This window comes from Phaseolus vulgaris, chromosome 6, assembly GCF_000499845.2.
Source record: "Phaseolus vulgaris cultivar G19833 chromosome 6, P. vulgaris v2.0, whole genome shotgun sequence".
NCBI classification, from domain to species: domain Eukaryota; kingdom Viridiplantae; phylum Streptophyta; class Magnoliopsida; order Fabales; family Fabaceae; genus Phaseolus; species Phaseolus vulgaris.
In genome coordinates this window covers 8,534,012-8,678,190 of record NC_023754.2, presented here as the reverse complement: position 1 = coordinate 8,678,190, position 144,179 = coordinate 8,534,012, and the positions used below count along the sequence as shown (strand labels likewise).

Here is a 144,179-nt window from a genome sequence, read left to right as displayed (position 1 = left end):
TGAATACGGAAGGTAGTTGTTTGTATAATATGGTTATGAATTATGTGATTCAGAAATGCACCAAATTACAAAAGCCAGAATACCCATAATAACGTTTACACAAACTCACCTGAAAAAGTCCACAAAGAACCACCACCATGATGAACCACCAACCAACACCAACCCGCCACCGCCAACACAATCCCGCCAACGCCAACACAAACATTGGCGTTACTAAGGGTGGTCATGGATTGGATTCTTTAAAATCCAATCTAAATCCAAAAATGGATTGGATTTAAAATCCATATCCATTTTAACTAGATCAAATTTATTTGGATTTTTTCAAATTCATTAAAAGTGGATTAAATCTAGATTAAATCTACTTTGTAAATTAGATTAAATCCACTTTATAATTAGATTAAATCCACTTTATAAATTAGATTAAATCCATTTTAATTTGAACACGGGCTAACCTGACTCGACTTGGGTCTAAATCGACTCGACCTAGACTTGGACTAACTCGGCTAGATTTATGCCCAGGCCCACTCGGCTAGGCCTAGACCAGGGCCGACTCGGCTAGACTTGGACTTGGGCCTGACTTGACTCAACTCGACATTGGCCCAGACTAACTCGGCTCGACATGGACCTAGAACGACTCGACTCTACATGGGCCTAAGCCAACTCGACTCGACATCAGCCTGATCTGACACAGCTTGACATCAATCCAGACCAACTCGACTAGACATTTTCTAGGACCGACTCAGCTCAACATCGGTCAGAACTGACTCGGCTCGATATGGGCACGATCCCACTCAACTCGACATGCGCCCGGGTCAACTCGGCTCCATTTCGGCTCGGACTGACTCTGCTCGACAACAACCCAGACTATCTTCGCTCGGCATTAGCCCGGGCCCACTTGGCTCGACATCACCCCGGTCGACTCGGCTCATCATCGGTACGACATCGGCACAGGCCGACTCGGCTCCACATCGGCACAGGCCGACTCGGCTCCACATCGGCCTGGGCAGAACTGGCTTGACATCTACCCTGCACACTCGGCTCGAAATTATCCTAGGCCGACTCGACTCAACATCGGTCTGAACCGATTCGGCTCGACACAGACATGGGCTGACTCAGCTCGACACGGGATCGGGCCAACTCGACATAACACGGGACCGGGACGACTCGACTCGACACGGGTCCGAACCGAATCGGCTCGACATGGGCTCGGGCTGACTCGGCTCGCCACGAACCCGAGCTGACTCTGATCGACTTCGGCTCGGGCCAACTAGGCTCGACATTGATCGAGACCAACTCGGCTTGACATTAACCAGGAACGAATCAACTAGACATCGACCAGAACCGATTCGGCTCGACATATGCCCGGGTCGACTCGACTCAACATCGACCTGGACCCTCTAGGCTTAACATCGGCCCATACCGACTTGGCTCGACATTGGCCAGTGTCAACATGGCTCGACATCGGCCGGTGTTGACTCGGCTCGACATTAGCGCAGACCGACAGGGCTAGACATCGATCCTGGCCGACTCTGCTTGACATCGACCTAGACCGACTCTGCTTGGCATCGGCTTGGGTCGACTCATCTCGACATCAACATGGACCGACTCGCCTCTAGATCGTTCAGGACCGACTCGGCTCAACACGGACCTGAGTCAACTCGGCTCGACAATGCTCAACATCGACCTGGATTGACTCAGATTGACATGGGCCTGGGATGACTAAGCTCGACATGGGTCTGGGTCAACTCGACACGATATGGGCCCAGGTCGAGTCAACTCGACATTGGCCTGGGCGACTCGGTTCGACATTGGATTGGACGGGCTCGACTCGTTATTGGCCTGAATCGAGTCAACTCAACAACGGTATGGGCCAACTCGGTTCAACATCAGGCTGGGCAGACTCGGCTAGACATCGACCGAGACGGACTTGGCTCGATAGGGACACATGCCGACTCGACTCGACATGGTCCTAGGTCAACTTGGCTTGACATGGGCCTAAGCTGATTCGGCTCGACATTGGCCCAAGTCTACTTGGCATGACATGGGTCCGGTGCCGACTCGACTTGGGCTTTGGCCCACTCAGCTCAACTTGGGTCAAGGTTAACTTGGCTTGACTTTGGCCTGGGCCGACTGATAGAGATCAAATAAGAGAGGATTTTACTAATGGAGGAAGAGGTCATTCACTCAAACATTTGAAGTTATTCCTTCTAGTCTTCTAAAAAATTAAAGAAGAATTAAAATAAAGAGAGGACCAAGCCTAAAGCCAAAAGAAGACTACAAGCTTTCAAGAATGTGCTTCAATTAAAATCTCCCTTTATAGTTTCTTTTGTATAAATTTGTAAATAATATAGAATAGTGTTTAGGTAGGTGCTAAGAGGGAAACCTAAAGATACCTCTTGTGTAAAGCATCTTTAGACATTAGCTTTAGAAAAATCTAGAAGGTATCCATCCTATTCTCCACTTTAGGCGCTAAAAGTGGAAGAGTTGCAAGGTAACCTTGGATAGCTTCCTTTGTAAGCTTCTTGTACACTCATGACCGGTCTTTCTCCTATAAAAGGAGGGTTTGAGTCTTTCTAATACAGATTTGATATTTTGAGTACATAAATTCTCCCAAATTGGTGAGTGATTGAGAGATTTTGTCTTCTCTTATTCTAATCTTATCTTGAGAGAAATCTTGGAACCTCAAGTGACGGTATCTACACTCATCATAAAGCTTTGCATCCTTCAAGTGGCGTGTTCCTCTCCAAGGACTCCAGCCACATAAGTTCTCTTCTCCTTTCCATCTTATTCATCCACTTCCATTCCCAAATAAACTTTAGAAAAACATGTCTTAGGCTTTTCTAATCTTTGTAATCGGTTCAATTGCTTTTTCTTGCACTTTTGTTCAGTTCATTTGATTCCTATCATGTTTTGTTCGGTTCATTTCATTCCTTGACTGTTTTAATCGGTTCATTAGCTTTCTTTCATGCTTTTGTTCGGTTCATTTGCTTTCTAGATAGTTTTAATCGGTTCTTTTGCTTCCTTGTTCATTTTAATCGGTTCATTTGACAAGAAATGGGTTTCCACATGAGTTTTGGCTTGGTTGCTTAAGATTTGATGAGTTCTTGAATGAAAGAACATTGATCCAATTCTAGAAAAGTGCCTAATCATATTCCAACTCAAGATGACTCCATAACATGTCTATGAAACATCTCTATCTTGTTATTGGAATCATATCATGTGGTATCATGAGTCTTAGGTTTGTTCTTGTTTGTGTTTGAGTTGTTTTGGCACTTTTAATTCAAGAACTTTACATTCTTGTTGTTACCTTTCTGTTTTAGGTTTATTTTTGGGTATTTCTTGTTGTTTTCTTGTTGTTATTACATTGTGTTTGTGTCATTTTGATTTTTGAATCCTTATAAGTTTTGTCAAAGTCATGTTTCTCCAAAAATGTTATCAATTCTATGTGGTCCTTTTGTTGATAATTTTTGTTTCTTGATTTTGTGTTAAATACAGTTTTATGTGTTTGTTTTATTGATCCTTTGGTGCCTTTTCTTTTTAGTTTTGAGTTCATACTTGTGTAATAGACCTGTACAAGTGATGGAAACCAAGTAGAGGATGCTCAAGCCCATGAAGCCCAAGCCCAACGAATTACTAGGAGCATGGCAAGAGCTTTGGGACAAGAGTATAATAAGATGGCTCTTCTTATTTCTTTTGTAGAATAGGGGTGTGGATGTAATAAAAAGGTGTAAGTAGTAAGGGAGTCTAGGGGGGAGTGTAGATAGGAGTTAGGAGGTGCCAAACTAGGAAGGAAAGTCACACTTCCTTCATTGTCTAGTTGGCGCCGAATTTAGGTAGCATTTGAGGGTCATTTGAATTTGCATTTCAGCACCTCATAGGCTATATAAGGTGCTTCCCTTTGTATTTTTGAGATTGGAATTTTATAGTAGAGAGACTATACTCAAATTTGGAGAGAAATTGTGAGTCTTGAGTCTTCTTCTTCCTTTGCCTTATCTTGTGAGCAATGGCGAGCTTCAAGTGGCGGCACTCCATCACTTATCTTGGATCAAGGAACCAAGTGGCGTGAAGTGTTCTTCCAAGTCTCAAAATCCAGCACACTCCTTTTATAAGTGTTTCTTCTTCCTTTTCTTCAATTTCCATTCGGTAGTTTTAATTCCTAGTGTTTTCCTTCATTTTCTACAGTTTAAATTTGTATTTCCAGCTTTGTTTCTTTGATTCTGTTCGGTTCAGTAGCTTAGTATTTCAATTCTGTCCAGTTTTCAATTTGTGTTCTTCCATTCTTTGTGGTTTGATTCCATTTGACAATATATGGACTTCCATATGAGTTTTGGTTGGTGCAAAGTCTAGGTGAGTTCTTGAATTAGAACATTGATCCAATTCTAAGTAAAGTGCCATTTATGACCAGCTCAAGTTGCTCCTAAGAATGTCAAAGAATCATGTATTCTTGTTGTTACATTCACATCATGTGGTATCTAGAGTCTAGGCTTGTTTTTGCTTCAATTTTGAGTTGTATTGCACTTTACATTTCAAGAGCTCTTAAATTCAAGTTGTTTACCATTCTGTTTTAGGCTTTATTTTGAGTTTTCTTGCTGTTTTCTTTTGTTACTCCATGTGTTTGTGAAAAGGATTCTAGCACTCATTGTTCATATGAGTATGGCTGCTCTTGTGGAATGGCATTCTCCTTCCTAGAGCTGACCTTAAGCTTCCTTTCACTTGTTGATATATCTTGTTATATGTCTTTTAATTTTGTAATCATGTTAAGTTTTGTCTTAGTCATGTTATTCCATAATTGTCATTACTTCTAGTAGTACTTTTATTGCTTTGATTGTTTCTTGCTTTGGTTTACTCTCTGTTTTTTGCGTTTATTGCTTGATCCTTTGTGCATTTTCATTTTTAGACTTGAGTTCATGCTTGTATTTTCATTCTATACAAGTTCCTTTACACAATTTCCATTATGTCCTTGATAGTTCATCATACTGTTTTTCATTCCTAAATAGGATACTCTGTTTTCTTACAAACGTGCTACTGTTTTCAATTTACTGCAATTAATTGGCTCACTAGAAATTTGTGAAAATTTGGATTTACATACTTCAAAGTGTTACAAAAGCATAGAAAAAAGAATTACTCAAAAATTCCAAGTACACAAAAAATGATAAATAAAATACGGAAAGTGTACAATACTGCCGAAAAGAATACGGTAATTGGGCAGCAAATTTGAAAACTTTATTTCTCTCAATTGGCTTACTGTTTTTACCTCATTCCAGTGCCATTTTTGAGTTAAGACATTGAAGTTTCTGTGGTTAATTTTTCACATTCCAGTTCGCTTTCAATCGTTACAATTAAATCTGTAAACATAGCACAGTTTGCATTTTAAAAAAAAAAATTTCCAGTAGCTGTTTTCTGTTTTCTTCAATCTACTCTAGCACTTTTCTTTAGGACTCTTTTTGTGTGCCTTCTTTCTTCATTGAGTTCCTTATTTTTCTTGATTGTCTTTCATTCATATTCTTTCTAGTTTGTCATACATTGCTCTCTGTTTTTTGGTTTAGCTTTTATTGTTTACACCTTTTCTTGTTTGTCCTTTTGTTCTTCTTAAAGTTGTGAGGAGACTTGTTCTTAAGTAAGTTGGTTTGCAGTGACATATTTCACTTGAAGCTACTCCATTCCACAAGCAAGGCTTGGCTGAGGACAAAATATTTTCTTGGAGTGGTTTGAGTGCTTTCTTGGGCATTTTCCAGCAACCTATATCTCACTGTTTTTAATTGTCTAACAAGTTTCTTTCACTGTTTTGTTTTCTGTTTTTGTGTATTTTCTGCTCATGGCTCATTTTTCTAGTGGAGAGTCCTTCAAACCGTGCTCCCCACAAAAGGCAGCCCTTTATGAAGACTTAAAGAATGTCAAGCAGTCCAATGCTCACTATCTTGAGGTGATAAGGAAGATGGAAGCACGTCTCCAAAGTTTGGAGTTAAACCGAGAAGAAATGCATCAAAGCCGTGAGAGAAGAACTCCTCCTCCTAGACGGCATTCTTCAAGGCACTCCCATTCTTCTCATGGTTATTATGAAGACAATCCAAGGCCAAGACATCATCACCATGAAGAGAGGCGCCAACATGTGGCTGGCCCTTGTTCTCCTAATGTAAAACTTCCTAGTTTTAGTGGTGAAAGTGATCCCAATGTATACTTAGGATGGGAGGCTAAGGTGGACCAAATTTTTGATGTAAATGGGGTTAGGGATGAGCATAGGGTTAAGTTAGCTTCTTTAGAATTTTTGGACTATGCCATGCGATGGTGGCATCAATACCTCATGGACATTGACCTACACAAGAGGCCACCCGTGGTCTCTTGGAACGATTTGAAAGCATGTTTACGCGCTAGATTCGTACCCCCACACTTTAGGAAAGACCTTATGTTGAAACTCCAACGGTTTCATCAAGGCGCGCTAAGTGTGGATGATTACTTTAAACAACTAGACACGCTTTTAATTCGAGTTAATATGGATGAGAGTGAGGAAGCTAAGATAGCTAGGTTTGTGAGTGGCCTTCGAAGGGACATTCAAGACGTGGTAGAGTTACAAGAATATTCTTCTTTGGAAAATGTGGTGCACCTTGCTAGCAAAATTGAAAATCAACTTACAAGGAAAAATGCTTTAAAAAATTCTTCTAAGGATAACTACTACCACTCTTCTTGGAAAAATAAAAATAACTCTTTTTCAAATATCCCTTCTAAGGACTCTACTTTCAAACCTAGAGAGTCTAAGCCTTCCACTTCCAATTCTAGGCCTAAATCACCACATAAATCGTCTAGTAAGAAGTGTTTTAAATGCTTAAGCTATGGACATATTGCTTCTAATTGCCCTTCTAAATGAGCTATGTATATGCATGATGGGGTAGATAGTAGTGAGCATGGGTCTGAATCTTCTAGACATTCCTCACCTTCTAGATCCCCAAGTGAGAGTGAAAGTGAAAGCCCACATGAGGGTGACCTATTAGTAATAAGACGTATGCTTGGACAAGTGTTAAAACCTTTTGATGAAACTCAAAGAGAAAATATTTTTCATTCAATGTGTCTTATCAATGATAGAGTTTGCTCTTTGATTGTGGATGGGGGGAGTTGTGCGAATGTGGCAAGCACAAGAGTGGTAGACAAACTTGGATTGCCTACCATCTCTCATGCCAAGCCCTACAAGTTACAATGGTTGAGTGAGGTGGGTGAGATAGTGGTGAACAAACAAGTCCTCATTACATTTTCCATTGGCAAATATAAAGATGAGGTCTTGTGTGATGTTGTTCCAATGGAAGCTACTCATATCCTTTTAGGTAGGCCATGGCAATTTGATAGAAAAAAATTTCATGATGGCTTTACCAACAAAATTTCTTTTAACTTCCATGGACACAAAGTCATTCTTAAGTCTCTCTCTCCAAAGGAAGTACATGAGGACCAAGTCAAAATGAGAGAAAAGAGAGAGAAAGAAAAAGATATTAAAAATTCCAAGAGAAGCCTTCTCATATCTTCCCAACAAGTTAAAAAGGTAATAGTTACTCACAAGCCTATTTTTTTAGCTACTCCTAGACCTATTGAATATGAGTCGGCTAAGGATAGTCCCACATGTTTGGACCATTTGGTAAAGGAATATGAAGATGTGTTTCAAGATCCTCCTAAAGGCTTACCACCTCTAAGAGGGATTGAACACCAAATAGACTTCATGCCCGGGGTTTCTTTACCAAATCACCCTGCATATAGGACCAATCCCCAAGAGACCAAAGAAATTCAAAGACAAGTTGAGGATTTATTAGCTAAGGGGTGGGTACAAGATAGCATGAGCCCATGTGCTATGCCTGTCATACTTGTCCCTAAAAAGGATGGGACATGGAGGATGTGTACGGATTGTCGCGCTATAAATAACATCACCATCAAATATAGGCATCCCATCCCTAGGTTAGATGACTTGTTGGATGAATTACATGGGTCTAAAATATTTCCAAAATTGATCTTAAGAGTGGTTAGAATCAAATTCGAATTAAACATGGTGATGAATGGAAGACCGCTTTTAAGACCAAATTTGGTTTATATGAGTGGTTGGTCATGCATTTTGGCTTGACTAATGCTCCTAGTACCTTCATGCGACTCATGCATCATGTATTAAGAGCATTTCTTAGCAAGTTTGTTGTGGTTTACTTTGATGATATTCTTATATATAGCTTGTCTTTAGAAGATCATGAGTCACATGTTAGACAAGTTTTAGAAACTCTTAGGAAGGAGAAGTTATATGCTAATCATGCTAAATGTTTCTTTGCATTAGATCATATAGACTTCCTAGGGTTTGTGGTAAGTCATAAAGGGGTGCATGTAGATCAAACAAAAGTTGCAGCAATTCAACATTGGCCTACACCCACCAATGTCAATGAGGTACGAAGTTTTCATGGACTTGCTAGTTTTTATAGGCGGTTTGTGAAAGACTTTAGTACAATTGCCGCACCATTAAATGCCATAGTAAAGAAGGATGTGGTTTTTAAGTGGGGACAAGAGCAAGAAAATGATTTTCAAACTTTGAAGGAAAAATTGACTAAAGCCCCCATTTTAGCCCTTCCTAACTTTGCTAAGACATTTGAAGTAGAATGTGATGCCTCTAATATAGGCATTGGGGTCGTCCTCCTTCAAGACGGACACCCCATAGCTTATTTTAGTGAGAAACTCAAAGGGAGTCATCTCAATTACTCCACTTATGATAAAGAACTTTATGCTCTTGTTAGAGCTTTGCAAAATTGGCAACATTATCTTTTTCCAAAGGAATTTGTGATCCATAGTGATCATGAGTCCCTTAAATATTTGAAAAGCCAAAGCAAGCTTAATAAGAGACATGCTAAGTGGGTGGAGTTTATTGAGCAATTTCCTTATGTGATCAAACATAAACAAGGTAAAATTAATATGGTGGCCGATGCTCTTTCAAGAAGGTATACCTTGTTAAATGTTTTGAATGTTCAATATTTAGGATTTGATCACATAAAGGAACTTTATCATGATGACTTAGATTTCTCTCTAATCTATCAAGAGTGTTCCAAGGGAGGTCACAAAGACTTTTTCTTACATAATGGTTTTCTTTTCAAAGGAAAAAGACTTTGTGTTCCCCAAGGATCCATAAGACAATCTCTTGTTAGAGAGGCTCATGAGGGTGGGCTTATGGGACATTTTGGGGTAGCTAAGACCTTAGAAACATTGCATGAACATTTCTTTTGGCCTCACATGCACAAATCCGTACATACCTTCTGTGATAGATGTATAGCATGTAGGAAGGCTAAATCTAAGGTCCAACCCCATGGTTTATATACCCCTCTTCCTATCCCTACAATGCATTGGGTTGATATTTCTATGGATTTTATCTTAGGACTACCCAAGACATCGAAGGGTAAGGATTCCATCTTTGTGGTAGTGGACCGTTTTTCTAAAATGGCTCATTTTATTCCATGCCACAAAGTGGATGATGCATGCCATATTGCAAATCTCTTCTTCAAGGAAGTTGTTCGTTTGCATGGACTTCCTAGAAGTATAGTATCTGATAGGGATTCTAAGTTCTTAAGTCACTTTTGGCGGACCTTATGGGGGAAACTTGACACCAAACTTCTGTTTTCTACTACTTGCCACCCCCAAACTGATGGTCAAACCGAAGTGGTTAATAGAACTTTGGGTCAATTATTGAGATGCTTTATTTCCGGGAATCCAAGGGCTTGGGAGGATTTACTACCTCATGTTGAATTTGCCTATAATAGGGTAGTAAATTCCACCACTAACCATTCTCCTTTTGAGGTTGTTTATGGGTTTAATCCCCTCACACCTCTAGATCTTCTTCCCATTCCTGTACTTGATGAGGTTCTATGCAAAGACGATTTTGAAAAGGCTTCTTTTATTAAGGATTTGCATAACCGCATCAAGTTACATATTGAGAAGAAAGTTGGTAAGTATGCTGACGCTGCCAACCAAAGGAGAAAGGCATTAATTTTTGAACCCGGTGATTGGGTTTGGCTTCACTTGAGAAAGGATAGATTTCCTTCTCTAAGGAAGTCCAAACTTATGCCTCGTGGTGATGGCCCTTTCCAAGTCATCAAGAGGATTAATGATAATGCCTATGAGTTAGATATGCCCTCTACTTATCTTGGCAGTAATTCTTTCAATATTACTGATCTCACTCCTTTTGCTGCAGGTTTCCCAAATTCGTGGACGAATTCTCTCCAACCCGGGGAGTATGATGGAAACCAAGTAGAGGATGCTCAAGCTCATGAAGCCCAAGCCCAACAAGGGGTCCAAGCCCAACGAATTACTTGGAGCATGGCAAGAGCTTTGGGACAAGAGTATAATAAGATGGCTCTTCTTATTTCTTTTGTAGAATAGGGGTGTGGATGTAATAAAAAGGTGTAAGTAGTAAGGGAGTCTAGGGGGGAGTGTAGATAGGAGTTAGGAAGTGCCAAACTAGGAAGGAAAGTCACACTTCCTTCATTGTCTAGTTGGCGCCGAATTTAGGTAGCATTTGAGGGTCATTTGAATTTGCATTTCAGCACCTCATAGGCTATAAATAAGGTGCTTCCCTTTGTATTTTTGAGATTGGAATTTTATAGTAGAGAGACTATACTCAAATTTGGAGAGAAATTGTGAGTCTTGAGTCTTCTTCTTCCTTTGCCTTATCTTGTGAGCAATGGCGAGCTTCAAGTGGCGGCACTCCATCACTTATCTTGGATCAAGGAACCAAGTGGCGTGAAGTGTTCTTCCAAGTCTCAAAATCCAGCACACTCCTTTTATAAGTGTTTCTTCTTCCTTTTCTTCAATTTCCATTCGGCAGTTTTAATTCCTAGTGTTTTCCTTCATTTTCTACCGTTTAAATTTGTATTTCCAGCTTTGTTTCTTTGATTCTGTTCGGTTCAGTAGCTTAGTATTTCAATTCTGTCCAGTTTTCAATTTGTGTTCTTCCATTCTTTGTGGTTTGATTCCATTTGACAATATATGGACTTCCATATGAGTTTTGGTTGGTGCAAAGTCTTGGTGAGTTCTTGAATTAGAACATTGATCCAATTCTAAGTAAAGTGCCATTTATGACCAGCTCAAGTTGCTCTTAAGAATGTCAAAGAATCATGTATTCTTGTTGTTACATTCACATCAACAAGTTCTTAAACATCACTTCTATTATGTCTTTTGTAGTTCTTAATTCTGTTTTTCATTTCTGTTAGGTTTCCTCTGTTTTCTTGAAAACGTGTTGACTGTTTCGATTTATTGCAATTTATTTGCTTACTAGAACTTTCTGAAATTCTGGATTTCAGTTCTTCAAAGTGTTATAAAAAATTAGAAAAAAGAAGTACATCAAAATTCCAAGTAAAAACAAATGATAAATGAAATACGTTCAGTGTGTAATTCTGCCGAAAAAAATACGATAATCTGACAGTGATTTTGCAAAATTTATCGCAATTAATTGGCATACTGTTTTTGTGTAATTCCAGTGCCATTGTTGAGATAAGATCTTTAACTTTCTGTGGTTACAATTTCATAATCCAGTTCACTTTATAAAATTCTAGATAAATCTGTGAAGTCACGCACAGTTTGCACAAAAATATTTTTTCCAGTAGTTCTGTTTTTGTTTTCTTCATCTATTCTAGTGTTTTTCTCTAGGTTTCTTTTGTGTGCCATCCTTTTCATTGAGTACCTTATTTTCTTGTTTGTCTTTTATTCACTATTTTTTGTGTTTGTCATATCTCTTGTATTCCTTTTGTTATAGCCTTTCTTGTTTACACCTTTTCTTGTTTGTCTTTTATTGTTCTTTAAGTTTTGTGGTGCTTTGGCTTTGAGATAGAGTGTTTTTGCTTTGACATCTTTCATTTGAGGTTACTAAGGCCTCAAGAGCAGATTGGTTGAGGGAAGTATTCTTTCTTAGAGTGATTTGAGTGTCTTTTAATTTTCGTTCCAGCACTATATTTGTTCCATTTTCTAACCTTGTTTTTCTTGCACTAGTTTGTTCTTTTTGTCTTTGCTGTTTTGATTTTGCAATGGATACCTTATCAAGTTCAGCACCTTCTAAACGTCATTCCCCTCCAAAAGCATACTTCATTGATGAATTACAAGAAGTTAAAACAATATCTGCACAACAAGATGAGGAATTGAGACAAATGGAGGCAAGGCTTCAAATTTTAGAAGTAAAACACATGGAGAAAAGATTAGCAAAACTTGAATTGAAGCATGAAAGATCCTCACATTCCATCCATGGAAGACATCATTCTCCTAGACGTTCTTCCATGGATTCTTCCAATGCTCACGGCCATGGAGAAGATTATAGAAGAAGGAGGCATCACCATCATTCTCATGGAGAGAGCTATAACCGTGAACAAAGACATCACCAAGAAGCAAAGCCTCAACCTTCTTTTGTACAAGTACCTAGCTTTAGTGGTGATAGTGATCCTAATGTGTATTTAGATTAGGAAGCTAAGGTTGACTATATTTTTCATGTGTATAAGGTCCAAGATGACCATAAACTTAGGATAATTTTTGTATCCTTTTTGGACTATGCCAAAGAATGGTGGTATAACATTGTAATGGACATTATATATAGCAAGAGACCTCCCATGGTTTCTTGGAATGATTTGAAAGAGTGTATGCGCGCGAGGTTTGTTCCTCCTTCTAGGAAGGAACACTTGTTGAAGTTCCAAAGGCTTCCTCAAGGACATAGGACGGACGATGCATACTTTAAATATTTTGAAACAACTTTGACTAAAATGAATATGCATGCTAATGAAGAGTCAAAGATAAAATGGTTTGTACGTGGTTTAAAAAGAGATATTAGAGATTTTGTAGAATTAAATGAGTACTCTTCTTTAAAGAAAGTGGTTCACCTAGCCATCAAGGTGGAATCATACCTTTTGAAAACAACTTTCAAAAATACTCATGGTTTCTACAACTCTTCTAGGAAGGATGCACAAATTTCTCCTTCTAATTTTTCCAAACAAACCACTTCTCCGAAAAAAGTTTCTACAAATTCTTCTACATCTCCTAAGTCACCTACCAAAACTTCAAAAATAAAATGTTTTAAATGTTTAGGTTTTGGGCACATAGCTTTTCATTGTCCACAAAAACAAACCTTAAAGATAAACAAGGAAAAACAAGACCTAACTCACCCACCTACCACAAGTAAAAATGACAAAGACAAAGAAGGCCAAGTTGACATGGGTCTTATCCTTTCACATCCAAGGTGTTTTTCTTCCTTATCTTTTTCATTACCAAAGGTTCTTACTTCACCACCATCTTGGTTAAAAAATGTTAGGGATGATTTTTTCATACCTCCTAATGGTTTTCACCATTTAAGATGACTTTTTCCAACAAATATCATCATTCCCAAACAATTTTTTCCAACTTGGTCTATCTATAGGACCTCATTTTCTGAACTCCCACTTCTTACAAATTCTAAGTCATGTTTGCCTTTTTCTTATTCAACTTTTAATTGTAAAAATAAACTGACTTTGTTATATGCAGGGATTCAGAATTCGTGGTCGAATTCTCTCCAACTCGGGGAGTATGATAGAGATCAAATAAGAGAGGATTTTAATAATGGAGGAAGAGGTCATTCACCCAAACATTTGAATTTCTTCCTTCTAGTCTTCTCAAAAATTAAAGAAGAATTAAAATAAAGAGAGGACCAAGCCTAAAGCCAAAAGAAGACTACAAGCTTTCAAGAATGAGCTTCAATTAATATCTCTCTTTATAGTTTCTTTTGTATAAATTTGTAAATAATATATAATAGTGTTTAGGTAGGTGCTAAGAGGGAAACCTAAAGATACCTCTTGTGTAAAGCATCTTTAGATATTAGATTTAGAAAAATCTAGAAGGTATCCCTCCTATTCTCCACTTTAGGCGCTAGAAGTGGAAGAGTTGCAAGGTAACCTTGGATAGCTTCCTTTGTAAGCTTCTTGTACACTCATGACCGGTCCTTCTCCTATAAAAGGAGGGCTTGAGTCTTTCTAATACAGATTTGATATTTTGAGTACAGAGATTCTCCCAAATTGGTGAGTGATTGAGAGACTTGTGTTCTTATTCTAGTCTTATCTTGAGAGTAATCTTGGAACCTCAAGTTGCGGCATCTACACTCATCTTGAAGCTTTGCATCCTTCAAGTGGCGTGTTCCTCTCCAAGGACTCCAACCACATAAGTTCTCTTCTCCTTTCCATCTTATTCATCCATTTCCATTCCCAAATAAACTCTAGAAAAACATGTCTTAGGCTTTTCTAATCTTTGTAATCGGTTCAATTGCTTTTTCTTGCACTTTTGTTTGATTCATTTGATTCCTATCATGTTTTGTTCGGTTCATTTCATTCCTTGACTGTTTTAATCAGTTCATTAGCTTTCTTTCATGTTTTTGTTCGGTTCATTTTCTTTCTAGATAGTTTTAATCGGTTCTTTTGCTTCCTTGTTCATTTTAATCGGTTTATTTGACAAGAAATGGGTTTCCACATGATTTTTGGCTTGGTTGCTTAAGATTTGGTGAGTTCTTGAATGAAAGAACATTGATCCAATTCTAGAAAAGTGTCTAATCATATTCCAACTCAAGATGACTCCATAACATGTCTATGAAACATCTCTATCTTGTTATTGGAATCATATCATGGACTCTACTTAACTTTTGCCAGGACCGAATCGACTCGACTTTGACCTGGACCGACTCGGCTCGACATGGACTCAGGTTGACTTTGCTCGACCTGAGCCCGAATTGACTCGACTCAACATAGGTTGGGGTCAAGTCAAAATCCAACCCAAAATTCATTTTGGATTAAAAAATGTATCAAATCTATATATAATCCAATTAAATGGATTGGATTTAAAATCCAAAAATATAGTTTTGGATTTGAGATAAATTCATTTAAATGGATTAGAAGCAATTAGGATTTTTTTGTCCATCCTTAAGCGTCACAAATACTCACACTCTCTTCACTTAGCAAGCAACCTCTTCATTCCTCAAGCAATAGCTGTCACCACATCACTGTTACCACATCTATCAATGTGAATGTTTTTTAACTTTTTACTCAATGATAATTCTAGAGTTTTGAAATTAATGGGGTGTCAAAAGAATATATGGGAGTGCAGGAAGAAGCAATCATACCTTAGTCTACTTCGTCCAAATAGAAGCTTAAAATGCTAGACTAGTTGACCAAATTATAAACTTTCTTATTCCTATTTATACATTTTATAACACATTAGAGACCATGACAATAGTAGTTTAGGCCTACTAAGGTTAGTAGAAGTCCAGTCTCTTTTATCCTTATGATCATTCTGTTGGTCTCTTAGTTTAGGGTCTTCCATCAGTTAGAGAAAAAAATATTATATAAAAATAAAAAGGATGTCCAAATTATTGTATTATGATGCTAATTTGATAGGATCTCCAAGAAAAAAATTCCATAGAAGATATCTTGAAAAAAGATGGTTTTTCCATAAACTAAATTAACAAGTATAAGTTAAAAATAAAAATTTAAAGAAATTGTGCACAGTACCTTCCTTTGAAGTACTCAAAATTTAACTCAAATATCTTACAAATTAATTTTAATAACATAGGAGATTGAGATCACTTTAGAGGAGCGAAAATGACAACAACCAAAAGGTCTTATTGTTTTGAAATTCATGAAATCCCTCATTAACACCTATAAATAATATGTTCTAGATGACTAATAGTAAATGACAATATATTTGATCATCACTCATGAAGCTCAAATAAATACACTATTATCAAATACTTAATATCATATAGAAAATGAGCTACAAGTTACTTAAAAATGAGACTCAAACTCAAAGTTTTAGTTTCACGTCAAGTTATAATATAATAATTTTAAAAGTTTATTAAAGCTCTATCATCCATCTACTTAATACATATTTTACTAACTTCAATATCCACCCACATTAGTTTTAACAACAAATAAAGTTGGCAACGATGTAGGTAAAGTCTAATAAATCAGATATTTCTTTGACTTGATTTTTAATATAATATTATTTATCAATATTCAATCTCAATAAAAAATTATATTTCAAAAAATCTTTAATGCAGGAGTTAACAAAATTTCGATAATAAATGAGTTTCAACAAAGTAGTTTATATAGAAAACCTTGTGAATAAGTAAATTTTAATTTTTTATTTGATTTTTCTCTCTTATAAATGTTTATGAAGAAAGAGAAAGTTCTTTAAAATGTAAAAAAACATATACTTAATCCACACTTATAATAACATAATAATAATTTAAATTAAAAAATAAAATAAAAATAAATAAAATATTAATTTATTGAAATATGATATGTTTGTTTTTACTATTCACCGTGTCAACATATCAACATTCTTATATGAATTTTCAGTGTTAACATATCAACCCTCTTATATAAATTAACAAGGTCAACATATCAACATCCTTATATAAAAAAATATTCGTTAAAGCGTATTCCAAATCAATCAAATGAAAAAATACATATTACATCACAATTTTCAATAAAAATATATTTTAACCATATAACTATTTATTCTATAAACAACTCCACAAATATCATAAATATGATGTATCACAAGTATGAAGACTCTACACTCAGTTGATTCCTCCATATTAAAATTCTTGAATGAGTTAATTTAGGGATGAAATTAAAAAGCAATCATTATTGATTCAACCTCCTATATATCTTTTTAGGAAGAGAATGAATCTTTAATAAAAAAAGTATAAAAAATAATTGAATCCAATCCTCTTATAAAAATAATTTAGAAGATCCAAAATCCTATATCAACAACATAACATCACGAAGGACAATAAATCAATATAAATTGATCTAAACTTTTTTTAAATTCAACAAATAATAATCTATACATTATTCATATTATGTTGTATCCGATGCCTCACAACAGATTCATCCATTTTGAAAAAAAAAATGTAGTCCAAATTTCTTTTTACTAAATTACCGACTCAAACTACAAAAACATCTTTGCCAAAATCTCAAACGACAGTTATGTTGGTAAGTGCTTTTTTTACTCAAACATATAACCAAAATTCAAAGTTAACAATATCTCGATACAGTTATTGAACCCAGTAATGCTATCTCACAAATTTCAAGTCAGAACATCAACTATTACCAATTATTAAAATTGTAAAAATTTTATAAATATCTTTTAACTTGCTTTCTAAATACATTACATGATTTCTAGAGGTGGAATGGACAAAACTACTTTTGTCTTCTGCCCAATTGTATTACGCTCCAGTGTGGTGTGTTTATTATAATATATTTAAACAACGAGCTATGGAATATTATTACCAAAAAATTGACCATATGAGAAAATTTGGAGCCAAAATTCAATACTTTCTACATTCATATACCTACCACTAACATCTTGATAAAATTGTGTATAAACAAAAAAAGACATTTTGATAACTCTATCAGGGCAATTTCTTCCTGCACCCAATCAATTGTGATTGACACTCGACGAACATTTTAAAATCCAATTGTACCTTTGTCATGTTTATTTTGAAAAAGTTTGTAGGGTGCACCGATGCAAGTGATGCCCTCAAACCTTCGTACAACAATGAACGACCTCCGCACTCCTGGCTTCGTCTTTGTTCAATTAATTTTGAGTGATATAATAAATTTACGTACTCTTTTATATATATATATATTATGAGATTCAATTAATTGAGTGATATAATGATTTTGTGTATACAAATTTTCATAAAATTTGTAAAATCTTACTATCCGTATTAGGATCTCCCGATTTAGGAATCATATTTCTCTTTCCGATTGAGTAGGATCTTGATTTTGATTACCATGGTTATAAATGTACGTGTACTTGATTCCTTCCTATGAATAAAAACAAAGGTTCCATAGATATCAAATGACCATCCATCTGAACTTGATGATCATACCTATATATCTTCAATCCAGAGGCTATTTCCATTTTCTATTTGATTTAAGAAACAAAGGCTGTAAGAATTTTAGCTGAAGTGTGAGAAGTGAGTGACAATCATTAAGAGTCACCTACATGATACAGAGATGAATAACAATTTCAGTCAAAGAAGAATGTGTAGATAGTAATTAGCTTCCCCCAATCAATAACATCTCTGCAACTCTCATTGTAGACCGGGAAAAACAAATTTCTATCACAGTAGAATGTAAAAACCAAAGTAATGCCACTGCTCAGAAACAACTAGAACAGTAACAAAATACTATTTACTCCTTGAATGTTGTGGTAGGCTAAACACATTGGAAATAACCTAATTGAATTATATTATACTAATTAGAATGTCGACCTCACAATAACCTGCTGAGGGATTTGATAAGTAATTTCAAATTCTTTCTTGTAGCTTCATCACCAGTGAAACCCAAAATATCCGAGCTAACATTCTGCAAAAAGTAACCAAAAGAAATAATCAATTACTTACACTTTTAGGACATTTAAAATTTAGGGGTCCTACCTCAATGTTCTTCAACGTAAAAATAAGTGTATATATAGACTTTTGGAGCAGTTCAGTGTTCTCAGGGGTCATAATGGATGAATGTACCCTTCTGCAAAAGTATTGAATGATTTTGATCAATTAGAGTTTAGAGTACAACATAAGATTTAAACAAACCACTATGCTTAATGTTCTGAGCGTAAAAATAAAAATTAAATGGACTTATTATCAGTTCAATTATCTTCAGCATTATTGTCATGGATCTTCAAGGTTAAGCAATGGCCCTAGAAGTTTGACATCATCTTTAGAGAACTGTAGAACAGAACCCATTTCACATTTTAATACAAAAAAACCCAATGAACATCCTTATTTTTCAAGTTGATTTTGAAACTAAACCAACACATCATTTACCACTTATTATTTCCTCAATGAAGAAAAGAAAGGAACCCCAGGTAATGAAACTCATAACATTCTATAAACACTTTGCTCATCTTTCTATAAATTACTCTCCAATTTTTCCTATCCTAATAATTTCTCTTGTTTACAAATTTTCTTTTTCATTTTGTCCATAATCTTTCCTTTCACACACACCTGTGTAAGAGAACTTCTCATGCAATTTCAACATTTTAGGGATAAAGATATAAACAAGACATATTACACTTTACAATCACATCTATTAAACTCTATGGAAGAGAGAAACACTGAGCTCAAGCTGTGTTTCTGAAACATCACAAACCTTTAAGTATATTCAGAAAAAAGAATCAATACAAGAATAGAGGAGACTTGATATTCTCCAATAACAAAGATATGTTAAGGCAACAAATAAAAATGGTCCTAATAATACATATATAATCTAAATATTCCTGATTATATAGGATCAACTCCTTATAAAAATATATTCCTGATTATATAGGATCCACCACTTATAACAATATTCCTAATTATATAAGATCAACTCTTTATTTCTATAATTATAACATCCATGGTAGTTGATAGCAAGAGAGCACTTCCATTGCCCCAGTTCGAAGCGGCCAGCCACCGTGATAGTGGGTAGGGTCGCACATTTTCAAATCGTCCCTTTTCATGGATGGTTTCGCAAGCTTCGTGAGTGTTCATAGTCTTCTTGTCACACTATTGTTGTCTAAACCTAAGGGGCTGAAATAGAAGCCCAAAACGGTAACCTTTTTGAATTAGGAACAGTGTTTACATTAAGGGTAAAAATGTAAAACCCTATTACAAGCCCAAACGTTTCAATTTGATATTTCATGTACACATTCTCACGTTTACATTCTCCCTCCCACCCACAATCAAACCTGCAGAACTATTTTTGGACATGGTGATTGGCTTCTTTGCTGGGATTGATTATTGGTTGTTTACTTGCAGCTTTTGCTAATTGGACCTCTTAGTTATTAAATTTAATAAGAACATGCTCTAAAGTGAAGGTGTTTTTGTTTACTTATCAACACACACACACACACACACACATATATATATATATATATATATTGGGATCAAAATAACGGTCATCCTGCTACAACAGTTTTGGGAGGTGGCTGGTCTGCTTCGCTTTAACCACTGTGATCACATCATGTTGTCACCTTAACTAGCAAATCTCCTCACTCGGGATCTATCCCAAGATTAAGATATTGACAAGCTTAATGGGGTTCCGTATTCTAATATCATGCAAGCAATGCCAAAGTAGAGATGAACAGATGGTCGAGAGGGTTACAAACTAACCTCAAATCGTCAGATGCTTGTGTAAGGCTTCGGGTTAAATTCTCAACTTCCTTCAACAGGTTACTATCACGAACTTCAGTCAACAAAGGTTGAACATCTTCAGCCATGGCTTTGATCTGTGACATCACTACATCAAATGGAAAATATGAGTATGAAAATCCATGATAGAATATTATGGTATTAAAGGAAACAATACATATATACCTACAAACAGCAAAGAACTCGAAAGCCATAAATATGGTGCAGGTGCAGGTGCAGGTGCAGGTGCATTTAACTAAGACACCAAAGTTCATAGATAATTTCATTGTAATTTTGGTTATCAGTTGCCAAAGTATACTTAACGTAAGATGTATAACTATATTACTATTTAAATGATAAATGAAGCCAAATGAGTATAGTCCATAATAAGTTCCTCAGAATCTGGATAAAGATCAGATGACTTTATACAGAATATGTTGTTTGTTTTTGCTTACAAAAACTTGATGAAATTGCAGCCACTATGTTTAGAAGAATGAACCAAAATATTAAATAAATAACTAAGTATCTATAAGAATATGGATATTGAGTTTCCAAAATACAATAACATCTTTGAATAAGTTCTTTCATAATCGCTTTAAGGTTTTTTATTTGAAAGAGCTAATAAAAAGCCTGTTGGAACTTATGAAATTAACTTAGGACTTACATAAGCTCCTTTAGGCTTATTTCAATTGGTTTATTGGTGTAGCTTATCAAAATAAGCTCTATTTTGCTTATAAGTTTTCATGATTAAATTTACAGCATAAGCCCTCATGTGATAAGTGCTTATTAAATAGGTGTTTGATTAAGTTGCTTAACCAAACATATCCTAATTAGTAAAATCTGACAATTATTCTGAAAAAATAAGAGCATATAATAAAATTAAATTCCCAAATCAAGACTTTCAAACAGAGAATTCTAAGGCATTAACAATAAACTTGTTCTAGTTTCTAATACTGCAATAACTCAAAGTTGGGCAACCATTCATTTTGTATCGCAAGAAAATTGCTGGATTCAGCAGTGTACTTCAGAGGATATTTTACCATCAATCAAGCACAGTAACATTAGAAAATTATATCACACCTTTGTAAGAAGTGGTCTCGCTTCTTCAACAATAGAAGCAGCTCGTTCAGCTAATGAATAGCTATTAGCAATGCCAATTTTCTCTACATCTTGCCCAAGGCGGGTAAAAATCCCAACTAATTTATCCAAACTTACTCCTTCTTTACCCTTAATCTTTTCTCTATCACACACAATGAGTCCTTCCTTAGAACATTCTTGGTCAAGAGGTCCAGTTGAAGGCGATGGAATAGGATCACGAGGAGTAATGTCAATTATAGTTTCCATAAGAAGACCTGATTGATTAACTTCAACCAATGAATTCCGTGGTATGATTGTTTTATCATCTTCAATCTACAAAGAGAAGAAACCAAAGTTTTAAACTGATATAACACACCAACTAAAATAACAAAGTTCAAAGCTAACTCAATATTTCAATACTGGGATGTTAGGGTACATGATCCTAAAGATAATGTAAAGAGGCACCTCAACTATAGCTTCAATACTTCTTAAGGAAGGATTCACACGAATGACATCTCCAACAGTCACCCCTCTAATCCTCACAGGAGTTCCAGTGCATATTCCACAAGCCTGATCAAACTCAAATGTTGCTGTGTACTTTCTGAATTTGGATCGAATTTGGAAACCCTTCAACCAGGCTAAACTAAGAGCAAACAGAACCGCACCTGAAACTAAAAACATTCCTACCCCACCTTCCCATATGCTCCTACCACCAAACCCAAAATCACCTAATGGACGAATAGTTTGCCTCCAAAGGGTACCAGGAATTTCCAAAACAACAGAAAGAGGATTTGTTGATCCCGAAGCCGGCGATTGTTCCATATGCCCTCCATCACCTGATGTAGCTCTTATGATGTTGATTTTTCTCAGGGGTCTAAATGGATGGCAGGGCATACAATTTATAGAACTTCCATGTAGAGTAATCCGGGTCGAAGATAAAGCACTTGTTAATGTTGAAGCATGCAATGGAGAGTTCATAATCATCTTTGATCAAACCTCCTAACTCACAAGGACTAATATCTCCAAATGTTGAGCAGGAAATGAGTCAAAACAACAAACACTCCAGCAGCCCAAAATTGCCCTACAAATAAAAAATATAATTAAGGGACAAAACGAGATGAAAAAACAAGAGTCCACAAAAAAGGACAACACATTCGATTCCGATGACCATAAACTGTAATTATACAATAAAAAGTCAAATTGATTAAAATGGAGCCAACATTGAATGAGATATGCAAAAAAACAAAAAATCCACACGATTAAGATTGAAGACAAAATGTCTGGGTATTTGGGAACCAATTAATTCCAATAATAATAGTTTCTTTCTTTAACTCAGGCACAAAGCAGAGAACAATAAAGAGATTCATTTCCTTGAAACAAACAAATAAAACAAATCGCTCACTAAAAACATATACATATACCTTATAACCTTTCCTTTCCTAGGCCCTAATACAGTAGCAGAAATGGAACAAAAGACGTGAAATTGATACGACAAAAGAAGAAGAATTAAAAAAACAAAAAATCTGGGTTTTCACCAGCGTCCTACTTCCATTTCAAAAACAAAATTCCTGTGTAGGAAACAGGAGAAACTCCTAAACCCAACTCTACTAAACTATGATATTGCCACATAAAGGGGTTCCACCCAGCACCCAGTAACAACCATCCACCTATTCGGAAATCAAACTTTCTCATGGGAACTGAAAAGAAAAGCGAAAATTCAAGGTGTGGAAGGGAAATTCCAGAAGTGGCATTAGTGGCACAGTAAGATTGAGAACCAAAGTATGGTTTGAAACATACCCAGTAACTGAAACGATGGAAGAAGAGTGATTACTGGATGAAGCTTTTCACTTCCATGTAGCAAAAGGGAGAGTGAAAAGGGGTCGCTATACAGATCCGTATGCAATAGCAGGAGCCATGGACGGTGAGTGAGAAAATACCAAAGAGAGAGAGAGAAGGAAGAAGGCTAGTGGAACATACATACACAGAGCCCAACATTAATCCTATAATGGGCCCAACCTTATTTTCTGCTAACTAAATTAGGTGTTTACGTTTGTTTTTGTTAGATATGTTTCTACTCTTCTTTGGATTGAAAAATAGAGTAAAAAGTTAATGAAAAGTTTAAAATAATTGTGATTGATTTAAAATAAATTTTACGCATGTAATTAAAAAATTTGATTTGTAAAATAAGTTTTTTAAATATTTTAATATAAAAGTAATCTTTAAAATGAAATTAGAATTAAAATAAATTAAAATAAAAATTATTATTAAATCTTAATAAATAAAAATGTTATATTTTAAAATATTAAAATGAATTACTCTATAAATACGACAATTTAAATTATTTTATTTTATTTTATTTATTTTTATAATATTTTTATTTTAATTATTTATTTATTACAACACAAATATATATATATATATATATATGTGTATTAATAAATATGAAATTATTTAATTGTATTTTATTTTATTTATTTTTAATTATTTAGTTTTTATAATATAGAAAAATTTATAAATAAATATAAAATATTTTATTTATTATTTTCATTATTTATTTTATTACAATATAAAAATCTATATAAATTAATATTAATAATATAATTGTTGATTGTTGATAATAATACAATCCGTAAGCTTAAACAATAATAAAATATTTATACGCATTACAACTCAACACTCAAATATCCATAATTGGCTACATTGAATTCTTTAAAATCTTAGATTTTTTTAATAATATTTAAAGACTATTAATTAAAGACTAATTAAAAATTATGTTTGTCATAATCTCCACATAATACTACAAGGCATATTGCAACCATATATTCTTCATACCCTTTATTCACTTTATAATCCCAACTATCCATGGAACTCTAATTAAAAACTAAAAAAATTTAAGTTTATGTTTTTTTAATAAAATTCAACTTCTCTTTCAACACTACCTATAATTATTTAAATATATTACTATTGGAGTGTAAATTAGTTAATTTCTTTTATATTTGTCAATTTAATGTATAGTTTTCATTTTTTATTTGCAAATATTTTATTAGACTTATTTTTTTTAAAATTGATAACTAAAAATATTGTACATGATTTGCAATTACTCATTGAAATTAATTAAATTTCAAATTTTAAACATAATTTATAATTTTATAAAATAATTACAACTTAATTAATCATCTTTAAATCTTAATTCATACTTCTTATTAAATTTTAACTAAGCGTATTTTGGTAATTCAGTATATTATCTTATTAATTTTAATTTTTTTATTTTGTTATATAAATCAAATCAATTACAAAAAAAATCTCATTTTTCCTTACTTTCCAGTCTTTTCACGTCAATTTAAATAAACGTACTTTTCACTTTCTTTTCTCTTTCTCTTTTGTCTTTTTCTTTTTTTCTTTTTCCTCTTCCTTTCCAATTTAAAAAAAAAATTGAGTGAAAATGAGTAAAATATTGTAGCATATTTGATTGATGTGAGAGAGAAAAAATTAAAATTAATTGGGTTATATTTCTAATTACCATAATGTCCCTAATTATATTTCAAGAAGATGAAGTATAAGTTTAAATTAAAAAAATAATTAATTGTGAAGTAATTAAATTTTTAAATGAAAATATTTTAAAAAAATTAAATACATATAAATAATATTTTAAAAATGATGTGGAAATATTTTTTTACTAGGACATTTAAAAGGTAAAAATAGTATTAAAAAAGTTTATAATATTTAAAATTGGATTCGCAAATAAAATTAAACCAACTTTAAAAAACTTGCACACATTACAAAAGTTATGATTTTTTTCTTTAATAAATTAAATATTAAAAAAATAAGAAAAATACATGTTAAATTTTTGTAGATTTGACTTGTGCCCAAATTTTTCCTTATCTAACTGATATTTTAATTTTCAACTTGTTATAGTTAAAATAATAAATATTTTAATCCTTATTTTATATCACTGCTAAATAGATTATTTTAACTTATAGATCAAGTTTATATCAAAATAATGAAATATAAATTGAGTCATAAAATACAAGAAGATAAATAATTGGGATAACCAGTTATAGTTACTTACATGATCATTATTGGTTATGTTGAAGCACATAACTAATTATATGCATCAACATAATTAATTATGTAAAATAATAATCAGTTATATCTCTTGAAACCTGCTCCATGGGTGGTAAGAAAACAAACACAACAAATTTGAAGGGTCTCAAACATTAGCTACCAAAGTGTCATTCCTTATAAACTAAGAGGTGTGACGTGGTTAAAACCATACACAACCTCAAAGGAAAATAGATTAATAGTTGTATCGATCACTCTTTTGTAAGTAAATTCAATATCGGGAAGATATTCATCACAAGACTTCTTGTTGCCCTTTAAAATAATCCTCAACAAAGTATATAAGGACTTGTTTACTATCTCAGTCTATCCATCAGTTTGAGGATGACATGTGGTAGAAAATAGAAGTTTATGGTTGGCTAAATAGGGTTCAGAAACATGAAACCACCTCTTAATCTCATTCATGCTCTATACACAATCAATGATCGTTCCTCACAATTGAGCATTAAGCACACTACCAGACCCAAGGAGATTTAATATAAAAGAGAATCATGCATCTATACACAATAATAACTTCCAAAAATATCCAATCCCATCAAAATAGATTTAGCAAATCATAATAAATTTTTATAATATGATACAAATCATGTCGACAAACAGATAACTAAGGACACATTGAATTTGGAAATAGTAAAGAAATTATGTAGGAGTGTTTAGTGAGACTAGAGTGTTCTCCTAGTGGGTCTTATCTTAAGTGTGTGTGCACTTCAAGTGGTGGCTCTTCACCACTCATCTTGGAGTAACTCATCCTCCAAGTGGTGTGCTTCATTATCCTTTCTCCATAAGCTTTCTTCATCCTTTCATTTTTTCTCTTTATGTTCTTCTTTTTTATTTTCCATTCCTTTATGTTCTTGTGTTCATCTTTTTTTTCTATTCGGTTTCCATTTTCTTTCTTTTCTTTATATGCTCTTTAATTCTTCCCTCATCATCTAAATTACCATATTTTTGTTTTTTCTCTTTGCCCTCTAAAAGTTAACCTTCACACTTAACTATTTAGTTAAGTTCATGTCCAATGAGAATCTTCTTTGTGTTTCTCACCATAATTGTTAATCTCAAAAAGCCTAAACAAACGTGAAACCCTTAAAATGTGTCGATCTAAAATCAACTCACATCATGATATAATTTAGGATAAGAATCTAAATTACAACAAACAAAGATTCTTACATGTTGTGGCCAACTTAGCTTCTAGATTCCCTCTCTGGAGATTGGGCTTCACTCTTGTTAAGGCTTTGGCCTTCTTGACTTGATTGGATTATGAAGTTCAGACTTTTTGAGCTGAATCAACAAAACCTTGCTACTTATGCCTCTCTAAGGATCCTACTTCATCCTTCTAAATCTTACTTCTCACTAACTCTTGGTACTCTTTAATACCTCTTAGTTTCTCTTTTTCCCTCTCGATGCTTAAAATGTTAGCCCAAGGTCTTTATTTATAGATTTTAGAAAGAGGGTTCAAGTGATTCAAGGAGATTAGTGATTTGCTTAAAGAAGGCCAATTCTTTTATCTTTAAGCATTATTTTTGGGCTTCAATCTTCAATTCTTGGGCTTCTTGAGATTTCAAAGTCAAGGATTCATTCTAGATCATGCAATCACTATCAAATCTTAATCATAAGGTAGGATTGACTGGACTTAGGCTCCAAGCAAAATCCTCTTGATCCTAACTTTGGTTCACTTTGGCTTGAGCCCTTTTTGAGCGATGTTGGGTTTTGTTCATGGTTAAGGATTCTATTCACCTAACCCTTTCTGATTTTTCTCAACCTTTTCTTTGAAATGTTGTAATTGTGATGGCTTGAATTTTCTCAATGGATGTACATGTTCTCAACGCTTTGAAGAATTACAATCTGCTGAGTCATTTTTCATGTGCTGGACGAATTGACTCTGATGCTCCGTCCCGGTATGCTTGCTTTTTTGCACAAATTTTTGCAATTTCCTTATTCTTTTCATGTTCTTCATGTGCAGTAATGGTTGGAGTGTTTTGGCATGCTTCTTGCTGATATTTATACAAATTCTTCCTTATTTACATGCCATGCCTTTTGCGCTATGAATTCTATTACAATTATAATTATGCACTTACTAGCAACAAAATTTTATCATATTTTCACTTTATTTTGAAAGTTATTACTACTCTAGTAATCTTTAGTCTTGTGGATACGACAACCCTCTTTCAGCTATACTACTGTTAACTCGGTCTACTTCTCAAGAATAGATTTAATAAATCAACCCATCACTTTTATAGTTAGTTAGTTTTTTGGTTTTATAGCTTTATGCAATTCAATTTTTGTCTATTGGAGTTCCTCTACTTTTTTATTCTCTTTCATTTTCGTGGTCTACTTTTCTCTACCGTTTTCAATTCTGCAACGTTACATTTGGAAGATAATTGAATTCTGGAAATGGGTAACTACAAATTCAAAACTATGTTAGACGATGCTTTGTTCAAGTTGTTTTCTTTTTCGGTATCATTTTAGAATTTAGTTCTTGATTAAGAACTACTTTCTTTGAATATACAAATTGATTGACTCTATATTTTCTTCATTTAACAAGGAATTCAAATTTGGATTTCTTGCATTCAAGGTTGAAGATAACTTGACCACGGTTTTGGTTTGATGTTTTGCATTTCTCGAATGAAATTTTCTTCTCTTTATTGTTATTCCTTTAACTTTCTGCATTTACATTTCAATCTATGAACTTAATTATTTTCAATTTTAGTCATGTTTTATTTTCAATTTTTACAATGTTAGGTCGTTAGACAATTTCTATTACAATTTTCTTGTTCAATTTGAGAAATTCTATAGTTTCTTTTCAACATTTTGTTGTTTACAAATCTTGTCATTTACAATTTTTGCATTTTACATTCCTATTGTTTCATTTTCATTAGACGCTCAAATCTATAAAACTATTAGACGGTATGGTAGAAGATTGTTCATTAGATGGTTTGATGATTGCACCTAATTTTCATACTTCATGAATTCAGTTGTGTTGTGTTTTGCTTGTTACTTTAAATTTAGATTGGAATTTCAATTCATGAATAATTTTCATACTTCATGAATTCAGTTGTGTTGTGTTTTGATTGTTACTTTAAATTTAGATTGGAATTTCAATTCACATTCATGCACTAAATGAATCGCCTAGCTAATTTTATTTTCATTGTCTAATACATGCTCTAGTTTTTATTTGTTATTTCAATTTCATTCTTCTACCATTTCAATGTTTTTTATTTATATTAGTTTTCAATTCCAATTTTTTACCGCTTTCAATCAGTCCTTTTACTCAAATCCACGTAATTTCAATTACTATATTTCAATTATTATCTTTCGTTTTTTCATGTACTTTGTTTCTTGTCTTCATTTACTAATCATTGTTTTCACATTTATGCTTTATGCAATTTCTATATTCTAATCTTCCCTCAATGTTAATTTGTTAATGCGTGATCACCCCAACATATTCAGCCACCACATATATGAGAAATAGAACTCTGTTGAAATCAGAATTCACTCTTTCTTGAAGCTCAATATTCTCTTTGTTATAGTTTTGAGGGAACCTAGCTTAGAACACTCAAGAAGTTGGCATAACCTCTTCTCGATTCCTTGAATTCCTTCCATAATTCAACCACATCACACAAATCATTCCATTTCTCAAGTATTTCGCTGCAAAACCTTCACTCATAGGCATCAACCAGTGCTGGAAAAATCATGCAACCTATGCTGGCTTGCATCATTTGTTGAAATAGAATATGAAGCAATAGAAATGTACGAGATGCGTCTCTGGACCTTGGTTGACCTCTATATCTAACAACTTCCCTTATTAATAGTCTCTATTCAATAACTTATGTTGATGTTCTTTTTTCATGCTTTTGTTTTTTTATATATAATATTGTTTCCTTAGCATCTTTTTACTTTGATATTGTTTTCTTGGCATCTTTCTACCCTGTTCTCTCAGTTGCAGTAATATGCATAATGACATTATCTAATAAATGGGAAATAGATCGTTACTAACAAAATGAATATATACAATGTCCAAGTTTTTCCATATTTCTTGTTCCATGAACAGGTTAAACATTAGAAGAGTATTGACATAAACTCTATGTTTTCCAACAAATTCAAGGAAAACATTGGTATATGTCCAACCAAACCTACCAAAGATGATGTGGACTGTAATCAATGATGACAATGGAACATAGTAGGACATTGCTATACACCAAGAAACAACATTGGTGGTTGCATCAATTTCCCTTTGCATTTTCCATGTCATCTTCAGTTTTCCAAACAACATCCTCCAAGCATGTTGAAAGCTTGTTGTAGAACTGCATAGTGTCAAACAGACAAATTCTTTTCAATTAGAATTAGAAGTAACACAAGGGTGTTAAAAACCACACCATTCTGAATGTTACTATGCAAAAACTTGCTGCTGTGGTTTGATCAGCACTTAGGTTACATAATGTCGGAGATTACAAGTATTACTTGTAACAGTGTTTCACTAAGATCATATTTCAGAATTACTCTTTCTAAAGATACAGAAAAGAGGCAAGAGAGGGCAAAATGGTTGTCATAACATCAAGTTTAGTTTGATTATGTGAAGGGGAGACTATTTTGTTCAACATCAGAAAACATAAGAAGGTTTCAAAAGTTGACAACAGAAGAATTATATTGAAAATGTAGGAATCAAATACTCAGAAATCAATTCAATGAGAAGTGAGAGACAAAGATACCTTGAGGAACTCTAATGTATCACCTTTTGCTTTATTAATCTTAACCACGTGAAGTGAAGGTGCCACTTGAAATATCTGATTAAAACGTTAAGAGCATATCAATATTCAATATTCAATATTATGAGAAATGAGGCTCTGCATCATCCAAAAATAGCAACGATGTACCTCTGTTGCAACATTGAGGTTTCCCTTCCTTCCAGCTTTCACATTTTTAAGCTTCATCTGTGAACGATTATTCCTTAGTTAAAGAAAATTAACATTGGCTATGGAATTAACTGAGAGCATTGTACATAATAAGTTGCACAAGCTTGGCTTACCTTGAAATTTTTCTTCTGCACATCAAAACCAAGAGGTTTTGCAGCTTCTTCAATCTTGTTGATAATTTCATTGGCAGGGCATTTTGATGTGAACCTTATTTCTCTTTTAAATCCCTGTAACCAATAACTTCAGATTAACAATCCGCACATTAATTTAAAGTAAGAAGCCTCATAAATTAGGCATTGCAAATCAAAAAGTTCTCATCCAAACCAAGTTTTAATAAAGTTAACTACGTTATGTTTGGACCAATTTTTTTGTCTTGGTTAAAAATTAAGAGTTTTAGATTTATTTGTTTGGGTCTTTTTATCTAAAAACTCCTTTTAAACCAAATGTTCTGTTTCACTGTACTGTTCCAATTAATTCAGGATGAGAAACAGCTCAAGACCAGGATGTGCAACTTATTTTTAGTAGTTGCTCCAATTAGCATTCTTTTTTTCAAAAACACTACTGCCCCCACCCTCCTTTTCAAAATTAATCTCCTTAATTTTTTAAGAATTTTTCTCCAAATGTGTAGTCCTCATAAGAAAAGGAAAAATAACTAGGCTAAAAAAAACTAGCTTCTCCTTAATTCAGTATGTTGAAATTTACATAACTTAGTAGCAATTCATTTATTCTCATATTTTATTACCCTAAATAAGAGGTCAAATGTTTCACACTATATAAATGGTGTTATGAATAAGAAATAATATTGAAAGAGATAATTATAGAGAGTAACTGTGTGTAATGGCTGCACACTTGATCTCTTATTTATAGCTTGATTTTAGTTAATCGATGGAGTACTTAAGGGGTAATTAGGAGGTAAGCAGATGCTAATTTGCATCCCAATAATCACTGACTAAGCTGTAGCCTGATCACTGTTAAATCAACACTACTATTGTTGACTATATATTCTAACACAAATGATGATTTTACCATTATAGTAAATAAAAACCTGAATATCCAATGAGACATGCCTGTGGGGCTACGCTCATTTCCTTGGTATCTGGAAATCCTTTCCACATCTCAACCAGACTCCTGGTGGATGAGAATTGGAGAGAAAAATAATGGATGCTAAAGATTCATCATTGTAATAAAAACAATCCAATCACATGAAGTTAAAAACCTGGTCTATGTCAAACAAGTTTTCTAGGTTCAGCCCTTTGGACAAGGATATCAATTCAAATGCATTCATAGCTGTTGGCTGATCTTCCTTCTCTCTTACATTGTGCACCTGCATTTTTTGAGAAAATCCTTAATATGAAACTCAGCTCTGGCGCAATATTACAAACCAATACCAAAATCATAAGGCCATCTTCAACATACTTCATAGTCTTTAAAGATGGCCTCAATGTCATCAGTGTTGCTCTCCTTTGTCTCCTTGAAAACCGGAAGTTTATAGTCTTTTTTAAACCATTCATCACACAAAATCTCCTGTACAGTGATACGCTGCCATACAGTTATAGAAAAATCAGAAATCCATTCTAAAATCTAACTACGAATGAAACAATAAAAAGAGCAATGAAACTAGTTTGATTATTAGTTATCAGTTTCTTTTAAATATTTGTGGGTTATATAAGTAAAGTAAAACATAAGGAGATTCTAATAAGTGAAACATAGTTAATCGATCAAATATCATAGCCAACTCAGTTAGAAAAGTTACAAATGTTACAATTGAAATGGCTGTTTTACTTTAGGAATAAGCATGCAATTTCAGTTGTAAAGTGTTGAAATTTTTCAAACTGTCCAGAGCTAGCCATTTGGCTAAGAGGGTTCATTTGCAACTTACAGTAATGGGGTTGGGATTCAAGATTCTAGTTATCAATTTCCTGGCACTAAAAGAAAGCCAAGGGGGCCAGGTGAATTCAGCAGCTGAAATCTGAAAACCAAGAAATGAAAATAATAAGCACAAAAATATACAGGACAATAATAAAGTTATACAAAAACACAGAAGTGCTTACTTTTTTATACAGGTTCAAAAGATTAGTGTCATCAAAAGGCAAGTAACCTGCAAGCAATACAAAGAGAATCACACCACATGACCACAAATCTGCAGCTGCCCCATCATAGCCTCCATCATTAAGGACCTATTAAACAAGAATATATGATCACAGGATTGATTTTAAATGTAGAAAATTTTGTATTTTGCATATAATTTGTCTGCACCTCAGGAGCAACATAATTTGGAGTTCCACATGTTGTATGGAGCAGTCCATCATCCTGTAAAAAGAGCCAGTTTGAGATTCATATTCAAATTCAAAACATTTGGATATTATGCAATAGAAAGAACAGTTACTTGGACAGGATGTGACACAACTTTGGTTGCAGGAAAGTAGAAATATAATGTGCTTGTCTTTTGAAATTCAAATTTTCAAGGCTAAGTTCCCTACTAATATAATTGAAACTTGTTTGATTTTATATGTCAATTATATTTTAGTATTGTTCCTCAAACATTCTGAAAAAGCAAGTTTAGTCCTTGTGTTGTGTTACTAATGCGTTCCATAGTTGGACTCCAAATTAACTTACCATTGCTAAAGTCAGCTAAATTTACTTTTCTTCCTAATATAAGGACTAAGTTAAGCAATGGTGCATATTTTAAATTGCAAAATGATGTTTTACTCAAATTTAATTGAGAAGGCAATGAATCATTCTTACCCTGACTTGTTGGGAAAGTGCACTCAATCCAAAATCAGAAATTTTAAGGTTCCCAGAAGCATCTAATAGTAAGTTCTCTAGCTGCAGAACAAAGTTTTATGAATAATGAAACAAAAGTAAGTATCTCTTATATTCTTTAATCAATAGAAAATAAATTGAGGAATCAGCATATTGTGAGATGAAAGGGCTTTACTTTCAGGTCTCTGTGGTAGACACCCCTGCTATGGCAATAGTCAACAGCATTTATAAGCTGTTGGAAATGTCTTCGTGCTTCCTTTTCTCTCATCCGTCCAGTGTTTAACTTCACGAGAAAAAAAAAATAGAATTAGAACATTTAACAAACACTTTTTCCGCTTCAACAAAATCTTAGCTTAAGGACTAAGACACACAACACCCTTTTACATTTCAATTATAATACCACTGGGGATGGAAGGAATGAACAAGCACGAAATAGATAGAACACAACTATAGAATCATAAACTAAATAAAGTGAGAGAACAAAAAATGTAATCTAGTATGTATCCACTTTATACTTTCCTAATCAAGTTCAAGAATCAATCGTAAATGAAAGAAAATTATAACCAAACAGGATCTAAGAAAACTTTATTTACTCACAATTTTATGAAAAAGCTCTCCCCCAGTCACAAACTCTAAAATAATGTATATTTTTGTCTTGCTCCCCATGACCTGCAAATGAAATATGAAATCTTGCATGATGCACTTTAAGAAATGAATTTAGTGCATAAGGATTTGTTTGATAATTAATTTGGTATTTTGTTTCGCGCATAAGAATTCTTATTTGTTCTTTGATTATCATCTAGAAAGCAAATAATGAGTGAGTGGGTTAATTTGTTTGGTAAGGTATTTGTTCCGAGTCTTAAGTCTTAACTCTAATGGATTGTGTGCAAATCACTTTTGGAGGTCTTCAAGCCATGAGTGGCAAGGAGGACTTCAATTAAGTCCTTAATTGATCAGAAAGATAATCATGCTAATGGGATAGAAAGTTAGAACCTCAAGTGAAAGAGGTTATTTTTAACATTTAGAAAACCTTTGTAATCCTTTGATTTCAAATATTGTTTCATTACACTTTGACAAATTTCTTGAATGGTAAGCTAAATTCTTAGTCAAACAGACTGTTTTTAAGTTCTATGCACAAGCCCTGGTTTTAAAAATAGCACAACTTTTAGAAACGATTAAATGCAATGAAGGATATAGTAAAGAGATGAAAACATAGGCCAGTAAATTGAGTTCATAACAGAGTTGATGACTCTTTCCATCAGCAACATTTGAGTCAAAGTTTATCTGTTCCCTAATAAAAAGAGAAGAGCATATTTGTCAAAAAGTGAGAGACAAGATGTTGGTTGTGCGTGTAGTATTAGAGAGAGAGAGAGACCTCATGTAGTTGAACAACATTTGGATGCTTGATCAACTTCATTGTGGCTATTTCTCTCTGGATCTGTAAAAATACATCAAGAAACCTCATTAGAGCAACTTAATACAAAAGATGTATTTGAAATCTGAAACCTAGATGCCTACTAAAACTAAGTTGAAGAAAAAACCATGCTTAATAATTGTCTTGAACCAATTAGGCATAAAAATGTATGCCTTAATAGTTCATGGGAAGGTAGAACAAGAATGTAATGTCAAAGAAAATTTCTTGAACTACCTGCTCAGCCAGCATATACTTGAGAACCTTCTCCTTGTCAAGAATCTTAAGAGCCACTGGCTCCCCAGTCTCAGAGTTCCTAGCAAATTTCACCTTTGCAAATGTTCCCTCCCCAATGGTCCTCCCTACCTCATATTTACCCACTCGACGCTTAATTTTCTGCCCATTCATCCTCTATGATGGTTGAACTTTATTGCAGTTTCTGAAAGTATCTATAAAGTATCTACCTGAAAAGCACATCACAATCAGTTCCTAAGCAAACTCACTAAAGGGTAAAAAAAAGTTTTGTTCTTTGATGAGAGGTTGCAAAATCCCATTAGTCCCTATGGTTTCAAAAACACTAAAGCTGAAGTCTTAGATGCAATGCAACTTAGCCACTGGCTCCTCAATTTTATTTTCAAAACACCCTCAAGATTTTATCTTTCCCCACTTCAGAACGGTGAAGGATCAATTGCAAAACCAAACCCCAGAAATACCATTTTTTAACAAGTAGTTAATGCAGGAACACACCAGAAAGAGATCAAAGAGAACCGTGTTTCCAACTGTAAAGAACCCATAAGATCTTACAGCAACCAAGCCTTGCAGCTAAAACTAGTCTCAACCAGAATTCAGCTGGAATAGGCAAATCAACACAACAGCGCTTTAAAAAAAATATACATTTCGGAGACTACATTATTTGTGATAAAATAAGCAAATCTTAAAAAAAATAATTGCCAAACCAGAGATTCTCCAGCATTTCAGAATCCAATAATTGTAGAAACACCTCAAGCTGATGCATGACTTAAATCATTCAGCAATAGAATAAGGCACTTTCAAGAGCGAGAGAGAGAGGCAACACCCTACCCCTTTCCCCAGCACAACTGGACATCAAATCCCAGAAACCAGAAAAACAGAAGAAGATAAAACAAAACCAGTGCTTGATTTGCATTCACTGATGTATAAAAGAAAATGGAGGAAAAAAACAAAAGCTCATAAAAAAGTCACCTTAGAAAAAAGGAAGGGAAGAAACAAAAAGAGACCACTTTTTTATGAATCAAAACGCATGCTGAGAATCAAACAACAAAACAAGTTTTCAAATTTAAAGTATTAGCACACAAGCTCTTCAAAGGGCAATATTCGAAATTTACAAAATAAAAGCTTGAGTCTCATATCGTAGATACATATGAGTGGTTGTGGTTATGAAAAAGAAAGAAAAAAGTGCTCACATACTTGAATTTGATATAGAACAAGATGTGTGTGCAAAGGGGAGGTGATAAATGATAATTTTATATATAGATTTTGTAACACCTCATTCAATTATTGACAGCCATGCAACTTGACAATTTTTTTCCTTATGTACCTAATATGTTTTCTTGTCTTTTGACTATAAAATATTTCTTTAGAAAGTTGTAACATTCATTCTCAAATGAGAATGGCGGTTAAATAAAGTTCTAGAATATTGCAAATTGTAGTACATAGTGAACGAGAAAGAAGTTGTGGTATCTAGTCACATGGATACATGGAGCAAACAAAGAATATGACAAGAGCAACCATCTGATCTCTTGGTCTAGTCAAAGAAAACCAATTGACGAATACCAATTGACTGAGAAGTGGAAAGACGTGAAGTCAAGGCGTGAGCTTATGTAAGAGGAAGAGATCCGGTCTTATAACTTGTAGGAGAAGCTATTCATCATCCATTGGTATTATGTGCCTAATCTTTTAGTTCACTAAATTCATTTTCACCAAAAAAAATAAGGAAAAAAAATGGTCAACCGTTGTTGATACCCACAACTTGAAGAATGTTATGATAAATGGTATTTCAAACATCAGTTTTATACTTCATTTTTCATAATTATTTAAATATAATAAATAAAATAGAAATATGAAATTTAAATGACTAGTTTGTAAATAAAAAATTTTAAAAAATTAAACTGACGACATGTCTGTTTCTTTTATTTTACATTTATAACTTATTTTAACTAATAATTATAAGAAACACTTATAATATATTAAGTAATGTAACTCTCCACATCACAAACAATTTTTTTTTCTTATTCTCTCTTTTTTTTTCTAATTTTTCTCTCTTCTTACCTTATTATTATCACACCTAATAGTAGAGAGCTAAGAATCAATCTTATTTCATCATATTGCAAACAAAGTAAAGTTCCTATTTCCTCTAAAAAAAATTCACTATATGATTTTACCATCAATATTGGTAGCGTTAGTTGATAAAAGTAACCATCTCAACTTTATTTACCTTATACTAAAATCTGACTCTGTTTGGATAACTTGATTTTGGTCCCCAAATTTTGTGTAACATTACTGGTTAAATTTTGGAGGTTGCTTTGAAGATAAACATTTCAGGTAAGGAGAGCTAGTTTTAACTTTTCAATAGTACCCCAGACCAGAGGATCTAGAATGTTGTTGAGTTGTATTGTGAATTGTTTGAAGTTTAAACAATAATGAAAGTTGTTTGTCTAAATTGATTTTTGTTTAATATTTTTTAATATATATATATATATATATATATATATATATATATATATATTGACATATGAGTTTTATGAGACTGCAAGCCAAATTTTGAGCAAGGTAGTATCATATTGATTTTGTAGGTTATATAAAGTACAAATTGAAGTATTGATTTTGGGTGCATAATTCAAATTTAACTAGCACGTTACTTAAACTTTTGATATTTTGGCTCAAGTAGCAAATTTTTGCTCAAGGAAAAGTATGACAAAAAACTTACCTTGTTTTTTAGTCTATTTTTGTTTAAGCGAAAATAGTATTGAAACTAAGCCTAGTCTCGACCCAATTTTTGCTCAATCGAAGCAATTTTCTCTCAAGCGAAAATTGTATTGCAACTGAACCTACTCTCGATCCAATTTTCACTCAAGAAAATAATTTTTTTTTTCTAAAGAGCAAACCATTTTCACTTAAGCAAAAATTGTACTACAACTAAACCTAGTCGCAACCCCATTTTTGCTCATTTTTGCTCAAGCGAAGAAATTTTCGCTCAAGTACGGACCATTTTCGCTCAAGTTAAAAATTAATTTTTTTTATTCTTATCTCTTTGAATTGGATTATGCATGAATGATTTATAAATGTAAAGTGAATATTAGTTTATGTAATCAATTGATTTGTGAAATTCTCATATGATATGTATTGTATGAAAATGACTTACTAAATATGATGGAAGTCAAATGAAATTGAAGTCATACATTTGAGATAATATGTGAGTCATTATTTGATTGTGTAGTAAGTATTGATACCTATGCTATAACAAATTTCTCAATGCTTCACTGATGATCTAAGTCACATAAACTAAGAAGTCAGGTAGTGAGAAGCTGAGGGAGGAGTTTTTACGCATCGTGACATATGTCAATGCATGATCTGAGTTGTATTAAACTTACCATGATACCTTGATTTTTTGATTCACTTATAAATCTGAGTACTATATTAGATCAGATGTTAGTCTAGTAGCACATACTTACTACAAGTCTTTGGGAAGGTGTCAGTTATTTCTACTTATTGAATATCTTTGATATATAGATCCATGTGTGATCTATATTATTGTTGTATGTTGGTATTTTAAGAAGATTGAATGGTTGTGATCTGTTGATTGAAATATTTTCTTTATATATACTTTTTTATGATGAAAATTTATTTTAATAGCTTACCATTGCATGTGTTTATTTGTTTTGTGAACTGCAATGAATGTACTATGTACACAAGCATATACGGCTGCAAGCACAGAAGCATCTGGAAGACCACAAGCTTTTCTTGGCACCATTTCCTCTCATTTTTATTTCCTTTTTGTCAGACACAACCTGTTATAACTAGCTTGTTCTACTGTTTTATGTTACACATGCTATATTTTTCTCTCCTTGAGTGGGTGAGGAAAGGTATGATTTCAACCTTATAGGTTCAAAGTATGTGTATTGCACAATTGAGGTTCAACTAGGATAATTTTCCAATTTTTCTGTTAGGGTGGCTTTTTGGCTTTAAGCTCAAGATTTTCAAGAAAAATATGTTTTGATTCTCTCCATGCTTTTTGTGTTTACTAGCAATCTAGACTTAACGCAAAATTACTTAGGCTTATTAGGTATCAACCACTCACTCATTCTCACTCTAGTGGTTCTCTCAACACTAGGTATGACCTCTTCTTGTGTTAATTTTTATCGTGTGAATCCCTGTCTATGTCTCTTGAAATTTTTCAACATCGTGTACTATCTAACCTGGTTGTAGCATTATTTTAGAATTTTCTCAATCTTCTTCCTTTACCAACTCGTACTTTAACCAAATTTTCAAAAATAATTTTAACTCATTCTCAAATAGTTGTTACTCCTAAATTATACTAACCATCTTTATTTATCATCAAAAGAAAGGTATGTAAAACTACCTAACAATTGAGACAAAAATGTTAAACAAAATTTAAAATGCAAAACATAAAACAGAATTCAAAGTGAAATGTAAAACTAAATGTATGTTCAAAAATTAAAAGAACTTCATTTGGTCAATCTTTCTCCTTTACTCCTTACTCTGCACTAAATTTATGAAAATATCATAAAAATATGATTATAAAAAAATTGCCCTAACAAACAGGTTTTTTGACCACCATGTTTTTTTTTCATTTTTTACCAAAATGAGACTGCTTTTAAAAAAAATAGATTTGGGAAAGTCGTGCCAACGTGACATGACTTCATATGAAGAACTTCTGCAAAGTTAACACAAATTTTTCCATGTCATATGAAGTCGTGCATAGATCATATTTGACAGTAATGTAATATATTAATTTGGTTATTTGATTATACAACATGTTAGTGTTAGAATTAACGGCTTAAACAAGACGGGGGGTGAATTGTTTATCAAAGATTTTCGCAAAGATTGAATAAGACTGAAGCTTTAACATAATTCAAAGATTAAGCAATCAATGAAAGCAATAAAAAAATGATTAAGAAACTGTTTGCAGAATTTCAATCGGTTGAAACTTTGTTTTAACTGATTTTTTATAGCAGCAGCAAAATCAGAATTAAAACAAACAATTATAAGGACTGAGAGAGAGAGAGATATTTACTCAGCCAATTTTATACTGGTTCACTCAACCTTGAGCTACATCCAGTTCCCAGAACAACCACTGGGTTCCACTAGTAATCACTCACAGATTACAACTTACATAACCACAAAAAGGTGATCTTGAAACCACAAGAACCACTCATCCTCTTTGTAAACACACACCTTTAACCAGAACAACCTCTGACTTTACAGGATTTCCACACAATTACAAGTTTATGAAAGAACAATTAGAAGAATCATGAAGGGAATAGATTACACCTGAGTTTACAAGAATCAGAAATCTCCTATGATCAAACCTTGAACCAGTGCACAACTATTCAACAATCTTGCAAAACTTTTGAAAAACTTCTTTCAAAACCAATCTCAATCTCACTGTATTTGATATCAAACTTTTGTATTTTTTTTTCAAAAGAAAAGTCATATTTATAATACTTAAAACTAGTCGTTCTAGGCAGCATTTATGAGCCAAAACAGTTTTGATTCACATCCAAAACAAATTAACAGGTTTTCAAAAAGCTGTTATGAAATGTCACAATCAACCGGTTGAAAAGTCGTTTTAACCGGTTAAATTGGTTAGGCAGTTATTTAACCAAGTAAAAAACAGTTTTAAAACCTTCAAACAAGCCAAGTGACAAACAACCGATTATTTCGAGGATTCAACCGGTTGTTTTTCTCTTTGCTTAGAAAAACACTTTTCTCTTTTAAAACAGATTGAGCAAGCTTGTGCAAGGGACTAGGAAAGATCTTTACAAAGATTCTATACACCCTAGACTAAAGCCAAACCAAAAGCAGCACAACTTCAACCTTCATCATGGATTTGAAACATCAAAGCTCACATGTTCTACGGTTAGGCCCAACACTGTAATAGTTGCATACAACCTCTCATGTATGTTGTCTTGGTGATAGTTTCATGAATAATACACGATAATTATAATAGGGTTATCCAAATTAATATATTACATTATCGTCAAACATGATTCATGCATGATTACCCAATTTTTTTGTCGCTAAAAACTAACGCCCTTAAAATTTTTATTTATCAAATTAATTTCAAAAATTACATAACTTACTACTCAATTTTAAGTAATTTCAATTGTAATTAAATAATTAATAATATATATTCATTTAAGAATAAAAATATTTAAAAAAATTAACTAAAATCATGCTAACTTGACAAGACTTTAAATAACATGAACAAAATTGTGCTAAGATGACACATTCATATAATGTTGTGCCAGATTGACACAACTTCCCTAAATCTATTTTTTTTAAAAATCAACTCACCTAAATAAAATAAAAAAGTCCTATAATAATAAAAAGAACCTAACAAACACGATTGCAAAACTTTACTAAAAACGACACTCATGCATGTTTAATTTTATGTTGACCAGAACAACGTTCAACTAGTGGTTAGCATAATTTAGATAAATTTAGAGTGTTTTATTTCACATTAATTATCCTTGTTCATGCTAGGGAGATGGGACCTAGAGAACTATTGAATGACTCTGTCTTCTTCCTTCCTTGAGGTAGGTTGCTAGAGCTTCACTGTGACCCTTCTGGCCTCGATGCTACTCCTTCGAATCTCGGTCCTTCAGTCTCGGGTGAATGCCAAATGGGGGAGGTACCTGCAGAAGACACTCTGGCGCTCAAGTCAGCAAAAAGAGTATTCGACACTCAGGGGTGTACAGTAATAATGACGTACCTTGTTCTTGGAATGTGCGCTATTTATATTATTTTAATGGGCTTAACTTATTGGGCATGATTAGTGGAATGGATCACATTTAGGAGCGTATTACCTAGTTTTTAATGACGATTTAGCTTTACTGACCTTGGTTTGAGTGTTAATGGATAAGGTATGTCAGTCGACCTGCACATCCGTGTAGGTCTCGGTCAGCTAAGTCAAGGAGACCGAGTCGTGGTAATGACCGGTCAGTCCATACCAGTACACTTGTCCCTAGGCTCGAGGATGGATGTATCCGATGAGTCTTTAATAATAGGTGTCGGTCGGTTCTTATTAGCTGAGTGACTATTGGACTCCCCGAGGTATGACATGACCTCAGGCGGCGTGACGTGACCCTTATTAATGAGAGGTTTTCGAGCGTGAAGCGTTGTGAACCGTTGGATCTGGGAGATCTAACAGTTGAGATTGTTGCGACGCTTCATCTTCCGAGGTCCTTGGCGCCTATAAATAGTGGTCCAAACAGTGTCGAGGTACTGTGCTACCTCTCTGCTGAGTGTTCTGATAACCGAGTGTTTCCTCGTCTTCCTGCTCTGATTAACCGAGTGTTTTCTCGTCCTCTTGTTGTCTCCCGGTCTTCAGCTTTGTATAAGGTTAGTTATGTCTACCTTGACTTGGCCTACCTCTTCTTCTTCTGCTCCCCTTTCTCCTCCTCTCGCTCGTCCCTCTTCTTCGTCATCTTCTTCTTTTGGGTCCTCCACAATCGATTCTTTGTCAGTCGAAGTGGCTGATATGCCACTCCAGGTGGAGGTTGTTAGGGGAGATGATCTGGTGAATGTTGTTGACCAGTCGGGCTCTCCCTTGCAGAGCGTCCCTCAGTTAGATCTTAGTTGGGTCGACCCTAAGGTTGTTGGGATCCCGTCCATCTTTTCGACCGAGGCTTCTGTTTCTAAATTTTTGGACAAATGCTCGATTTTGAAGGCGAGTGGGCGTTCTAGCTTCTTTAGCGTTGAGTCGTGCTTGTCAACCGAGAGTGTTTGTATGGGGAGACTAGGTACCGATCCCTCCTTCTTCTACATGTATTCTTTCCTTTTATGAGACTTACATGTTTCTCTTCCTTTTGACAAATTTACAATGGGCGTCCTTCGGACGCTCAATGTAGCTCCCACCCAGATTCACCCAAATACCTAGGCGTCCATCCAGGCCTTTCGCCTGCTATGTGATGCCTTGTGTCTTCACCCTTCTCCTTATTCTTTTCTTTCCTACTGTACCTCTCACCCATCCAATCCTGTTTCATGGCACTCGTTGATCGGTTGGTCAGGGAGCGTCCTTTTCGGTTCTTTTGCCAACTCCTATAAGAGATTCAAAGAGAGGTTTGTTAAAGTTTGTATTTGGCCGGAGGTGACAACCTATTTTTTTGACGAGACTGGTCGGTCGAGGTTTCCCCTTACTAGACCAGTCAACCTCGTGATTTTAAGGAGTGGTCGAGGCTGACTGGACGTGTCAATGAGTTGGAGATTCTCTGTCTCTTCGATGCGCTCTCGAGGAAGCTTCCCACTAGGCAGTTGATCGGTGAGTATACTGAGTTGACACGCTAGGCGTCCGTTAAGGGTATGAGAATTTACTTTTTCTATCGGTCGGTCTTGTAATCGCCTTTTAGCACTTGCTCTTTTTGCATAAATTATGGATCAGGAGTCTCCTGCGGTTGCTGGTATGTTGGACGCCTTTAGGAAACGGGCAGTCGAAAGGAAGGGGCACCCCAGCATTGATGCACTTGACACCACAAAGGGCTCGAGTCCCCGCTCTGGCAAGGGCTCGGTCGACCCTTCCAGAAAGTCGAAGAAGCAATCGGGGGGGGGGGTAACATTGCCACCACCACCCGCTCCCTTGGGTTGCTACCGACACCTCCACCTCGTCGGAAAGTGATTGAGGTGGACTCGCCCTCGCCTAAGCAAGCTGAAAAGGCGATCGCCCCTCCAGAGGCCAGGCGATCGATGGAGGTTTCAATGTCACCCTTTGCCGTTCTGCGGGGTGACATGTAGTTCTATGGGGGGGTGTGCCTTGCACTCCCCGAAGCCACTCAAGAGGTTATCTAGGTCTTCCCTTCATCGGATTTGCTAAAGGGCGGCCTGGAAATGCTCTGTCGGTTGGTGGTCATGATCCAACTGGGATCTCAAGACCGGGATCGTCATGCTGAGGAGATATCTTGGCTTGAGCATGAACTGGCTGAGGCATCTTGCCACCTGAAGCAATCTTTAGCTGCTAACTTCGAGTTCTCGGAGAGATTGGCTCGGGAGGTGGCCGAGAAGGAGAAAGCTCAGCAAGGGGTTGTTGAGGCTGAGCCCCGCTTGTTGGAGATGGTGGCCGAGGTGGCGAGGGTGATGGTGGAGGAGAGATATGAGAAGCTGTCGTCCATGGCGACCGAGTTGGCCCACCTACAAGCTGCTAGGGATGAGGTCGAGGCGGATCTGGACCGCAACTACGACCAGACCGAGGAGCTGCTCAAACAAAGCTTCCTCCAAGCTGTTCGTCAAGCCCATGTTCTTTATGGGGGACCTCCGACGTCTGGTACCTTCGATCTCGAGAACGAGGTGTACCAGGGTCGGATCATGCCGATTGCTGACATGAAGGCGTTGGCGAGGCAGTGGTCTGGGACGGCCGAGGAGAAGGAAGACAAAGATCATGACGATTAGTTTTGTTAAGTCTTTCATTTCGGTCAGGTTGTGGCCTTTTTGGTTTGAATTTCTCTCCCCCCGAGGTCGGAATGTGGCCTCTCCCCTTTGCCTTGATTATTATATCAGTCGTTTTCATTTACTACTTTGTGTATTCGGTTCTAAATGAATTTAAATGAGATTTCACAAGTTAAAAATGTCGGCCACCGATACGAGTCTTCTAAATTAACAAGTTAAATAGGCGATCGACTTCTTAATTGCAATCCTTTAGGTTTATTTATGTCATGAACTCCCCCCTTTGCGACTTCTCGGACTCAGAATGGTCTTTCCCAGTTGAGCGAGAATTTCCCTTCATTTCTTCTTGCATCGCTGCGCATCCTCCATACGAGGTCTCCCTTTTAGAAGCTTCTCGGTCGAACCTTCGTGTTGTAGCGTCTTGATGCCCGAAGCTTGCATGCGGTCTCTCGGATCTTGCTCTTATCACAAAACTCACTTACCAAGTCGAGGTTGACCGCTAGACTTTCCTCATTTAGGGTGAGGTCGAACATTTGTCTTCGGATGGTGGGCTAGCCCACTTCGACTGGGATCATTGCCTCGGTCCCATATGTCATGTTGTATGGTGTTTCTTGTGTGGTGTTCTAGGGGGTGCATCTGTATGCCCAAAGGACTTCTATCAGTTCCTTTGTCCATCGGCCTTTTGCCTTGTCGAGGCGCTTCTTCAGATCGTTTAGAATGACCTTATTTGCGGTATCGGCTTGCCCGTTGGTTTGTGGGTGTTCGACCGAGGCTGTGATTGATTTGATGCTAAGGTCGGCATAGAAAGATTGCAGCCCTTAATCAATGAATTGTCAACCATTTTCAGTTATTATTGTGTTCGGTACGCCGAACCGACATACGATGCTTTGCCACACGAAGTTTTGAACGTTCGTAAAATAGCCGACTCCAATTAGGAGGAACTTGGTCTGCCCTTTTCCTGACGCGAAGGGGCCAATGATGTCCATTCCCCATATGGCGAACGACCATAGAGAGATAAGACTATGCAACATTTCTTGTTTGGCATGGTGGAGGGGGCCGAATTCTTGGCACTTGGCGCATTTCTTCACGTATTCGGCGCAATCCCCCTGCACGGTTGGCCAATAATAGCTGGCTCTTAGGACATTAACAGCCATCGTCCGGGCCCCTGAATGATTACCGCAAACCCCTTCGTGTATCTCGGTAAGTACATACTCAGCCTACTCGTTGGTGATGCACTTTAGTAGGGGGTCGAGTAGCCTCTTCAGTATAGATTTTCGTTTATCATTGTGTACCGAGCGCACTATTGTTTCATCGTTTTTTCTTCTTTTGGCCTGCATGTGCCATGCTCGAGGTACTGGATGATGGGGGTCATCCAGTTATTAGTTTTGGTCTCAACTATTGTAAGGCATTCGGTTTCTGACACACTAGGGTGTCTTAGCCATATTTGCATGATTGATTGTTGGTGGCTCTTCTTCTTTGTGAAGGATAGCCTGGCGACCCTTTTGTTGTCTTGCCTCGGTATGTGATGTACATGTGCCTTGTGGAACCGGGCGATGCTATTTCGAGTAGCATGGTAGTAGCGCTGCACTAGGGGCTCCTTTACTTCGAACTCTCCCTTGATCTGGCCGACCATAACCTGAGAGTCGCTTCTGCACACGACCTCGTGTTCTCCCATGTCGTAGGCTAAGTTTAACCCAGCGAGCAAGGCCTCATACTCGGCCTGGTTATTGGTCGCCTTGAATCCAAACTGGAGTGCTTGCTCCAGGAGGAGGTCGCCCGGTCCTTCGTGGACGACTCCTGCTCCACAGGCTGTTTTGTTAGAAGAGTCATCCACATAGAGTGTCCATTCGGCCGACAGGGTGGGTAGCGGTGTGAGTTCGGCCGAGAAGTCGGCCAGGCACTGGGACTTGATAGCCTCTCTTAGTTGATACCGGATACCGAATTCGGAGAGCTCGACCGACCATCCTATCATCCGTCCTGCAAGGTCGGGTTTAGATAATATTTTAAAGATAAGGTAGTCGGTTTTTACCGTGATTGAATGGTTTTGGAAATAAGGGCGCATTCGTCTCGCTGTGAGGACTAGGCCGAGCGCCACCTTTTCGGTCATCTGGTACCTCGTTTCGACCGCATGAAGCGTCCGGCTAACGAAGTATATCGATCGTTCCTCGCCTTGGACCTCCTACACCAACACAACACTGATTGCCTCCTCTAAGACCCCCAAATATACCAGGATGGGATAGTTGGGCCTCGGCTTTTGTATGACCGATGGAGATGTTACAAAATTCTTCAGTTGCTTGAAGATTTCCTCGCATCTGTCGTCCCAGCTGAACTTGGTTGCATTTCGAAGTAGCTGCACCATCTATTTTGTTTGCTCGGCCAGCCGAGGGACAAACCTGGAGAGGGATGTCAGGCGCCCTAGGAGTTGTTGCACCTCCTTGATGTTCTTTAGACTCCTCATGTCAACGATGACTCGACATTTGTCGGGGTTGGCCTCTATCCCCCTATAGGTCAGCATAAAAGCCAGGAATTTCCCTCCCTCAACCCTGAATGTACACTTTTCTGGGTTGAGCTTCATATTAGCCCCCCTGAGGGCTCTAAATACCTCATCGAGATCCGCTACATGCTGGTCGAAAGAGTCGGATTTCACGACGATGTCATCCACGTACACCTCCACACACCGGTCGATCAACCCTTGAAAGATTTTGTCCATGAGGCGTTGGTAGGCCGCCCCGGCGTTCTTGAGGCCGAACGACATGACCTCATAATAGTAGTTGGCATTGGCCATCATGAAGGTCATCTTCTCTTTATCCTTGAGGTGCATACTTATATGGTTATAGCCAGAATAAGCGTCCAAGAAGCTTAGGATTTTATGGTCGGCCGCCCCATCTACTAGTCGGTCGATGTTTGGTAAGGGGTAGGAGTCTTTCAGGAAGGCACTGTTGAGGTTTCTATAGTCAACACACATCCTCCAATTACTGTTCGTCTTTGTAACCATGATGACATTGGCCAGTCAAGTCGTGTATTAGGCTTCGCGTATGAACCTGGCCGATAGAAGCTTCTCGGCTTCTGATTTTGCTGCTAGGCGCTTCTCATCGTCGTAATCCCTCTTCTTTTGAGCGATCGGTCGTGCTTCTTTGAACACTGACAACCTGTGCGGAATGATATCTGGGCTTACGCCTTACATATTAGATGGTGTCCTTGCAAACAGATCCACATTCTTTTTTAGCGTGGCATGCATTATCTCAGCCTCGGCTGCCATGGTCTTTCCAACAACGGTACTACGTTCCTCGTCTAGGAGGGGTACTCGCCTCAGCTCTTCTCTGGCCTTTAGCTTGTCTTCGATCGCCCGAGGGTCAAGATCCACCAACTCGACAGTTGGTTCAACTGACATTGGCCGGGCCTCTCGGGGTGAGCGGTCCTTCCGAGAAGACTTTCGCTTGGGAGACTGGTTGTTCCTCAAATGTTCCACTCTAAGGCTTTCAGCATAACATTATCTAGCTTCCTTCTAGTCGACATGCACTGTGAGAATGTCCCCCGTTGGTGAAGGGAATTTCATTGCTGAATCAAATACCGGATCTTTATCGTCTTGCAGCTTTTCTCTTGACCGAAGGTGGTGTAGAGCTCAATGTATCCCTTGGTTCCCACCCTCTTGCCCGAGAAACCGACCACATGGTCGTCATAAGACACCATCTCGGCCTTGGGTATTCTCATAGCCTTGAATGTCTTCCAGTAGAGGATGTCTACTAAACTTTCTTGATCTACAAGAGTCTTTCTGATGGTGAATCGGTTTATATCGACCGATATCACCATTGGGTCATCCTGTCGATAATCCACGCCTTTGAAGTCATCATTTGTAAAGGTAATGGGTGGAATCCTCGGTCGAAATGTCACCGCATTGACCTGATGCACCGCTCGAAGTTGCTTTGTTTTGGCGTTGTTTGTAGTTCCTCTGCCGGCGAAACCACTAGCTCTGGTATTAATGACCTCTCGGTTGCCCCTTCTTTTGGCTTCCCGAGAAGGATCATCTCTTCGTGGAGTTCGTCTCTTTGAGACCAGCAGTCTTGGTCACTTCTGGTTCGCGGAGGTGACCGTCTTCTCTTGGCGGGCTCATCTCTACGCGGGGAGCACCTCGTATCTCGGTCACCCCTGAAGAACCGGCGTAGGTGTTCAGCTTCGATGAGCTCCTCAATCTTGTGCTTTAAAGCCTGGCATTCCTCAGTGGAATGTCCGCTGTTCTGATGATACCAACACTACTTCCTTTGGTCGGCGTTGTTTGGGCTGGTCACCTTCCTGGGAGGGGAAAACACCTCGGCATTGAGTGCCTCGTCCAGGATTCTCCCCTTCTCTGCATTCAGGGAGGTATATCTCGAGAACTGACTTCCTCGGTCTCCCTGGTTATCTCTACATCTGTCACCACATTGGCCAAATCGGCCTTGGCGGTCTTTTTCATCCTTGCTTTTCTCCCGCTGCCTCGGCTCAGGTCTGGTTGCGGAACTCCCTGAGTTCCTCCAGCTGCATGAACTTAGCAACTCTCTTCCTAAGCTCATCCAGGTTGGTGGCTGGTTGCATACACAAATTATCAACAAATGGTTCGGGTCACAGGGCTGTCAGCATATGATGCATAGCCACGTTCGGGCTAAGATTTTGGATGCTCATGGCCACCTTGCTAAATCTGTCAACGAAAGCTCTGAGCGACTCTCCCTTCTTCTGGTGGATGCCTACCAGGGCGATAAAGGTTAGGTGATGCGGCCTGCTAGTGGCAAATTGAGTCTCAAACTTCACCACAAGTGTGGCGAAGCTATCAATGGAATTTGGTGGGAGCTTGGTAAACCAGCTGAGGGTTGCTCCCTTTAGAGATGTAGGGAACACTCCGCACAGTACTACATTGTTCGAGGTGTAGAGACTCGTGTGGGTAGTGTAGGCGTCCATATGCTTGTCCGGGTCAGTAGATTCGTCATACCAGTCTCTGTTGAAACCTTTCCACTTGTCTGGCAGTGGAACTTCGATGATTGCATTGGTGAAGGGGTGTCGGGGGGCCGAGTCCATCGTGATAGTCGTTCTGGTCGACTTCTTGACACAAGATTCACCATCCATCTCATGGGTTGGGGCCATGTCCCTTGTCTCTTTCACCGGTCTCGGGTTTGGAAGGGAGGTGTAAGACCTGCCGACAACATTGGTCGGTCCAGCAGACAGTCCTCCTTCCATCAGTTTCTTCTTCATCTCTTCATTCTCCCTTCGGAGAGCCTGCATCTCTTGCTCGTTCTTCTGGGCAGCTTCTTTTGTATTCCTTTTCTTCTCGGCCATCTCTCTCTACAGAGACAGCAGCAGCATTGCCTGATCGGCTTCAGTCATCCTTTCCATGCTTCTGGTTGAGACCATCTACTTTCTTTCTTCAACTAGTTTCTCTCAGCCCCACGCTGGGCGCCAATTGTTCCTGCTAGGAAGATGGGAGCTAGAGAACTATTGAATGACTTTGTCTTCTTCCTTCCTTCGGGTAGGTTGCTAGAGCTTCACTGTGACCCTTCTGGCCTCGATGCTACTGCTTTGGATCTCAGTCATTCAGTCTCGGGTGAATGCCAAATGGGGGAGGTACCTACAAAAGGCACTCCGATGCTCAAGTCATCAAAAAGGATATTTGGCACTCGGGGGTATACAGTGATAATGACGTACCTTGTTTTTGGAATATGCGCTATTTATATTATTTTAATGAACTTACATTATTGGGTCTGATTAGTGGAATGGATCACACTTAGGAGCCTATTACCTAGTTTTTAATGACAATTTAACTTTACTGACCTTGATTTTGAGTGTTAATGGACAAAGTATGTCAGTCGGCCTGCAGATTCGTGCAGGTCTCGGTCGATTGAATTAAGGAGACCGAGTTGTGGTAATAATCGGACGTACAATTCTAGATCCATAATTGGTCATTAGTCCAAGTAATTTATATAAGCTTCGTGTTGAATAAAAATATTATATTAAATTTTATTACTAGTTCTTATAGTAAAAACATTCGAACATTAATCATATATACCATTAATTATTTCAAATCAAAATTGGCACCGATAATTTTTCTTTTTTAGAAAATACCAATCATCTAAACACATCTTTATAGATTATAGTTTTTAAACAACATCTATATAGTAATAAAATATATTGAGTGATGACAATGGAAACAAAAGTTTAAATTAAAAATTAAAAAAAATAGTCACTGTCAAGATTAGCTCTAAAGAAAGCAAAACGCTATTTGTGCTCAATAATTTACTGAACAGTTGAGAAGTATCGCTATACTCATGAATGAACACCATAAAAGCACAACATATGACAGACATACACAATCAAACTACAGATAAAAATTATTTAGACACAAAAATGGTGGTGAAGGTGTATGGTCCAACTTATGCATCCCCCAAAAGGGTGCTTGTGTGTCTGATTGAGAAGGAAATCGAGTTTGAAACAGTGGATGTTGATCTCTTCAAGGGAGAGCATAAGGAACCTGAGTTCCTTAAGTTGCAGGTTCAATTTTTCTGTTGCTACTTAATTTTTGATCTACATAAGCTGCAGCTTCATTTGGTTTGAGGATTTTTGTAATATTTTTTTTTCATGTTTAATTCTACCTGTGCCTAATAATTCTGCAGCCATTCGGATCAGTTCCTGTTATTCAAGATGGTGATTATACTCTCTATGGTAAACCACATAGCCCCTTTGTTGTTTTCTGCATTTTTTTTTTCTTGTGCCTATGGTTAAGGAATGTGGCTTTTCAACTTTTGATCTTTCTAGTGATGTTCTTCACCTTGTGTGTCCCTTATTTATGTGAGTAGTTCAAACTATTTATGAAGAATGTCGTTTGAGTTGTGGGTTAGGATTGTTCATACTTGCTCTGCACCCCCATTGCTATTCCTTTGTTTTAAAAGGAGGCATAAGGGGATGTAGTTCCGTTACTCCATGAAATTGGTGATTTAGTTGTTTCTGATAAATATATGCTATGGTTTGATCCTTGATGCATCATGCATGTAACTTCCAGAAAACCTAAATTGGGTAGTAATAAGACTTAGTTTTTGCTGTGTGAAATTTCCAATGTAGGATAGTCTAAAACGCTGAATGCTTACTTTCCCATATTCATTTTGCGAATGTAGGATACTCTGTGTTCCTTCTAATACACTGATTTTAAACTAATTTTGCAGAGTCTCGTGCAATAATCAGATACCTTGCAGAAAAGTATAAAGAGCAAGGAACTGAGTTGTTGGGAAAGACAATAGAAGAAAAGGGTCTAGTGGAACAATGGCTTGAAGTGGAAGCTCATAACTTTCACCCACCACTCTACAACTTGGTTATCAATATTCTGTTTGCCCCATTAATGGGTGCTCCTTCAGACCAAAAAGTGATAGAAGAGAGTGATAAAAAGCTTGAGAAGGTGCTAGATGTTTATGAGGAAAGGCTCTCAAATAGCAAGTACTTGGCTGGTGATTTCTTCAGCCTTGCTGATCTTAGCCATCTCCCATTTGGTCATTATTTGGTGAACCAAACTGGAAGAGGGAATTTGGTAAGAGAGAGGAAACATGTGAATGCTTGGTGGGATGATATTAGCAACAGACCATCTTGGAAGAAGGTGCTTCAGCAATACAAATACCCTGTCTAGATGCTTAATTAGCTCTATATCCATCATGGTTTCGGGATGAGACTTCAGTGTTTCCTAAAAATAAAATGGAGGCTATATGCAAGATGTGGATTTGGATTTGGATCTTTTCCTCTTCTTAAATAAAACTATTTATATCTTATAAGTTGGATCTTGTCACAAATACAATCTAAATAATGACTATGAGGGCAACTTCTCCTGTTTTGGAAGACTGGTTATTGTTCATTTCACATATGAATATGGATGCATGTTTTAAGTTAATTACTGTGACATTGATTTTAACAGGTAAAAATCATTTTATACTTGTAATTCTTACAAGTTGCTGCTAAAAAGTAATGAAGGCGTACCAAATTATCTTTGTTGGTTTTGCCTCCATTTTTTTTCATCAACATCTTAACTTTTTATTAAAAGATATAGACACTAGAGTTATAGAAAGATTCTAATATTAATTGTGTCTTTTCTAATTATTAATTGTTTCTCTTTTTTAGAGGTGAATAACTTTTATTTTGTTTTGTATGTTATGATTATAGTATTTATTTGATTGATTATTTCTCTCTTTACTTAGACCTAGAACGAGTGTACTGCTTGTATATATTCAGACTATTCGTTTTGATCTCAATAGAATAATATTAGAGATATTCATTCTCATATCATTTGTCTTCCTTTTACTCTTTTGTTCATCTCTGTTCTATTTTATATTATGGTATCAGAGCTCTGGTTGCTACATTTATCCATGGGTGAAGTTGTTGATCCCTCACAAGATCTTTCTTCACCTTATCATGTTAGTTCATCAGATAATCCTTCCTTTCTCATTGTCCCTATTATTCTTGAGGGACCAAATTATTATCATTGGTCTTGGTCATTTCAAATGAGGTTAATTTCAAAGAACAAAATAGGTTTCATTGATGAAACTATAGAAGCTCCCAATCATACCAATTCATTGTTTCCAACATGGCAAAGAGCCAACATGTTGGTTGTTTCGTGGATTCTCAAGGCGATTTCTCAATCCATCGCACAGAGCATCATCTGTATGGACAATGCCTTTGACATATGGAATTATTTAAAGGAAAGGTTCTCACAAGGAGACATGATTCGTATTTATGATATCCAAGACATGATTTCCTTTTTTAAACAAGGTGAGTTGACTATTACAAACTATTTCACTCAGCTAAAAATTCTTTGGGATGAACTTGATCTTTTTCGCCTGCTACCTATTTGTTCATGTGCCTCTAAATGCACATGCGGTGCTCTTGTGAATGTTTCTAAATATAAAGCACAAGACCAGATTATTAAATTTCTAAGGGGGCTAATGATAATTATTTGACTATGAGAACTCAAATTCTTTTTATGGATCCTCTGCCATCCTTGAATAGAGTTTGTTCTCTTGTTACACAACAAGAGAGACAAATTTTTCGTGATCAATCCAAGACAATGATCGCTACTAGCAAAGGAGGTTATAAAAACAATACTACAACCTATAGTAGAGGTGGATATGGAAGAGGAAGTTATGGAAGAGGTTATACTCCCAAAATTTGCAGTCATTGTGGAAAGACAAGGCATACCATTGATACATGCTAAAAAAGCATGGTTTTCCACCTCATTTCAAGTTTAAAAATAAGAATAATGATCATAGTCATACTAATGCAGTTTTTCAGAATACAAATCTTAATAATGAGCATAATCACGAAGGTTCAAAGTCAGAAGTGGAGTCTCAACAAATTGGTTTTACTCCTGAGCAGTATCAAACATTGTTAGCTTTTTTGCAACATGCCAAATCCAATGGCAATGTTTCTAATCAAGTCTCTGTCATTCCTTCCAACATGTCAACACAAACTGATAATAATTTTATTTCTTCCTTTAGTTCATGGATTATTGATAGTGGTGCTACTGATCACATTTGTTCATTCTTAACTTATTTTACTTCATATCATCAAATTAATCCTATTTATGTCAAATTACCAAATGGAAATAAAGTCATTGCCAATTATTCTGGAAGTGTTTTTCTCAATCAAAATCATGTCATAGGCAATGTTTTGTATATTCCTTGCTTCACTTTTAATCTTCTTTCGGTAGCAAAATTGATTGATAAACTATCTTGTGTCCTTATCTTTGACTCTAATGGTTGTCACATTCAGGACAAGAATTCATTGGAGATTATTAGCTCCGCTAAGATGCAAGATAAACTTTATATACTCAGGATCCCATCTTACCAGAAACTTCAAATCAAACCCATCAAATATACACACATCATCATTATTGTTAATGTCAGTGCTAGTGATCTAGAAAGCCTTTGGCATTTTTTATTAGGTCATATTTCAAATAAATGTACTGATCTTATCAAGAATAAATTTCCTTTTGTTAAATATAATAAATCTTTTGTTTGTGATTTTGTCATTTTGCAAAGCAAAAAAAGTCTTTCATTTCCTATTAGTACATCTAAATAAAAAAAAATGTTTTGATTTGGTTCATGTAAATATTTGGGGATCATACTCAATACCATCAATTCATGGTCATAAATATTTCTTGACCATAGTTGATGACTATTCGAGGTACACATGGATTTTTCCTTTAAAACAAAAATCTGAAGTTGTTAAGGTTTTGGAAAATTTTGGTTTTTTTTTTTCAAACAAAATTTGAGACAACAATAAAAATAATAAGTGATAATGGGACTAAATTTGTCATGACTAATTTCTTTGTCAATAAAGGAATAGTACATCAAACATCATGTAATACTCCACAGCAAAATAGTACAGTTGAAAGAAAATATGGTCATTTATTAAATGTAGCAAGAGCTCTCATGATACAATCTCATTTACCTAAAACTTATTGGTCATATTTTGTGATACATGTTGCGCATATTATAAGCATGCTTCCCACCCTTGTTTTAAACTATTCTTCTCCTCATGAAATGCTTTACAAAATTGAAGCAGATTTTAATTGATTAAAGGTGTTTGGTTCTTTATTTTATGCTAGCACTTTGTCAACAAATAGAAGAAAATTTGATCCAAAAGCATCAAAATGTGTTTTTATTGGTTTTAAAAGGGGGACAAAAGGATATATTTTGTTGGATATTCAATGAAGAGAAATTTTTGTGTCTAGGAATGTCGTCTTTTATGAACATGTTTTTTCATATCAAAGGGTTCAAGATACTAACAATGAAATTGACAGTCCTAATATTTATGATCAAATTTCGTTTACTAAAGATCAACCTTTCTTGAGTCAACCATCACAAACCATTCTTGCACCTTGTGATAATGCTGAAAATAACAGTGGTAATAACTGTGAGTCACACATTGAGGTTCCAGAAGAAGTTTGTTCCCATATAGACCAAAACCTCAATGAAGATCATGACATTGAAAAAAATTCTGAATCAGATCAATCTGTCTGAATAAGTACAAGAATAAAAAGACCACCTGAGTTTCCAATACATATTCAAGAGTTAAATATCCTTATAACAATTTATCACCTTCTTACAAATCTTTTGTTATGTCTCTTTCTTCACATGTTGAGCCAAATACTTATTCTGAAGCTGTGAAACATGACTGTTGGAGAAAAGCTATGCAATGTGAGATATCTACTTTAGAGTCAAATCAAACTTAGGATACTACTCTTCTGCCTAAGGACAGCTTCCATAGGTTGCAAATGGTTATTCAAAATAAAATATAACGTTGATGGGACAATTGAAAGGTATAAAGCAAGGTTAGTGGCAAAGGGATACACACAAACATAAGGCATTGATTACCTTGATACTTTCTCTTAAGTAGCAAAGATGATCACTATAAAGTTGTTTCTTTCTCTAACTTCTATCTATAATTGGGAATTTATACAATTAGACATAAACAATGTCTTTTTACATGGAGATTTGAAAGAATATGTATACATGGTTGCTCCTCCTGGATTGACTTCTATTCCACCAGGAAAAGTTTGTAAACTAAAAAAGGCTTTATATGGCCTTAAGCAAGCCAGCAGAGAGTGGTTTGCCAAACTGTCATCATTTTTGCTTTCTATGAGATATACTCAATCTATGAATGATCATTCCTTGTTCATTAATTCTTCTGAAGGATCTTTTACAGCATTATTGGTGTATGTGGATGATATAATTTTGGCAGGAAATGATAAAGAAGAGATTGCTCAAATTAAATAAGCCTTGAATCAGACATTTAAGATTAAGGATCTTGGGGATTTAAGATATTTTCTTGGTCTAGAAGTAGCAAGAAGTAAGAAAGGAATAATGGTGAATCAAAGGAAATATGCATTGGAATTTTTAACAGATGCAGGTCTTTTAGCTTGCAAACCTGCACCCACTCCTATTGATAATCATGAAAAATTCTCTTCTACTACAAGTGTTCCTTTCACAGATATTCAAGCCTACAGAAGAGTGATTGGAAGGCTTATGTATCTCATTAATACCCGACTTGACATAACATTTTATGTGCAACAACTTTCTCAGTTTCTTGCTATGCTTACAATTGCTCACTATACAGCAGCAATAATTTTCCGATATATTAAAGGAGCTCCAAGTCTTGGTTTATTTTTCTCTTCCAACACTTATGCTCATGTCAAAGCCTTTTGTGATAGTGATTGGGGCACCTACAGTGAATCAAGACAATCAGTGACTGGTTTTAATGTGTATCTTGGGAATTCTCTCATATCCCGAAAATCAAAGAAGCAAGGAACAATATCAAAGAGTTCGTGTGAAGCTGAATATAGGGCAATGGCCACTGTTACATGCGAAATTCAATGGTCACCTTATCTTCTTCAAGATTTCAAAGTTCCTTTTGAGCAACCATCTCTTTTATACTGTGACAATGACTCGACAAGATACATTGCAACAAATCCAGTGTTTCACGAGCGTACAAAACATATAGAAATAGATTATCACGTTGTTAGAGAAAAATTAAAGAAGGGTCTCATCCATTTGCTTCCCATTTTCACCACAGAACAACTGCCTGGCATTTATACCAAAGTTTTAAGTCCCCAATCTTTTAAGTCCCCAATCTTTTAAGAGTATTTGCTTCCCATTTTCACCACAGAACAACTGCCTAGCTAGGTCTCATCAATATTTGCTCCCCAGCTTGTGGGGGATATTAAAGGATATGGATACCATAGTTATAGAAGGATCCTAATATTAATTGTGTCTTTTCTAATTGTTAGTTTTTTCTCTTTTTTTAGAGGTGAATAACCTTTATTTTGTTTTGTCTGTTATGATTCTAGTATTTATTTGATTGATTATTTTTCTCTTTAGTTAGACCTAGAATGAGTATACTGCTTGTATATATTCAGACTATTTGTTTTGATCTCAATAGAATAATATTAGAGATATTCATTCTCATATCGTTTTTCTTCCTTTTACTCTTTTGTTCATCTCTGTTCTATTTTATATTACTTTTCATTATAACTTTTCATTATACCTAACATAACATGAAAGCCTAAGCCATAATCTAGACACTTCTACTTGTGAACGACTAACGAATATAATCTTAGGAGTTAAAGTATGAAAGTCATTAGCATTTCTACATGAGGGTAGTTGGTAGAGTTTTCACATGGCAGGAAGCAGAAGTTATCCTTTATTATTTGAATTTCTTTACTTGTGCTAGCAATTTCACATGTTCAGTAAGTTGTTTTTAGTTCTTAGATGCATGATTCAACGACATACTTGGAATGATGAGATTCGTGCTTTATTAATCGTCTTCATTATTAATGTTAGATCTAGTTAAGACATGACAAACGATCCATGATTAGTCCTTATGTTAGAAATATTCTAAGTAATAAAAATAAAGCATTGGAAATGAAGATTGTTATGCATATAGAAAGATGGAACACGACAGACGTTGTTGAAGATAAAGGATTGAACATTGCTCAAAGCAACAGTTAATGTCATGTACAAAATAAGCTAGATGTTGTTCAAGAACATCTTAGAAGATGAACATGATAGATGATGTCCAATATAAAATGCTAGACCATCTTGAAACATGAAAAAGACAGATGATGTCACGTATAAAGCACCATAGATGAAGTCAAGTGTAAAAACATTAGACGAAAAAAGCGTCAGATGATGCCTAATAGATTAGCTAAACAAAGCACATAAAAGAACTCATGTGTTAAACACAAACACAATTCAATCGACCGTTTAATCAAGTTAATGTAAATAAAAATGCAGAAACTGTGAATGAGAAAGTAAAACAATAAATAACAAAGTACGAAAAATCACACAAATAGTTCTACGTGGTTCGACTATTAATCAAGTCTACATCCACGAACAAAGTTTCACTATGAGTATCCTTAGATATTACAACACAAAGTTTTTCCCTAAACCTCACAAAAACACTCTCAACTACTACATTACAAATAATTGTCACGTTCATGTTCCTAAATACAAAATAGAAAATAACTACCTTACAACTTCCCACTATGTGCGTTTCTCATAAAAACCAATCATGTGTACAATAGTTGAAATTAAAAATACCTCGAGACGCTTACAGTTACAAGGAAATTAAATAAAACAAACATTTCGACATTTCGTATGATGAAGCTTAAAAAATTTCTCTTGAAGAAAATCTCAGAACAAAAATAACCAAAAGAACATAGTTAAGATCTCATTTTAAGCTTAACTCATCTAGCTTAGTAGGATCAAGTTAGACGGAGATTTTTATAACTTAGCTAAATCTCTTGACTTATAAATATTCATGTTTACTTTAACCAGTAATTAAAACATAGTTTAACTTTATACTTATTCAAAACAAATATATTTACATAAAGGTCAAAGAAAGGAAAGTTCAATAAAATATTTTAATAGATTCTCACACATCAACTTTCCTTATTGTGTTAGTTCATATGATTATAACATGCAATATAACAAGAGATAAGAAAGAGAAAAATTTACACACAGTAATTTATATTTGGTTCATTTATCGCAACATACTACATTCAATTCTTGACTAATGCAATCAAGTTCATCTAAGCTGACTAATGTTACAAAGTACAAATCAAGTATTCTTTGTGCTCATAATCACTCCTAATTATCCCCTTGAGTATTCTTGACCCCAACCACTCTTGGTTCATCATGAGTATTCTTTACACTTAGCTACTTCTGGCTAACTGAGTATTCTTTCGTATTGCTACCACTCCTGACTAACCATGTCATGAATTATTTTTTACTCAAGCCACTCTTAGATTTCCTGAGTATTGTTTGTGAAACAACCACTCCTGGCTAAGATATGGAAGTTTAGTGCTTCAATGATCTAGTGATCATTGAGTCTAATAGTTTCTGCATTGCCTACCCCCTTTGAGTAGTTGATATGTCTCTAGAACATGCTACATAGTTTTGGAATTGTGTTGGATCCATTAGTAGAAAATGTTCAAATGGTTGGTATTGTTCCTGGTGAGAATACAAAATAATGGGAGACAATTCGGTGCAACTCCTTGATTATTTAATGGATTCCTGGTTGATGAAGCTAGATTATGGATGCGGAAGCAATGGAGAAGTGAAGATTGGATGAAAGTTTGAAGTCAAATGTAATGGAGATTTAGAGTTTAGGTTTAAGAGAGGTTGAGCCAACTGCCTAGGTTAAACACTAAAAGAAATGCTAACATAGGGAGGATTTTTAAGAATAAGTAGGTTGGAAATTTGACATATTTTTCTTACTCAATTCAAATTAACTTACATGTATAAGACACTCCTATTTATAGGAGAAGAAAGCTTGTAAGAGAAGCTAAAATTTACCCTAACTCTAACATGCTGATAAGTGTCATATTTCAATAATATTTCATATTAAAATACAAGCACTTAGGGATATTAATTGATAAAATAAGTATAATATAACTCCTAATTTATGAATTTAAACCTTTTTACATATTTTTTGATTATAATTTGAATAATAATAATTTATTCCCAAATTTGTGTTAATTTCAGGATTTTAGAGAATAATGGAGATGAAATGGCAAAAGGAGAATAGACAAAGATAAAAAGGGAAAGTTGGAATGCTCCAACACTCGCCCAAACCAAAAGCTCCCAGAAGATCCTGCCCAAGCGAGCTCAATCTCGCCCAGGCGAGATCACTCCAAAGACATTGGGCCTTTTTCATCTAACTCGCCCAAGCGAGCTAAATCACGCACATGCGAGAAGTCACTTAGCCCAATCTCAACTAGGTTAAATGAGAGGCATGAGGCACAACCCTAGACATTCATTGGGAGAATAGAAGGTGATAGAAAACCCTAGAGGAGGCATGTGTTAAGGAGAAACATCCTGAATTTTCTTTTCTTGCTTTTCATGCTTGTAATGGCCAACATGAGTGGCTAATTCTACCCTTTAGGATTGGGAGTAATTTGTTCAAACTCTTATGTATTGAGGTGATATTTAAATATAATATTTTGTTCTTGATTGATGATTGGTATTGTCATTTTATTTGTAATGGTTGTTTACCATGATCAAAATTCTTAGATTAACTAGAAAGTACTTCTAAGTTTTTGACCCAAATGATAATGGTTAACATATTTGAATGCTAGGAATAGATTTGAAATTTTAATTGCTATCAACATCTATCCTAATGCTAAGGAATTTTTATAAATATGCGAGGAATCGATATTTAGGAAACTTTCTAAATAATTTTATATGCGAGGAATCGATATAAATGACTTTTATATGGACATCAATATCAATCAAATGATAGAATATTACTATGTTTTTCAAAATACAAAAGAGTAAGAAGGATGAATCTCAATCCCAATTTTCTCAATTGAATCAACAATAATTTACATTGCTTTTATTTAATTTTCATGCAAACTATTGTCAATATAAACTAAAATCAAATTATTGTACATATTTATACATAGTGAATGTTACTATTAGGATTTTAAATAATTGTTCCTTGTGGGTTTAATATTCGTCCTTAGGGACAAATTATTACTTCTGACTCAGTACTCTTATCGTAAAAAGATTCATCATGTACCAAAGAGAAACTTCCAAAGGAAGCTTCATACCATAACCCTAGCTTGGTGCTCAAGCTTCTAACCCTAGCTTGGTGCCCAATCTTCTCTGGGACTTGGTTTTCACTTTCTTTAGTTTGAAAATCTTTCATTTCTTAAATGAAGCTAAACCAAGTCCTCTTCCTCAAATATGATTTTATTTCTTCCTTTGTTGTTGTATTCAATGTATTTTTTAGTTTGTTTTTCAATATAGATTTCAACCTTCTCATGAAACTTATTGACAAACTCCACTCTAGAAACTCCTTCTTTGTGGAGCACGAAAGAAGTGTTTGGAAGAGGTAGTTAGTCAAGAGGCGTAAGAGGATTAAATCTATACAAAACCCCAAAGGGATAAAGATTAGTATTTGGAGAATTATCTCAGAAAAACAAATTAAAATTTAGAGAGAATTTTGCATAATCTCCAAGAAAAAAAGGATGAGCGGAATTATGTAGAAGTTTCATTCAATCAATTTTTGATGTTTTATGCATATCTGAAAGCATTTGACTTAGTAAATCTCCTTTAATTTTTGGATCCACTTAGTGTTAGCAAAGTTTCTTAGCGCATTAGCCGATGAATTCTTCCTTGATCAATCTTCAACTTTCTCCCTTCCTTTCTTTTTTTTCATGAAAAATTGCAAAAAAATAATAATTAAAAATTAAAAAGGTTAAAGGTTAGAGATTGAGTTACCTCCCAACAAGCGCTTGTTTAACGTCTTTAGCCTGATGTATTACAATTTCAAACATCCTTCAAATGGAAAATTTTGGAGTCTAAGGTTGTCCACTCTCTTGATTTGCTTTTGGTATATGGATTTTCTTGAGAGTCTAAATTTGTGAGGCATTTTATCTCCATCTCTTCTTTATATGAATGGTTTCTTGTTCTTCCCTTCTTATTCCACATTTTTTTATTGCTTATTTGTGCATATCATTAACCATTTCCACTTTAAAACATTTTTCTTGGTGTTTTGAGTCTTGCACAATTTTCCATATATCAAGGACCACTTCCTCATCTTGGACTTGCATTTTCAACCTTCCATTGTCCATCAATTACCATCCTTATAGTCTTCCAATAATCAAAGGAACTTTCTTTGTTCTCCTCAATATCCATAACCACAAAATCAGGTGGAATCATGAATTTGCTAAGCCTTCCAAGCATGTCTTCCACTATTCTACAAGGTTGTTGTAAAGCTCCATTTGTTAACCTCAAAATCACGTTGGTTGGCCCCTAAATCTAACAAGGCATTATTCACATGTAAATGTCTTATAGAAACTGGGATAATAAGACTTCCAAGATCCTTTGTTTCTCTAGTAAAGAATTATGTATCATATTATTACAGTTGTGGTTTAATCTTTCCTTCTCTTCCATCAAAATCCTCTTCTTCTTTATTCTTATTGTTTTTTCACTATTTTTTCCTTTTCTTTTTTTTTTCTCCACTGCTTTCATCTCTACTTTATTTTTGTTGTTCATTTGCTTCTAAACTTTTTTTACTCAATTCAACCTCCCTTCCATTCTCTTTGTTGACCAATTTGTTAACAATCTTAAATTCAACCTCATCATTTCTTGAAATAACATTGCAATCATCTCTTAAGGATTGCTTTGTGTGTTGGCTGGGAATTTCCCCTTTTACTAATCTAATAATTGTCTCACCAATTGCCCTACTTAGTGTCTTGTGTATTGAAAGATTTGTGTTTAGTGGAATCTTAGATGGTGTAGCTAAAAAACTAGATGTAACTCTTATTAAAGAGTGAACCAGTATAAAAATGTTGAGTGATCTTCTTCTCTCTTTTAGTTTATGTACTACGTTATTGAATTGTTCTTGGTTGCTCATAATTTAAACAAATTAATTTTCTGTTCAAGCAAAATTTAATTGATTGATATTTTTTCAAAATTTAGAATTTTAATTGAATTTCAATGTGTTGTTTTGTGTTCCAAAAGATATTTTAATTGGTTTAAAGAACTTCATTCCAAACACATCTTTCAAAGAAAAATTTAAAGTTCAAGTCCCCATTATCTTGAAGTTAGCATATCTTGTTTACAAAGATAGCATGGGTGGTGAAATATGTAGCAATTCAAGGATGAATGCTTCTTGAATAATTGTATATTGGTTACCATTGAATAGGGTATAATTGTTATACTTCTTTGTGCATCGCCACTTGGACAATACCAAGAAGTGTGGGAGTAATAAAGGAAGATGAAGTTGTAACAACCTTGAGATGAAGTTGTAACAACCTTCATTGATAGTTTTAGCATCTCCATATTTTATGTAGTACTTGTATACTGAGTTTTTTGCAAATAAATTATCTAGAAATTGACTTGGTCGTAGTCCAATTAATATTATGTATATAGATATGGTTGGATGAAAATTGAAAATATTGAACAACACTTTGATGAAGTGATCCATGGAACACATTCTCTTCTCGTTTGAGTTATTCAAAGTGACTTAATTTGTTGGTCACAAATCATATTAAAAACCTTTAACAAACAAAATATTCATAAGGAGTTTATTGATTTATTTGGCAAAGAATACCATTTTAAAGTCCATTCTTTGAAGGTTGTCGGAAAAATTATCCAATGCACAACCAAAAGTCCTAAGAAAACAAGTTGGCTTAATTCATGTACGACTTCAAATGCCACCTAAATAAGATAATTTGCTGTACTTCTCTATAAATTGAAGATCCACTTACAAGATTCTTCAACATTAAAATTAGTAAAACTTTTATATAAGAGAATGAAAATTAAAAAGAAAACTTAATAATGGATGAGTACGTTTTCTAATATTGTTATGGATTTTTACATCTTTGATAAATGAAATAAAAAATCATAATTTTTTCATCTTCTTATGAAATATTATGATATATTATTGATGATAAATTATAAAAGGATTTAATTAATAATAAATTAATTAGTATTTAAATTATCTTGTGGGTAAATACATAAGGCAACTTATATTTAAACACAAAACAGATTTACACCAAAAGTTTGAATGAAAACAAAAATTCTTATATTGAATTTTGAAAGTTTTAGTTGTTTGTGAACTTTATTTTCGCACTATTTTTATTTGTATAACCGCTTTTAATTTAAATGTCAATTGAGTGTTATAGTTTAAAATAATTAAAAATTTGATAGAACAAATTTCATAAATCGAAAAAAAAAATAATTCACAAACCTATTCTAAAATTCAAAATGATAACTATCTTAAAAAAAGATTAAATTAAGTAAAATTTAAAATTTTAATTGGGCAACATTATCTTGATTATCTCATGAAGCATTTTCAACGCTCGTACAGTTCATGACACTGAAACACTTAGCAATTATTATTGTTAAAGAGCAAACAATTAGAGAGAGAGAGCATTATTTTTTCAAATAATTAATGGCTTAGAAGAATTAATTAGTAGTTGAATTGTTTGAAGTTATAAGATTCGTATACACACGACACTGTAATAAAGTACGAACAATAATTAAATATTATCTTTATTCCATTATGTATACTACTAAAAACAACAATAAATATATCACTTTTCTTAAAAAATTATACTGATATAATCTTATTCTTTCTCTAACTGCATTATTTGAAAAAAAAAACTAATTGGTATAAGAATATACTAAAAAGAATAAAAATTAGTACTTCGTCAAAAGATTTATCATTTTAAATTTTTTATATGACTAAAAACTACAATTATTTTAGAATGAAGGAAATAACTTAATTAATTATTCATTCATTATATATATATTAACATAGAAAAATGTTATATATAGAAAAATGTTACTTTCAACTATAGTTAAAGATACTAATTTATAACTTTTTAAAAAAAATATTTTATTTTCGATCCATATTTTATTAAAAAATTATTTTTTATTTTCATCATTTATAGTATAAAATAATTTATTATTGGATTATAAATATAGTAGAACTGATACATTAATATAATATAAGAAATATATAAGTTACTTTTTTGAAGTAATTAGATTATATTTTAATGTATATATTGAAATATTAAATTACATATTTTATGATATCTTCAGTTGAAAAATTACAAAAAAATTATATTAAAATAAAATGCTAATTTTGATAAAGTATTCTCATTTCAAATCTTAAAAGTGATATGTCAAATAAAATATGAATTTTTGATATGATTTAGAAAATTATTTGTGCCGTGTAACTAATGAGAGAATGTGGTGTCTTTATTAAAGGATAACGTGAGTGACGTCATGATGTGGACATGTGGCACTCTGAAAATATGACTCTGAAAATATGACACAGCGCTGAATCCGGGTAAGCGAGCTTCCGGTCAATGTAAGACATTTGTACCTTGAATATGTATATACTAGCCCCGTACCGTACACGAGTATTTTATAAAATAAATTACAATAATTTTTGTAAATAAAATAATTTAGAAAATATTATTTTTTTACAATATTTATTTAAGATTATTATTTAAACAGAAAATAAAATAATTTAAGATTTTTATTTATTTAAGATTTTGAAAATTTATTAATTTTAAATTTTATCTAAGAATGACATTAAATAATTTACTATATAAATTTATTTAGAATTTTGATTAATTTAAAATTTTGATTAATTTTTTATTTTTGATTAATTTTGCATCCATAATCTCTTTGCAACATCATTAATACATGTAATTTTTCCAATTCACGAATTCACGTTGAATTTAAGAAGTGAACTTTTTTTTGAAATTTTTTTTCAAAAGTGTAATCGTGTGTAATGATGCAGGAAAGAAGAAGAAGAAAGTTTCATACTTTCAACAAAAATAACTCTTTCATTCTTCTTAAGTATACACATTTTCTTTTTCATTTTACTCAACTTCTTTGTTACACTTTTTATGATTATATATTATTTATCATTATATTTATTTGTCTCTCATTTCTTCTATTTTTTATCAGCAATTTTTTTTTTTTTTTTGCAAAAGTTGTTATTTTCTTTTGTAAAATTTGTTTGCACTTTTTTTTTCTTCTTCATTCTTCCTAGGTTTATTTCGTGTCAATATTATGCAAATACACACCTTTTCACTCTTTAGAATTTAAAATTATTAATTATTCTTTTAAAATGGATGATTTTTTAGACTTTGTATTTTCTTTTAAATTTTTGTTTGTTCAAAATCTATAAACATTGATTAATTGTTAAATCCGAAAAAGGAGAAATAAAAAAAACATGTAAAAAAAATAAAGTAAAATTGTTTAAATTTAGAATAAAAAAGTAAAAATAATATTTTACAATTTATTATTATTCTATGTGTCTATTTTGCAATTTATTTATAATTGACATTTTTTTTTTAAGATTTTTAAAAATAAAATAAAAATGAAACAAAGAATGATTTTACACTTACAAGAATCAATCACTTGCATTCACACAAAGATATAATAATGATAATGATGATGATAATGATTTTTTTATTCATAATATATTATAAATTTATATTGTTAATATTTAAATAATAACATTGTTTATTTAAATTTTATATTAAATATAAATATAAATAAATAAATAATACATATATACAAACGCAAGAGCTGTGTTCCGTAGTATATATAATATGAATAAAATTTTAAATTTAGCTATCAGTTTAAAAATAATAAAACAGTATAATGTTTAATAAAAATTACATTACTATAATTTGATATTTTCATCTCGTAAGTTTAGCCGTTTATATTAAATTATAATTATTAATTTTATTAAATATGATAATTTAAATTAATTTAATATATGCTTGTTGAAAATATAATGAGTAATATTAATTGTTTTTTCTTATAAGGAGTCCAAAAATTATATATATTCAATACAAGTACGCCGCCGCCTCTTCTTACTAGCCGCCACAGTATTATTAGTTTATTGGCTGTTGATTTATTCCTTTACACTTTTACATGTAAGGACCAGATTCAGTGTTGATTTATTTTTCAAATCATATTTAATCAATTAGATTTAAATATGACTATAGTGATTTATTTTTAAATTAAAATTTTATATTTTTAATTTGAAAAAAAAAATCTAATCTGTAATTTTTTTTACCGAAATAAAAAGTTTTGTGTGATAAAAATTAAAAAAAAATCAAATAGTTAGTAGTTTAATGACTTATAATTTATACGAATACAATTGAAGTCCTTTGGATAAATAATTACTTCAGTTTTTGAATTAGTAAATTGGTGATAAAAATTCCTATTTTTTTATAAAAAATGTGTAAGATTACTGTAATTATATTCTACAATTAAGCTGATTTTCTTAAGATTTTCTATTTAAATTTGATTTGGATTTATAGAATTAAGATTTTTATAATTGTATCATACATTGGTTTGATCTCTCTGTGTATACTTGTTTCAGTTTTTTTTAGTATTATCATTCTTTATAGACCAATGTAGTTAACATACTAAAGTTTCAAAAATACTTAAAAGAAAATAACTTTTTGTAAAAAAAATAAATTTAACACAAAATTGTATTTTAAAGAATCAATTTTACACTAATTAAATTATAAAGTCTAGGAACTTATTTATCATTAAATTATAACTATCATATTTTTTTTTTATATTGAACAATTTTGTGTTCTTTCAAAACTAAATTATTATTAATTTCCATATTTAGAGAATAAAATAATTATTTATCCAAATGTTTAAGGATATCTAGAGACGATTAATTTAAGGAATTTGAAAAGATTAATTTTAAAATTTTAGAATAAAATACAACTTCATTTTAAATTTGAATAACTAATAGTTATATACATTTTAATTATAATATAATTAATTTTCAGCTCTTACATCTTTTACTAAAATATAAAATGTAAACTTATATAAAAAGACGAAAAAGATTATAAACTGATAGTGATAAAAGTAACATTTTTCTAAAAAAATTCATGTTGTATGTGAAATTTATTAATTTATGTTATTTGTAAACTGTAGTAAACCCTTATCTGAGTTAATATCACAATCCTTATCTAAAAATGCTATTTTAATCTAGTTACAATTTTCACGTCACAACTTTTGAAATAAAGTACTATTTTCATATAATGTGGTCAAAATCTGACCCCTGAATTCAATAAGTGCTTCTATGAAGGTTCATGAAAGCAAGCAATTCTATTTTAAATTATTTTCTGGTTGAACCTAAAGTTGACAACTCTGCCTCTTGAGCTAACCATGGCATTGCTGTGAACATTTTCTTCTTGGTTAGACCATAGTTTTTCAGACATTTTCTTCACACCCTTTTGCTTCTTATTGAGCTTTTCCTTCATGAGTTTTGCTGCTTTGGTCTAAACAACAACAACATACGTTTCATCATGGGAAATACTTGTGCGAAAGGAAAACCTATTGCTCATGTATCTTCCTCCAATTTGTCTGGTTAGTTTCTCTTCATTGGGATCATCTCTATGGGGTGGTGACTTTACTTTCTTCTTTGATGTTTTGATGCCACTATGTGTGTTTGTTTCCCTTTGTTTGTGCCCCAATCACAGAAAGAGTTTTAAGTTTGACTTTTTGTTTGTCATGCTAAATGTTTTGTACTTTTCCTATTTAGTTTCTGAAGATTAAAACTGTTCTCAATATGATGTAATACTTAAAGATTAAATAGGGTGTTTCATTTGTAAGTTGTTGTCTTATCCTTGACCTGAAGAAAATGAAGATTCTGAGGCTGCTTTGCATTTAGTTGTGCACAATGTTGTATAACTTTGCAGTTTTGGAGATGTTTTACCTGAAATCATGGTTCTAGATTTCAGTCTACACCACCCGCAGTTGTGGCTCATTGTAAAGCTTTTTTTATTCACCCTGGCCGCTACTGTGACTACGAACACAATTTAAAACCAAGTGTGAAATTAACTAAAATCAGTTCTGTTTGAAATTGACATCTGTCCAAAGTTTCCTTGCAAAATTATGTTACAATATATTGGAAAGTTAATCTCATTGCTACTTTTAACTTAATTCTTATCTATTTGCAGGAAGTAAGAGGCCTGTAAGTAAGCCAAGGCAGTATTCAAATTCTTCTGTACAAAATCAAGCTCCAAAAGCTTCAGAATCAAATATTACCGCATCCATCTCTAGTAGCCTCAAGTCCTTTAGCTTGAATGATCTAAAGGAGGCTACTAAGAACTTCAGGCGAGAAAATTTAATTGGAGAGGGAGGATTTGGGCGTGTCTTCAAAGGATGGATTGATGAGAACACATATGGTCCCACAAGACCAGGCACTGGAATTGTGGTGGCCATTAAAAATCTTAAGCCAGAAAGCTTCCAAGGCCACAAGGAATGGCTTGTAAGTGTAACAAGAACCATAAACCAAAGTTGTTTTTTAGCCTAACTAATCAATGGTCTTGCTATATTGATGACTGATTTTACTTCCTTTGCGCTGGCAGGCAGAAGTCAGTTATCTTGGGCAGCTTCAGCATGAGAATTTGGTGAAACTTATTGGTTATTGTTTGGAAGGTAAAAACAGGCTTCTGGTTTATGAGTTCATGCAAAAAGGAAGTTTGGAGAATCATTTATTCAGAAGTAAGTTCATTTCACTCTAAGCATGTTTGGTCTCTTAGTAGCTCCACTCTCCTTCCCAATCAATTTCTAATATTTGACTAGATAATGTTCAGAGGGAAAGAGTTTGATAAAGACATTTTTAATGAATTACATGACTGTTTATACCATGAGAGATAGCTGCAATTTGATGTTCTTATGTTTTTCAAAAGGTTATTTCTGTCATTATGTATTTAGTTATGTGGTTTTGTTTGATTCCCAGAATTGATTTTTTGGTAAGATTTTATAGAGTACTAATTTATGCTGAACCAAGATTGCTATCAACTCATCATACCCTAAAATTTTTTCTTTCTATTTCTGCAGAAGGTGTTCAACCAATGGCTTGGGTTATAAGGGTCAACATTGCAATTAGTGTAGCAAGAGGACTGACATTCTTACATTCCCTGGACCAAAATGTGATCTTTCGTGATTTAAAGGCTTCCAATATCCTACTTGATTCAGTATGTGACATTAAAACTTTGGTTTGTCATTCAGTAATGACTACACATTCTGGTTTACAACAAGTTTCCATTCTTAAAGAGTAGCCTAATGTATATGTAGGACTTCAATGCAAAGCTTTCAGATTTTGGTTTGGCAAGGGATGGTCCAACTGGAGATAATACTCATGTTTCAACTCGAGTTATAGGAACTCAAGGTTATGCTGCACCAGAGTATGTTGCTACAGGTATGGTTCCTTTGTCTTGATCAGTTTGAAATCTAAATTTAGCTCAAACTAGTTCCTTTTTATACTAATTACTTATAAAAGGTCATTTCAATAATTTATTTAGATATCAAATCATGAACCAACTACATGAAAAGCCTAATGTCTTCAGAAAAGACACATGAAAGGTTTCATGTTGTATATGTTGTATTTCTAGCAGGATCAGTTTTCACTTGGAAAAAAGTATTAAAAAGTTGATTTTAAGTCTAACTCAATCTTATAAAATCAACTCATTAGTGAGGTTTGCACTCACTTATATACTATAGAATGTGTTTATCTCTAGTCGACATGGAATATCCAGCATAAATAGTCTAGAAAAAGGCAACTATAATTCAATTACCACCACCACCTTTCCATTAGCAATTATATGATGTGCATATGTTTGCTTATAAACTTCAATGATCATCCTTCACTTATTTCTAAGTTGGTTTTCAACTGAACAGGTCACCTGACTTCAAGGAGTGATGTATATAGTTTTGGTGTAGTCTTGTTAGAGTTGCTTACCGGTAGGCGTGCAGTGGAAGATGACAGACCTGGATTTTCAGAGGAAACCTTGGTGGATTGGGCAAAGCCATTCTTGATTGACAACAGAAGAGTTTTGAGAATAATGGACACAAGGTTGGGGGGTCAATACTCTAAGAAAGGAGCACAAGCTGCAGCTGCACTTGCACTGCAATGCCTCAACACTGACCCCAAATTTAGACCCCCTATGGTGGAAGTTCTAGCAGCATTGGAAGGACTTAATTCCTCAAACTCATTCACAAGGACACCACCAACACCTGAGAGCCATGCAACCAAAAATTCTGATGGCCATTCACAAAAGTTAATCAGAAAAAGTATAGATGAATGCAACCAAAAATTCTGATTTAACTTTACTTGTTCTCCACTTTTTGGATGAATGCTTCTGCATCCTTCCACAGAGATAAGAACAGAAGATTACTTTGTTATACAAACAAATGCTTTGTTCTTTCATTATTTGCCTATGTAAAGAATTGTCACCTTTGCGGGTTGTGTGAGTGTAGAGTATTAAATTCTGGTAGCAGCTAGCTTCTTAATTCATTGTATGAAAGTTTTGAGCTTTTAGGATGGGTATTCTTCATATTCAAAATTGGAAAATGGAAAAGTTAATGGATATGTTCATATAGGGTTTTTCTTTCTTCATATGCTATCTACTTTTGCTTTTGAACTATTGTATAGCTATCTTTAACAACATTAATCTCTATATAAATTAGACAAAATATATATAGATTAACAGAGTTTTAACAGCTTTTCATCATTAAGAGTGGTTTTATAATTTTTTTTAAACTTCTTTTCTCTTTTATTTTATCATTTTCAATATCTCCATCCATAAGCCAACCATGCAAATGAACTTGACAACATATTAAATTCAAAACCTTAAAATATTAGATATATTTTTTTAATGTAATTAGTTAGGTATCAATAACTTTATTTTATTATAATTAAAAAATACTAAAATAAAAATATTAAAATAATAAATAAAATAAAATAATTTTAATTTTGATATTTTGTGGAATAACTATTTTAATTTGTTTTTTTAAAATAGAATTTCATTTATTAAGACTTTATAATTATTTTTTATTTTAATTTAAAATTTATTTTAACTCTGATTTAACACCATATAAGCTGAAAAATGCAATTGTATGACTAATATTCTAAGAAAAATACAAATATGAATTAAGAATAAAAAATAAAAGCTAAAAAAACCATCAAAGAATTATAATTAGCTTGAAAAATTAAAGTCATCACACCCTATATTTTCACATTTTACCCTTGGACCAAACAAAAGAATTGTGAGTACAAAAATGTTTTCAAGACTCAAACTATCAAATTTTACTAAAACTTTAGTCAAATTAAACAATGGATTTTAGTGGATAATGCTCATATCAAAGTGTTTAACTCATTCTCTCAATTTATCATAGTAACGATCTCTCGGTCGGTCGCTATCACTCCAAGCTTCCTACTTCTCCTTTCTCCTCTCGGTCGTCTGGTCTCACATGCGAGGATGGTACCTGCAAAAGGCACTCCAACGCTCAAGTCAGTCAGGGTGTCGACACTTGGGTGTTAGAGTACTGTAGATAATGACGTACTTGGTCCTTAGAATTTGTGCTATTTATATTACCTTAATGGGCTTTTGTTGGTGGCCCGGATTATGGGGTTGGTTTCTGTTTAGGGTTGTGTTAGACAACCTTTAATTGTGGATTAACCATGCTGACTTGGTCAATCCATGGCTTGTCATCATGGGTCAGTCGGTCACGTGTCGTCATGTGACCTTTTCATTGTGGTTGAATGGTCAAGTTCCTGATCGACTCATTGAGGGTCGATTCGGTCCACCTTCTCTTCGTCGCGCCAAGTCTCTTCTTTAATTTGTTCAAGAAGACCTTGTTGGCCACCTCTGCTTGACCATTCGTCTGAGGGTGCTCGACCGAACTTGTAGCAAATTTGATGTCGAGGTCATCATAGAAGGTTTGAAGCCCCTGATCAATGAACTACCGGCCATTATCAGATACAATCGTGTTTGGCACTCCAAACCGACACACAATATTTTTCCACACAGTTTTGGACGTTCTAGGCTGATATAGCGGCGAGAGGCTCAACCTCTATCCATTTTGTGAAGTAGTCCACAACGACCATCGGGTGTTTTGTTTAGTCATTGCCAGGTGAGAAAGGACCAATGATGTCCATTCCCCATATGGCGAATGGCCACGGTGATGACATGTTGTGGAGCTCTTCCGACCTTGGGTGTTGTGGAGCTCTTGCCACTTTAAGCATTTCTTGACGTATTCTGCACAATCACCTTGAACGGTCGGCCAATAGTACCCTGCTCGGATGACTTTGGCTGCCATTGTTCGAGCCCCATAGTGATTACCGCACGCCCCATCGTGGATCTCTTGTAGCACATACTGAGTTTGTTGTTTGGTGAGGCACTTCAGGTGATGGAAACCAAGTAGAGGACGCCCAAGCCCATGACGCCCAAGCCCAAAGAATCACTAGGAGCATGGCAAGAGCTTTGGGAGAAGAGTATCACAGGATGACTCTTCTTATTTCTATTGTATAGAGTAGGGGTGCGGATATTAAATAAATAGGTGTGAATGTATTAGAGAGAGTCACATTGTCCATGTGACTTAGTAGGGGGGTGTAGGTGTCATATAGGAGGTGCCAAAACTAGGAAGGAAGTCACACCTTCCTCATGCTCTAGTTGGCGCCATTTTAGTGTCATTTAGGAGGGAATTTGCATTTGATTTAGCTTCTCATTTCAGTACCTCTTAGGCTATAAATAAGGTGCTTGCCTTTGTAAATTTCAGAATTGGAAATTGGATATAGAGAAACTCTACTCAAATTGAGAGAGAATTGTGAGTTTTGGTTTCTCCTTCTTCCATAGCCTTATCTTGTGTGCCATTGGAGAGCTTCAAGTGGCGGCTTCTCTTCACTTATCTTGGACAAGGACTCCAAGTGGCGTGATGCAGTTCCAAATTCTCATTCCAGCCGAGCTTCACTCCATAAGTTTCATTCCTTTCATCTTCTTTTGCAATTTCATTCGGTAGTTAGCTTCTCCTTAGTGTTCTTCATCTTTTCAACCGATTGGTTTTGTATTCCTTGTGCTGTTCTTCATTTTCTGTTCGGTACCTTGCTGTTCTTAATTCAATTGTGTTTAATATCTTGTTATATGGATGTTCACAAGGAGATATCACTCTTATTGAGTTTGGATCATCATTTTGGAAGGCTATGTCTCCATTGATGACTCCTTAAGCTTCCTTGATTCCATTTCTGTTTTCAGCTTGTTGTTTTGTTGATGTAATTTCGTTTTTTCATTGTTAAGCACTCTTTGATCCTTGAATTGTTGTTTTCATTCTCATATAATGTTGTGTTTAAGAGTTTAAAAGTGTCTATGTTCAATCCAACTCATATCATGTGGTATCTAGAGCTATGGTTATGTGCAAAAAAAATTTTGAGTTGCTGGACACTTTGATTCTGTTTTGTGATTAGTAATTCTGTTTTTAGGCTTAATTTGAGTTTTATTGCTGTTTTCTTAATTGTGCCTATCATGTGTTTGTGTCTTTTCCTTTTTGAATCCATACAAGTTTTGTCATAGTCATGTTTTTCCAAGATTGTCATCACTTCTTGTAGTACTTTTATTGCATTTATTGTTTCTTGCTTTGGTGTAATACAGTTTCTGAGTTTAATTCTTGATCCTTTGTGCATTTTCTGTTTTAGTATTGAGTTCATACTTGTATTTTAGACCTAAAACGTGCTTAAAGAAAATGACAGGAAATGTAAATTTTGTGGAAGTAAAGAAAAGAAAAGTAAATTGCAAAAACATAAAATAGAGTATTGTAGAAAATGGAAATGACAATGGAATTAAATTGTAATTGAATTGAACAAAAACTTACAAAATGAAATTGTAAAGTGCAGAAACTTAAAGGAATAAGAATTCAAACGATAGGAAACAAACATAATGGTTAGTAATCTTCAACTTCAAATTATAAAATACCCAAATCTAGAATCCTTGTTACTGAAGAAAACATAACCAGTCGGTTTGTATGTTCTTAAAAAAAACTAATTATAATCGAAAATAGAGTTATAAAAAGATTTTGAAGAAGAAAATACTAAAATAAAGCATCGTCTAACATGATTTTTGTTTCACTATTCCCAAAACCAAATTCAACTTCGAAAAACAATTATAAAACATAGGAAGTAAATAGAAGAAGAATAGATAGAGAAAAATGCAAAATAAAGTGAACAAGTTTTTATAGAGCTGGGAAAAGTCAAAAATAGAGAATGAAAAACAAACTAAACTACTTCATTGTATAACTATATCACGTCTCTCTCGTTTTCTTCAAATAATCTATTTTGTAGAATTTTTATGCTTTACAAAGGAATGAGCTTTGGTGTTAACAGAAATTGAGACCACAAAATCAGGTATAAAACTAAACTCACTACTTCAGCTTCTTCATTTAGTGCAACGTTGACCGTCTAGTGCTAGTTGGGACTTTTGTTGACCATGTAATGTCGGTTTTCTTTAGATTTTTGCCTTTTGACTCAAATTTAAGGTCAAAGTACAATCCAAAAAATGTTCCTACATTCATCAAAACACTCGTTAGAGGATTAAAAAAAATATAACTTGAAAAATGCAAGTTTTATGATGTTTTTATAGAAACTCTAATGTTCTATAGAAAATACAAATATGAACTAAGAATAGAAAATAAAAGCAAAATAAACCACAAGGAATTACAATTAGCCTAGAAAACAATGACAAAATTGAGAGTTATCAAATTATAACAATTGTCGCTTTGTTTTCTTGATCAATATTCTATTGGTAAAGAAAGTTTTTGGGGATGAAATAAATTTACACGTGTCTAAGTTGTTAATAAATATTCAGGCAAATTATCTCCAGTAGAGTGATAACTAATTAAATTAATAAGAATACAAATTATCTTTATTTGTATAAATATTGATGTTAACAAACAAAATTTACATGTTAATTTGAAGAACTAACACAAACTGCATATGCTCAAGGAATTCCTCCACCAAATAAGTTAGATGTCTGGCGTGATATTAGAATGGAATATATTGTGATTAGATGTAGGTCTTACTACCATGGCTCATCTTCTTTCTCAAATGGGTGGATACAAAGTCATGGACTTGGTGATTTAGAAAAGATTAGGAAGTACTTAAGAAAAAAAGAGATGAGCTTTGAATCAAAATTGTAAATATTGAGAAATTTTTGAAGAAAACAATGGAATTATTCGATAATGAATGAACTATAGTAGTCACCAATCCATGCTAGAATGTTTCGAGAAAACTGAAGATAAGGGTGAAACAAACCATCCACTCAACCACTTAATCCTTATCAAGATAATTTTGTTACATTATTCTATATATATTTTTAAATTTCAATCTCTCTAATTGTTTTTATTTTATATCTTTTTACAAGTAGAGAATAATTGTGTTCTAAAGCAAATGTTGAAGGTATCTTGAGAGGAACCATGAAGGGAAATAAAAATTTTTGTAGATTATACTTAACTTTCTTATAACTTTATATGAATATGTTGTTAGTGTTAATATGTGAGTCAATTCAAAACATAAAGATGTTTCACGAAGTGTCATACCATACACATTATTTCAACTTTGATTTTTTACACATAATAGGATATATGACATAATTAATACTTTGTATGCACATGCAACTCCACATTAATAAGTGATTCTTTTAGTTGTTTATTTTTTTATCACTAACTTTATCTCATTTTATTGTTAAAAAAAATAACATTACTATCTAAAATAAATAAATGAGGAGAAAGAGTATAGCATAAGCAGAAAGAGTCACGATTTCTTTATTCTTTTTCCCCTTTCTTATCACATGCAACATTTTAGAATTCTAGGACCTCTATAAGCTTTTAACTTAAATCTATTTGTTATTTTTATATTAACTTTTTTTCCTTTCTAAGATGGGTGGATTACTTTATGGTTTAAGGTAATGAAAAGTTAACCACTACTGTTATGGTAATGAAAGAAATTGATTCTTGCACTGTCATCCTTGAACAATTTGACTTTTAATTTCACATGTCTCCTTAATAGTCTTAACCATAAATATAACTTACACTAGAACTAGTGTAAAAAGAATTATTTTCGACATGACATTTAAGGCGCTTTTACGGTTAGACGTTGTCCTTCAAAATGCAGTGACAATTTTGTAATAAAAAGACTCTAAGAGGGCGACTATTGGATAAAACCGCCTTCTTATAATAAAGAGTTTCTTACATAAACAGGACGACTATTGGGTAATTTACACAAACACACACATATATATATATAACAAAAGTTTACAAACCAACTCAAATGTTTTGCACATTTAACAAGTAACATAAAATTTATCACACATCAATAATAATGGTCTATACAATAATAATGAAATATTCCATCTTTTTCATATGATTTCATTTATCTAAATACTAAAATCATCAAGCTCCAAAATTAAAAGAGTTTGAATTTGTGGTATAACATAATATTAATTTAAAGTTATTGAAGCTAAATTTAGAAATAAATATAAAATATGAGAGATTAAGTAAACAATTTAAGAAAGTACAAAATATTTTAAAACAAATTGTCATTATTTAAAGACCAATATATGTTGGGTATGAAGTTAGGACCAATTGGGTTGGGCTGAGTAGACACCATGTTTTAGTGAGTGGGCTTAATCATTGTGTCCCTTTATTATCTCTATTTATCTCTATTTAAAGAGATCATTGTACTTGTAATTGGTGTGCAACAAGATAGAATGAAAACCTAATAGTTGTCCGTGTGGATGTAGGTTGCAGTTGGCGACCGAACCACGTTAAATCTTGTGTTGTTTATTTTTCTACAGTTGATTCGTGATTGTGTGTGTTGCTTCCGCGTGCGTTTTTCCCATCAAGTGGTATCAAGAGCTTTGGTTCGTTTACACACTAGAGATCCGATCAACAAAAATTAATCGACGAGATGTGAAAATTGCGACTACAGTAGTGTCCCAAAGTTAGGGTTTCACAGAGGCGGCAACAACATCCCAAAGCTAGGGTTTCGCAGAGGTGACAACAGTGTCTCAAAGTTAGGGTTTCACAGGAGCTGAAGCAGCGTCCCAAGGCTTAGGGTTTCACGGATGTACAAGGAGAGGCTCCCAAATCTGCTTCACGACGGCGGTGACCAACGACGGTGGTGGTGTAGAGCGCTAGTGCAGTGGGGACTCCGACCAGGTCTGTTGGTGAGTGATTTTGGGTGGTGCAAAGAAAAAAAAAGATTGCCAAGATCTGAAATTAGTTGTACTGAGTATCTCGTTTAGTCATTTGAGATGGTAGAAGACGGGAGGTTCCAAATTGAAAATTCGATGGTACAAATTTCAGTTGGTGGAAAATGCAAATTGAGGATTTGCGAGTTCTGTTACTGAGCACATCAATATGATCTTATCCAGACTTACGTCAACGGGCATTAAGTTCGATGGTGAAGTTCAAGCTTTACTACTGCTATTGTCTTTGCCTGACAGTTGGTCCGGAACGGTTACAACAGTTACCAGTTCAGCGGGATCCGATGAATTCACTTTTGAGAAGATTCGTGATCTCATTCTTGGCGAGGATGTCCGAAGAAGGAGTTCTGGGAATTATCTAGTGAATCGCTATATGTCATTAGAGGTAAGAAAAATATCAAAGATAGTGGGAGCAAGAACAAAAGAAGGAGTCAGTCAAAGACTCGGGATTGCTCAAATGTAACATGTTGGAACTAGAAGGAGGTGGGGCATTTCAGGAATCAATGTCCAAATGATAAACAAGTCAACATTGCAGAAGACTCCGCGGACGAGGACCTTTTATTCTGTTGCGCGGATAGCAGTGTGGATTCCTGGGTCATGGATTTTGAAGCATTGCAGAATCTAGTTATTGGAGACTTTGGAAAGGTAAGACTAGCGGACAACAGAACTCTTGATGTTACGGGCATGGGTGACATAGTGTTGAAGACACCAATTGGTTTTTGGACTTTGAAGGATGTTAGAGTTGTTCCGAGCTTGAGGAAAAGTTTGATTTCTGTTAGGCAGTTGGACGAACAGGGACATGAAGTGAAGTTCAGAAATCAGTAGTGGAAGGTCGTCAAGGGAAATCTTGTCATGGCTTGCGGAAGAAAGAGAGGTTTGTTGTATATGGTCGGATTACTGTGTCTAAGGGAGTGATCATCCTAGTTCAGAAGATAAACAAAGTCCGGTTCACAGAATCTCGTGGGCAGAAGAGGGTTGTCTTTACAAGAGAGAAACCCAGAGCCACAGGTCAGATTTAGGATGAACGAGCATGGAAAGGTTCAGGTAGACTAGTTAGAGGTACTTATGGCAGTGAGAGCATGGGTCGTGCTTCAGCTGAGGTTCCTAGAAGATAGTGGGTTAGGAGAACTAGTATTCCAGCGGTTGAAACTTCTCTAGAAAATTTCTTGTTGAATATAGAGAGTGTTTGTTCTCAGGTTGTTCCAGTATCTGGCAGTTCCTGTAAATGGGAGTCGGTAGGAACAGAGAACGAGTCAGTGACTGACGTGTTGAAACTCAGGGGAGTATTAACAAAGTCTTCAAAATGATTAAGAAGGCTGGTGGCAACTAGAGGTGGAACATTGAGTTCCGTCGACAGATTACAGAAGTACATGTACACAGTTGAAGCGTAGGTGAACATTGTTCCATGACTTCAAGTGGGAGATTGTTGGGTATGAAGTCAAGACCAATTGGGTTGGGCTGACTAAACACTGTGTTTAGTGAGTGAGCTTAATCATTGTACACAGTTGAAGCGCAGGTGAACATTGTTCCGTGACTTCAAGTGGGAGATTGTTGGGTATGAAGCCAGGACCAATTGGGTTGGGCTGAGTAGACACCATGTTTTAGTGAGTGAGCTTAATCATTGTGTCCCTTTATTATCTCTACTTATCTCTATTTAAAAAGATCATTGTACTTGTAATTGGTGTGCAACAGGATAGAATGAAAACCTAATAGTTGCCCGTGTGAATGTAGGTTGCAGTTGGCGACCGAACCACGTTAAATCTTGTGTTGTTTATTTTTCTGCAGTTGATTCGTGATTGTGTGTGTTGCTTCCGCGTGCGTTTTTCCCATCAATATAGTCACTATTTTTTGTTATTTATATATTTGGTCACTAAATGATTTTCTATATATTTGATCGCTAAATTGATTTCAATGCAATTAGTTGTTAAATTATGTTTCTATATAAATGATCATTAAATTAGTTTCTATGTATTTGATCACTAAATTAGTTTTTATATAACGATAACTAAATTGGTTTTTGAATCAGAATCCAAATTGGTATCTAACATTAGCTACCAAAGTTTTAGATACTTAATACAATTGGATTCTAAATTAGTCTCTAATAAAATTAGTGACTAATTTTATCATTTCTAAAACTACTTTTTTTTTTGTAGTGATATGGAAACCGAAAAAATGACCACAACTGAGCCTTGAGATATGAAGAAACTCATGTGGGATAAGCTACTTGAAATCTTGAGAGTGCATAAAGCACATCTCCAAGACAAGAGTCAAAAGAAAGCACGAACCTCAAAAAGAGGTTTGAAAGTAAAGATAAAGCCTACTCCTATAAGATGAAAGGTGGCAAGAGCATTTAAAGCTCTAGAAGAAGTAGAAGCTGAGAATTTAGGAATGGGTTGGATAATTCAACCTATAGAGAGATATTGTTGATGTCTAAACATTTTAAGCAGTCGCTGAAATGTAAAGGACATGGAAATAGAAGGTTTAAATTTACAAGAAAAGAAAGGCCCTACAGATAAAAGGAGGATGAAGCCTCACAGGACGTTGATTGCTACAAGTGCAATAAGCCTGGACACATAAAATCTATGTGCAAGAAGTCGAAGTCCAAGAGAAATGGTTTGATGACTAGTTGGGAAGCTACAAACTTAAAATCAGACTCGGAAATAAACAAACATGTCAACCTATGTCTAATGGAAAAAATAGACAAAAAGGTATATATTCTAAACCTCTCTTTATTCTTTTCTCACAATCTGATGATTCATCGTGTTATGATAAAATAATAACGATCTTTCTTATGAGAATTTTCTTAAAAGTTGAAACACTTTGTTTGAGAAATATTTAAAATTAGAACAAAAAAAATTAAAGCATTATTTTAAAAAACAAAATGCTCAAGATAAAGTTGCATTTGGTAAGAAAGTTTCTACTCTAGAATAGACTGTATCATCAAATACAATCAAAATAAAAAACTTACAGTAAAATATAACGTATTGTAAGCATGATTTTGAAAACTTTTCCCAAGAGCTCTAAATCTCTTGATTTCCACATCTTAGACACACATGATAAGTCCGGTGTAGGGTATGACCTCCAAGGAAAGAAAGAATATGACCAAAATCTTCTAATAAGAATAAAAGTTTTTACTATTACTGTGGCAAGTTCTGGATATCCCAGTTTCAAGTGTAAATTCAGAAGAAGAACTTCAAAAGCTAATAGGAAATGACCTAAAATAATTTGGGTACCAAAAGAACATAAATTCATTCAAATAAATAAAACACTTAGATGGTCTAGTGGCATAAGAGCGTATAGTAAGGCTTAAATCATCTAGGGTCTCAATATTCTCCAAGGCTTTTCATATTTCTTTTGCATTCTTACATGTTGATACTTTGAAGAATTCCTCCATGAAGAGTGATGAAGAAATAATGTTTCTTGCTCTAGTAGGTAAGAAATTATGTAAATTAATTTCTATAAAGTGACTCACATGACTTAGAGTTTGGGCTTTGGGCCCAAATATGATTTAATAATAATAATAGAATAAAGGGTCCATTGGTTAACGTGAGAAATATATATATGATGATATACCTAATGAAAACCTACATCTAATGGAGATTGGGAACTAAAGGCTATAGGGTTTTGTCTCTGCAAATAATAGTTGTCCCACTGATAACCATCACGAAAGTGTGTGACAAGAACGGAATTGCTAAGAGATAGATTGGGCCAAAGGAGATAAAGTAACTGCTCAATTAGGATCACTCATGGATCAAGGTAAGTGCCTATTCCTTCTTGATTATATGAATGTGTGAGAATCATAATATGATAAGATCTATATGTGAACATTATTGTATGTGTTCAATTTACATTCATTCATGTTTAAATTTACATGTGGTATCAGAGCCTCGTTGCTCATGTTGTGATTCTCCATTAATGCTTTTCCAAAATCAAAGAACCCTAATTTTAAAATATTCTCAATTTAAAAACTCTAATTTTAAAATTAGGATTTATAAACTAAGGTTTTCATTCCTATATAATAGATTCCTAATTGTCCTAAACCATCAAAATCAAAGAGCCCTAATTTTAAAATAATCCCAATTAAAAAACCCTAATTTTAAAATTAGGGTTTATGTATTAAGGTTTACATCAACTACCGTTTGGTGCTGGGTAAGGGATGAAACTGCACGTGTGAATTCGTTCCTGCAGCTATTGAATTCACAATAATAGTTGACCCGTATGGAATGACCTATTATTCATCAATATTTATTTTAAGTGTTTGTTATATTCTTCCCTGCACCTTACATCCTTTTTGGATGCACCTATTATTGTGAATAGTATCAACTAATTTGGCAGCATTTGTGTTACGGGAAAATAAAATAGTATCATGTATGAATTTTTTATTTTTTTTATTATGTTTTAATGTAATTTTATTTACATTAAATTAAAGTTTAATTAAGGTTTTATTGAAATTTTATTATTTATAATGTACTTTAATTTGCATTAAATTGAAGTTTAATTGATTAATTGAAAGTGAGGAATGGAAAGTCATTATTTTTCCGCTTTATGTATTAATTTTTTTTAAAAATTAAAATTTTGGAATTATTTGTATGATAGATTTGTAATCACCAAAGTGATCAAATCTTTATGTTTTATTTAATTCCAAATTATGGATGAATTTTATTTCAATTAATGATATAATTTTTGGAATTATTTGTATGATAGATTTGTAATCACCAAAGTGATCAAATCTTTATGTTTTATTTAATTCTAAATTATGGATGAATTTTATTTCAATTAATGATATAATTTTTGAAGTTATTTGTATGATAGATTTGTAATCACCAAAGTGATAAAATCTTTAAGTTTTATTTAATTTCAGATTACTGATAAATTTTATTTCAATTACCTATAGAATGGATGCTAAATTATTTATATATGGGTAAATGGAAATTCATTATTATAAGACATTTTTGGATCACCCAAAGGTTGATTAGTTGTCCTTATAATTAATGGATATGATTGTTGGTAGTGAGTATGTCACTACAAGAAAAAAGCCAATTTGCGTGGGCCAAAAACGAACGCAAAAGCTAGAAAACGGACGCTTATGCGTCCGATTCGCGTCCGTTACACCTCCCACGAAAAAAGCCTGGAAGCAAATGAAAATTAGCGTGGGCCAGAAAATTGGACGCATCTTGTGTGGGCCAAGCCCACGCAAAACGGACGCAACATGCAGAAGATAGGTTGGACGCATGCTTTTGCGTGGGCGGTCCGACGTAGAATTTTTATTTCGCGTGTGCGTCGGTCTAGCCGACGAAAATGATAAAAATATATATTTAAAAAATATCAGAATTTGCGTGGGCTTGGCCCACGCAAAAGCGGACGCATGTTTAAAAAAACTTGCGTGGGCTTGGCCCACGCAAAAGCGGACGCATGTTTAAAAAAAACTTGCGTGGGCCTATGGCCGACGCATGTGATGAAGAAAAAAAAAACATTTTATTTTGCTTTCTAACCAGATTACCTGTAAAAATTAAATACCAACCAAACCAAATCACATTGAAACAAATTACTATCATTCACAATACATCTATAAACACCCAAATCCACAAACACATCCAAAGTATGAAATCAAAATCCAGAAACACATCCAAAGTAGAAAAGCAATAGAAATAGTTAAACAAAAGATATGAATACTTGAAAAAATATTACAACTAAAATTGTACATTACAAATTTAACTAGAAGTAGCAAAATGAATCTCATAGTGATGTGATAAACCTGTAAAAAAATATAAACAATATAAATAAATAAATCAAATAATTAAAATATTTAGTATATAATAAAAATATCAAATAGTTAAACTTACATTATAGGATGTACTTTAAGAAATAGGTTGATCATCCTGTTCTGGATCATACTCATGATGGAATTGTGTTGTGCTATTGGAAGTAGTTTTTTCTTGTTCCATAGAGATAAGTTTATCTTTTATAACCTTCAGCTCATCCTCCAGGTGTGCATACTTCTGACTCCACATACTAAGTTCAGCACGAAGCATTTGATTTTCAGTCACTTGTCCAGATTGTGAAGTGTCGGACGCAGAGGCTTGGGTGAGAGAAGAGACTCCTTGGCGGATGTTAGCAGCCAAGTCTGCCGTACCATATACCCGACCTCTACTCTTTCCTCCGGCAGCTTCCTTCCATGTTTGAAGCTTAGTTGCAGGATCAAGTTGGTGGACATCAGTGTTAGAGTCCTGAGAACTATTTGCTTGAAGGACCTTCAAGCGCTCATGATACTTTTCCTACACAGATCATTACAAAATGAAAATGTTAGAAAATTAAAATATAAATATAAAACAATTTAAAAGAATAACTTACATAAGTTTCTCGAGCACGAGAATCAACCCATTCACCCTTCTTATTTGTGTGGGTGGCCATAAATAGTTCATCAGGTTCTGGAGGACGGCCATATTGACGTTCCTAATAATGTTGTACAATTAAAAGCATTATAGGTTGCAAATGTAAAATGATTTTCATGTAAGGCATTGACAAGTACTTACCAAGATAACTGCAATATCTGAATGTGATTTTCTACCTGTGGAGTGCAGTGCTCCACCACGAGCTGAACTCCTATTGGCTTTATTTTAAGTTGATTTATCTTTGAATTTTTGTGAATCCCAATAGTTTAGAAGTTCAACCCATGCTTGCTGACCTATCCAAATAGGGCGGACAGCCTTTCTCCTAGCCTTAGTCAACATATCACAAAGTCTTTTTTTGACTTTACACTCGTAGACCTTTTTAATTTGGCATTCATCATGGGGTGCCCAAGTGACTCTAGTCTGTTAAAAAGAAGAAAATAGTTACTTTGAGTCCACAAGAAAAATAAGAAAACAAGTGACTGTAGTTTGTCAAAAATTAAAATTACCTGAAAGTCAGTCCACCATTTTAGTTTGTCCTCCTCAGGCATGACATCATAATGATGATATGGACCTCTAAATTGAGATCGAATGCAATGTCCAATGGCCTCACTAGCAAAATGATTTGGTGTCCAACTACAAATACAAACAAATAAAATTACAAACATAGTAATATAAAGATAAAATTAAATGTACATTTAGGATGACTTACCCTCTTCCAAGAAGTCGGATGATGACCCTACCATTAGGGTCACGCTGGACTTCCTCAGGGGGGAGGTTATGCTCTGAAGCAGCAGTGGCACCATGGTCAACATGGTTAGAGAGGCCTTGCACAGAGCCAGTAGTAGTCGGGACAGCTGAAGAAGATGTGGTGTGGACAATGGGATAAGGAGTAGTCTGCACAAATGTACCAGGGGTGGGCTGCACAAATGTACCAGAGGTAGGGTGGAGTGGAAAACTCTGAGTCTGGTGGAGTGGTTCATGGACACTCTGATGGTAAGTCGGAGCAGAGGATGATGGTCGTGGTGGTACTGGAATACTAAGAGGACGAGGTGATATAGTGGGGTGTGGATAAGCATGGCGAAATTCTCCATGCCCAGAGGACGAGGGGATGGAGGAAGACGGGCTAGAAGATGGTGTCGAGGAATGGGATGAAATATATGGACTACCAGGATCAGACGATGGTAAAATACCAGAATAAGGGAGGTTTCCCAAGTCTATAGCTAGCTCACCGTGCATCGATGTAGAAACTCCACGTCTCGGCTGTCCACGTCTAACAATCCTACCATCCCTCCCTCTAGTCCTAACCATTTTTCCTGAAAAATTATCCGTTCACAATATTAGTATAAATATGTAATGATCACATGTTTTGTTTATAATTGATTACAAGTAATATACATTAGTCTTCATTGTTATCAAAATCTGAATCGTCAGTGTGTATGTGATGTTCTGAATAATCTTCATTTAAGAGGTCAACATCTTCATCATCGTCATCATTACGTGCTTCAATATCATCATCGTCATCAAGTAGTTCGACATTAGATGTGTCAGCTAAACATTGTAAATGTTCAATTCTTGTAACTGGTAACACATTAGACGTCTCCTCAGCTTGATACGGCAATTCATCATTGATGTTGTCAACTTGCACATATCCTCGAGGTTTTGTTTTAATTGGAACACACCACCCACGAAGGTTTTTACATATGTTTGGAAAAGTGAGATAATAAACTTGTTTGACCTTTTGCGGAAGAATGAATGGATCATACGGTCCATATCTGCCACTTAACTTGATTTCAACTAAATTATGTTGTGAATGAAATCTAGTCCCAACATTAATTGTAGGATCAAACCATTCACAATAGAAAAGCGGGACCTTCTTATTGAGAGCAACATACTCCAATTCATATATATGATGAATTGTACCATAAAAGTCATCTTCTCCTCCACCAGTGACACCTTTAACATACAACCCACTATTTGTTGTTTTCTTACCATCAGCCCATGCCTTTGTATGAAATTTATATCCATTAACGAAGTAGATGTTCCATGATGTTGTCTTTGAATTAGGTCCCCAAGAAAGTCCCTTCAAGTTTGGGTTTATTACATTCCTTTCATCGTGAACCTATGTTTTAGTCATAAGAAAACATGACATTTATTTATGAAAGTGTGATTTAATAAGAAACACATATGGGTTTAGGTTACACTTACGTAGCTCTTGAACCATTCGGGAAAATTAGCATGTATAACTATCGAAGCATCTTCATCATTGATTGAGTACACTTGTAAGAACAATCTTTAAATATTGATTACAATTAGTTAGCGAATTACACAACCTACAATAATTTAATTCAAATCATGTACAATTAAACTTACTCAAGAAATGGTTTGACCTCATCGCAATTGATGAGGACATGAACATGGGCAGAACGATGTTCTTTATCACTTAACCAATAGTCCTTGCTAGAACCACTAGGGCGTCCACATTTATTCAAAATCGACAATGTGTGCGGGTCTTCCTCATTTATAAATGTTCGAGGATCATTTCTCAAACTTCTATTTGACAAGCTGACACGTTTGAAATAATGAGAGCAAAAATATGTTATCTCACGATGTAGGTAGAATGCACATATTGATCCTTCTACTCGTGCCAAATTACCCACCGATTTCTTTGCATCTCCCATCATCCTAAAGCAAAGTAGTAATTATTATAAGTTGCACATGTTCTTAAACATTAAAATAATTAACATAATCTTTACCTTTCAAAGGGATACATCCAACGATACTGAACAGGACCACCAAGTATTGCTTCCATAGGAAGATGAACAACAAGGTGTTCCATTGAATCAAAGAAAGCTGGTGGAAATATTCGTTCTAACTTACATAAGATGATTGGTATGTTTTCTTTCATTCTGACAAGATCATTCATCCTCAATGTATTAGAACATAGATCTTTAAAGAATCGACTTAATTCAGCAAGGGCACTCCACACAAACTCTGGCAATGACCGAAAACATATTGGGAGTAAACACTCCATGAAAACGTGACAGTCATGACTTTTCATGCCATGCATACTTCCCTTCTCTTCGTTTGCACACCTTCCAATGTTGGAGGCATAACCATCTGGCATCTTCAACTCCGTGATCCATTTGTAAATTGACTTAGCATCTTTCTTTGAGAATGTGTAGTTGGCCTTTGGCTTTGCTAACTTTCCATTTTGTAATTGAACCAACTCCAAGTCTCCACGAACACACAATTCAGCAACATCCATTCTTGCCTTGTGATTGTCTTTTGTTTTGTTCTTAACGTCCAATACAGTGTTGAAGACATTATCAAAAAAGTTTTTTTCTATGTGCATAACATCAAGGTTATGCCTTAACAAATTGTCCTTCCAATATGGCAGATCCCAAAATATTGCCCTTTTGTTCCAATTATGATATTGTCCATACCCAGACAAAGATTCAAATGGACCATCTGTCACTTTTGGAAACTCACGAAGAATCTCCCATAATTCATTTCCATTTAAGGCATAAGGTGGGCCATCTATTTCAACTCGATTTTTAAGAAATCTCCTCTGACTTCTCCTGAAAGGATGATTGGTTGGCAAAAACCGTCGATGACAATCAAACCAAGAACTTTTACCACCATGCTTAAAGGTGAAGGCTTTTGTGTCCTCCATACAATAAGGACATGCTAATTTCCCTTTAGTCCCCCACCCAGACAACATCGCATATGCTGGAAAATCATTAATTGTCCACATCAAACAAGCTCGCATGACAAAATTTTCTTTTGATGATATGTCATAAGTGAAAACACCCTCACTCCACAATTTTTGGAGGTCATCAATTAATGGTTGCAAGTATACATCTATTTTTTTGTTGGGTTGGTAGGACCAGGTACAAGACAACTTAGAAACATGTACGGCTTCGTCATACACATTTCAGGGGGTAGGTTATAAGGAGTCACAAATACCGGCCAACAAGAATATGGTGATGCTGAAGCTTGGATATAAGGAGTGAATCCATCCGAACACAATCCCAACCTTACATTACGGGGTTCAGCTGCAAATTCAGGATATACACTATCAAAGTGTTTCCAACTTTTCCCATCAGATGGATGTCGCAAAACATCATCATTAGTTCTGTTTTCATAATGCCATCGCATTTGTCGTGCTGACTCCATTGACGTATATAGTCTTTGTAATCGTGGTATGATAGGCAAATAAAACATTCTTTTTATCGGCACTCTTTTGTATGTTTTGTTCTGACCCTTTGGAGGAAGGTACCTGGGAAGACCACAAAATTTGCACTCATTTAATTCGATGTCGTCCTTGTAATACAACATGCATCCAGCCTCACAACAATCAATCTTGATAGCCTTCAAGCCAAGAGTAGAGACAACTTTTTTTGCTTCATAATAAGTCTTGGGTATGCAATTCTCTGTTGGAGAATCTAAACATTTTTCACTTGTGTGCCAATTGCTTCTAGCGCCCAAAAGCCTTATGGCTATTGACAATTTAGACTCAGTTGCTCCATCATAAATGGGTTGATGAGCAGATGCTAACATATCATAAAACTTTTGTGCTTCAGCATTAGGTTGTTCTTCTACATCCTCGATAACATTGACATAACGAGTTCTTATGTCACTTTCTTGCATGTATGCATTGTTCACCATTTCGACTAATGACCCAAAGTCATCATCACGCCTAATGTTATCAAAACTGGTAGATGCAATGTTTAAGTTAACCTCATTTGTCCTTACTTCTCCGTGATAAATCCATACCTTGTAGTTTGGTTGAAAGCCATGTTGAAGGAGATGACTCCTAACATGAGAAGGTTTGAGAATTTTCTCACAGCAACATTTCACACACGGACACCTTACCCCTCCATCTGGTATGTATGAAACTTGATTCATTGCCTTAGAAACAAAATGATGAACACCATCTATGAAGGGTTGTCTCAATCTTCTTGAAGAATCAAGCATTTCATACATCCAATCTCGGTCCATTGTTCTGCACATTCATCAGGAAGTATCAACACCTAATCCTATACTTTTACCCTAGACACGATCTAATACATGAATCATGTGGATATCAGTGTCCAATGCACTGCATATCTCACATATGAACTTTATTATTTAAACTTAGTATTTTAAATATAAAAACAATAATTCATACGTCCTCATTCATACATCGTAATACATACATCGTAATTTCATTTAATGCATACATATAAACAACATAATTCATAAATTGCAATTTCATTTAATTTAACTTGAATGTCTATTTAATTTAATTTAGACACCCCACATCACTTTTTCTAATTTTATGGCCCAATAAGCTGCCCAAAGTTTTTACTCTCTGCAGCCTTTATTTAATTTAGACACCCCACATAACTTTTTCTAATTTTATGGCCCAATAAGCTTCCCAAAGTTTTAACTCTCTGCAGCCCTTATTTAATTTACACACCCCACATCACTTTTTTCTAATTTTCTGGCCCAATATGCTTCCCAAAGTTTTTACTCTCTGCAGCGTTTATTTAATTTACACACCCCACATCACTTTTTTCTAATTTTCTGGCCCAATATGCTGCCCAAAGTTTTTACTCTCTGCAGCCTTTATTTAATTTACACAACCCACATCACTTTTTTCTAATTTTCTGGCCCAATATGCTTCCCAAAGTTTTTACTCTCTGCAGCGTTTATTTAATTTACACACCCCACATCACTTTTTTCTAATTTTCTGGCCCAATATGCTGCCCAAAGTTTTTACTCTCTGCAGCCTTTATTTAATTTAGACACCTGCAGCCTTTATTTAATTTAGACACCCCACATCACTTTTTCTAATTTTATGGCCCAATAAGCTGCCCAAAGTTTTTACTCTCTGCAGCCTTTATTTAATTTAGACACCCCACATAACTTTTTCTAATTTTATGGCCCAATAAGCTTCCCAAAGTTTTAACTCTCTGCAGCCCTTATTTAATTTACACACCCCACATCACTTTTTTCTAATTTTATGGCCCAATAAGCTTCCCAAAGTTTTAACTCTCTGCATCCCTTATTTAATTTACACACCCCACATCACTTTTTTCTAATTTTCTGGCCCAATATGCTTCCCAAAGTTTTTACTCTCTGCATCGTTTATTTAATTTACACACCCCACATCACTTTTTTCTAATTTTCTGGCCCAATATGCTGCCCAAAGTTTTTACTCTCTGCAGCCTTTATGTAATTTACACACCCCACATCACTTTTTTCTAATTTTCTGGCCCAATATGCTGCCCAAAGTTTTTACTCTCTGCAGCGTTTATTTAATTTACACACCCCACATCACTTTTTTCTAATTTTCTGGCCCAATATGCTGCCCAAAGTTTTTACTCTCTGCAGCCTTTATTTAATTTAGACACCTGCAGCCTTTATTTAATTTAGACACCCCACATCACTTTTTCTAATTTTCTGGCCCAATATGCTGCCCAAAGTTTTCACTCACTGCAGCCTTTATTTAATTTAGACACCCCAACATCACTTTTTCTAATTTTATGGCCCAATAAGCTGCCCAGAGTTTTTACTCTCTGCAGCCTTTATTTAATTTAGACACCCCACATCACTTTTTCTAATTTTATGGCCCAATAAGCTGCCCAATGTTTTTACTCTCTGCAGCCTTTATTTAATTTAGACACCCCACATAACTTTTTCTAATTTTGTGGCCCAATAAGCTTCCCAAAGTTTTTACTCTCTGCAGCCCTTATTCAATTTACACAACCCATATCACTTTTTCTAATTTTCTGGCCCAATATGCTGCCCAAAGTTTTTACTCTCTGCAGCCCTTATTTAATTTAAACACCCTACCTCACTTTCTAATTTTCTGGTCCCAATTTTTTTACTCTCTGCAGCCCTATTTCATTTTAAACCCATGTCACTAAATGAACTTTATTGTTTCAATCATCAATATTTTATTTTTTAACATTACAAAAATTAAAAACTTCATAATTATTAAGAATTCTACTGGAACTTAGCTTTACTATAGTTTTATCTACTGGAAGACCAATTTAATATTGAGAAGGACCCAATCACATGGCTGAAAATCAAATTTCTACTATTCTAATAATTCATTCATGTATAAGTAAAATGATTTTGGTTAACAACTATTGAAGAAAAATAGTTTTCGAAACTCAATTTTACAAAACAGTTTGATTAAAATTATAAATAAAGTTCTCAACTTAGATGAAACATTCACTAATTTTCATAAGAAATGATTTCAAATAGGCGTATGCAAAAGTGTATGAATGATGAAGTTTTGTTGTAAACAAACACAAAATAAGAGACCCTAAACAAGCAATGATGTATTTGTACACAAATATCCATTTGTTAAGACAAAAACGAGATGGTATTTGTCTGCGAAGGCTCTTATAAACGCACCAAATCACAATAATCTGTGACCCACAAGGCTCTTATAAACGACATCACAATAATCCAAACCAGCAATAATCCAAACCACCAATAATCACACCAGAAACCAACAATAATCCAAACCAGCAACCACAACTCAATATCCAAATAAAAAATTATTAAAATGTTAACCTGAGGAGGAGGCAGAGGGGAAGCTCGCGCGGAGGGGCAGCTCGCGCGGAGGGGAAGCTCGCGCGGAGGGGCAGCTCGCGCGGAGGGGCAGCTCGCGCGGAAAGGCAGCTCGCGCGGAAGGGAAGCTCGCGCGGAGGGGAAGCTCGTCACGGTGGAAGCTTGTGCGGAGGAAGCTGGATGCAGAGGAGAAGCTTGAAGACGAAGATGAAGCTCGCGCGCGGAATGAGAAATTAGGTTTTTTAGATTTGGGGGTTTTGAAAAACCGGGAACCCCCAAAAAAATTCTATATACCCCCAAATAAATTAAAACATTTTTTATATAAAAAATTTTAAATTTAATAAAAAAAAAATTAATTTCATTATATAACAAAAACTTTTATTAATTTATAAAAAACAATTTAATTTAATTTATACAATACAATACAAAAATTAATTAATTTTAATTTATACAATAAATATTTACTTTAATTTATATAAAATAATTTCATTTCATTTCTACAACATAAAATTAATTTAAATTGTAAAAAAATATTATTTAATTTATAAAAAATATTTAATTTAATTTGTACAATAAAAAATATTTAATTTAATTTATACAATAAAAGATGACTTTAACATCTACTACCACAAATATCAATGAATCCTATTATTGCAATTGCTCTTGAGACCCTCATCATCCCTTCTAACTTATAATCCAAAATCTAATAATCAACTATATTCCATGATTTTAAGTTACTTCTATAACTATCACGAAATGACTCATATTTCTCAAATTGCTTATGATACTCTCTTTTAGCCTTTACAATGCACTTCTTAGTTCAACTCTTACCTTGATAATGGACTACGGTTATTAACTTCTTCCTGCTAGGGAGATGAGACCTAGACAACTATTGAAGTCTTCGTCTTCTTCCCTCGGTTGGGTAGATTGTTGGGTGCTTGACTAGGGTCTTTCTCATCTTCGTGCTTCTTTCCTCGGCTCTCGGTCTATGGCGAACACCGATGGGGGGTACCTGCGAAGGCACTCTAACGCTAAGTCAGTGAAGTGGGTGATCATTATTCTGGTAGGTGAACAGTAATAAATGACGTACCTTTCTTCTTCGAATGTGTGCTGTGTATATTATTTTAATAAGCTGACCTTATTGGGTATGATTAGTGGAGTGGATCTCGCTTAGGGTTGTATTACCTTATCCTTAATGACAGATTAACTTCACTGACCTTAGTTTTAGCGTTAACAGTAGTATGGGTCGGCCGACCGTGATGATTCCACTCGTCTCGGCCAACCTTCCATGGCACATTTCCATGGCACATAACTTATAATCCAAAATGTAATCATGAACTCTATTGCATGATTTTAAGTTCATTCTATATCACACCCAATCGAAACTTACTTATTTATGTTACGTTTATTAAAAACTAAGTCTACTAAATTTACTATGTCAAAGACCTATTATTTAGTATATTGGGAAACTATATTAAAACACTTATAAGGAATATTGCATATGTATCATCTCGTTACTTACTACATTATTATGTGCTTCAGTTGGAAAACATTAATTTCTTTTCGAAATCATACTAAGTAACTATAACAATGACATTTATAGAGCATGTAGTCAACTTTGGAACACTTTGAATATTGTATCAATCTAACAATTAAGAATAAGTTACTTACTCACGCACTTAATCTTAATATGTTTGTATCATATACATTTTCGCTAATTCATTAAGATGATCTTATCATTCATTTATGAGAAACATTTTTAGATCAAATTTATTCTCTATTTTTAAATACATCCATTACCATTTGCATTAATTAATTACTTCATCTTCAATTTATGTATATTTTATATAATATTTACAAAATTTAAATACGCATTTTATTTTTATTTTTTTTACTATTTTTTAATTAATTATTATTTTTCTATATGTTTTCAAATCTTTATAAACTTTTTAAGATAACTTCTTTTAAATAATTTTAAAATTAAACACTTCATCAATTTAATAAATGTAATTTAACTAATTTATATCATAATTTCAAAAATAAAATAGTTATAACAATATATAAATAAAATAATTTTTGAAATAATAAAATATTTTATATAACATTTAAATAATTTAAATATATATTTTCTTTTACTCAATTAATTTAATAAATTTAATTTAACTAATTATATAAAAAAATGATAAATTAAATAATTTATTATAATATTAAAGAAATAATTTTAAAATAAATATAATAAAGAATTAAATATTAAAATATTTTTTATAAATTAATTAAATTTAAATTTAAAATCCTAAAAATACGTGGGCCATTGCGGACGCATATGCGTGGGCTTCGTGGCCGACGCATATGCGTCGATTCTTGCGTCGGCTTTTAGCCATTTTGGCCGACGATACTAGCGTCTGCAAGTGGCCCACGCAAAAATTTGGAAGCTAATTTTCCATTTTGCGTCCAATGTGATTTTTGCGTGGGTTTTACCCATTTTGGCCGACGATACTAGCGTCTGCAAATGGCCCACGCAAAAATTTGGAAGCTAATTTCCCATTTTGCGTCCAATGTGATTTTTGCGTGGGCTTTTACCCATTTTGGCCGACGAAAGTAGAGTCCGCTACTGGCCCACGCAAGATTTTGGAAGCTATTTCTTGTTTTTCTTGTAGTGTGTGTTATTAGTTTTGCTTGTATATCCAAAGATAACAAGTGTTTCTAGTTAATGCATATATCTTACCAAATAAAGTTAATACTATTATCATCATTATGTTTTGTGTATTAATGAATCTCCCAAAGGAGAACATTAGTATACATAGAATGTTTTCTGAATATGTATTGTATGTTTAGTTTCTGACTCAAAGTATTAATGTTAAGCATGCGTGATCAAGTATCTGTTCCTGTATCTTTATGCGAATCAGCATAACAAGTAATATTAAGTCGGCTCTTCCCAAAACTGATAGTGCAAAAGAATTTATGAAATTTGTGGAAGAGCGCTCCCAAACTACTGATAAGTCTTTTGTTGGGACATTAATGAGTACATTAACCACCATGGAATTTGATGGTTCTCGTACTATGCACGAACATGTCATTGAAATGACTAATATTGCGGCAAGACTTAAGTCTATTGGAATGACAGTGGATGAGAACTATAACATGTTAGTTCAGGAAGAGACTAGATTGAAAAATCGAGGAAACCACTCTATACATTATGTGAACAATCAGGGAGCTGGAAAGAAGGTCTTCAAGAAACATGGAAAGGGTAAAGGACCACTGAAGATAAATGAGTCCTCTACTAAGCTCCAGAAGAAGAATGGCAAATGTCATTTATGCAAGAAATCTGGACATTTCCAAAAGGATTGTCTGAAACGTAAGGCTTGGTTCGAAAAGAAGGGTAAGCATAATGCTTATTATGTATGTTTTGAATCAAACTTAACTGAAGTTTGACATAATTCTTGGTGGATTGATTCTGGATGCACAACTCATGTTTCTAACATGATGCAAGGATTCCTTTTAACCCGAACCATAAAGCCAAATGAAAAGTTTGTCTTCATGGGGAATAGAGAGAAAGTTCCAATGGAAGCAGTCGGGACTTATCGTTTAATCCTCGACATTGGATTTTATTTAGACTTGATGGATGCTTTTTATGTACCTAATATATCTAGGAATTTTGTTTCATTGTCTAAACTTGATGTTGCCGGATACTCTTTTAAATTTGGGAATGGATGTTTCAGTTTATATCAGCGTACCTATTTGATTGGATCTGGTACTCTTTATGATGGATTATATAGATTGAACCTTGATAATCTATATGCTGAAACTCTTATGACCTTGCATCATAATGTTGGCACTAAACGTAGTTTAGTGAATGAATGTTCTGCTTTCTTGTGGCACAAACGTTTGGGACATATTTCCAAAGAAATGATGGAGAGATTGGTAAAGAATGAAATACTTCCAAGTTTGGATTTTACTGATCTGAATGTATGTGTGGATTGTATTAAAGGCAAACAAACAAAACACACAAAGAAGGGAGCCACAAGAAGTACTCAGCTTCTTGAAATTATACACACTGATATATGTGGAACTTTTTATGTAAATTCTTTCAATAAAGAAAGATATTTTATCACCTTTATTGATGATTTTTCGCGTTATGGTTATGTCTATTTACTGCATGAAAAATCGCAAGCGGTGAATGCCTTGGAAGTTTATATAAATGAAGTGGAAAGGCAATTAGACAGAAAGGTGAAAATTGTTAGGTCAGATAGAGGTAGTGAATATTATGGAAAGTACGATGAAAGTGGACAACACCCTGGTCTGTTTGCTAAGTTCCTTGAGAGGCGTGGTATTTGTGCTGAATACACAATGCCAGGTACACCACAACAAAATGGTGTTTCAGAAAGGCGTAATCGAACCCTAATGGATATGGTTAGGAGCATGTTAAGTAAGTCAACTGTACTTATTTCATTGTGGATGTATGCTTTAAAAACTGCCATGTATCTGTTGAACAGGGTTCCTAGTAAGGCAGTTCAAAAGACACCTTTTGAATTGTTGACAGGAAGGAAACCCAGTTTGAGACACCTGCATGTTTGGGGATGTCAGGCAGAAGTCAGAATATACAATCCGCAAGAAAAGAAATTGGATGCAAGAACAATCAGTGGATATTTCATTGGTTATCCAGCAAAGTCAAAAGGGTATATTTTTTACTGTCCTACCCATAGCACAAGAATTGTTGAATTTGGAAATGCACGGTTCATTGAAAATGGTGAAAACCAGTGGGAGTGATACTTCACAAAATGTGGAGATTAAGGAAGAGTACAAGTTCCTTTAACTAGTACCTTTACTTCAAGTATTGTTGTTCCTAATGTAGTTCAGTTACTCAACGATAAAGAAGAACAACAAATTAATGATCATGAAGTTAACAATGAACTTGTAGTAGAACAACCACAAGAAATAGTATTAAGAAAATCTCAAAGAGAAAGAAAGTCTGGTATTTCGAATGATTATGTGGTTTATCTACAAGAGTCAGAAAATGACTTAGGTATTGATAATGATCCAGTTTCATTTTCAGACGCCATCAATGATGATAATTCTGATAAGTGGTTAGATGCCATGAAAGATGACCTTAAATCAATGGCACAGAATGATGTATGGGACCTTATAGAATTGTTAGAAGGATGCAAGAGAGTCGGGTGTAAATGGGTCTTTAAGACTAAACGTGACTCTCATGGCAATATCGAACGTTACAAGGCCCGACTTGTTGCCAAAGGTTTTACTCAAAAGGATGGCATTGATTATAAGGAAACATTTTCACCTGTTTCTAAGAAATATTATTCCTTTAGAATTATCATGGCATTAATAGCTCATTATGATCTTGAGTTGCATCAGATGGATGTCAAAACTGCCTTTCTAAATGGGGATTTAGAAGAGGATGTTTATATGGACTAACCAATGGGGTTCATTGAAGAAGGAAAGGAACACATGGTGTGTAAACTTAAGAAATCAATATACGGGCTTAAACAAGCTTCTAGGCAATGGTATCTTAAGTTCAATGATACTATTGTGTCCTTTGGGTTTAAGGAAAACATCGTTGATCAGTGTATATGCCTGAAGGTCAGTGGGAGCAAGTTTATATTCTTGATTCTGTATGTTGATGATATCTTGCTTGCAACTAATGATCTTGGTTTATTAAGTGAGACTAAGAAGTTTCTCTCTAATAACTTTGAGATGAAAGATATGGGTGAGGCATACTATGTGATAGGAATTGAAATATTTCGTGACAGATCACAAGGACTGTTAGGTTTGTCTCAGAAAGCATATATTAATAAAGTTTTAGAGAGATTCAGAATGGATAAATGTTCGACATCTCCTGTTCCAATACAGAAAGGAGACAAATTTAGTCTCATGCAATGTCCAAAGAATGACTTGGAACGGAAACAGGTGGAGAATATACCTTATGCATCTATTATTGGGAGTTTAATGTATGCTCAAACTTGTACACGACCAGATATTAGTTTTGCAGTTGGTATGCTTGGTAGATACCAGAGTAATCCAGGATTGGATCATTGGAAAGCTGCAAAGAAAGTTTTAAGATACTTGCAAGGAACGAAAGATCACATGCTTACTTATAAAAGATCTGATAATCTTGAGGTGATTGGATATACAGATTCAGATTTTGCTAGCTGTGTGGATACACGAAAGTCTACTTTTGGTTATGTGTATCTTTTAGCCGGAGGAGCGATTTCATGGAAAAGCGCGAAGCAAACAGTCATTGCTGCATCCACCATGGAGGCTGAATTTGTGGCATGCTTTCAGGCCACAGTTCAGGCTAATTGGTTGCGGAATTTTGTTTCAGGACTTGGAATTGTTGACAGTATTGCCAAGCCGCTGAGAATTTATTGTGATAACTCCGCATCAGTTTTCTTTTCTAAAAATGATAAGTATTCCAAAGGTGCTAAACATATGGAATTGAAATACTTTGCTGTTAAAGAAGAAGTTCAAAAACATAGAGTGTCAATAGAACATATTAGCACTGATCTTATGATTGTTGACCCTTTAACAAAAGGGTTACCGCCCAAAACATTTACTGGTCATGTTGTAAATATGGACATTATGTCTACTAGTGAATGATGAATGTTGTTATTAATGCTTATTTGACACTCTGAGCTCATTGAATAAATAAAGTTTCTGAAATTTATGTTTTCTACTTTATGTATATGCATGTAAATTATGTTGTGGAAAACAAATTATGTTGTTATTGATGAAAATGACATTATGTTTGAACCTATTATGGAATTCTCATTATAAAGTCATATTAAGGAGAAAGGATGATATAGTAGTACATGGAAGGAAATGTGTCGATTGAAATGACATGTAACTGTCATGACTCTTATTATTTCTGTATCCTTGATTTTGATTAATGATAGAACCAATTTATGTAAGGCCTTTTAAATGCGCATTTATATAATTATTAAATCATGAAAGTATTATAACTCATATGAGTCAAGTGGGAGAAGTTAAGAAATTATGTAAATTAATTTCTATAAAGTGACTCACATGACTTAGAGTTTGGGCTTTGGGCCCAAATATGATTTAATAATAATAATAGAATAAAGGGCCAATTGGTTAACGTGAGAAATATATATATGATGATATACCTAATGAAAACCTACATCTGATGGAGATTGGGAACTAAAGGCTATAGGGTTCTGTCTCTACAAATAATAGTTGTCCCACTGATAACCATCACGAAAGTGTGTGACAAGAACGAAATTGCTAAGAGATAGATTGGGCCAAAGGAGATAAAGTAACTGCTTAATTAGGATCACTCATGGATCAATGTAAGTGCCTATTCCTTCTTGATTATATGAATGTGTGAGAATCATGATATGATAAGATCTATATGTGAACATTATTGTATGTGTTCAATTTACGTTCATTCATGTTTAAATTTACATTATACTCAAATTTCTTATCTCCTCTTCAATCCAAGAATTAAAATCCTTCTCAAACATGCATATTGTTAATAAAATTCATAGGAATATATGGTCCATTCATTATAACATCACATACACCTCTATCAACAAGAAAGGGTAACTTTTACTACAAAATAAAGGAGGTTTGCAATACCCTCAACAAAGGTTTGGTAGCTATTTATAACTCTTTTTTTTCAGAATCTTTGTTTTGAGTAACTTTCCAAAACCACCTTTGAGGCCAAATGTTGGAAAAGAATGTTAGTGCTTTCTTAAACTCTTTTGAAAAAAACTAGTCTTATTAGAAAATACTTACTAAATTACATAAAACCTTAATAGATTTAAACAAACTTAAAACCCTTCCAACGCATTTTGACTTCCAAAAACAACTTTTATGTTTAAGGTTAAGATTAGGTAGTGTACTAAATTGAAGTTTTTGTGATTACCTTGTGTGCAAGACTCATAAACACATGCAATGAAAGTTATAACAAAACAATACATATTCAACATCATCTTCTTCAAACATCATTATCAAAACAACTTATTTGAGACTTATCGGATATATTGGTTCGGCCCAAACTATACTATCTCCAATTCTTCTTCACAACCTATAAAGAGATCCACTAATCACACAATTGCTAGTATTGATCTTTGTTACTTATAACTTACAAGAGTATACAAAGTAACTTCAAGCTATACAATAGTAAAAATATTTTTATAAGGTAAACTCTCGCTAGCAACGATAAAAAATAAGGCTCATTACTTCTAAAGTCTTAACTTATTTGAGTGAAAGATTTACAAAGAATTTTTTTTATTTGTGATCTATTATACACACTAGTTTTGACTATGCAATTACGAAACTAGAATTGTTTTTTACATGCAATATTTATGTAATACATGTTTACTACACTCGTATTTTCATGCAAAGTTTCATTTTATAAACATTATAAATGAGATTGTTGAAGCTTACATGTTTTTGCTTGTCTTTGTGTTACCTTATTTTTAGAACATGCTTAACTTTAGATTCATATCTTTTGTTGATAGATTCAAGAGGTTATAGAAAGAACAATATTTTTCTCTATTACTTCTTTGTTGTTTTTATAACACCAATTGCATCAAAAAATCATTGGGATGTGTTCTTGAGCATAATCATCCTTAAGATGTATTCTTGAGCATCTTTTTGTAACTTTTAGACTTCTTATATTTTGTAACATTCTTTTTGTTGAACACATGTATATTACACCTCAAGTTTATCATCTTATGTATTTTGATTCTTTAGCATGATTGTGTCCTGTCATCTTCTTCTAAGACTTTATTTAGTAAGGATCCAAGTCTTGTGCTTTGAGCATATAACCTTCGACTTAGTATTTTTTTTCTTTCTTTGATATGTGTCTTTCTTAAAGACTTCCTCTAGTCTTGAGATACATCTAATGTTTTGCTTAGACGTCAAAGTCTTCATCATATCAATATATTCAAATGTGTTACTTAGGAAAGACTTTGTATAACTTTTGTTTAATTTTCAAAATAAATTATTACATACAAAAAACATGTTATTATTTATTATTCTCAAAACATAATTATGTGAAACATGATATATTGATTAATATATAGATTAAAATGGTCTATGGATTATTATTCACTATAAAATCTGAGAATGATGATATACTCTTAATGAAAACCCCTAAATATTTGTAATATTTGATTTTGGTTTTATACCACTTTTTTTTTCAAATAAATATTAATTGTTTAGAAAAGCGGAAAAATATTAAGAAGGCTCACAACATATATAAAATATCAAACTTTTGAATATTTATTAAGAGTCTTTATCTTTAAAAAATAGCATTAATTACTTGATGTTAACCATGTAACTTTTATTTCTCTTTAAAAACATATAAAATAAATTATATATAATTACCTTATCGGTCCCTACATTTAGGGTTAATATTCAATTTAGTACCATAGTTGTTAAAAAAATCAATTTGGTCCCTTTGTTTTTAAAAAATACACAAATTGGTCCTTTATGTTAACCTCCCGCAACAATGTCACAATGCTGATTATGTGGTAGAGAGAAATAGGTTGGGTGTTGTGTGAGGTGGTTTTGAAACCCTTTGATAAAAGTCAAAGAGAAAATATTTTCCATACTAGATGTCTCATCAATGATAAGTTATGTTCTTTAATAGTGAATGATGGGGGTAGTTGTGCAAATGTGGCTAGCACAAGAGTAGTAGATAAACTTGGTTTATCTACTATTTCTCATGCCAAGCCCTATAAGCTTCAATGGCTTAGTGAAGAAGGGGAGATCATAGTAAATAAATAAGTCCTCATAGCCTTTTCCATTGGCAAATATAAAGATGAGGTCTTGTGTGATGTTGTACCTATGGAAACCACTTACATTCTTTTAAGTAGGCCATGGCAATTTGATAGAAAAACAATTCATGATGGCTTTACCAACAAAATTTCTTTCAACTTCCATGGGCATAAGGTCACACTCAAGTCTCTCTCACTAAAGGAAGTCCATGAGGGCCAAGTTAAGATGAAAGAGAAGAGAAAGATCGAAAAAGAAAAAAAGAACTCAAAGAAAAGCCTTATCATTTCCCATCAAGAGGTCAAAAAGGTAATGCTATCCCAAAAGAATATGTTTATAGCTATCCCCAGGACCCTTGAGAAAGAGTTAATCTTGGATAGTCCTCATTGTTTGGCAAATTTGGTAAAGGAATTTAATGATGTTTTTCAAGACCCCCTAAAGGGATTACCTCCTCTAAGGGGCATTGAGCACCAAATAGATTTTGTACTCGGTGCTTCTTTACCAAATAGGCCTGCCTATAGGACCAATCCAACTGAGACAAAAGAAATTCAACAACAAGTAGAAGCTTTAATTGCTAAGGGGTGAGTACAAGATAGCATGAGCCCATGTGTTATGCATGTGATCCTTGTCCCTAAAAAGGATGGGACATGGAGGATGTGTACGAATTGTCGCGCTATAAATAACATAACCATCAAATATAAGCATCCCATCCCAATATTAGATGACTTGTTGGATGAATTACATGGGTCTAAAATATTTTTCAAGATTGATCTTAAGAGTGGTTATAATCAAATTCGAATTAAACCGGGGGATGATTGGAAAACCACTTTTAAGAGCAAATTTGGTTTATATGAGTGGTTAGTCATGCCATTTGGTTTGACTAATGCTCCTAGTACCTTTATGCGACTCATGCACCATGTTCTTAGACCTTTCATTGGCAAGTTTGTAGTAGTTTATTTTGATGACATACTAATCTATAGCTTGTCTTTAGAAGATCATGAGTCACATGTTAGGCAAGTATTAGAAACCCTTAGGAGGGAAAATTTGTATGCTATCATGCTAAGTGTATGTTTGCATTAGATCATATAGACTTCCTAGGGTTTGTTGTTAGTTCAAAAGGGGTGCATGTAAACAAAGAAAAGGTTGCAGAAATTCAACATTGGCCAACACCCACCAATGTTAATGAGGTACGAAGTTTTCATGGACTTGCTAGTTTTTATAGGTGGTTTGTGCAAAACTTTAGTACCATTGCCGCACCACTAAATGCTATAGTAAAGAAGGATGTGGTATTCAAGTGGGGACAAGACTAAATTCAAGCTTTTGAAACTTTAAAGGAAAAATTGACTAAGGCTCTCATTTTAGCCCTTCCTAACTTTACTAAAACATTTAAAATAGAATGTGATGCTTCTAATATAGGCATTGGGGCTGTTCTCCTTCAAGAGGGCCACCCCATAACTTATTTTAGTGAGAAACTCAATGGGAGTTATCTCAACTACTCCACCTATGATAAAGAACTTTATGCTCTTGTAAGAGCCTTGCAAAATTGGCAACATTATCTTTTTCAAAAGGAGTTTGTGATACATAATGATCATGAATACCTTAAATATTTGAAAAGCCAAAGCAAGCTTAATAAGAGACATGCCAAGTGGGTGAGTTCCTTGAGCAATTTCCTTATGTGATCAAACATAAGCAAGGTAAAATAAATGTGGTTGCAGATGCTCTTTCTAGACGTTATACCTTGTTAAATGTTTTGGATGTTCAATACTTAGGTTTTAATCACATAAAGGAACTTTATAATGATGACCTTGATTTCTCTCTTATCTATCAAGAGTGTTCCAAAGGAGGACACAAAGACTTTTTCATTCATAATGGTTTCCTTTTCAAAGGAAAAAGACTTTGTGTTCCCCATGGATCTTTAAGACAATCTCTTGTTAGAGAAACACATGAGGGAGGACTTATGGGGTAGCGAAAACTTTAGATACATTGCATGAACATTTCTTTTGGCCACACATGCGCAAATCCGTACATAGCTTCTGTGATAAATGCATAGCATGTAGGAAGGCTAAATCTAAAGTACAACCCCAAAGGAGGACACAAAGACTTTTTCATTCATAATGGTTTCCTTTTCAAAGGAAAAAGACTTTGTGTTCCCCATGGATCTTTAAGACAATCTCTTGTTAGAGAAACACATGAGGGAGGACTTATGGGGTAGCGAAAACTTTAGATACATTGCATGAACATTTCTTTTGGCCACACATGCGCAAATCCGTACATAGCTTGATGAGAATCAAATAAAGGAGGCTTTTATTAATGGAGGAAGAGGACATCCACCCTCACATTTGAAGTTCTTTCTTCTAGTCTTCTCAAAATTAAAAGAAGAAATAAAATAAAGATGAGGCCCAAGCCCAAAGCCCAAGCCCAAGCCCAAGAAGGCCAAAGCCCAAAGAGCCCAAGTCCATCCCATGAGGGGCAAGGCCAAGCTTTGAAATACTCTTGTATAGTTTTAGGAGGTTTGGTTATTAAATAAAGGTGTGTGAAAATGTAAAATAAAGTCACATTGTCCATGTGACTTAGGAGAGTGGTGTAGGTGTAGTTTTTGGGAGGTGTCATAGTAGAAAAAGGTCACACCTCCCATGTGACTTGTTTTTGGTGGGAATTTCAAATGAGTTTATTTGAAATTTCCCACCTATTTTTCAGCACCTTAGGCTATAAATAGAGGTGCCTTCTTTGTAAAATTGAGATTTGAATTTTATCTAAAGAAACTATACTCAAAATTGGAGTGAGCATTTGGAGAGCTTTGAGCTTCTTCTCTAGTCTTATCTTGAAGGACCATGGTTTCCTCAAGTGGCGGCTTCCACACTCATCTAGGAGCATCCATTCTTCTAGTGGCGTGATCATCCAACCATTCCTCCATCTTCATGAGCATTCTCTTCTCCTTCCTTTCTTCTTCTTCAATTTGTTCATGTTATCTTGTGTTTTGAGTTGTCTAGCTTTCGGTTTTTCTATTTTCAGCACCTATATTCTGTTTTGTTTTTAAATTCTGTTCGGTTCTTTTGTTTTAAGTTCAATTCTGTTCGGTTTCTTCTTTTCCTTCTCCTTTGTTGATTCAATTTGACAATATTTGGTTCATCCAAATGAGTTTGAGAATTGGTACTTGTTATTGGTGAGTTCTTGATTTTAGAACCATGATCCAACTTCTAAGAAAGTGCCTCTATATTTTCCAGCTCAAGGTGATTCCTCAAAGTGTCAAGAATCTTGTTCTATGTGGCTATTGATACCACATCATGTGGTATCATGAGTCTTAGGTTCATTCTTGTTTAATTGTTGAGTTGTGTGCACTTTATTTCAAGAGCTCTTTAATTTTTCTTGCAATTTAAGTTTCTGTTTTAGAATTTTAATTGAGTATTCTTGCTGTTTTTCTTTTGCTCCAAGTGTTTGTGGAAAGGTTTATGGCACTCATAATTCTTATGAGTATGGTTGCTCTTTTGGAATGGCATTATCCTTCCTAGAGTTTACCTTAAGCTTCCTTCCACTTGTTACAATTTGTGTTGTGTCTTTTAATTTTTGAATCTTGTTAAGTTTTGTCTTAGTCATGTTATTCCATATATGTCATTACTTCTAGTAGTACTTTTATTGTTTTGATTGTTTCTTGCTTTGGTGTCATATATTTTTTCTGAATTGATGTTGATCCTTTGAGCATTTTCTTTTTAGCATTGAGTTCATACTTGTATTCTAGACCTATACAAGTTCCAATACATCTTTTTCTATTATGTCTTTGCTAGTTCATCATCCTGTTTTTTATTCCTATTAGGATTCCTCTGTTTCTGAAAAAAGTGCTTACTGTTTTTCCTTATTGCAATTGATTTACGTACTGTAAAATTCTGAAATTCTGGATTTGAGATATTCAAAGTGTTAGAAAAGAATAGAAAAAAGAATCATTCAAAAATATGAAGTACACAAAAAATGATAAATAAAATAAAAAAGTGTACATTTCTGCCGAAAAAAAATACGGTAATCTGGCAGCGATTTTGAAAAATTTATTTCTCTCAATTGGCTTACTGTTTTTAATTGATTCCAGTGCCATTTTTGAGTTAACATCTTGAAGTTTCTGTGGTATAAATTTCATAATCCAGTTCGCTCTACAACGTTCCAGTTAAATCAGTGAATATCAAACACAGTTTGCATTAAAAAAAATTTTCCAGTAGCTAATATTTTTTGTTTTCCTCATCTACTCTAGTGCTTTTCCTTAGGTATTCTTTTGTGTGCCTACTTTTCTCATTGAGTTCTTTATTTTCTTGATTGTCTTTCATTCTTATTCTTTGAGTTTGTCTTACATATAGTATTCCTTTTGCAATTACCTTTCCTTGCTTATACCTTTTCTTGTTTGTCTTTATTGTTTCTTTGGTTTTGTGGTGGTTTGCTCTTAAGATTGGTGTGCTTGCTTTGACATATTTCATTTGAGGATTCCAAGGCCTCAAGATCAGATTGGTGCAAGAACATTATTTCTTTGAGAGTGATCTCTTTTTTCAGCCTCATTTCACTTCGGCAGTTTCATTGCCAAGCTCACTGTTTTTGCTAATTTTGTTTCTTAACTTGTTTGCTGTTTTTGTGTGTTTGCTGTTTTTTATTTGCAAAATGGCTGGCTATTCAAGTGGTGCATCTTACAAACAGCATTCTCCTTCCAAAGCTTCAGTCCTTGGTGAAGAAGAACATAGAAGAAGGAGGCATCACCATCATTCTCATGAAGAGAGCTATAACCGTGACCAAAGATATCACCAAGTGTTCAACATTGCTTGTAAAAAAGTCCCTAGTTTTAATGGTGATAGTGATCCTAATGTGTATTTAGAATGGGAGACTAAGGTTGACCATTATTTTCATGTGTATAAGGTCCAAGATGACGATAAACTTAGGATAGTTTCTTCATCCTTTTTGGGCTATGCCAAAGAATGGTGGCATAAAATTGTAATGGACATTATATATCGCAAGAAACCTCCCGTGGTTTCTTGGAATGCTTTGAAAGAGTGTATGCGCGCGAGGTTTGTTCCTCCTTCTAGGAAGGAACACTTGTTGAAGTTCCAAAGGCTTCCTCAAGGACATAGGATGGTAGATGAATACTTTAAAGATTTTGAAACAACTTTGACTAAAATGAATATGCATGCTAATGAAGAGTCAAAGATTAAATGGTTTGTACGTGGTTTGAGAAGAGATATTAGAGACTTTGTAGAATTAAAAGAATATTCTTCTTTAAAGAGAGTGTTTCACAAAGCCATCAAGGTAGAATCATATCTTTTGAAAAAAACTTGCAAAAATACTCATGATGATGATTTGTACAACTCTTCTAGGAAGGATGCAAACAAAATTTCTACTCAAATTTCTCCTTCCACTTTTTCCAAACAAACCATGTTTCCAAAAAAAGTTTCTACTACAAATCCTTCTACTCCTAAATCACCTACCAAAACTTCAAATATCAAATGTTTTAAATGTTTAGGTTTTGGGCACATCGCTCTTCATTGTCCACAAAAGCAAATCTTAAAGATAAACAAGGTAACACAAGACCTAACTCACCCACTTCCCACAAGTCAAAATAAAAAAGACAAAGAAGAACAAGTTGACATGAGTCTTCTCCTTTCACCTCCAAGGTGTTTTCCTTCCTTATCTTTTTCATTACCCAAGGTTTCTATTTCAACACCATCTTGGTTAAAAAGTGTTAGGGATGATTTCATACCTCCTAATGGTTTTCACCATTTAAGATGCCTTTTCCCAAAAGATATCATCATTCCCAAACAAATTTTTCCAACTTGGTCGATTTATAGAACCTCCTTTTCTGAAATCCCATTGTTTACAAAAGATAAGTCATGTTTACATTTTTCTTCCACTTTTAATTGTAAAACTAAACTGACTTTGTTATATGCAGGGATTCAGAATTCGTGGACGAATTCTCTCCAACTCGAGGAGTATGATGAGAATCAAATAAAGGAGGCTTTTATTAATGGAGGAAGAGGACATCCACCCTCACATTTGAAGTTCTTTCTTCTAGTCTTCTCAAAATTAAAAGAAGAAATAAAATAAAGATGAGGCCCAAGCCCAAAGCCCAAGCCCAAGCCCAAGAAGGCCAAAGCCCAAAGAGCCCAAGTCCATCCCATGAGGGGCAAGGCCAAGCTTTGAAATACTCTTGTATAGTTTTAGGAGGTTTGGTTATTAAATAAAGGTGTGTGAAAATGTAAAATAAAGTCACATTGTCCATGTGACTTAGGAGAGTGGTGTAGGTGTAGTTTTTGGGAGGTGTCATAGTAGAAAAAGGTCACACCTCCCATGTGACTTGTTTTTGGTGGGAATTTCAAATGAGTTTATTTGAAATTTCCCACCTATTTTTCAGCACCTTAGGCTATAAATAGAGGTGCCTTCTTTGTAAAATTGAGATTTGAATTTTATCTAAAGAAACTATACTCAAAATTGGAGTGAGCATTTGGAGAGCTTTGAGCTTCTTCTCTAGTCTTATCTTGAAGGACCATGGTTTCCTCAAGTGGCGGCTTCCACACTCATCTAGGAGCATCCATTCTTCTAGTGGCGTGATCATCCAACCATTCCTCCATCTTCATGAGCATTCTCTTCTCCTTCCTTTCTTCTTCTTCAATTTGTTCATGTTATCTTGTGTTTTGAGTTGTCTAGCTTTCGGTTTTTCTATTTTCAGCACCTATATTCTGTTTTGTTTTTAAATTCTGTTCGGTTCTTTTGTTTTAAGTTCAATTCTGTTCGGTTTCTTCTTTTCCTTCTCCTTTGTTGATTCAATTTGACAATATTTGGTTCATCCAAATGAGTTTGAGAATTGGTACTTGTTATTGGTGAGTTCTTGATTTTAGAACCATGATCCAACTTCTAAGAAAGTGCCTCTATATTTTCCAGCTCAAGGTGATTCCTCAAAGTGTCAAGAATCTTGTTCTATGTGGCTATTGGAATCACATCATAGCTTCTGTGATAAATGCATAGCATGTAGGAAGGCTAAATCTAAAGTACAACCCCATGGTTTATATACCCCTCTTCCCATCCCAACAATGCCTTGGGTAGATATTTTTATGGATTTTATCTTAGGTCTTTCCAAGACATCTAAGGGTATGGATTCTATCTTTGTGGTAGTGGACCGCTTTTCTAAAATGGCTCACTTTATTCCATGCCACAAAGTAGATGATGTTTCGTCAAGGTCAATTATCGCATTTGAGATATTGTGCGCTTTGAAAATCAGAACTCCATCATTGTTTTATTCGTATAAGGCACTTGAGAAGATTAAGAGAAATAAATGTGTATTTAAATTATTCTTGACCTAAATTCTTAAACAATAAAAGACTATTAATATTGAAACATAGATGATAACATATATTATGAAATATTGTCTACTTTAGAACTTAAAACTCCAACATTGTTTATCCTAAAATAACACCCGAAGAGATTAAGAAAAATAAATGTATATTTCAATTTTTTTTTACGAGAACCTCTAAACAATAAAAATCTATTAAGGTCATGAAACAAAGATAAATGATTACATTATTTTTAACATCTTACTATATTTTCTTATAAAAAATTCTTACCCACATAAATGTGTATAAAAGAATCTTCATTTTCAAATCAAACTTAATTTCAAAAATTAGAAGACTTGAATAACTAAAATATCTAAAGATATTATTTTTTGCATCAGATCAACGAGATACTGCCAACTAGTTATCATGCTCATGATTTAATTTCTCACAACCCTGATTTCATAAAAAAATTTCCCAGTTTAGATAATATTGATTTTTCAACAACAACAAAAAAGAGGTAATATTGATTGAAGAATGTTGCAACCGTTATTTATTTATAAGTATCACATAATTTCGTGAAACAAACGTAGAAACAAACTACATTCGAAGCTTTTGTCGGCACACTTCGAATTTCCACTCCAATTCCGATTTTCCCACCGCCGTTTCTCGGACATTTTCCGGGAAGAATTCCACCCTCTCCCTCGCTCGAAAAGCCGAGAGCAATAACGAGACCCTCTTTCGATTATCACCTGCTTCGGTTTTTTGTTTGGCGTAAAGCAAGACCACCCACTAGGGTTTGCGAGGAGGTGCAATGGCTATGGCAGCGCCAGGGCAACTCAACGTGAACGAGTCACCGTCGTGGGGGTCCAGAAGCGTCGATTGCTTCGAGAAGTTGGAGCAAATTGGCGAGGGCACATATGGGTTGGTGTTCTCTCATATCTCACCATGGACACTTCTTGCTTTTCTATTTTTATTTTCAAAGTTTAATTATTTTTTTTTGTTATTTTTCCACATGCTTGTGGAGGTGTGATGTGGTTCGAGGTTTTTGTTATTGTTCATATTTGGAGTCTTTTACGTAGAAACAGAACTAAAACTGTTATGTGGGGTTATATATAACAACCGTGTTCTTTCATTAGGGAGATATAGAAGTATTGAATTGAATTGTTCCTGTTCAACCTTTCTGTGTTGGGAGTGAGTGAGTGTAATAGAAGATTGCAAATTGTTTTGAATGTATTTGTCTGATGGTGACAACAAAGGAGCTTGAAACACCCGTGATACAGTGAACAAGACAATGGCGGATTCTTAAGAGTTAACACAAAAAACACTGGAAGCTTTGCAGCAATCGATTGAGGGCTTAGTTGCTTCTATCGCGGCTTTGAATACTAGCCGGCAAATCACGTTAACAACGGAAACCCACAAAGTCCACCGGAAAATGTCTAGGTGGTTCTTGTTAGAACCCAACTGCAATTTCCATCTTTTGATGGTACCAAGTGCGCAAAGTCAAAACAATTTTTTGAGCTTGAAGGCATACCAGAAAATCAAAGAGGCTTTTATTTCTTCTTTCTATGTATGGCAAGGCTTTCTCATGGCAATGCCATTATATTCAAACTGTCGATTTTTTAGTGTAAAATATGAATTCAAATCTGGAAACAGACTTGATGATGGAGCATTTTATGACCGACCGAGTGGCAGAACTTGTGAGATTAAAACAGAAATGTTCTTAATCGATTATTTGGAAAATTTTGATCACCTCTTGTTTAGGTGACAATTTCTGAGGATATAGCCTTAAACTATCGGCTTAAGCTTGAAGTTGGGAAAAGCTATTTGTGTCCATAGACCAAAGACAATTCAATAAGCAGTGAGATTGACACGTTTACAGGATGAGGTGTTTCAAGAAATTACAAAGAAAATCAATGGGAATAAATTAACTCTTAGACAATTCCGATATTCAAGATTGTGGGCTAATCCAAGTCTAACCATAGAACACCACCTACCACTACACTGAAGCAAAATTCTAGGGCAGTATCCCAGAAGTCAGCCTCTATTGCTGATTCCAAATCTCCATCTGTAGGTTCAATTTCACTAAAAGAGGTCATTGAAAGAATTTCAACAGGATTATGTCGATTCTGTGGGAAAAACGAGACAAGAATCATAGGTTTAAGTGTAAGGTTTGGGGAAAATTGAATGCAATTTTCTTTGTCCAAGAGCAACTGGATGAAGGTGTCAATTCACATTCAAATAAAGACAAGACCAAGACAGTGAATTGGTGGAATAAAGCCATGCCTTAGTCAGTGATTCCCTTCTTGGAATGCAATGGTTTAAGACACTGGGTGAAATTCCTTGGAGTTGTGCTCAATGGACTATGACTTTTCAGCATTAGGGAGACATAGTTAAGGGGTAGGAACACCCACATGACAATATAGAAGTTTAAAGAAATTTGAAGATAGGACAAGGCCAACCTATGCTATTTGCTATACAAGCTGTTGTTTGATTTTAAGCTTCATCTAATCAATGTAAATCAAAATTAACCTCAAAACAACAATTACAATTGGATACCTAATTATACCAATTTCAGATTGTATTCCAAGAACCTGCTCAATTGCCTCTAAGAAGGCATGATCATAAGATTATTCTAACTAGTGATATACGTGTTTGTTTAAAGCCATACAGGTACCCTCAATCTCAAAAAGCTGAAATCGAGAGACAAGTAAAAACTTTATTGTCCATGGGCTTCATCAGAGAAACTTCAAGCTGCTATGCGTCTTCTCTGGTTTTGGTTAAGAAGAAAGATGGTTCATGTAGATGTTGCGTAGATTTCATAAAACTTAATGCCCTCACAGTTAAAAATAAATTTCCAATACCCTTAATTGAAGACCTCTGGGATGAATTACATGGTGCTAGGTATTTTTCTAAGTTGGATCTGAGAAATGGGTATAATTAAGTGAGGATGCATGAGGAGGACATTTATAAGACAACTTTTCGAACACACAATGACCTTTATGAATGGGTGATTCTACCCTTTGGTCTCAGCAATGGGTCCTGCAACTTTCTAGAACTTAAGGAATGATATTCTTCATCATGATTCTAGTTTTTTTTATGACATTGGTTTACACTAAGACATGGGAAGATCATTTAACTTGATTGCAAACGACTTGACAATCTTGTAAAACAATTTGTTGGTCCTAATTTAGAAGAAATGCAGCTTTGGCAAATTACACGTGGATTATTTGGGACATCAGATTTCTACGAGAGGGTTGCAACCAAATCCTGATAAAAGTATAGCGGTTCAACAATGACCACAACCTACAAATTTGAAAGAACTCAGGATTTTTAGGATTATCTGGGTATTATAGACAGTTTATACATGGATATGGCAAAATATTAACACCTTTAACGTGTCTTGTATGGAAGAATGCTCAATACATACGGACTGAAGCATTCCACAAGTTAAAACAGGCTTTAACTTAAGCACGTGTCTTAATTTTGCCAGACTTCATGAAGCCTTTCACTAGTAACGGTGCAGTCCTAATGCAATCAAAGCATCCAATTGCTTACACAAGCAAGGCTATGGGACCAAAGTATCAACTGCTATCAACTTATGAAAAGGAGTATTTCGCTACCTCTTAGATCAACATTTAATTATAAAAACAGACCAGAAAGCTCTAAAGCATCTCTTGGAACAACCTCCTACTACTCTCATGCAGAATTGGGGATTGGAGAAATTAATGGAATTGCATTTACGAGAAGGGCAAAGAAAATATTGTAGCCGATGCTTTATCCAGAATTGAAGGTATTAGCAACACTCTTAATTTTGAAGGTAGTGGATAAAATTCGAATGACACAACAACCTTGCAAGCACTATACGTTGAATGGAGAAGTTCTCAAAAGGAAAGGCAAAATGGTGGTGGGAAAAGATGCAGGTTTGAAGACTAAAATTCTCCAACACTTTCATATTTCAGCCATTGGGGTCATTTAGGTTATTAGCTAACTTATAGGAGAATGGAAGAACAATTTAATTGGAAAGGATGTGTTCAACAATGTCATATATGTCAATTGAACCATTACTTCAAGTACCTCCTAGAATTTTACAACCTTATCTGTTCCTGATAGAGAATGGAAATCTATATCTGTGGATTTTATTTATAGTTGGTCTTCCTAAATCTAACTTTATTATTGTTATTTTTATTATCATTGATCAATTAACTAAGTTACTCCTTTTTTGCCTTTATCTCATCCTTTTGGGGCTGCAAAAGTTGCACAACTCTTTCTGGATAATGTCTTCAAATTGCATGGATCGAACGGATGTAAAGACATGGGGTAAAGTTGCTGCGGTCTACTGCTTTTCATGCTCAAACGGATGGCGAAACTAATGCTTTTAACAATTTTATAGAAGTCTATCTCATATGTGTTTCCGGGGAAATGCTTATTGTTGTTGGCAGAAGGACCAAATTGAATCAAATTTAAGAGTTAAAGGACAATAACAACTTAGAATTTGGATACTCGTTTTTTTAGCTTATTCACACCTTTTTGGTTTGGATACTTGTTTCTTCTTCTACAGGACATTGGACTTCCATGAAAATGCTTTAAACTTTTGCCTTTGGAATGTTTCTCCATCATTGCTGTTTTTTCCTGGAGGGAAATAATAGTTTTAATGTTTTTGCTTGCAGTCAGGTTTATATGGCTAGAGAGATCAAAACTGGTGAAATTGTTGCTCTGAAAAAGATACGAATGGACAATGAGAGAGAAGGGGTATATCTTTGACCTCATTGCAGATGCTTCATTATATATTAAATCTGTGGAAGCATAACTTATAAGTTAATGACATAATGCTCTTGGTTTGATACTTCACATGTGATACCCTTGGTATTTATTTCCCGTATTTCCAAACATTTGATTGTCCAAATCAGTGGAGTCAAATCTGAAGTTGCAGTAACTATGCGTTGCCCTGTTTGTAACAAGTCTCCCTTTGCATCGTACTTTGAATTTTGTGATTGCAGTTTCCTATAACAGCTATTCGCGAAATCAAAATTCTAAAGAAACTACATCATGAAAATGTAATCAAGTTGAAAGAAATTGTGACTTCCCCAGGTACATTTTTCAATGATCTAAATGCACTGTTATCAGAATAGTGTAGGTTTCAATTTAATTTCTAAAATTTGGGTTATTTAACAGGTCCGGAGAAAGATGATCAAGGGAGGCCAGGCAAGTTATTATTTTTCATCATAATAGTCAATTTGCCGATTTCAATTAGATAGTATCTAATCTCATTTCAAATTGTTTCATTTCTCAAATGTTTTGTTTGGATAAGGCAATTCAAATTTAGTGAATTTTAATTTTCTTATTAGGATAAAGTATTTCAATTACCACCAAATTCAATAAATTATTTAAATATGAAATAATTTTAAAAAATTCAAAAATATAAATATTGATAATCTTTTGCAGGCGATCTTGATTGATGTTATTTTTTGGTCAAAGTTCTTCAAGATTTTTTTACTCTTATATTTGCAAAACTTCTTCCTAATTGACGGGATTATTTTCAGTTTGACTACAATTATTTAGGCTGACATTAATCAAGATTTTTCTACCTGACAGCTGGGGTTTTTTTGCCGACTTTTTCTATCAGTGTTGACTGTCAAATTTCCCCATTTGAGATCGGTAAAAAAAAAGAAGCAATCCTAATTAATGTTGGCTGAAAGTTTTTTGGTTAACATTAGAAAATAAATACTAACTAACTATTGACAGAAAATAAAATTTGGTTATGATGAAAAAACCACTACATACACCAACAAAAAAAATAATCAAGAGAGATGTCTCTTGAAAAAAATTTAATTCACGTCTGCAAGAAAATAGTCTCCCGATATGGGTCAAGAAAACTAATTAATATCGAGCAAGAAATAATTGTGGACTACAAAAAAAAAATTCTAACAACAATTACAAAATAACTCCTATTAACATCAATAAAAGAACCCGTAGTCGACATCAACGGTAAAGTAGTCATCCCGAAAATATCTAGGTCTCAGTGAAGCTGATGACAACCCTACCATAATTGAGCTAAGGGGAAATTACAAAGAGCAAAACATGAATTTGAGAATAAGAAGAATTTCAAATTCTTATTTTTAAGTCGAATTTGAAATTCTCTAATTTTAAGCAATCCAATTATTCTAAATTCTAGAATTTCAATTTCTCTTAAAATTCCTTACCCAAACAACTTATTTTGCCATAAAGAATTTCACATTCTCTTAACAATGAATTAGCTTTTTAAAATTCCCTATCCAAACACACTCTTACTGTTTTGACTGGGGGAATATCTTCACCTCCTTTGAATTCTGTTTTTTTTTTTCTGTAGTTCCTACTACATCTTTGTTTTGTTGTTTTTAACTGTGCAGACGGTAACAAATATAAAGGTGGCATCTATATGGTCTTTGAATACATGGACCATGATTTGACTGGTCTTGCTGACCGACCAGGGATGAGATTCACAGTTCCCCAAATTAAGGTACTGTTAACGTTAAGTGTTGATTGATATATTATTAGTATTTTAATGATGCTTGAGTTCTTTTTTCCTTTGGTAGTGCTACATGCGGCAGCTTCTGACTGGGCTGCATTACTGTCACGTAAATCAAGTACTTCACCGTGATATCAAAGGTGTCCTTCTGCCCGTCTTTCTAAGATACATATACAGGTTTTGATTATAGATCGTATCAAATCTGTTACTCATATTTAACGTGTTATGTTTTATTGCAGGTTCAAATCTTCTAATAGATAATGAAGGTAATCTGAAACTTGCTGATTTTGGATTGGCACGATCATTTTCTAATGAGCACAATGCAAATCTTACTAATCGTGTCATCACACTATGGTACAGGTAATTCGTGTTCTTATTAGGTTTTTAATTTTGACCTGACTGTTTATTTGGGAGGGTTGCATCATGAATTTGTGCCTACACACATTGATTTCATTTTATAATTAGACCCCCTGAGCTGCTGCTTGGGACAACAAGGTATGGACCAGCTGTAGACATGTGGTCTGTGGGGTGCATCTTCGCAGAACTTCTTCATGGGAAGCCTATCTTTCCTGGAAAAGACGAGGTTAGTGATAATATATAATTTCATGTGAAATTAGGGTAAAATATTAGTGGTTCTAGGGAAATTGTTTGGTGGCTAGTCATACTTTAATCCAGTATGTGATGACTACTAACTATACAACTTTGTTTTGATGCCTGGATGAAAAGATACTTCATATTACTTCAAATATTCGGTGCCAATCTAAATGTTTATTTTAATCTGCAAATGTTTGCATTATTATGTGGTTTGCTCAGCACGGCTAGATGGAATGGTAATAATGCTGTCTGATTTATTTCAAGATCTAACCTTAATACTTTTAAAGAATCTATTACTTTGTTTTATTTTCATTCCATTTCTTTCTTATATGACGTGTGGCCTTCAATGTATGTACGCTTGCTAATTGTTTATAGTACAGCTGGATGGTAATGCATGTTTTCTTTGCAACGATTGTAGCCAGAACAATTAAATAAGATTTTTGAGCTGTGTGGAGCACCAGATGAAGTGAACTGGCCTGGTGTTTCCAAGACTCCTTGGTATAATCAGTTTAAACCAACGCGACCAATGAAAAGACGTCTCCGGGAAGTTTTCAGACAGTAAGTGTCAGTATGAGCATAAGTAATTCTACATGATTTTTATCTCCTCCCCAACCAATGGAAAGACCAATCTTGCATACTATTTTATTTTACATATGTGCCTGTTGATCTTAAGAGCTTCTCTGTGTGACTGAATTGTAGTTTTGATCGTCATGCTCTGGAATTGTTGGAGAAGATGCTGACACTTGATCCTGCTCAGGTATTTTCTTAATTGCTGAATAAATGTTGAGTCGTTTCATTTTATCTGTTTCAACTTTCAAATACCTGCTATTCCTGTTTTCTTACACTACCCCGACTCTTTTAATTTGATATTGTTTAATTGAATGTTTGTATCCACTATTATTAAAGTTGTCTAAAATGTTGACATATTTCCTTCTGAGCCAATGAAAGAAATGATATCATCTGGTTTTGGTTGAGTGGCTGATGTTACGTGATCAAAACGATGAAAAGAAAAATAATAATAAACAATGGCAGTTTTGGTGTGAGACTAAACTTAGAAATAGTATATTCATGTCTATCACAGCCTCATTGTCCATGCAAGTGGATGAATTCATTAGGCTCTTATCGGTAACCTTATTGGTAGAAAAATTTATTTCTTAAATTACCAGTAGTGTCATAAACCACTTAAACCATATAATTTTATGGGTGTTTTCTGGAATTGAATTTAATCTGTGATGTTATTAATTAAAATTAACTAATTTTCTATTTTTGTTAGTCTTGATGAATTATTTATTTGACTTTTATAAGGGAACCGGGAGAAGTATTTTAAAACATGACACACTGTTCCGTTTTGGTGTAACCCCAATGATAGTATTATTCAGTATTCACTACTGGGAGATATCCTTTCTGGATGGCTGTTCTTGATCTGCATCCTAATATTTTTTGCCAATTTGATTTCTCGACAGAGAATTACTGCCAAGGATGCGCTTGATGGTGAATATTTCTGGACTGATCCATTACCATGTGATCCTAAGAGGTATGGCCTCCCATGATAGAGTTTTTATTTTCAAAATATTAATTTTTCTTGGAAGGAGTATGTGATCTTCATAGGATTATATACATATATTGATAGAGCCCAATTAGAGAGTGAAGGTCTAAATGATCAGCTTGCACATCAACAATCATGAGTGGAATTCGGTTATAGGATGTTTTGAAGAGAGAGGAAGGGGGCAGATCTTTTTGAAAAAAATCATTGTCGCTTAAGGAGGGAATTCTCTTTTTCTCTATAGGAGCTGAGCTATGTGGGCACTGGGGATATTCTCCCTTTTACATTTATTGTCATTTTCAGAAATCAAAGAATATATTATGTTCACTGATATTTGTTTCCGTTTGTTATTGCTCTTTGAGATTTGATTCCTAACATTATATCGTGTGTTGCTTCTATCAACAGTCATTTACAGTTTTTTTCTCGTACTTCTTTGTTTGTCTTAGTTTACCCAAATATGAGTCATCACACGAGTTCCAGACCAAGAAAAAGCGCCAGCAGCAACGACAAAACGAAGAAAATGCCAAGCGTCTTAAAATGCAGCATCCTCAACAGCATTCGCGGCTGCCCCCTATTCAGCAGGCTGGTCAGCAGCACCCTCAAATGCGACAAGGTCCTAACCACGCTATTCATGGGTCTCAACCAGGAGTTGCTGCAGGGCCTAGCCATCATTATGGGAAGCCTCGAGGTCCCTCTGGTGGGCCTGGAAGATATCCTCCTGGTGGGAACCCTGGTGGGGGATACAATCACCCGAATCGTGGAGGTCAAGGAGGAGGAGGTGGCGGTTATGGCAGTGGGCCATATCCTCCCCAAGGGCGGGGTGCATCGTATGGTTCAAGTGGTATGCCTGGTGGGCCCAGTGGTGGTCCTCGTGGTGGGGGTGGTAGTGGCTATGGAGTTGGAGCTCCAAATTATCCTCCAGGTGCTCCTTATGGTGGATCAGCAGCAGGGCGTGGTTCAAACATGATGGGTGGCAACCGCAACCAACAGTATGGTTGGCAGCAGTAAAACCCTTTATTTTCTTATCATATGGTTGGTATTGTGATTTGGTGACACTGTAGTTGATGAACACTTGTAGAAAGATCAGCTCCTATTCATTGATTATTGACATTATATAGTAAGAGTATGAGTACTTGAACTGCAATGAAGTGTTTGAGGCACCTAGCATGATGCTTTTTGTCTTTGAGTCAGAGAGAGAGAGCATGATGAAAGAAGGTAAGCGAACCTTTTAATCCTTTTGTAGTTCACATTTAATATTTAATGACTTAGATTTCTCTGGGGCATGTACTAATGAAAGCAGTATGCTTAGAGATGTATAACAGGTTACTGTTGTTGCTGACACTGTTTTTCTGGGAATCTTGTACCAAGTTTTGGTTTCTTTATTTTCAAACTTTTATGATGCTCTGTAACCCTTTCTATCGTGATGTGAAGGCCAAAAATATCAACTTATCGTTGTACACGACTTAAAAAAAATGCTTAATTTTGTGATGAGAAACGATATTCATAGTTTGGAGAAAGCTTTCAAGTTTGTGTAAGCAGCTAAATATAAAAGGTTAATGTTTAGTTTGGTTACACACACATATATATATATATATATACTAATAATGGAAAATATGAAATTAGAAATCAAATCCTAAATGTATTGGAAAATAAACACGTGAAATAGTAGTTGTTAATTAATAAATGCAAGATTTTACATTACTTTCTTTCAAATTAGAGCACCTACTATTACTTGTTACAATATTAAACATATTTGCAATGAAAACTGAAAGGTGATTATTGAAGTTACAATATATAAACTTCACCAATTTTAATAATGACCTGACTTATTAAGCATAAACCAGAGTAAATTTATTGTGTTATGAATGTCTCTATCTGATACGGCTGATAAGTCAATTGTTGGAACATTAATGAGTATGTTAATTACCATGAAGTTTAATGGTGGTGGTACAATGCATGAGCACTTCACGGAAATGGAAAACATAGCATTAAGATTGAAATCCATGGGATTGGAAGTGAATGAAAATTTCCTTGTACAATTCATAATGAATCCATTCCAAATAAATTACAACACTATTAAAGATAAATGGAATGTGACAGAATTGCAAAGTTTACTTATTCAAGAGGAAGCAATACTCAAGAAGTAAGGAAATCACTTGGTCAATCTTGTGGTCTGGGTCATAAGAAATCCTTGCATCGTATTAGAAACATGAGTGATACAACCAGAATCAATCCACCAAGTATTACAAGGAACTTCTGCCAAATTTGATTTGAAACATACGAAAGCAATAAGCTTACCTTTCTTTTCGAACCATATCTTATGTTTCAGGCAATCTTTCTTACAGTGTCCAATTTTCTTACAAAAATGACACACGTCCTTCTTTTGTTCTTTGTGGATTTTAGCAGATGACTCATTAACCTTTAACGATCCTTTATTGCCCCTTTGATTTTTCTTTTCTAGTTTCTTCTTAACTCCTGACTTACCCACAAGATTGACCAAGTGATTTCCTTGCTTCTTGAGTCTTGCTTCCTCTTGAATAAGTAAATTTGCAATTCTGTCACATTCCATTTATCTTCAATAGTGTTGTAATTTATTTGGAATGGAGCATACTGAGGAGGCAAGGAATTCATGATGAATTGTACAAGGAAATTTTCATTCACTTCCAATCCCATGGATTTCAATCTTGTTGCTATGTTTTTCATTTCAGTGAGGTGCTCATGCATTGTACGACCACCATCAAACTTCATGGTAGTTAACGTACTCATTAATGTCCCAGCAATTGACTTATCAGTTGTATCAGATTGAGATATACTTTTGGTAGATTCCAAAAATTTCTTAGCATCATCAATTTTAGGAATTGTTGACCTAATGCTCTCAGTTATTGTCATTAGTATCAACATTAAACTTAGTCTATTTAATCTTTTCCAATTCTTATGGAAAGATCTTTGTTCAACACTGCTAGTTTCAGTAATAGCAGCGAGCTTATCAATTAAGAGTGTCAAATCAAGATCCAGAACACCTAAGTGAAACTGAACTTGTTCGGACCATTCAGGAAAATTAAGTCCATTGAACTTCACAATAGACGAGGCTTGCGAATGAAGAGAGACAAAATCAAATGTTGCATAGAACATACAATGTTCATAGTTTAATGCTTTGAGTTATATTGATAATAAATGTACATTGAAGTTCTCTTTTGGATGATCCAACAATGCATTTCAATAAACATAATTGATGCTAATACAATATATATATATACATATATTTTCTTACGTAAATGATAATTAGATATACTTCAATTAGACATATTTGCAATCTTTGGATATACTAAACATATTTGATCAAATATATTAATTAACTACTATCATGTTCATGATTATAAAACAATTAATCTACCTTTGGGTGATCCTTAAACAATTTATAATAAATGAACTTCATTGTTATTGCTAACTTTTATTGCTTGCAGATAGATTCTAAACCCTGATCAACTGATTTTACTATTGGATTCGTTAGGAGACGACTTTGAGACTTCTGTCCACAATTATACTATCATCTCTCTAGTGTTAGACAAGTCTACGCTAGAATCATATTAATTTGATAGCAAAACGACAACAATCAAATGTGATAAAATACTTTTCTCTACCAAAAGTTGAAGCTTCAAAAGGTCCACATATATCAGTGTGTATAAGTTCAAGGAGTTGTGTGCTTCTTGTGGCTGCTTTCTTAATTGTGTGTTTTGTATGTTTTTCCTTAATACAATCTACACAAATACCAAGATCAGTAAAATTCAAATCAGGTAGGATTTCATTCTTTACCAATCTTTGTATTCTTTCTTTGGATATGTGACCCAAACGTTTATGCCACAGATAAGCTGAACTTTCATTCATTAAACCGCGTTTAGTACCAATATTATGATGCAAGGTTAACATAGTCTTAACAAACAGGATTTGTCTTTGACTAAGACATTATTGTTGGACCATCACGAGCCTTTCATTTATAGGTCATATTAAGTAGAAAACTAATATTGTAATACTTAGAAGGAACTATGTTGATCTAATGACATAAAACCGCTAATACCCATATTAGCCTATACTTAATGATGATATAATTATATAACCAATGCTTAAGATATTTCAACCTTATATTTATGGTTTATTTTCAATTAACGTAGTTCTGCCACATTGGCCAAGTTGGAGAATGTAAAATATGCATATATGTCCTACGTGGCATATATGTGATTTAAAGAAATAAATAATAAAATAAAAAGAAAATATTAGTTAGTTTTGAAATTTGAAAGGTAGTTACTTTTTAAATTTGAAATTTGAAAGGTAGTTACTTTTCAAATTTCAAATTTGAAAAGGTATTTTTTAAAAGTTTTGTTTCTATATTTAGGCACATTGATGGAATGTGCTAATAATTGTTTTTTAAGAGAAAGAAATTGGTCCTCCTTCAACCAAGTACATGAGACATTTTCCACTCCATCAGAAAGTCTTGTAAAAGTGAGAAAAAGGTCAAGAAGGAGAAAACCAGTTTTGTGATCATCTTTTATTAACATATTGAAGAACAAATCTTCATGGATCAAGGTACGCATATTTATGTTAATGAGATTGTGAATATCATAATGAGATTGTGAAAATCATAATGAGATTGTGAAAATCATATAGTCCTAAGATCAAACAGATTAAAAAAGTATTTTACAATGAAAAGGCAGCTTGGAGTCGAGTGAATCATCTCGGTAATGAAATATATTTTCTTATGAATGCCATTTGAATACAAGCTGATATTTTCTGCATTTCTTAAGCCAATACGTTTAGTGTTGGCGTATGCATAAATTATCCTGGAAAGTCACTAATCCAGAGTCCTCTCCTATAATCTTATGGTCTTGTGGTCCTGGGTTCGAGCCCAATAGTGGACGCCACACTACTTATATGAGTTGAAACCTTGACATCACATGTAGGAATGAAAAAAGTTAGTCTGCTTCTTCCTGCACCTCCATATATTCTTCTGTCACCTCTATACAAAATGTGAAAATACTTTTTTATTCTTCTTGTGTCATCCTTATAGAGTAGCTTTCGGATTATGTAATCTGGACATGCATTTGAAAAAAGACTTTTAGATTACATAATCCATAAGCTAAAAAAGACTTCCAAGTTATGTAATTCGGAAACTAATCATGCATATGAAAAAAAGGCTTTTGGATTATGTACTCCGGGAGCTAATTACAAATTTGAAAAAAGACTTGCAGATTATATAATTCGGAATATTACAGAGGGATATTTTTGGAAATACAAAAAATTGTGGAGGTGGGAAAAGAACATATGAAGGTGCAGAAAGAAACAGTAAAAAAAGTTATTTAAAAGATAAATCCTTATTACTTTTAGTTTTTTATTGGGAGATTGTTTTAGTATGTTAATAGTCATTGTAAAAATTGAAGTCAAAGACCTTTCTTCCATAACCCATCAAATTTTCTTTTAAAGATAAAATCATAATAGAATTTAGAATTTTATTACCAATGCATATTGATCACAGGTTAATCTCACTCATCTACTGGGCCTACGGATACTGTATAATAAATTACCATAATATTGTTTGTACCTACTCGATCTATAGATCAAAAAATGACCAATAGCACAGGTGACAACCCAACTTGTGAATCAGACCGTTACTCTCTATTTAATGATCAAGACGACCTAATCAATGAGCCTTAAATGATGAACGGCTATTTATGAAACGATTAATAACGGTTACATAGATAATCCAAAGGACTCGTAACATTCTATAAAAAGAATATCACCTAATCAACCTATAAATATCTACTCTCTAGGAAGTACAATCTATCTTATCCCATACCTTTAACTCTTATACTATTGAGAACTTGTTATCTTTGTGCTCCTACTAACTTAAGCATCAAATAGTCATTTTCAAGTGGACCTTCCATTTCACACTGGAGACTAGCTGGAGCTCGATTCCCAAGGACAACCCAGTCTTCACCGAGTAGCACTCTTGAGCTCATTTTCGATAGAAACATTTGACGCTCACCGTGGGGCCTAAAAATTTTCACAGGACCACTATAGAAATCCAGACACATACTCTCAATATGAGTATCCGACAGGAAAATGCATATCAACCGATAGGGGACCCCCCTAGAGCAAATGAGGAAGACCTACCTAGAATTGTGAGAGATGCCCTGGGCCAAATACGGGAAAAGATGGAACGAGATTTGGCATCCCTGAGAGAGAAACACATGGTAGAATTGATGGTACTGCATGATCAGATAACTCACAGGGACAACAACACTACTAAGGGTAACCAACAACACTCGGAGTATACCGCCGAATCTTGGAGGGTCCCCCCAGAAAACCAACAACAGTCGATGTCTCGCAATCCTACCAAAAAATCATCTTGGAGGGGAACCCCATTGAGTTCCACACAAGGAAGGATGGTGTAGGGGATTCGGGAGCACGAGCATCAACCCTTCAAGGTACTTCCTAACCCATTGATCAACTACAGAATGAAGACCAACATAAGGGGTTTTCATCCCTTCACGGATGAGGTTAAGAGGGCTCAATTGCCCCAAAGATGGAGTTGGCCCAATTTGGAGAAATGCTCGAGAACCTTGGATCCCAAAGCACATGTTAAGGCATATATGACCCAGGCTTAGTTATCCTCGAAGGACATGGACGTGCACAACAGGCTGTTTCCCACCACTCTGGCCGGGGTGGCCCTAGAATGGTATTACTCTCTACCCAGAAACTCAATAGATTCATTTGACACGTTTTGTCGCAGGTTCCTCACCAGGTTTGCAGATTGCAAGCCCGAGGCCGCCACCTCGGCATCCTTGCACAATGTCGTGCAAGGGGAAGCAAAAAGCTTAAGGCAGTTCATGCTTCAACTACTTCTTAACACTTGCTTTGTTTATTCTAGAAAAGACTTTCTGACTTGTATGATTCCATGCTTTACACAATTTTGAGTAAAGGTTATTTAACCAAGGCCTAATAATCTATTGGGATGTTGCTTCAAAAGGAGAATAACATATAATGCATATATGGAGCATATTTAATGCATCCTCTATGTTCAAGTTGCACAGGCACAAGGAAGACATTCCATGAGTTGAAGCTACTCAACGGCTAGAAAAGGATTTGCGACGACTCTTTTCTTTAACACCTATATGTTGAAAAAGATGCTTTGATGCTTCCAAATCTATGTGGAAAGCTTGAAAACCCTGTTGATGTGTGTGTGTTGTCTAGTGGTTTTTAACTTGTTAATTCACTCCTTGAAATGATCCAAGCTCAGTTGAATCTTTATCTCTTTTGAAAGAAATGTTTTCTTAAAAGTTAAGAAATTTTTATTCACTTATTTTTCAAATCAGCCAGTTGAAAAAGTTGTCTCAAGGGATTGAGGCTAAGGCAAGTTTTTCAACCTGTTGAATTGTCGAAACAACCTGTTATTTGACACTTAGTGGTCTTTAAAATGATTTGGAAAAACTTTGCTTTGTTTTGTCTTTTCGATAGAACAGAAAATGTTTTTGGAAAACCTGTTGTTTTTATGAAATCCTTAACAAAAATTTTATTTCATTATGTTGTTTTGGAAAACAATTTGTTATTTTTATAACATAATTTTGTTAAGAGTTTGAAACTGTTTTTAAATGATTCCAATTGCTTTAAATTAATTATCTAACAACTTTGACAACTTGCTTGAGTCTATATAAAGGTTGTTTGATATTCATTTAAAAAAAACTAAGAAAGAAAGATTATTAAAAACGTTTTCCAAGAGATCAAGTGATTTGGATCATCACTTGGGTGTGGAATAGAATTGGGTGCTTTGTAAAGCCCAGGTGTATTCTATTCTATTCTCTTTGAACATTGTAATTCTATGTGTTTCGTGTAAGGCAATTTCAAAAAAGTGTTTATGAAAACTATGGTGTTGTCAAAGAGTGGTGCGTGTTCTTGAGGGGTTCAAGATCATCACTCTTGGTGTGTGTTTTGTAATCTAGGTTTGATTACATAATGAATTCTCAATGGTTAGCTGAGGATTGGATGTAGCTCTTGGTTAAGAGTGAACTAGTATAAACCTCTTTGTGTGATTCTATATATCCCTTCTTGTATACATTGTTTTTAATATTGTTCTATATTTTGCTGGTATAAACAACTAATTGTTTCGAGAAAACATCTGGTTTATTTTCTATAAAGAACTATAGAACAGAAATTTTATTCAGTTGAACAGAAAATCATTTGGTTAATTTTTCAGAACTTTTCACTCTACTTTCAAACTTTGCAAAAATATTGTGAAAACAAATCACCCCCGTCTTGTTTAGGTCATTAATTCTAACAATTGGTTGAAAAAATACCATTTGGGGAGGGTGCTTCTATAAACAGGTCACCTTTGTTTTTTGGACTGAACTATCAATTTTAGAAGTTAAGAATGGTTTTTTTTTTTGAATGAGTTGATAGAGGAAATTGGGATGCTATCACAATTGAACCTTTTGTACCTAAGCTTGAAAAAGATGATGTTTTCATTGAAAAACATTGGTCCCAATGGACTGAGATTGAAAATAAAAAGGCCCAATATGATTGCATTGCCAAGAACATTATCACTTATGCTTTGAATTCATATGAGTTTTTAAGGGTTTCTCAATATGCATTTGCAAAGGAGATGTGGGACATCCTTGAAGTTACCAATGAAGGCACAACAGATGTGAAGCATGCCTTGATCCAAGAATATGAAATGTTTAGGATGCTTAAAGGAGAAACCATCTCGAATGTGCAAAAGAGATTTACTCACATAGTAAATCACCTCATTGGTCTTGGCAAAATCTTTGAAAGAGAGAAGTTGAACATAGAGATCCTCAAATGGTTGGATAAATCTTGACAACCAAAGGTCACTGCAATTTCAGAATCCAAGGATTTGACTACATTGACCACTGCCTCCTTGTTTAGAAGGCTAAGAGAGCATGAGCCTGAGATGAACTGACTTAATGACCAAGAAAATGAAGAAAAGCATGAGAAAAGCATTGCTTTAAAAGTTGTTGGTCAAAAGGATGATCAAGACTCAAATGAGTGTAGTGATAGTGAGACTTTCAACTTGCTCACAAGAAAAACTGACAAGTTCTTGAAGAAAGGAGGTTTGAAGATTATTAATCTTCGTCATGAAAATAATGAATATCTTCTTAAGTTTGCTTGGAACTTTGCTTATAGCAACAGACCTTGGTCTTTTCTCCTGAAAGTCAGGGTTCTTAAATCAAAATACGAGTCTAGAATGGTTTGTAGATCCTCATCACTTTAGCCTGCATTTAAGCAGTTTTATGCTACTATACTTTATTATACTTCTTGGACTGTTGGTAAAGGTACTTTTATTAATTTCTGGAATGATAAATGGTGTTCTACTACTTCTTTAGCAAATATTGCAGGGTTATCTGATGGTGCTAACATTCCGGATACAGTCTCTCAGTTTTGGACAGGTTGTGATTGGAATATTCCCATATCTTTATAGTAGAAGCCTCATTTTTTTTACTCATATCATGGTTAGGGAGGAACATGATATTTCTAATTGGATTCTAGATGAGTCTGGTTGTTTCACTCTTAAATCGGCTAAGACTTTTTCTTGGAACCAGGATTTCCCTGTGGTTAGGGTAAGTTCATTTGGTCTTCAACTATTCCGCCTTCCAAAACTCTAGTACTCTGGAAAGTTTTTCATGGGCGGCTTCCTACAGATCAGCATATTCAGAATAAAGGTTTGGATATATGTTCTATGTGTACACTTTGTGAAAAGCACGAGGAATCTATTCAGTGTTTATTTTTTGAATGTTTTAATGCTTTGCATATTTGGAGCTGGGTTCGACATATTTTTCTTACTTCTAATTTCTCTAATAAGAATGATCTTCTTTCTTTTATTAAGAGTGATGATAGGCCTTTGGTTAAATCGATTAAGCTTGTTGTGATAACTTTTTCTATTTGGATGATATGACGTATGAGGAATTATGCTAAATTTCAGGATAAGATTGATGTTTCTAGGGCTATTTTGGTAATTAAAGATTTAACTTGTCTAGTGAAAAATTCGTCTAAAGCTTCAATGAAGAATGATATGCTGGATTTCAACGTGATTAAGATTTTTGGTATTAATACTCGTACTGGTAAAGTTCTTCGTCCTTTTCCTATTATATGGGAGTTCCATTCACCAGGATGGGTTAAAATTAGCACTGATGGGGTTGCTAGGGGATATCTTGGTCTTGTTACTTGTGGAGGTATTTTCCGTGGGAGTACGGGGGAGTTTATTGGTGCTTTCTCTGTGTTTCTTGAAGTTCAGACTGCTATGGTTGCTGAGTTTTATGAAGTTATACATGATATGGAGGAAGCTCAAAAGATGAGGCTTACTAATGTCTGGTTGGAATGTGATTCTGCCTTGGTTTGTGTTGTGTTTACTGCTAGGAGTAATGTTATGTGAATGCTTCGTAATCGATGAAATACTTGTCTTAATTACTGTGGAAAAATCAGGTTTAGGGTTACTTATATTTTTCATGAAGGGAATGTGTGTGTTGATAAGTTGGCTAATTTAGGATTTATTCATAGAGAATCATTTCATTGGTATAATAGGCTTCCATCTAGTCTGTTCTTAGAATTATTTATAAATAGGTATAGTCTACCTATGTATCGTTTTTGTTAACATATGGATTTTGGTCTAGTCCCCCATACTTTTTTTTTGTATTCTCTTTATTTCTTTTCTTTTTTAATAATACCTTTTTCATGTGATGACAAATGATTGTTGTTACTTGAAGTGTCAGCCTAGCTAAAATGTCAAGTTGCATAGTGATGCGTAACATGAAAGCTTTTATATAAAAAAATAATATATTGGGTTGAATTTTATTAAATGTGGTAAATGATAAATTGAGATATATGAATTAGAGTGTATGATGTTATGGTTGTGATATAACATATGATGTGTTGGAAGCATGGTTATTTCTAAGGAGGGGATCCTATGTTGAGATGTATGTGATGTATTGAATTGGGGATTTATGAAGGAGATATCCTGACTCTACTGATATTGGAATGACAGAGGAAAATATCAGGTGGTGAGAGCCGAAGGAGATTCTTATGACCTAGTATGCGATGTGAACAAGAATCGTTTTTGGTAGATCATAGGAATTTACCCTAACATGGGTGAAAAAATGTTTCCTATTATATATCTTTGTTGTGGTGATAACTTAGTGAAGATAGTGTGACAGATACAGATCTTTGAGTCTAACTCAAGGCACGTGTCTTTCTAAAGTAGAGTCAAGTGTTCGTGGTGATTGATGTCAATAGTATTCTAACATGATATGTAATTAATGAGCTTATAGTTAGACACTTGGTTTTGATATTGATTCAATTAGGAATTGAGATTGTATCCATTAGGTATACTGATGAGATGTGTATGTAATATCCGTGAATGATTTAATATATACATGTGTCAAAGTTTTTAAAAGACTAGCTTACCCTACTTGTTTGTTCATAAAATGATAATCCTGTGTTATACATGAACAAATAATGTTGTAGGAGGAGAATCTCAAAAGAGAGAAGTTGAGGATTGAGAAAAAGAATTATATTTTATAGTTGTTATTTCCTTTTCTTAAAAGTTTGTGTGTGTGTTTATTGAGATAATGTGTAGTTAATGTAAACATTAAAAAGGAGACATTACACATTGGGTCAAAATTTTGAATTTTTTAATTTTTTTTATTAAAAGTTACAATTTTCAAGTATCAACTTAATTAAAAAAATAATACAATATTTATAAAAACTAATTCAAGACTTCAAGTAAATCAATAAACGTAAGAAGTTTATTCAAACAAATTTCAAACATAAAAAATAGCAAAATTTTTCCTTAACACAATTTGTCCTAAACACATTTATCCAAACTACCTAGTTATAATTAAAAAAAATAACATCAACATATACTAAAGTTTAATATTTTGATACTTGAAGTTTTCCTAAATTTTTAAATAGTACAGAGAACAAAAGTTAATTATTAATAAAATCAAGTTTATGAAAAAAATTTGCTAAATTAAAGACAAAATAAATTGTAGATGTAGAAGGAATTTAAGAAAAGTATAAAAGTGAATCTGAATTTGAGTATTAGATCATCCGTACTAAATTCATTAGTTAATCCATATGAAAATAAATTATTTTAGGTCAGGTCAGATTTGATGAAATCATAAATGAAATCTAACCTAATCAACAACACCCATACCTAAAATCACTAAAAATCCTCTCAAAATTATAAATTTTTAAAATTGAAAAAATGACTTTAAAATTAAACTAAAGAAAAATTTGAAAAAAATGGGCTTAATATTTCTTCCAAGAACATATATATTATGAAATCAAGGTAGTTAAAAAATTATTTTAACTTAATTCATACAAATCAAGATGCTTAAAAAATAATAAAAGCTAGAAATTGAAAAAGGATATTTTTGCGAGGAAACAGAGGATGTGACCCATTCCCATGATGGGTCCAGCTTGCGTAACAGAGAAAAGACACTGATTGATTACTCAAACAGAGAGTTGGTCAAATATTTTTTGCTCAATACCTGCAATCAATTAATCAATCATCTTGTTTTGCCACTTATTTTATACCTCACAATAAACAGTTGTTTTGCAATTTGACAGAGAAGAATGAGTCAAATCCCACTCGATATACTCTGTTTATTTGAAAAGGATAATATACACGAAAATAATTAAATAAAATTTAATTTTATAAATTAAAAAAATAGTTATTATAAATTAAATTAAATATTATTTTAGAAATTAAAAAATTATTATTATTTAAAATAGTTTTTATTCTTAATAATTTTTTAATTTATATTTAATTAACAATCATATATTCTAAATTCTAAAATTCTAAAATTAATAATTAAAATCTTATTAGTTAATTAGAAATCAATTCAAAAATTAATTTACAAATTTTATTAATAATAAAATATATTTTAAATATTAATAATTATTTTAATACTTAAAATAATATTTAATTTAGTCATAATTAATTATTTAATTTTTAAAATTATTTTTTATTTAATATTTTTATATTGATATATATATATATTAAGTAGGTAACATATTAGGTAATATTAAGTATTTATGGTTATTGTTGGTAATTAATTTTCATTAAGAAATCTGAATGACAAACTTTAGTGGAATTTTTTTTCAACTACATTGTTCTAAATTGGAAGAGTTGAATAAAATTGAGTGCAGTATGACTTTTTGTGAAGGAGTTGTTGGTTGGTAAATATATTTAAGTAGACACTATTGAGGTATTTTCTTTTTTCTCCTCCATGAGTATTTTGTCGCATTCAAATTTTGTGGTAATTTGTGTGCATTTTTGTTTTGATAATTAGATGGTTTGTAGTGGAGCAATAGTACTAGTTCATATAACACCACATATGTCTCTATCGCATTTTGGTACAGGTATTGATTCTCCCACACAACCTAGCACCATTTGCAGGAACCTATAAACTTTAGTGTCAGCTTGATGAGAGAGGATTATTATAGCTTAAAGCTTCTATGTAATGGATATTTTTATTTTTTTAAAGTATCATTTCTATTTTTTAATTATGATAGGGCTAATTAAGGCTAAAAGAACATTTGTAGACATATTTTTTCCTTATTTTAGTCAATAAGTTTTGGTTGTTCTTCTGTTTATTGAGTTTTAAAGGATTGGTTTTGAGAATAAGAGCTCTTTAAAAGATGTCATTGGTATAAGTATTTATCAATACTAATCTATGGGGGAATATCACTAATTATCCTTAATAAGATATTATGTGGTAATAATTTTTTTTCATCTATAAAATTCAAATTTGAGATATTATTAAAGATCGATTTAAGTTTCATTTGAACCAATAGTTTATTGCTCTATTACAAATTAATCAATGTATAATAAAGAATTATAATTATTTATTAAAAAGATAATTGCTACTTTTAAATAATTATTTAATTTATCATGCATATGCATATCTTTATCCACAATGTTGTTAAAAGAAAGACAATGTTAATGATGTTTTTCAAATCAATAACTATTTCAACTTGAACTTCAACTTTCTTGAAATTATATCATTAGGATTAATTATTCAATGTGAGATTATTAGACATACAATAATAATTTGAGGCTATTGCATCTCATATATTGTCACAGTTTTATCCTTAAAATGCGTTTAAGAGAGTTTTGAAAGGAATGTGTATTTAAATTGTCATTAACCTTGATTCTTGAACGATGTGAGATTATTAGGCGTACTAAAACAAGACCCCAGTCGAGGACTAAGGGAATGAGAATTCATCTTTGAAATCTCGTTTCGATTCCCGTAGACGACGTCAATGTTTCTACCTTAAGTTTCTTTAGATAACATCACTAGGGTCAATCACCACATTTGAGATATTGTCCGCTTTTGAAGTTGAAGTTTCATTACGATTTTGTTCTTAAAAGGCGTCTCAGAGGATTAAGGGAGGAGAGTAGTTTCATCATGATTTTGTCCGTAAAAGGCGTATCAGAGGGTTAAGGGAAGAAGGTGGTGTATTTGAATGGCCCTTGGCCTCAACTTCTAAGCTATGTGAGACTATTGAGCGTACCAGAACAAGACCCACAGTCAAGGGCTAAGGGAACGAGGGTTCATCTTTGGAACCGTGTTGAGATGACATCACTAGGGTCAATCACCGCATCCGAGGTATTGTTCGTTTTGTAGCATGGAATTCCGTCACGATTTTGTTCTTAAAAACATTTCAAAGGGTTATAGGAGGAAAGTATATATAAATTGTCATTGGTTTTGACTCCTAAGCGATATAAAATTACATTGAACGTACCAGAACAAGTTCCTCAATCAAGAACTAAGGAAACGAGTTTTCGATCTTCACGAACGACGCCAATATTTCAACCTCAAATCTATTAAGATAACATCACTGAATCAAACACCACATTCGAAATATTGTTCAGTTTAAAACTTGGAATTCACGATTGTGGTTAAAGAGATAACGATCACTTCTTATATTTCATTTCTAAAAAAAATCTCCAAGTTTCGAAGAATCAAATATGAAATGCAGACTTGACAATTAATAGCAATCCTACACCACAAGAATAAATTTAGAAATTTAGAAAAGTAAAAAGAAGAATAAACCAGTGGAGAACTGTAGGTTAAAAAAAAGAACCAAAGTATCATAGCCAATGCACTGATTAATTTCACTTTTGATGCAATGTGTATCTCTAAAGATCATTCATCAAACGGCTGTGACGATTCTCTGATGATTTTACTGATCCAATGATTGGCCATAATACGTCCTGATAAGATCTACTTCTAAACATTTTGTCTTTAGTTTCCTGCAGTAGTGAGTGTTCCCCCTTCAACTTGATATCACCCAATTGAATTGTAAAGTAATACCTTAAAATTCCTCCAAGTGTTTGTGCCAAAACCATCTCTTTGTTTACATTGGGTAACAAATGTACAAGTATAACTCAAACAAAAGTAAAACCAAATTCAAAAGTAAAGATCACACTTTTTTGTACAGTTAGGCAGCTTTGTCGGCAAGTTGGGCTTGATGGGGTCCAGTTTTCATTAATGGGAAATGAAAATGGTAGTGATAGTTGCCCTCTTTAAAACCAAAAGGAACCCATAAACCTTTTCTGATAACCACAAGCACTACCAACACCACCACCAAATTACCATTATATCAAAAGCCTTGTTGAGAAAGAGTGATTGCCACTTCCAACTCCTTCAATTCCCTCTTCTTTCTACAACACAAAAACAAGCTTTCATACCATATACTACTTCAGGTCTATTACTTCTGCTGGAAAAACTTAAGACCAATCTCTTGTAATTGGAGCCATGTGGCATCTTCTGACTGTGGTCACTAGGAAACTCCAAAACACAAAGAAGAGTTCAAGGGTGGCTGATGAGAACATGTTTGAGGCTGCAAACGAGGTTGAACTAGCCATGTTTCGACATGATAGAGGAAGAAGGGAGCATGGTTGGAGTGGAATCTCTCTTATATATACCATTCTTCATGCTCCCATATCAATTCTCTCATGTGTGTCTCATCCTCAAGCCAATGGCTCAGATGGGGTTTGGGTGTCTGGTGAATTTGTTCAGATTTCTGAAATGAATCATCTTATGGTAAATGACAGCATGAGATATGCAATTTTGATGTAGCAAGTCAATTACCATGTGAATATACTATATTTGTAGCTTTTGTAATTGGTTGGCTTTGGTTTCTCTAGCTAGGGACTATATGAATTAGATTGGATCATAGCTTTCTTCTGTCATCAATTTTCCCTTTTTCTTGTTTTTTTTCCCCTCCTACTTCGGATCATATCAGATACACTTGGTATTGGTGTTTGCATGAATCACCCAAAAGATGTGGCCTACCTTTGGTTAGAGTCCATGTGAAAGAATTTTTCACATGTGTCAATGTTACTAAAGAAGAACTACATGTGTTTGGAATGGCTAATTCCTCTATTTTCCTTTATTATCTTTTCTCTCTTTAAACTTTGGATCATATCAAATAAATTTAGTGATGGTTATTATGTGTTTTATTCTCTTGAAATCTGCAAACCATGTTTTGTATAAAAGCTTCTCTAAAAACATTTTCACAGATTATGGTTTTGTTGGAACAATTTTTACTAGTTTTTGTTGAGGATTAGGAGATTAAAATTTTCTTAATTATATTATATATTAAGATTTTTTTTAATGGGTTAGAGTACCCTAATATTTTCATTAATTAAATCGTTTTTTTGTCTGATATAAAAACAAATTATGATTTTAAAAATTTAACTTCCAACATAAATGGTTGGCCAAGATATTAGTAATCTTTTATAGAGTAGTAGTACATATATGTGATAGGAATGAACAATTAAGTTCTTCTTCAAATTCTTCTTTGTCATGTTCTCAAAATAATTTAGAGAGGACTACTTTTAAAGTGCTGAAAATTTGCAATATATGGCCAGATTCTTGTCTTTCTATCTAAAGAGGAAAAAGTTTTTTTTTTTTTTTATATATTATTGAGCATTTTGAATTATGCAGGCATGATTCACACCCTGCAAAGAAAGAGAAAACATTTAGGGTTTGGCTTTTGGTTGTACATTTTATTTTATTATTTTTTTAATTTTTTTTATAAAAGATCGTATCATTATAAAACTTAACATATTATCTAGTCTGAAACATCAAATTTCAATTATTACATAAAAAATATTATTAAAAAAAAATAAAGAAAACTTGTTCTCTTGTTAATGGCTTCATGAATAAACATTGATATATAAAAGCATAATGGACCACTTTAGATGATTCTGGTTTTAAACCACTTGTTTGATCACGGTTCATATGTGTTCTTAAAGCTAAACCTTCAAAAGTGTTCTCCTTTACATGCCCACAGAACAATTCCTAATATAGGGTTGTGTTCTCTTATAATGAATCATGAAAAAATTAATTAAAACCATTTGAACAAATTAAATAATGAATTGGGATATAGTTAAGAATGAAGTGGCATGAGTAGGTGGAATTCAACTTGGCTCACTTTATATATTTGGAGTACGTTTAAGGAACAATTACAACACTCTCTTTCTCAACATTTGCATTTTAATTCTCATTTTCATTATTAATATATATAACTTGTCAAATTGACATATATATAATAATAATAATTATCTTTTTAGGAGTCAATGCATTTTCCTTTATAATCTCTTAATTGTATATAAAAAAAAATTCAAACTTAGGGTTTCTAATTTATACCTTTTAAATCGATATATAAACTGTCTTTTTTACTTAAAAATGTTTGATAGAATTAGGAGATAAACTAGATCTAGCATATAAACTGAAATAAAAGATATAAATACATAATTTTTCTTATATAACTAAAATTTGTGTTTTTTGAATAAAAATATATTGTTATATAATTATAATTATAAGTATTTTAAAAATAATTAAACTCTTATTAAAAAAAATAGTACTTTTATTTAGTTTTGAAAATTGAAATATTCTAATTTCTCTAGTTAAATTATTGTTATACTATACAAGAAAAAAAAATGTTTTAACGGAGATCATTTAACAGAGGTTAATATAATTCTAGGAATTGATCTAATTAGCAGAGTTTTTTTTAAACTTTTATTAAGTTTCAAAGGTTATTCTAAAACATCAGCAAAATAACAGAGATTTTTTTAACCTTCGTTAAATTTCAAAGGTTTAATTTAAAATCTTTGCAAAAGAGCGGAGGTTTTTTTTTAACTTTCGTTAAATTCCAAAGGTTTATTTTAGAATCTCAGCAAAATAATGGATGTTTTTTTAACCTTCTTTAAATTTCAAAGGTTTATTCTAAAACCTCCTCAAAATAACAGAGGTTTTTTTTTAACCTTTACTAAATTTCAAAGATTTATTTAAACCTCAATAAAACACTACAAATTTCTTAAACATCAATAAATAAATAATTAAAAACTACGTAGTTTTAATATATTTTGTAACTAAATTCTCTAAATTTTTGAAAGTGTACTTTACATCACAAATAATTTTTCTAAAGTTTGAAAAGATTATTTTAAAAACTCAGCAAAATAACCTTGTATAATAAATATTTCAACAACTAATCTTAGATAATAAGTATTTCAATCGTATTTGTATATTTTTTATTATTCATGGTAGTTGGTTTATATAATTCCTTTTTTTTTTGTTACGAGCTCATGCTTCAAAAAACCTGACTTATTTTGTTTTAACTTTTGATGTACGTATATTTTATGTGCAATTTTAGTTTTAGTTATAATTATTAATATTTGTACCGACCCGTCCCCGGGCGTTGACCAAAGTCAAAGTCAAACATATGGTGGGACCCACCAAGGGCCCGAGGGAGAAAGTCAATAGGTTGACCATTTTGGGCGTCGCCAGGTGTGGGCGTCGTCGTGTTGAGGCGTCATTGATGTCGCCGCCCGATACCCACGGGTAGGGAAGACCGTGGAGGGGGCGACACAGTCAGAGGTCACGGTACGGGCGAGGAGGCCTTGGGCCCCGGTACCTCAGAACGATAATAAAGAGAAAAGAAAGGTGGCTTCAAGGCCATAGTCCCCGTACCAGTAGGGAGTAACCTGACATGTGAAGTACCCACGCCACCCCTGGAGAATCTCTAGGACAGATACGACCCAGGAGAGGGCCACGCCTAGGGGTGAACCATGTGCATGGTACGAGAGGAAGGCAGATACACTCCCAGGGCGAGTGACTAGAAGTTGGGGCGCATGAGTTGCCACCCAGGTAGTCACCCCTCGCGCCAGATGCACTTCGAGGAAGGAAGACTTACACGTTGGAATTTCCCTAAGATGGGTTACAGCGTTGTAAGGCCTTCCACGTGGAATTGCGGTTAAGTCAGAGGGACACGTGACAGTAAGCACTGAAACCCAAGGTATATAAGCTTTTCTGAAAGCTTAGCAAGGTACGTTTTCCCAGAGTTTACACACTTTGTGATCATTCGCTCGCTTACTCACTGTACGCACGAGTGGTTGGAGAGAGAGAGAGAGAGAGAGAGAGAGAGAGAGAGAGAGAGAGAGAGAGAGAGAGAGAGAGAGAGAGAGAGTTAGTTACGATTCGGTTACACACCTTCAGAGCATTCAGTTACGGTGCTCGGATACGGAGGTGTTTGATGTTTCTTGCTTGCTGACTTGATCGTCGGAGTGCAAACGGCCGCGAGGGTGCCCTTTGCTCACTTCATTTCAGGTACTCACGGCGGCGTAAGGCGGAGATCTGAGTTGAAGACGAAGGAGTCCTTGTTCGCGAGTTAGAGCCACGCACGAAGATTTTCTCGGTCAAACGGCAGGAACAATATTTAATTCTCATAATTTTTGAAATATTTTAAATTAAGGCCTTTATTTTAAAATGCATCTAATAATTAATTTCCTGTGAAAGTGAGAAGTAATAAAGTTAATTTCTCCTTGCAATATGTTCTTGCAATCTTTAGCCAAGAACACACATGACTTTGAAGTCAACATCTGATAGATAATACAATTATTTAGGATATATAAAGCAGTGATAAACACCAATTGTTGTCTAGCTAGGTAACAATAACCTGTGATCCAAGTTGGGGCAGTAAGGTGATGGAAGAAGCAATATTGGAGTAAGAAGAAGATAGTGCTTTATTTAGTGTTTCTTCTCCTTAGATATAATAAACATAAGTGTGATTGAACTGTGATTCCTTGTTAGGAATGTTGTCGACGACCATTGAGCCTGTGGCGGAGAGAAGCGTGTCTATAGTGGAAGAGAGAAATTAGGAGGATTGTTAGAGATGGTGAAAAATGAGGTTGAAGGTTTTTTTTCAAACGGCAAGTCATTTTACGAAAATTTTGAAACTCATGGTATTTTATGGAGGTTTTTAAACCCATGGTATTTAATGGAGGTTTTGAAACCTATGGTATTTTACGGAGGTTCTTAAAGACTTTTTATGAGATTTAAAAAAACTTTGGGGAACACGTTCCCCGTGAATGGTTTAGCGGGGGAAACTGCAACCTTGGATAAATAACTTAATAAAGGTTTTAACCCTAGATAATGTAAAAGTAAACCCTTGCTAAAACAATTTTTTCTTTAATGTAAGTCTTTTATTTATTGATTTTCATTGTGTAATTTCACACAATATCACATAAAGAAACATTAATTACTTCATCTATAATGTTAAATATTTTTTAATTTTTACTATATAACAAATTAAAAAAAATAATATATCAAATACTAAATATGATTTAACAATTAAAATAACTATTTAATATCTTTTGAGTGAAATGAAATACTAAGGATAATATGGGTTATAAATATTAAAATATAGTGGTAATAATGAAAAAAATATAAACTATGATCTTTTAATATAAATTATTTTAAAGTATTTTATTAAATACTTTTATATTTATCAAAATTGAAGGTACAGTTAGACTCTATTCAAGTACCTCAAAAGTTATCATAACAAATACAATATCTTAAAGATAAAAGAAAGAAAGAGAAGTACACACAAAATTTATACTAGCTCACCTAATTTTCGGGCTATGTCTAGTTCTATCAAGCAACTTGCTTAAGAGTCTTTACTTATAAAAGTATACACCTCTCTAGGTAGACAAGTATTATACACCTCTCAAGGTACAAATATTTTACACGTCTTCAGGTACAAGTGTTCTACAAATCTCCATCTACAAGTATTTTGCACCTTTTCAAGTACAAGCATTCTACAAATCTCCATGTACAAGTATTCTACACCTCTCTAAGTAACCATACTTAATCTTTCCTGAGACCAAAACACTCTCAATCTAATAGAAACAATGAAAGCACACAGGATTATCTTCACGCAATGAAGGATTTACAATGTATGGCTCACTCCCTAAAGTATAAGTGCTTTAAATAGCAAGTATGAAATAAAAATAGAGTAAGACTATGCAAACTACAAATTTTGATCATGTTGTATATTCGTGTTCTTGTGTGTCTTCTTCATCTTCAAGGTCTTTATATAACTTTCAGATTATGATCGTTGAAGCTTTGAACTTTTCTCTTGTTCACATAGTCGTTAAACGCTGGATATGCAAACTCTTTAATCTAATTGATTCTTATGCATCTTGGACTTTAAATGTATTTTGAATTGTTTCTTCTTCAATTCAAATGTGGAAGTTCATGCTTCAATATTTAATCTTGAATATCTTTATCATATTCTTCATTAGTGTGCATTGTTCATCATATTCTTCTCATCAGACACTGAATATGCTAACTTCTGCTTTGATTGAATCTTGCATATTCTTAAGCGTATGAAACAATTTGAATTGTTTCCTTTTAATCTTCTGATGTGAACATTAACTCTTCAACGTTTTGTGACTAAATCTTCAATTATCTTTATCACATTATGTCTCCATAAATGTAGTAGATGATGAGTTAGGAAATTTTTCCTTTTAAAGTAATCTTCACGTCATCTCAATTTGATATTTTGTTGAAGCCCTTTTAAGTTATTTATTTTCTTGTGATTCATCTGAACGTTGATATATATATTTGGAAAAGCTTGAATCACGTTCTCCACTTCTTCATATTGAATTTTTTCATTCTTGTATAAGATGTTGAATTAGGAATGTTCTTATATGAACTCTGAATACGTCTTTGACACATGATTACTTTCAGGATAAATTTGTTGCATGTGTTTTCTCAAAGTAATGTCTGAATGACGTGTTAATGCTTGATGTCACAGATCTCGCTCATCAGCTTCATGGTTTCCTCAATCAGACGCTAAATATGGAAACTATGGATGTTGACTTTGTACACATCTTTGAGTTCCTAAAACAAATTTGGAAACCCTTCGTGAATCTCAACAATCAATATAATATTTATATTAAAGCAAGAGTATTGCTAAGAAAAAATTCTTTGAGTATCTCTAATCATCAATACTTTCTATTTTCATATATTAATTTAGAAATTGTATTATCAAGAATTTTCAAATTAACTTAAATTAAACATTCAGGCACAAATAGATTTAATCTAGTATATATATAATTCAAAAAAATCTTTAATACATAATCAAACATATACTTTGTTTTTGGAAATCTTTTCTTATACATACTTAAATTTTATCAATAAAGCACAAATGTATTCGTAAACAGTTGATGATCACTCAGGAAAATATATTTTTTTCTTGAAATATTAAAGCACATTTATTTTCACAAAATCGGTTGGTCCTGTATTTCAAATTAATTTGAAACACACATTCTATTCTCGATTTCAATTGTTCGTTTTGATTTAATTATTTTTCAATGAATTCTTAATATCAAAATGAGTATAGGAAATTTTGATAATCATTTGAAAATATATAGAATGAAAATGTTAAGTTTGTGAACTTCCCTTTGAAGATCGTTTAACGCACATCATTGTTTGTCATGTATATGACTTGATTTTTGTTAGACACGTTGTTGAACTTTCATTGTTTGTCAATTGTGTTATCTTTTTCCTACAATGTGTAATGAGTTTGGTCCATTGAGTTCTAATGTAATCTACCATACTTTGTGAGACTTTCGTATAACTCTTTCATTGTTTGAACATCGTTTGGCGAGTTCCTTTGAGACATCGTCTGAAACTTTTTGTGAAGACAGACTTATAGTCTTTTCAGCACCTTCTTCGTCTGATGCTTTTAGGTAATTCTATGTCATCGTCTCGCAAGGACATATAGTATTTAACAATGTCAAATACTTTTTGTGTAACATCATCTTTCTTCCTTCCAAACGCTACAAGAAATAATGATGATAAAGTCCCCAAAAGAGCGACACAAAGAGCAAAAGAGAGATGCTACATGGGGCTAGTGTGGACTTAGCGTCCCAATATAAATGGAAGCTAATATTTTGGTGACTATGCATTAGAGATGGCCTCCAATGGGACACAAATTTATAAGATAGTGTTGGCTAAGCCTACATAAAGAAAAATATATTATTTAACTATAGCGTAGGTTTAGGGGACACTAAAATGGATATAAAAATAAATAATTATTAAAAATTGGACTTTAAGCCTATCTCAACCTCATAAAACCGACTTATAAGGTGAGGTTTGCCCACTATATACTATGAAATGTCCTAATTTCTAGTTGATGTGGAATCTCCACACACCCCCTCACGTTGAGGCTACCAACTCGTGCGTGAAACTATATATTAAGGGTGGTCTGATAACAACCCGATAGCGGGTGACCTGATAAGCTCAACAAGCAATCGGAATGGATCTTATACCATATTAAGAAGTGGACTTTAAGCATAACTTAACCTCATAAAACTGACTTATAAGATGAGGTTTGCACCCACTTATATACTATGAAATATCTTAATCTCTAGTCGATGTGAGATCTCCAACAATAATTAGAAATGAGAAATTGAAAGAGTGAGAAAATGAAAATGTGAAACAAAAATGTTTTAATGTTTTATTTTATTTTCTCATTAAATAACTTAGCGTGGGCTAATGTGACAAAAAACATCCACATCACCTTAGTGTCGCCTAAACCTACGCTAAATGTAATAAGATATTAACTTGCATCCACTTTGTGTCCTCATTTTCAATGCAGTATCATTCTGCAACTTATTTTTGATTGTGTCTACTTTGTATCCTCATTCTAGATGCTAACTTATTATTATTATTATTATTATTATTATTATTAACTTACATCCACTTTGTGTCCCCATTCTAGACTCAATATTATTTTGTCACTTAATTTTTTTTCATTGCATCTACTTTGTGTCCTAATTCTAGACGCTAACTTATTATTATTATTTTAATAATTTTTAGTGTGAGTTAAAAGTTTCCATTGTGAACACAATATTTGAGATTTATTTTTGTGTCCAACTTGAGTAACACATGCTAGTGACTTCTTTTTTATAATCCAACTTTTTTCTGATAGCTAAAATGAATTTTTCTTATGATGATGAGACGTATTAATAAAAGTAATTTATAAGCTAGCTAAAATAAAGTACTAACTAACTTATTTATGTTAGCATCAACCAATAATATATTTGAGTTTTCATTTTTATTAAATAACCTTTTAATGGAACTCTTATTAAAGTATACGTAGTCACTTGCCTTTTTCCTTTTATGACAATGTCCATTGAGCTTTTAGATTCAATCAACTCAATTTGTTTTTTCCTTTTTTTTAGTTAGTCAAAGAGATAATACTTTCTTTTCTTAACAGTTTTAACTAACATAAATTTCTTCAATAAAATATTAACATATGATATATTATTAATATTTTTATCATTTTATATATATATATATATATATATATATATTACAGCCAATTTTATAATTTAAAAGATAAAAAGTATTAGTAAAATGATGGATGTCATATAAAGAGATTATTGACATTAAATTCTTTTAAATTTATACTGCATAACATATTAAAAGGTAATTCAACAAATACTAAAAATACTTCAATAAAAAATATTCAATACTTTTTCGCTGAAGTTATATATATATATATATATATATATAATGATAAAAAATAAATAAATTAAATAAATTACAAACTTTATCGATATAACTTTTAAGTTAATCAAATAAAGCATTAACTCGCTTATTTCACTTGTCAAATATGATGAACCTCTATATTATTGATTTTCATTTTTATTACATATTTTTTAATGGAATTCTTATTAGAAAAAATTATGTAGTCAGATGCGCCTTTTTCCTTTTGTGACAATGTCCATTGAGCTTTTAGATTCAATCAAATCAATTTTTTTTCCTTTTCTAGTTATTCAAAGGGATAATATTTGTTTTCTTAATAATTTTAACTAACATAAATTTCTTAGATAAAATATTAAACATATGATATTTTTTTATCCTAGTTAATATATATATATATATATGTGTATATATTCTATATGTTATATATTTATAAAGCTAATACAATATATACATAATAATTATTAATGAATTACATATGGAAATATTTGAATGATTTTTTATATAAATATTTTTAGAAGAGAAAAGTTAAAAGAGCTTTTTTATAAATTAAAGTTCAGTTATACATAAATTAAAAATAAAAAGGAGATAAATTATATAAAACAGTTTTTATAAATTAACTTATGCATTAGTTAACTTTTACTTTATGAGAAAAAAAATTATGTTTTAAAATATTTAAAAAAAATTCTAAATATATTTCTAATAATACTTTTAAAATAAAATTCATGCCCTGTAATATGATGTGAAAGTAAATTTGGACGTTTGCTACGTGAATAAAGACAGTCTTCAGTTAGGCTTTTGGCACTAAAAAAAGATCAATTTGAGAATCTTAATATCTTTTTCGATATCAATTGGATTATCCATTGATGTAGATCTCTCTTCTATTTAGACTTTTGATTCATCTTATTCATCACATTAATCACTTCTTATAGGATCAGTTTTTTTATGATAACTATAAGAAAAGCTTTGATCCTTAGGCTTTTCAAATTACTATATATTTGTTTACAAGATATGGAATAAATTCCTGGAGTTATTCTAAATACTCTTAAATCCCAAGATGCTGATATTAATTTAACGATGGATTCCAAGGCCACGATAATTAGTAACGTTACTTTTATATATATCATCATCATCAAATTTTGCAATTTAACAGAGAAGAAAATATATTAGTAAAATGAAACTGAAATCACAAATAAAAAATATATAATGATGATTTTTTAATTGTAATTCTTTTTATGTTAATTGTTTATTGAAATAACTTAGTATGTATTTACTATGATCAATAAAAGTTCGCCAGTCATACACACACACACACATATATATATATATATATATATATATTAGATCAAATAGCAATTGACATAAAAAATCTTCTTGAAAAAAAAAAAAAATCGACCTTTTCTTTTCATGTTAATTTCTTATGACAGTTCTTATATCCTTCTCCTTCTTTTGAATTCACGAGTCTCCTCGTTCTTAGTATGACATGCAATTCACTATTTGCCTTTTTTTTCTTCAACTATCTTCTTCGTCAACAAGTAATGCCTAATGAATTCTGGGAATGTTTGCTTGACTTTTGCTAGAATCGTGGGTTTGGAATATTCAACATGGGAGTCCTTCCTTTGTTTTTGATTTATTTAATTTTCATGAGAGAGGCTTTGTGTTGAGAATGGTTTAGTGTGGTGATGAGAGTGACTCAGTTGCGCGATAATTATTTTCGTAAAATATTTTCTATTTATCACTTGAATGTTTGTTGTAGTTTGAGATTACTGAAAAAATAATTATATTATTTGTGCTAAGTTCGTCTTGTATCTTCTTCATCTAGTTGATCATTGTTCTCGAATGGGGTTGGGGTCCAGAAAACTATTAAGAGAATTCTTTTTCTACC

The 144,179-nt window shown here is 33.8% G+C and overlaps 8 protein-coding genes across 18 annotated transcripts; 4 read left to right on the top strand and 4 right to left on the bottom strand.

Annotated features, from left to right (window-relative positions):
• Positions 1-18,016: 18,016 nt before the first annotated feature.
• Positions 18,017-23,278, bottom strand: LOC137831044 (protein TRIGALACTOSYLDIACYLGLYCEROL 2, chloroplastic). Its single transcript, XM_068638550.1, has 6 exons — positions 23,057-23,278; positions 21,725-22,340; positions 21,263-21,592; positions 20,165-20,280; positions 18,449-18,539; positions 18,017-18,377 (listed from the first exon to the last, which is right to left on the bottom strand). The coding sequence occupies exons 2-6, from the start codon at positions 22,241-22,243 to the stop codon at positions 18,285-18,287; spliced, it is 1,149 nt and encodes a 382-aa protein (XP_068494651.1). The 5' UTR covers positions 22,244-22,340; positions 23,057-23,278; the 3' UTR covers positions 18,017-18,284.
• A 6,057-nt stretch (positions 23,279-29,335) lies between these two features.
• LOC137831042 (CBL-interacting serine/threonine-protein kinase 3-like) lies at positions 29,336-36,000 on the bottom strand. 11 transcript variants are annotated; one of them, XR_011084318.1, is made up of 17 exons: positions 35,416-35,555; positions 35,207-35,308; positions 34,697-34,923; positions 34,424-34,486; positions 33,646-33,717; positions 33,224-33,331; positions 33,031-33,111; positions 32,542-32,595; positions 32,337-32,462; positions 32,165-32,254; positions 31,702-31,824; positions 31,502-31,609; positions 31,331-31,413; positions 30,399-30,512; positions 30,247-30,303; positions 30,082-30,156; positions 29,336-29,676 (listed from the first exon to the last, which is right to left on the bottom strand). XR_011084318.1 is itself a non-coding variant. In XM_068638542.1 (16 exons), the coding sequence occupies exons 3-16, from the start codon at positions 34,865-34,867 to the stop codon at positions 29,596-29,598; spliced, it is 1,323 nt and encodes a 440-aa protein (XP_068494643.1). In that variant the 5' UTR covers positions 34,868-34,923; positions 35,207-35,308; positions 35,416-35,608; the 3' UTR covers positions 29,336-29,595. The 11 variants fall into 11 exon arrangements, 7 of the variants coding, with proteins under 7 accessions (XP_068494643.1, XP_068494645.1, XP_068494648.1 ...); XR_011084321.1 differs by lacking the exons at positions 35,207-35,308; positions 35,416-35,555 and adding an exon at positions 35,902-36,000; XR_011084320.1 differs by lacking the exons at positions 35,207-35,308; positions 35,416-35,555 and adding an exon at positions 35,906-36,000.
• Positions 36,001-50,368: 14,368 nt separating this feature from the next.
• On the top strand, positions 50,369-52,010 carry LOC137831041 (glutathione S-transferase F9-like). The gene is made up of 3 exons (XM_068638541.1): positions 50,369-50,629; positions 50,752-50,800; positions 51,298-52,010. Exons 1-3 carry the CDS (start codon positions 50,411-50,413, stop codon positions 51,750-51,752), a joined length of 723 nt encoding a protein of 240 aa, XP_068494642.1. The 5' UTR covers positions 50,369-50,410; the 3' UTR covers positions 51,753-52,010.
• Positions 52,011-67,732: 15,722 nt separating this feature from the next.
• LOC137831040 (probable serine/threonine-protein kinase PBL2) lies at positions 67,733-71,089 on the top strand. Its single transcript, XM_068638540.1, has 6 exons — positions 67,733-68,052; positions 68,646-68,956; positions 69,057-69,192; positions 69,532-69,668; positions 69,769-69,892; positions 70,372-71,089. Exons 1-6 carry the CDS (start codon positions 67,992-67,994, stop codon positions 70,791-70,793), a joined length of 1,191 nt encoding a protein of 396 aa, XP_068494641.1. The 5' UTR covers positions 67,733-67,991; the 3' UTR covers positions 70,794-71,089.
• A 12,148-nt stretch (positions 71,090-83,237) lies between these two features.
• On the bottom strand, positions 83,238-84,232 carry LOC137831039 (uncharacterized). The gene is made up of 3 exons (XM_068638539.1): positions 84,075-84,232; positions 83,567-83,998; positions 83,238-83,478 (listed from the first exon to the last, which is right to left on the bottom strand). The coding sequence occupies exons 1-2, from the start codon at positions 84,132-84,134 to the stop codon at positions 83,582-83,584; spliced, it is 477 nt and encodes a 158-aa protein (XP_068494640.1). The 5' UTR covers positions 84,135-84,232; the 3' UTR covers positions 83,238-83,478; positions 83,567-83,581.
• A 3,744-nt stretch (positions 84,233-87,976) lies between these two features.
• Positions 87,977-89,116, bottom strand: LOC137833318 (uncharacterized). Its single transcript, XM_068641674.1, has one exon. It carries the CDS (start codon positions 89,114-89,116, stop codon positions 87,977-87,979), a length of 1,140 nt encoding a protein of 379 aa, XP_068497775.1.
• Positions 89,117-109,184: 20,068 nt separating this feature from the next.
• Positions 109,185-118,759, top strand: LOC137831038 (cyclin-dependent kinase C-2-like). Its single transcript, XM_068638538.1, has 12 exons — positions 109,185-109,656; positions 113,403-113,484; positions 113,733-113,823; positions 113,908-113,937; positions 115,122-115,231; positions 115,308-115,380; positions 115,480-115,600; positions 115,706-115,823; positions 116,253-116,392; positions 116,534-116,591; positions 117,298-117,368; positions 117,824-118,759. The coding sequence occupies exons 1-12, from the start codon at positions 109,547-109,549 to the stop codon at positions 118,383-118,385; spliced, it is 1,566 nt and encodes a 521-aa protein (XP_068494639.1). The 5' UTR covers positions 109,185-109,546; the 3' UTR covers positions 118,386-118,759.
• Positions 118,760-133,207: 14,448 nt separating this feature from the next.
• LOC137833317 (uncharacterized) lies at positions 133,208-133,531 on the top strand. Its single transcript, XM_068641673.1, has one exon. The coding sequence runs from the start codon at positions 133,208-133,210 to the stop codon at positions 133,529-133,531; it is 324 nt and encodes a 107-aa protein (XP_068497774.1).
• Positions 133,532-144,179: the final 10,648 nt, after the last annotated feature.

Excerpts from the sequence above, each read along its gene's own strand:
- LOC137831044 (XM_068638550.1), bottom strand. The coding sequence starts at position 22,243 with ATGATTATGAACTCTCCATTGCATGCTTCAACATTAACAAGTGCTTTA. Across the intron at positions 20,281-21,262 it reads CGAGACCACTTCTTACAAAG|ATCAAAGCCATGGCTGAAGA; the intron begins GTGTGATATAAT and ends GTGATGTCACAG. Across the intron at positions 18,540-20,164 it reads CAAGCATCTGACGATTTGAG|AAGGGTACATTCATCCATTA; the intron begins GTTAGTTTGTAA and ends ATACTTTTGCAG.
- LOC137831042 (XM_068638544.1), bottom strand. The coding sequence starts at position 34,867 with ATGAATGGGCAGAAAATTAAGCGTCGAGTGGGTAAATATGAGGTAGGG. Across the intron at positions 32,596-33,030 it reads CACTTTCCCAACAAGTCAGG|GATGATGGACTGCTCCATAC; the intron begins GTAAGAATGATT and ends CTCTTTTTACAG. Across the intron at positions 29,677-30,081 it reads ATACATTAGAGTTCCTCAAG|TTCTACAACAAGCTTTCAAC; the intron begins GTATCTTTGTCT and ends GACACTATGCAG.
- LOC137831041 (XM_068638541.1), top strand. The coding sequence starts at position 50,411 with ATGAACACCATAAAAGCACAACATATGACAGACATACACAATCAAACT. Across the intron at positions 50,630-50,751 it reads CTGAGTTCCTTAAGTTGCAG|CCATTCGGATCAGTTCCTGT; the intron begins GTTCAATTTTTC and ends ATAATTCTGCAG. Across the intron at positions 50,801-51,297 it reads TGGTGATTATACTCTCTATG|AGTCTCGTGCAATAATCAGA; the intron begins GTAAACCACATA and ends CTAATTTTGCAG.
- LOC137831040 (XM_068638540.1), top strand. The coding sequence starts at position 67,992 with ATGGGAAATACTTGTGCGAAAGGAAAACCTATTGCTCATGTATCTTCC. Across the intron at positions 69,193-69,531 it reads GGAGAATCATTTATTCAGAA|AAGGTGTTCAACCAATGGCT; the intron begins GTAAGTTCATTT and ends CTATTTCTGCAG. Across the intron at positions 69,893-70,371 it reads ACCAGAGTATGTTGCTACAG|GTCACCTGACTTCAAGGAGT; the intron begins GTATGGTTCCTT and ends TCAACTGAACAG.
- LOC137831039 (XM_068638539.1), bottom strand. The coding sequence starts at position 84,134 with ATGGCCACCCACACAAATAAGAAGGGTGAATGGGTTGATTCTCGTGCT. Across the intron at positions 83,999-84,074 it reads CTCGTGCTCGAGAAACTTAT|GAAAAGTATCATGAGCGCTT; the intron begins GTAAGTTATTCT and ends TGATCTGTGTAG.
- LOC137833318 (XM_068641674.1), bottom strand. The coding sequence starts at position 89,116 with ATGGACCGAGATTGGATGTATGAAATGCTTGATTCTTCAAGAAGATTG.
- LOC137831038 (XM_068638538.1), top strand. The coding sequence starts at position 109,547 with ATGGCTATGGCAGCGCCAGGGCAACTCAACGTGAACGAGTCACCGTCG. Across the intron at positions 113,824-113,907 it reads AGAAATTGTGACTTCCCCAG|GTCCGGAGAAAGATGATCAA; the intron begins GTACATTTTTCA and ends GTTATTTAACAG. Across the intron at positions 115,232-115,307 it reads TCACAGTTCCCCAAATTAAG|TGCTACATGCGGCAGCTTCT; the intron begins GTACTGTTAACG and ends TTCCTTTGGTAG.
- LOC137833317 (XM_068641673.1), top strand. The coding sequence starts at position 133,208 with ATGTGGCATCTTCTGACTGTGGTCACTAGGAAACTCCAAAACACAAAG.